General features: G+C 48.4%; 7 protein-coding genes across 14 annotated transcripts; 5 read left to right on the top strand and 2 right to left on the bottom strand.

Moving 5' to 3' along the window:
• Window positions 1–121: 121 nt before the first annotated feature.
• On the bottom strand, window positions 122–7,366 carry LOC134419455 (cytosolic 5'-nucleotidase 1A-like). 2 transcript variants are annotated; one of them, XM_063158660.1, is made up of 7 exons: window positions 7,280–7,365; window positions 5,908–5,966; window positions 5,086–5,253; window positions 4,618–4,747; window positions 3,995–4,117; window positions 2,747–2,925; window positions 122–2,219 (listed from the first exon to the last, which is right to left on the bottom strand). In XM_063158660.1, the coding sequence occupies exons 2-7, from the start codon at window positions 5,950–5,952 to the stop codon at window positions 1,917–1,919; spliced, it is 948 nt and encodes a 315-aa protein (XP_063014730.1). In that variant the 5' UTR covers window positions 5,953–5,966; window positions 7,280–7,365; the 3' UTR covers window positions 122–1,916. The 2 variants fall into 2 exon arrangements, with proteins under 2 accessions (XP_063014730.1, XP_063014729.1); XM_063158659.1 differs by lacking the exon at window positions 5,908–5,966 and having other exon boundaries at window positions 7,280–7,366.
• Window positions 7,367–9,592: 2,226 nt separating this feature from the next.
• SYT8 (synaptotagmin 8) lies at window positions 9,593–14,597 on the top strand. Its single transcript, XM_063159474.1, has 9 exons — window positions 9,593–9,758; window positions 11,289–11,411; window positions 11,775–11,932; window positions 12,065–12,160; window positions 12,397–12,564; window positions 12,758–12,925; window positions 13,119–13,236; window positions 13,620–13,753; window positions 13,843–14,597. The coding sequence occupies exons 2-9, from the start codon at window positions 11,306–11,308 to the stop codon at window positions 14,074–14,076; spliced, it is 1,182 nt and encodes a 393-aa protein (XP_063015544.1). The 5' UTR covers window positions 9,593–9,758; window positions 11,289–11,305; the 3' UTR covers window positions 14,077–14,597.
• A 9,953-nt stretch (window positions 14,598–24,550) lies between these two features.
• TNNI2 (troponin I2, fast skeletal type) lies at window positions 24,551–29,571 on the top strand. Its single transcript, XM_063159536.1, has 6 exons — window positions 24,551–24,847; window positions 27,554–27,802; window positions 28,090–28,218; window positions 28,614–28,703; window positions 28,835–29,011; window positions 29,324–29,571. The coding sequence occupies exons 1-6, from the start codon at window positions 24,551–24,553 to the stop codon at window positions 29,420–29,422; spliced, it is 1,041 nt and encodes a 346-aa protein (XP_063015606.1). The 3' UTR covers window positions 29,423–29,571.
• A 694-nt stretch (window positions 29,572–30,265) lies between these two features.
• Window positions 30,266–78,679, top strand: LSP1 (lymphocyte specific protein 1). Of its 4 annotated transcripts, none has more exons than XM_063158656.1 (11): window positions 30,266–30,411; window positions 54,734–54,886; window positions 57,002–57,091; window positions 60,678–60,861; window positions 61,812–61,940; window positions 65,020–65,063; window positions 65,235–65,316; window positions 65,665–65,805; window positions 66,583–66,663; window positions 67,536–67,650; window positions 77,313–78,679. In XM_063158656.1, the coding sequence occupies exons 1-10, from the start codon at window positions 30,332–30,334 to the stop codon at window positions 67,623–67,625; spliced, it is 1,074 nt and encodes a 357-aa protein (XP_063014726.1). In that variant the 5' UTR covers window positions 30,266–30,331; the 3' UTR covers window positions 67,626–67,650; window positions 77,313–78,679. The 4 variants fall into 4 exon arrangements, with proteins under 4 accessions (XP_063014726.1, XP_063014725.1, XP_063014727.1 ...); XM_063158655.1 differs by lacking the exon at window positions 30,266–30,411 and adding an exon at window positions 40,302–40,366; XM_063158657.1 differs by lacking the exon at window positions 30,266–30,411 and adding an exon at window positions 41,999–42,105.
• On the bottom strand, window positions 71,008–88,114 carry PRR33 (proline rich 33). Its single transcript, XM_063158649.1, has 3 exons — window positions 87,867–88,114; window positions 82,186–82,317; window positions 71,008–73,258 (listed from the first exon to the last, which is right to left on the bottom strand). The coding sequence occupies exons 2-3, from the start codon at window positions 82,204–82,206 to the stop codon at window positions 71,648–71,650; spliced, it is 1,632 nt and encodes a 543-aa protein (XP_063014719.1). The 5' UTR covers window positions 82,207–82,317; window positions 87,867–88,114; the 3' UTR covers window positions 71,008–71,647.
• Window positions 88,115–88,905: 791 nt separating this feature from the next.
• TNNT3 (troponin T3, fast skeletal type) lies at window positions 88,906–119,027 on the top strand. 4 transcript variants are annotated; one of them, XM_063158651.1, is made up of 15 exons: window positions 88,906–89,145; window positions 93,781–93,815; window positions 94,310–94,323; window positions 94,990–95,007; window positions 97,544–97,561; window positions 105,596–105,616; window positions 109,701–109,719; window positions 110,511–110,556; window positions 111,331–111,447; window positions 111,768–111,845; window positions 112,099–112,212; window positions 112,372–112,481; window positions 113,283–113,373; window positions 116,191–116,231; window positions 118,633–119,027. In XM_063158651.1, the coding sequence occupies exons 1-15, from the start codon at window positions 88,921–88,923 to the stop codon at window positions 118,679–118,681; spliced, it is 996 nt and encodes a 331-aa protein (XP_063014721.1). In that variant the 5' UTR covers window positions 88,906–88,920; the 3' UTR covers window positions 118,682–119,027. The 4 variants fall into 4 exon arrangements, with proteins under 4 accessions (XP_063014721.1, XP_063014720.1, XP_063014723.1 ...); XM_063158650.1 differs by lacking the exon at window positions 116,191–116,231 and adding an exon at window positions 114,063–114,103; XM_063158653.1 differs by lacking the exons at window positions 105,596–105,616; window positions 116,191–116,231 and adding exons at window positions 105,219–105,230; window positions 114,063–114,103.
• Window positions 119,028–120,777: 1,750 nt separating this feature from the next.
• On the top strand, window positions 120,778–131,944 carry MRPL23 (mitochondrial ribosomal protein L23). Its single transcript, XM_063158648.1, has 5 exons — window positions 120,778–120,839; window positions 120,967–121,089; window positions 121,748–121,830; window positions 123,683–123,756; window positions 131,576–131,944. Exons 1-5 carry the CDS (start codon window positions 120,814–120,816, stop codon window positions 131,738–131,740), a joined length of 471 nt encoding a protein of 156 aa, XP_063014718.1. The 5' UTR covers window positions 120,778–120,813; the 3' UTR covers window positions 131,741–131,944.
• Window positions 131,945–137,617: the final 5,673 nt, after the last annotated feature.

Here is a 137,617-nt window from a genome sequence, read left to right as displayed (position 1 = left end):
CTGGATGAACATGCCAAACACCCGATAAGTAAATGAACGTATGTAAAGCAGCACTGAGTTATCCCACCCTTCCTCCCACACTGCTAGACACGGGCATGAGGAACAAGGACTCACACTGGGATGCTTGTTTATTTATTTATTGGGGGGGGGGAAATAAGCTTTGGTGAAAGCAACACTTGTGAAGCCTTTAAAATAATTATTTTCTGATTACACTGAAGTTAAAAAACCTAAACCAGCATCATCTTAATCTCCTCGTCCATAATCCCGCTGTTGCCTGAGCAGCCAGTTTGTGTTTTTTAACAAGGCGTTTCTGGACAGCTGGCAGGGATTTGAGGTGCCATGTCCCCAGGCAGCACAGTGGCCTCTAGTGGCAACTCACATCCAGCCCTGGGGAAAGAAACCTGCAGGTGAACCTCGCAGGCTCCTTGTTCCCCAGGAAAATTAGGAATTGAGTCCAAACTGCCAGAGGAGAGGCATCCCTGTTTGGGGTGTGGTGTGCTGCCAGGCAGGGAACCGAGCACACCAGGTACCCCATAAGCAAGGAGCAGTTGCTCCTGAGACTCCCACCTGGCTCTGGAGATCCATTCAAGGTTGGCCACAGTTCCCGGTCCTGCCCCAGCCCCCGCAGTGCCGGTCTGCAGCCCAGGCCCTCCATGGCTTCTCCAGTGCCCTCTCCTGGTGGGACCTCAGCGCTGGGCTGTAGCCTTGTCCCTCTCTTGCAGCTCCAGGAGCTGTGTGTCCCACAGGTCTGACTCCTAAAAGCACTCTGGGCAGTATGCGTGTCTAAGGAAAGCTGTCTTCTGCTATAATCTCTTTTATGAGGAGGAATAGCTTGGGCTTTCTTTCTTCAACCCATTCACCCATTTCTAAAAGGTCTGTAGGCCCTTTACAGTTTTGAAGTCTTTCTCCCTCTTCTAAGTTTGGCTGAAGCTGCCTGAAGCACTCACTAGCACATCAGTCTCCTCAGGAAACCAAGATGAGTGTGTCCAGTGAGGCACAGTCTTGAGAGCTCTCTTTAGGCAGACGGGAATAAATCATAGAACCATAGAATAATAGAATGGTTTGGGTTGGAAGAGACCTTAAAGATCATCCTGTTTCAGCCACCCTGGTGTGAGCAGGGACACCTTTCACTAGACCAGGTTACTCAGAGCTCCATCCAACCTGACTTTTGACATTCCCAGAGATGGGGCATCTACAACTTCCCTGGGCAACCTATTTCAGTGCCTCATCACCCTGACAGAAAATAATTTGTTCCTAATATCTGATCTAAACCTGCCTTTGTTCAGTTTGAAGCCATTCCCCCTTGTCCTGTCACTACATGCTTTTGTAAATAATCCCTCCCCATCTTTCCTGTACATTCCCTTCAGGTCCTGGAAGGCCACAGTTAGGTTACCCTGAAGCCTTCTCTTTTCCAGGCTGAACAATCCCAATTCTCTCAGCCTCCCCTCACAGGAGAGGTGCTCAATCCCTTCAGTCATCTTGGTCTGCCTCTTTGGGACTCGGCTCAACAGGCTGCTGTCCTTCCTGTGTTGCTCAATCTTGGGGACAGCCAAAACTAGCATTTTTTTTTCTTGCTCCTTTCATCTTCTGTGTATGGCATTAGCTTCACTAATTTCTCTGAGAAAGTCCCCAGGTCCTACATGGAAGGTAGGTGTAGTCCTCAGTGTCACAGCAAAGGTGTCTTCCCATCCTGGAGCAGTTGTGTCTTTTGGCTTTATCCTAAGACGTAAAGAACCTCTTATGAGGAGCAGAAATATGCATCAAGCTTTGCATGGGAGTCTATGCTCTCGTTCCCTTTCCCTGAAATTTGCTTGCTGCACGTCAGGAGATCTTTCCTTCTCCACCAGAAGTTTTGCCTCCAACTGACCCAGTCCCCATAGTGTTGCTGGAAGGGAGGACTGCTGGCCTGCAGCCCATCAGCAGCAGGAAGGGACCCAGGCAGAGGGAACCCCCACATTCTGGGCCCCTTGGATGTTATGAAGCCCATCATCAAAGAAAATGTGAGGCTGGATCTGGGCGAGGATGGGGCCTTTGGGAGCCCCATCCATGAAGAAAGCCTCGTCGATGGGCAGTCCCCATTCCCGGAGCGTTTTGATGGCTCGGACGCCCATGTCCCGGCCGCTGCGCGCTGTCACCAGGTAGGTGCGGATGGGGGACTCTCCCTGGCCAAACTTCTTACGCAGCTTCCCGAGGTGCATGGCAAAAGCCTTCAGGGGGCCCTGGAAGGACAGCAGGACAGTTGGGAGTGTGTGGGAAATAAGGAAACACCTACTCTACCTGTACAAGGCACTTGTTCCTCTCCCAGGCTTTCTCAGGGCTCTGCAGAGCACACAATGCCTGTGGGCTCCAGGGCTGGACAATGCTGGGACTGGGGCTGTTCACTGTGGTCCCTGGGAGGAAGGTGAGCCTTGTGGTGCTCGTCCTAATCCCAAAGTGACTAGCAAGGTATATCCCAGCAAGCAGTGCCCCTGGGTCTGAATCCTGTGGGGACTTGGACAGCAAGAGCTCACAGCCTACAAAAGGTGATGTTGGGATTAGCCACAATCCTAGATATTTAGGGCTTATTTACAGGAGATAACAGATCCATTTCCAGTGAGACTCCAGATCAGGCCCACACCAGGGACTGAATAGTGGATGCATAGGGACTCTGTAAGGATTTCTGCTTTTCTGACAGTTCATGCCAAAGCCCTAGCAGGAGAGACGGCAGAGCCTGTGGGTGCCCATGGAAGCGAGGGGGCATACTCACCTCTCCTATGGGGACAGCCTCCATGGCCCGCTCGTACTGCACTGCCCTCTCCAGGCCCTGCTCCTGGAAGATCTGGTCTGTCTCATCCGAGAAGAGCACGGCGTCCCCGTCAAACACCACGCGGAGTGGAGTGCTGGGGGCCTGCACCTCTTGCTGGAAGACGAGCGCCGCCGAGACCCCTGCGAGGCAGAGCAAGCTGGGGTCAGGAGGGACACCCCTCCCTGGGGCACCTCATGCACGGCCAGCTGCTCCCTACACATCTGCTGCAGCCCTGACCCACATCACCATGCTAGGGCCTCCAAGTCAGGGAGCTTTCTGGGGCAGTCAGCCCAGCCTTTCCATGGCTATGTCATCCCCTGAGAAAGTGCTGCTGATCAGAAACCGAGGCCTGGGCAGATACTGAAGTGTGGTAAGAGATGGTGGGCGGTTGTCAAGGCATGAGCAGCCCTCCTCCTGGTGCTTGCTCACCCTGCCAAGCCTCAATCTTTAATGCCCAGATTTAGCACACTGTGGTGTGAATAATATGGGCTGGCATCTCCATTGATTGTGGTAATTGGCTTAATTCCAGTCTCTTCCTACAAGCTGCTCCCTGCCCACCCTCATATGTGGACCCAGGCTCCCAGATGGGAGACACTTGTCAGGGCAATGATTCTCTCAAGGAGGTTCCAGGAATGTGCTGTGTGGTGAAGGAAAGTCCAGACTGCAGATGGCTTCTCCTGACCTTGAAGGATGGTGGCCAGCTGATGTACTCATACCCAAGTGAATTAATAAGGAGGTGATTAACCCCATAAGAGGAGATGGGGAGACTGCAGTTCCTCTGATTGAGGTCAGACACATGCTTACTGAGCACACAGAAACTCTGCATGTACCAAGACAGCAGATTTCTGTGGCATCCTCACAGAGTCCTGGGAATCACTGATAAACTCTCACTGATGAATGGAATTGCATTTTTGGTTAGAAAGGCTTAATTGTCAGGCAGGGAATGACCTTTCCATGGCAGAGCTGTGCTCAAAATGATGCATAATGCACTCAGTGACTTGTGAGGGCATCTGAGCAAGCCTGGTGTGCTTGCAGGCTACAGGTAAGGACAGAAAAGGAGACTGAACTGTTCAGGACTGTACTGGTAATCAATGTGCCATTCACCCCTGGTCCCTGTGAAATCACAGGCTCTGGTGCTGCCTCTTGGTACTGAGCTGCTTGGAAAAAGGGTGGTGGGTTTGGGGCTGTGGGATGGAGGGGAGAACGTACCTCTCCGGAGGGCATTGCAGACATCTGTCCTGTCAGCTGAGAGGAACAGCTTCACACCGTGGGACTTCAGGTACTGTGTGGAGTCCTCATCGCTGACAAAGCAGAACTTGGAGATCTCCAGCCCTTCAGGACAAGGGATGTGAGTGAAGACTTATAGATCAACATCCTCCTCACAGCCCCTCCCTGGTCTCCCCGGGTCTCAGTGTGCTCTTCTGCAAGAGCTCAGGGCAATGAATTTCCCAGTGATGTATGGGGAACCTGCCTGTGCTCTTGCTGCATCTTCTTGACCTGTTGTTGCTCCTATAAAACTGCAGAGTGCAGGTAAATATTCCCTCCATCCCCTCCTTAAATGAGCATTCCTCCCGACAGCACTCTGGGATTTAGGGTGGCTTTTTTAAACAACTTTTTTTTATTTTCAGTACCTGCCTGAACATCCCCAGGCTGTGCAAAATGCTGCAACTTCCTGGTGTGAAAGATACGGCTGAGGGGAGCTGGGCTCCAAGAGAACCCCTTCCCCTTGTATCGCCTGGCTCTCTGTTTGCCCCTGATGATCCACTGTGGTGCCTGATCTGCCCTGCAGCCTCCCAGGGGCACCAGGCACAGCCAGGATGGGTCCCCCTCACCGTAGTGCTTGGCGCTGTTGATGATGCGCACGCCGCTCTCTGGGCTGTTGTTGGAGAGCACCAGGATGTCAAAGAGGTCCCTCTCTGCTGGGCTGCTCTCCAGGATCTTCTTGTTAACATACTGCACTGCCTGGGAGGAGATGGGACTCTTTTAAAGAGGCATGACTGCAGTACCTTTGCAGGGGTTCTTCTGCAGTTACGGTTAGTGGTTTGTGCTGCATCTGTCAGCTACGACAAGGCTGGCATGTTATGGAGAGCCAGACAGAGCAACCATCCTGGAAAAGCCAGGGGGAGATGGACTGGTCAGGAGAACAGGTCTCAGTGCCCTGCAATGAGGCCCAGAGATCAGCACAGGCTGATGATATGACACACCCTGTGATGGGAGCTGAGACTTAAAGCTGGGAAAGCTGAGCTTTCACCCCATCCTGTAAGTGTCTGCATGTGCCCCATGCCAGGTGTGGGGCTCACCTGGATGAAGGCAAAGGCTGTGCCTGGTGGCAGGGGCTTGTCCTGGTTGGCCTGCTGGTGCCTTGTGTACTCCTCCTTGCCCTTCTCCAGGTAGAGCTTGTGCTCTTCCTCCAGGTTGAAGATGGCTCTGGTGGTCACAGCAATGACCAGTGCCGTGCTGGGGTCTTTCTGCAGGACAGGGAGGAAAGAGGAGTCAGGGGACAGCAGAGAAGGTGCTCAGGGAGGTGGGGTGAGCAGGGGGCACCAACCAGAGTGGTGGGGTTGGCTGCTGGAGGTATCACCCCTGTGTCACGGTTCCTGATGCCAGAGGTACCACACCCAGTCTTCATCTTCAGGCCACCAAGGATGGGGCTGGCAGTTGTGAAACCCTAACCTGTCTGGTAAGTGCCATGTGCTCCAAGGACAGCTCACACAGAGGGGATTGCCCCATAATTTTGTTCTTTGTGGGGCCAGCACTGCCACAGTCATCTGTTTGTGCTGGGTTTCTCTGCACATACTGGTGGTGCTACCCTTTGTTTGTGTCTGTTCTGGACAGCTGAATAAAGTCTCTGTGTATGTAGAGAAGCTGCTGCTTTCTTCCTGTCTGCTCCAAAATTTACGTGTGAGCAAATGTACCTGCCCAGTCCAAGCAACTGGAAATCACATGGACTTCACTGGGACCAAGAGCCCAGCAGCCCTGGGACAGCCACTTCTGCTGAAACCCAGGCATGAGCAATTCAGGCCACCACAGTTCTGGGTTGTGGTGTGTTCCCTTCTGTGGTGGCATTTCAAGACTTGGTTTGGAAATACAGGATGTGTGTTTTGTAATGGACAGCCTTTTACCTGGTTTACATTGGTGTTTATGACTGTGCTTTCCAGCTCTGCCATCTTCAACTCTCAGCCTTTAAGAGAAAATAGAAAATTAAACTGGAAGATTATAATGTGGCCAATCTATAGTCATTCTTGAGAGGGGGAAGAGTGGAAAGGAGACAGGAAACATCCTACACACCAAGTACAGCAGCTCAAATGAACCTGTTTCTGCTGACAGCAGCTTTGCTCCGAGAAAAACTGTTCTAATAGTTCCAACTACATGTGATGGAAAAATGGCTTTTCAAACACAGATCACTGCTTTATTTTTACTTCTGTTTTTCTCAAAGAGTATTTTTCTCTGTGTTGAACTGCTGAAGGTTGTTGTGGAGCTCTTTTCCAAGCAAAATAAGGCTGTCTTTAAAAGCCCAAGTAGGTTTCTAGTTCACATCCTTGTCTTTTTTGCTTGAATGGTGAATTTGTATCTACAAATGAAGGAGTTCACTGCATCAGCAGCTCATTTGCAGCTGTAAAAGGTCAGAGTAAGTAGAAGTGTGTGGTGAGGGCTTGGATAAAGGCTGAGACCTCTGTGATGGGGTTGGTCTGCCCCTCCACAGCCCTGTGAGCCAGTCAGGCCCTACCTGATTACTGTACTGGGGGGCTGGGCAAGCAAAGAGCAAAGCCAACATGCAGTGTAAAGGACAACTCAGGGTATCCACAGAGACCTGTCTTGTGCCCCAGTTTTATTTAATTCATGTTTATTGTTCAGGGTCTGCAAAACTTTGCCTGGGCCAGTAAACACCACACTTGGCTGATGCCAGCCGTGAGAGCCACAGCCTTGCCATGGGGGGCTCAGATCTCGCAGGTGCACTCCCCGACTGCCCGAGGAGCAGAAAGCCCTGCAGCAGGGCTACTCCCCCGGCCAGGGCTGCCTGGAAAGCCAGGAGATGCTGAGCATCCCTCTGCTTCCTCCACCCCCTGCCCCATGCTGGGAAGGGGTCCCCTCCCAGAGAGGGTGGCAAACACCAGCCCAGCGCAGGCAGGAGCTTTCCTCTGACATAATCCCAGTCAAGTATTCTCTAAAAGTCAAAACTAAATGCAAAGGGGTAACGGAGCTGAGCAGCCCATCCCGGCGGGAGAATCCACCTCTAATTTCTGCTTCGCTCTTCCAAGCACTGCAAATCAAGCCCGGCTTCTCCTTTCCCTCTCCCTGCCCCGGCACCCGCAGCGCAGTTGGCACGCAGACACCCGGACCTGCACAGGCACACGTCTCGCTGCCAGACCCGATTCCAGGGGGTGCTGCTGGTCCCCTCCCACGGCTGCCTAGCAGGGAGCAGGTGTTACCCCCTGCACACAGACAGGGTTCTGCCGGAGAGAAAAGCGCACACTCGCTCACTCACTCACTCACCCCGAGCGCTGCCTCTGCTCCCGGCCAGCCCGGCCCGTCCCGCGGCAGCATCCCGGCCGCGCCTGTGCCCGCTGTTTATATTTCCCCCGGCGCGCTGCAGGAAGCGGGCAGCAGCCGCGATGGGCGCAGCTCCGCTCCCCGGCGCGCTGGGATTTGTAGGCAGCCAGCGGGTTGGCGTCCTGCCCGGGCAGACTGCATTTCCCGGCTGGCATTGCACAGGATCGCGGTCACCGGGGCCTGCCTTCGGACACGGCCGCGGTCACTCCGCGCTGTTCCTGCCTCTGCAGCCCTCTAGGCGCTTGTGCTCAGTGGTTGATCGCTGTCCGCAAGCCGTGATGTCTTATTTCTGCAGCTGGAGTGTTTATAGCGTGCCTCCAGTCCTCTCATTTCCCAGCCCCTGAATGGTTGTATTTTTGACCGAAAAAAATAGGGGTACCTGGTCCAGAGTGACTCAGGACAGATGCAGGGACGCAGGGAGCAAAGGCAGGTGCAGAGCGTGGCTGAATGCAGCACGTTTGCCATTTTACTGTAATGGTTTTGGGTCTCTTTTCCCCTTTTTTCTGAAAGCCATGTGTCACTTGCTGTCCTGAGCAGGGTTGATTTTGGGGCTAGGATTTTACTTTTCTGGGTAGGCTGTGTAGCACCCAGCCTTGTGGGGCTGATGGTACCAGGACAGTTCAACACCTTTTTTCTGTCCAAGACTGTGACTGTCAGGGTTGTGGGGGGGAGAGGGTGAGGGGAGAGGGGCTCAGGGACCCAGGACCATCCTGCAGCTTTTCCCTTGCCCCACTGCTGGAACAAGGTCCACTGCTGCAGCCTGCCCAGCCTTGGAGACCAAATGGAGACCAAACTCACATGCACTAAGGCTGAACAGTTGTCCACCTGCATGACATCAGGCTATCACCAGCATCACCAAATCTCCTCCCAAAATGTGGGAAGGCACCAGGGTGCTGTGTAGCTTGGTCTCACTGGGGTCATAGAATCATAGAATGATTTTGGTTGGAAGGGTGCTAAGGATCATCTAATTTGAACCTCTTCCACCAGGGCAGGGATGCCATGCACCAGAACAGCTTGCTCAGAGTCCCATCCAACCTGGCCTTCAACTCTTCCAGAGATGAAGCCACAACTTCTTTGGGCAACGTGTTCCAGTGCCTCATTACCCTCTGAGTAAAGAATTTCTCCCCAGGATCTGAATCTCTTCTCTTTTAGCTGTTTCTAGCAAGCCACCTGTTGAAAAGGCTACTTACATGCTCAGCTTTTAGTGTGCATATGCAGACCCCCTTTCCCTGGAAGATTTAATATTCCCTATTCCCCCATCCCCATATTGCATTTCTCTTGTGCATCCCTTGGGACTTCCAGTTTAGAGCAAAAAGTTCTCCCAGAGGTTTGCTGCAGCATCATTCCTGCAGCATCATTCCTGCATCTCCTGCTCCTGGAGGTGGTGCTTTCCTGAGCATCATGAGTGCAAGGCCCTTGTGAGTGTGGCTATTTTTTGGGTGGCTGAAGGGCAGCCCTAGCCCCTCTCCTGTGGCTAGGCACCTACTGTGGCAATGCCTTGGTGGCCATGTGAAAATCTGGAAGGACTGGTGAGTCAGGGTGGTGGGGCAGAGCTGGGACAGGTCTGGTTTCTGGGGCATCTCCCATCACTACCTCAGCCACTAGACACTGACAGTTTTGCAGTATGGCTCCCTGCTTCTGACACCACCCCAAATTTACGTGGTGATAAGGGCAGGTTTTGGGCAAACTTTGCTGAACTGGCAGCAAGGGAAGAAGTTTACAAGCATAAATTTAATGCAATGGAAGCCTGTGAAATTGCTCCTGGCTGTGTGCCTGGTGCTTCTGTTGGCGCTGGAGGATGAAACCACCCAAGCAGTATCCCCTTATCCTGTCTGTCCTTCCTGCAGTGTTGCAGCAGAGCATTCCTGTTCACCCACACACACGTTTTGCAGGCCCTCACACAGTGCATGCCCTGAGGGCCAAGGAGCTGGGCTTCCCAAGGGCAGAGATCACCAGGGATGGATGCAGTCATACACCCATCCCCTTGAAAGAGTCCATTCCCTTGTGCTGTGCCTGCAGCCACACAGTCCAGCCCAGCATCGCTGCAGGGATAACTTGGAGAAGCAATTTCCCAGTGCCTGAAGTGGAACAGCAATGCCCTCCAGCTTCTGGCAGGCAGGAGGGCAGGTTTTGCTTCCTGGTCCAGCAGGGAGTTCCCCGCTGGCTTTTCGCCTGCATGAACACTGCTTGGGTCAGCGGTGAGGTGGGGCCGGCGGAGCTGCTGGGGCCACCTGGCTCCTGAGCTGGCAAAGCAGACTTTCCTGTTTGGGCTGTGCAGTGCAGCCACCATCCCTTCTGCACCCTCAGCTGCGTGCCCGCTGGGCTCCCATCTCACCCACAGCATGTCCCTGCCACACGTGCTGGCTTGACTGGAGCCTGGGCAGCAGGGAGGGCCGGCTGACACTGGGAAGGACACCTGTGGGTAAGTCTGGATTTGGGAACCCCGTCAGCTCAGGGTGGGAGCGAGAGTCAGGGTTCCCCCAGCCCCTTTTCCAGGAACATGGATGCTCGATGCTCCCAGCAGACTGCCCACTGGGACTGTGCCTCCTGTGCCAGACCGCAGCAGGGCTGTCCCCATCGTTACCAAAGTGGTGGCTCAGTTCATTCTTTGGGGTTGGGATAAAAGTTTTTTTAAACCAGGGTCAATGTTAGACTAATGTGACACAGCCTGTGGCAGGCAGAATGTACTGGCACTCCTAATTGTGTGCTGGGTGGATGCCTGCTTGCCTGTGCTGTCCTGTCCACCCCTCACTCCAAAGCTGCAGCCTGGCGCCTCTGAAATACCTGAGCGATGCTGCGGGTGTCCAATGACACAGAAGTCCCGTCTGGCCCTGGACAAGTCATTTAACCTGCTCCTCGTTGTCCCAGCAATGACAGCACAGGGGTGACAGCAATTCCCTCATCTGTCCAGCCCCATACCCACATGCAGCAAAGCACACTGCTGGAAAAAGAAAGGCTCAGCAAAGGGAACTGCAGATGTGGTTCCCTGCTCCCAGAGAAGATCCCTATGCAAGGAGCACCTTGGGATGGCTTTGCAGGCTCAGTGAAGGGAACTGCAGATGTGGTTTCCTGCTCCCAGGGAAGATCCCCATGCAAGGAGCACCTTGGGATGGGCAGAGCGAGGTGGAGTTGGCTGCTTGGGCAGGGACCCAGGTCGGGCAGGAGGCTGGGCAGCCCCTGGCACAGAGCTGCCAGCCCGGGCACCAGGGCTGGGTGCCACCTGTGCCGTGGTGGCCGCAGACCCGCTGCTCACCGCGCAGCACCGCTCCGGGCACACCTGTCCCGCTGACGTGAAAGGAATTTGGCTATGAGGAAGTGTTCACGCTAGAATAAGAGCTCTGCCATGGGGAAAGCAATGCTGTAAAACCATCCTGCCTTAAATTTGAAGCCTTCCCTGAGGCTGTGTCAGCGTTGCCATGTGCACAGGCCGAGCTCACGGAAAGTTTCCGAGCTGGTATGGCCCCAGCCCGGTGACATCACTGCCACCGGCTCCTGCAAGCCCAGGAGCCAACCTTACCTTAGGAAAAATAGCCAAAAAGGGGTGTTAGCTGATGATGGGGCTCTCCTGGAGCTGAGCAAACCCTTCAGCTCACTCTGCCTGGCCGGGGAGGAGCCAGCACAAAACACCTCTTGGCTTTTGTCCCCTGCAGCCAAGTGATTCCTCTTCTCAAAACGCCCTGGAGCCCCAATCTCTCCGTTTTCAGCAGGCAGAATTGCAAGGATATGTAGGAGAAGGCTGCATGGGAGGGGCCGGCTGGCGCAGAGCCCTCCCTGCCAGCAGCTCCCTCCCGCTCCATTTCACATCTCATTGTCAATGTGGCCAAGCTCTAATCGCTTACCCTGAGCTCTATATTTTAATTGTGTTTGTTCTCATTAGAGCCCTGGGCTACGGGCAGCACACGTGCTACCAGAGAGGAAATCCCCACCCTGCTAATTTTGCCTGTGTTCCCAGGTCACCCCAGATTAGCCATGGCAGTGGCAGCCAGGAAGGGCAGGACTACAGCCTCCCCACACACCAGCATCACCACCACAGCTTGGCCAGGCTCCCTGGACAGCTGGCTTAGCTGGATTCCGTGTGAGTACAGTGTCTCTTGCCCTCGTCTCCCAGGCAGCATTACCTGCTGGGGCTGCTGGACTCTGAGGCTGTGTATTCACTTCACCCTCCCTTCAAATTCCATTTTCTAGTGGCTCCATCAGGGAGGTATTACTGCAGAGTAGTACCACACTGCCTCAGGAGCAGAGGGTATCTTTGCTACCCATTTGGGGAATGGTTTTCAGTCTCAGTCTCCCTGCATGGGGCCTGTCCAGGATTCTAGGGGCAATTTTGAAAGTACAACTCCTTAATGTTGAAGGACCAGGAAGAGGTTTAAATGTACTCTGTATGTTTTGCTTGGTTTTAACTCTTCTATCCAACTCCACTCCCTGAACATCGCACCAGTACCCAAATGGGCTCTCATCACTGTGGCTGTGGCAGGGGCTGTTCTCCTCCTCTTCTTCCTCATCTGCATCATCAAGTGCTGCTGTACCAAGAAGAAGCCCAAGAAGAAGGATAGAATTGGCTTGTGCACCGTCAGCAACCCCACGACGATCAACCTTGTGCGTGCTGCCTTCCCCTCAATCTCCCCTCCCTCCCTCCCCCTGATGGGTTTGCTGCTGCACTGCCCGTCCCCAGGCATGGTGGGAGCACAGCATGGCAGGGACATGGCTGAGTGTTGCTCTCTGCCACAGGTGCAGCCCGAGATGGAGGACCTGGAGCAGGCAGTAGAGCAGAAGCGGCGAGGAAAGCTGCAGTACTCCCTGGAGTACAACTTCCGCATGCAGGAGGTGGGGACGCCCATGGCCATGGCACGGCAGGGAAAAAGCCATGCTCTTGCATGGCCACTCTTTGCTGCCCACTGAGGTGGACATGCCCTCTCCCACCTGCCTGCAGCCCACTAGCTCTCGTGCCCGCATGGTGTCAAGGCATTCCTCACTGGTGCACTCACTTCCCACTGAGCCCCCACTGAGCTGCCTGACCCCATCCTTCTCCACCCGCTGACCTTGTCCTCACCCCTCTCCAGCTGAAGGTTGGTGTGAAGCAGGCAGTTGAGCTGAAGGCCATGGACAGCGGAGGCACATCTGACCCATATGTGATTGTCTACCTAACGTCTGATAGGAAGAAAAGATATGAGACCAAGGTTTACCGCAAAACCCTGAACCCCATCTTCAACGAGAGCTTCACTTTCCAGGTACAAACCAAAGCCAGTGATGTTTTTCTGGTCCCATCAAGAGTGTTGCATAGACACTGCTCCCTGGGCAAAAGCCTCTCAATTCTAGGAGATGCTTGCACAGTCAGGACCGGGAAATGTGAGAGAGAAATACCCTCATGGGGCAGGGCTGCCACTGAGGAGTGAGTCCAGGCTTTTGGGTCCTCCCCTGCAGGTACCCCATGCTGAGGTGTCTGAATCCACACTGGTGATGCAGATCTATGACTTCAATCGCTTTTCCAAGCATGACATCATTGGTGAGGTCCGGCTGCCCCTGGCCAGTGTCGACCTGCAGCATGTCATCGAGCAGTGGAGTGACCTGGCGGTGGCCAGTAAAGTGGAGGTTGGTCCTGGTGGGTGGGAAACTGCTGGGAAGGATGTGCTGTTGCTTGGCTTGTCACCTCCCCAAGAAGCAAGCCCTTAGGGGCAAGCACGAGAGTGGGGGAGACTCAGGAAACCTGGGGCCAGCCCGGTGCTCCAGCCTCAGGTGAGCTGGCTCCTCTGCCTGGCACTAATTACTGGCATCTCTCCATCAGGAGGAGCATCTGGGTGAGATCTGCTTCTCTCTGCGCTATGTCCCCAGCACTGGCAAGCTGACGGTGCTCATCCTGGAAGCCAGGCAGCTGAAGCGGATGGACTCCGATGGACTCTCAGGTCAGTGGGGGCTGCTTGTGCTCAGACCTTCCCACTCCTGCCCAGGCCTCAGTGGTGGCACCTAGAGCTGCAAAGCCTTGAAAACTCTTGGTGTTAAGACCTGCTTCCTGCTGCGACCACCATATTCAGCCCTTGGCTGACTCCCAGCACAGTTACTCCAGCTTTGGGCACTACTGGAGGTGTGTCCCAGGAGGAGATGTCATGGCTGGATTGTACAGCAAGCTTGGCAGGAGGAAGTGAGCTCTGAGGTGGCTGTCTCACCATGAGGAGTAACAAGCGGGATGCCATGGTCTCCTTGGGAATGGCTGAGGAAAGCTGTTTAGTGGCTGAGTTCCTCAGGCAAAAACTGCCACTTGTGCCAGGTGTGCCCTTTCTCTCTTCAGATCCTTTTGTCAAGGTGCATCTCATACTGAACAGGAAGAAATGGAAGAAAAAAAGGACAAGTGTGAAGAAAAACACCTTAAGCCCTTACTTCAACGAGGTGTTTGTTTTTGAGGTGCCTTTCAGTCAGATCCAGGTGGGTTTCCCTGAAGTGCCCGGGGCTGAGCAGGTCCCCACTGCAGCAAACCTCTTCCCACTGACCCTCTTTCTTGTGTCCCCCCCTAGAATGTGGATGTGGTCATCTCCGTCTGGGATCATGACAAAGTGACCAAGAATGAGCCCATTGGCAAACTCCTCCTGGGCTGCCGAGCCACGGGCAACCAGCTGCGGCACTGGTCCGACATGCTGTCCAACCCCCGCCGGCCCCTGGCCCAGTGGCACATCCTGCAGCCCCCAGAGGTGGTGGACAAAGCCCTGGGACTGAAGTCCCACCTCAAGCTGCCCCTGCACTCCAGATAGTGGGGGTCTCCTCCTGCAGCCAGGGAACAGGATGGTGGGCTTGTGGAGGAGTGAGGGGCTTCTGCTCAGCAAGCCCTGGACATGTTGGTCCCAGCTCATCGTCAGCAAAGAGGGGACTGGGACTCCTTCTGGCCAGGAGATGATCTGGCTGCTGGTGCAGCTTGTGCTGTGTGTTACACCTGGGACAGGGCAGCTTGGCATCCCAGGGGAGGGCTGGACGTGGAGCAGAGGGTGCTAGAGGGGATGTCATGGGTGCCTGAGCCAGCTCATCCCAACTGCTCATGGGCTGGGGGGGGGGAAATACACAGAGCTTCAGGCTCATGCAAAACAGAGTCCATTGATATTTATAAAGCAGAGGGTTAACATGCTGGTGGCATGGGTGGGAAGTTTCTTTAATGGTGAATAACATGGCAAGAAGTGTGTTCATGTTTCCTGTGAAGGTTTTTAAACAAGGCCAACACATTGAAGAATGTAAGAGGCTTGAGAGAAGGAATACAAGTGGATGAGGAAGGTGTTGGAGATATTGGACTAGCTCTTTAGTGCCTCTGCAGTGTGTGCTCTGTGTCCTGGCTAGAGGCTCAATGAGAAGCAGTGTGGCTCCACACTTAGCCCATTCTCAGCCCATGATGATTTGTGCACACTAAGATGTGACTTGGGCTCTGGCACTCACCAGTGGCCAGCCCTGTGCACCACATGGATGAAGGTGCACAGTGTCAGCTCCTTTCACCTCACACGGTCCTACAGGAGTGGCACAGCAAGGTTTGCACCTCTGGCACCTGGAGGCCCTGCCAGGGTGGAGGGGCTGAGGCTCTTGCTTTCACACTGTGATCACACCACCCTGGGAAAGGCTGGCTTGCAGCCTCACGTCACTTCTGGGCAGGTTTCATGTTTAATCTGGGAGGTTTTTTGTGGCCACATGTCCTGCCCCACCCTGCTTTGTGGGGCCTTGGTGTTGGGGCTATGTAAGCAAAGATCTCTCCTAGAAGGATGAGGGCATTGGAGTGGTGCTGCTACATGCCCTTGAGCATGCTGTACTTGGGGTGACTCCAGAGCAGCTTCTCTGAGCCATCTGCAGGAGGAAGATCCCTGCACTGGGAATGCTCCTGTTCTAAAATCCTTCTGCTACAAAGCAGCCGCAGAACACAAGATCTGGGCTCATGCTGTGGAATTTTGGCCCCAAAGAAAAAAGTCCTTTTCACCACAGGGAGCTGCAGGCTCAGTGCTAATAGTTATTGCCTGGACTCTGGAGGGGAGAGAGCCTGGAACATTAATGAAAAGCTATTAATATTAAAAAGCACTTAATCTGTGATTACCCAGAGCTCCACAGAGCAACTATCCAACAGTTAAACAAACATGAAGCTGAGGAAGATTATGAAAAGTCTCGATAGAGATTAATGACCTGAGCTTAACCATAAAAAGCTGCTGCTGTGTCTGCCTCCTGATGAATATTCTCCAGGCTTTGCTGTGGCCATGAGGAGGGGAGAAATGACAGGGTGGTTTGGAGATGACTGTAACAAGTGAAGTGTGGCTTCTGCTGGGGAAACAGCATCTGCTGGCAGCCGCTAATGAGATGGAGGAGGAAATCAGTCACCTGAGAAAGACTTGTAAAGGGATGTTTTAAAGCCTCAGCCTTCAATCTCAACATTAGAATCAGCCTAGAACAGGCTGTGCAGAAGGGAACATCTCTGAATTGGGTTTGAGGTTCCAAATCTATTGCCAGGTTGGTTTTTGGTGATGCTGTTGTGGTGATTTAGGGCCATGCAGCATCCAGAAATGGCTTTTGGAACAGGCAGTTCTTATTTTTTTGTGTGTGTGTATGTGTGCTTTTTCCAGTCCCCCTATTTTGAAGTCATAGCCTTGAGGTTCACTGCATAATTTACAGAGCTGGGCATAAAAATATGTGCATATTAGTCCCAAAACAGATGCAGTTGAAGGAGGTGCAGAGACAGCCCCTCCTTGAGAACCATTACTTACTCCCCACACCAGTGCCTGCCCCTTGTCTCTCCAGCTCTGGCCTTGCTCAGTGTCTGGATCTGCAGCGCAGTGCTGGGTGAGCAGAGCTGGAGAGGGGAGCCCAAGGTGCTTTTAGGGGAAAGGCCAAGGAATGTGGGAGCGAGCACCCAGCTGGGCTGGCTCTGGGCAACCTGGAGAGAGCCTTTGTGCAGTAAATCTCAGCAAACTGAGTTGTTTGTTCAGGAGGGAGAGGCGAGCAGGTGGGGATGTTCTCCACCCAGCTCCATTTTTTAATGCACCGCCAAGGCTGCTTTTCCTCTCTGTCATCATTTCTCCTTTTCAGTAAGCCTTGAGTGCTTACAGCACGGCTTTGAGCACTCTCCTCCTCTGTCAGGATCCTCTTAGTATCTGCTGGCAGCTGTTTGAAGCAGGGCTGGTGGATCTGGGCTTCATTTCATGCCTTATTTCACCCCAAATGAACACAGCCTGCTCGGGAGCCTGTTTGCAGGAAGGCAGACAGCTCTGTCTCGTGTGCAAGCCATCTCCTTTTCACCTCCCTGTGGCCTTGGCAGGGGTGGTTGTCCCTCATCGATCAAAGCCAGATGTCTGAGCATCTTCTGCCTCACCAATGCTCCTCCTGCACTCGGAGGGTGGAAGATGAGGCAAGAAGAGAAGTAAAGGAGGGGGGAAACCAGCTCCTCCTCAGCTTCCGTCTGTGCTGCATTCCCGTGTCTGCATCTAGAGGGCAGGGCAGGACGTGCTCTGAGCTGGGTCTCTGTGTCATCGGGTCCGTGGCCCCATTAGAGCCTCACCAGCCACGATTTCTTCTTCTGGAGATGCAGCCCGTGTTCAAGAGGGAGAGAAAGCAGCGATGCTGTGCGAGCCCCTTCCCATGGCTGCACAGCCCCTTGGTAGCCATGTGGCAATGCTGGAGGTGTCTGAGTGGCTTTTGCCAGGAGGCAGGAGCCAGCCCTTGCCTGATCCTGCACCACAGGGGCAAAGAGGGTTTTGCTGGTGCTCAATGGGGGCAAAAGCAGGTATCCAGTCCATCCAAGGTGCCCAGGTGGTGGCTGAGGAGTTTGTCTCTCTGCATTTAATTAGCAGCATGGCAGGGCAAAAATCAGGGCTTGGGCCAAGCAGAGGTCTTAAAAGACACAAGAAGCACTGAAAATTGAGATGTTTGTTATTAAGATTTATAATCTCAATTATTTACATCCAGATCCAAGACTTTTGACCTCCAGAAGCCCCTCCCAAAGTTAATTATTCCCTCATTCAGTGATTTTTTTGTTCTTTGTCCCTGCACTCAAGGAAATCAAATGGGAGGGCTGCACAAGGAGAAGGCTGAGCCTCGTATGTGCTTGTCACCAGTCGTCTGCAGTGAGACAAAAATGATTACGGGCTGTCATCGTTCGGCCTGGGTATGGGCTGGCTGTCCTCCAGCCACAGATTTTTGGCTAGTCTGAGAGTTTTTGAGAGCTGGAGAGCATCTAAGCTCTTCTCACTAGGAGCAAGCATGCCTGCTTTATAAATATTCCTTAGCTAGCATCTTTATGCCTTGCAATTTTATGGGCAAAATGTCATGCATGGGCTTATTTTTTAAAAGCCCCAGCTCCTTATCCCTAGTTTCATTTCTCTATCCTCTTTCTCCTGCCTTTTTCTCCCCCTTTTTTCTCCTCCCTTTTCCTAGCCCCTTTCCCCTGCTCTGACTGCTGCTGGGGCTCTTGTATCTGGGACTGTTCCTGCCCCAGGTTGGGCTTGTTTTGCTTCTGGATACAGAAATATTGTTTGGACCACTTTACATCTCAATGCACCTTGCCCTGCATGGGCAGGAAGGGAGGAGTAGAAGCCCCAGACAGTCCAGTCTGAGAAGCAGGAACAATAATGGGTGCACAGAGGTGCTTCCCAAAGTTCCAATTTGAACTTTGTGGGCAGACCAGGAAAAAACAGACTTCTCATTTCTCCAGATTTCAGGTCTAGGCCGGATAGAACCAAAGGAGAAGCAGCATGAAGATTTCATAGCTGTCATGCTGCTGGGCAAAAAGTATTCCCTGAAGCAGTTTGGTGTTCCAAATGGGTGAATGGGTACCCATCAGTGATGGCTTGTTGCATGTCAACAAGATGGGAATTTCTCAACCAGCTTTGCTGACTTCACAGAGAGGTGATGAAACCCCTCCAGGCATGCACTTATTGCCACCCAATTGCAGAAACAAAGAGTCAGTGAGGAAGAGAAGTTTAACTTCAGCTGAAAAGAGGCCTTGACCTGCAAACAACCCAACCCATGTCGTATTTTACGTTCTGTGAGCAGCATCTGGGAAGATGGTGGGTTTGCAAACAAGTGTTTCATCACCCTGCCCGTGAACACGGACATTCCAGATGCCCTTGTCTGGCCTGAAAAGCTCTCTGTGGGAAACAGGCACTCTGAGTTGTGAATCAGTCATTGCTGATTTAGTGAAAGAAACACTGGGCCCTTGGAAGAGCCAGTGAAGAGCCCAGTGCCCATGAAAGAGATGCCTGTCTCATGTGGAAACCAGCCCAGCTGGCATCTGCTTTTGTCCTGGATAGAGAGCATTTTCCTCTTAACTTTTACATACATGTCAGAGCAGTTTAGACATGGAAGCCTGAATCATGGTTTTCACTGAAGACAGTCCAGTTAAAACACTTGGCTTTGGTGTTCACTCTGGATGTGACATAGGATGTGTTCATACCTGCAAAGGTCTCTGCTGAAGGTTTCTCTGCTTTGGATGCACTCATCCCACATCACCCCCACCTTTTGCACATGTGCTAAACTCAGGTCTGCCTTCATAAAAGAACATTCATGTCCCAGATACTCTGTGAATTAATTGGCTTTGGGGATGTTCTTGAGAGATGCTCAGTGGGGCTGAGTGTTCAGTTTTCCTGGTGCAGCCCTCTCCTACTCTGAGCTCATCCCCTCCATTGCCAAACCTGAATGAGAAGCACCTCCAAAAGAGCTTCCAGAGACCCATCTCCTTGCAGCTGTGTTCTCCAAGGCTTTCTCAATGTGTGCAGGTAGGTGAGGCTGCCAAGGGTCTTTGCAGCTGGCAGCTGTTATTTTTGTAAAATGAGGTGTCTGGGGTCACACAGCATTTACAAAAAGCCAGTGTGCTTGGAATGGATAAATTCTGGGGAATCATTCCTTCCATGGCTACTGGTTTGTAGATCTTGTAGACCTTGGGGAGAGAAGAGCTTTGTGATTGAACAGTTTTTCTTGAGCTCTGTGGCCTTTTTGTTTTTAACTATCTCCATGTTCTTGCTGCTGCTTTGTCTTGGCACAGAGAGCCTGGAAGACCTTTGAGAGCAAAGAAATGTTTCATAATTCGAGCACACGGAGGTCTCAGCTTGTTCTCCAGACACGTTCTGGGTCATACCCTGGTCTTAACCAGGCTTTGAGGATGTGCATACATATGAAGGATTGTGATCAGGTGTTGGGTCACTTGGGTAACACTATCCAGGGGCAAGCTGGGTGGAAATTCCAGAGGGATCACCTCCTGTACACATTAAATGCTGAAGGCCTGGGCACGGACCAGTGCTTGTTCAAGAGGTGTTCACTTTCCAGGGGGCTGCCAACTCAGCCTGGGGTCATGGAGGAAGGGCCACACTGTGGAAGAGTCCAAGGCAGAAGTGAGAAAAGCTCCTCAGAGGAGTGAGGTTTGTGCCCAGGGCTATGCTGGGAATGTGTGATCTTAACCCTGGCTATGAACACAGACTCTCCCTCACTGGAGACTGAAGCCCCTGTGTGCTGCCATGGCCAGAAAGGATTTCATCCAGAGGAGTTTTCTGGTTTTTGCCCTCTCCCTCAAGCCTCTCTTCACCCTTTTGTGTTTTCATTTTGAAATGCCACCCTTCCTCCAGGCTCCAGCTTGCAGTGAGCTGCAAACTCTTCTGGAAGCCCACACCAAAGAGTGTCCCTTTGGAGTGGAAGGGATCATTAAAATGCCTTGTTTCTCTTCAAGGCCAATGTTTATATTGAAAGCAGCCATGTGTGAGTACTTATGTGTGTCCATGAGGAGTTGTTATGTTCCTACAGGCACTTGTCCAAAGTTGGTGAGTATAAAAGTGAAGTGAATGAAGAGAAGGGTGGGGATGTGGTGTTCATAGTCCTGCAACGTGGCAAGATACCCTGGTCACTCTTCTTAGCACCCTCAGCAGGAGGCAATGGCTGCTTCAGCAAGATTGGTCTGCATGTCTCCTCACTCATGCAGCTGCAGAGATTCTTTGTGGTCTCACCAGTCCTTTTTTAATACTGTTTGGCAGATGGAAGAAGCTGAGAGCAGAGGGGCAGTCCACAGGATGGGGTCCCTGATGCAGGCCCACAGATCCAGTCCCACCCCTGCTCTTCCCCTGCCTTCTCCAGCAGACTTCCCTTCAAGGCCAAACTCTCCTTTTACTTGTCCCTCTTTTTGCTGCTGTTGTGAGCCCCATTTCAGCCCCCTGCACCACATGCCAGCTCCAAGAAATCCCTCAGGAGGAACAAGAAAAAGCTGCATCCCAAGGAACTCACTTTTCAGAAACCTGTGTGTTGCCCCTTCACAGGACCCATCATCACTCAGGTAACTGCCTGTATCCACCTGGGGAGCATCAACAGTGGGCAGGGCTGTGCCTGAACAGCAGTGACAGCTTCAGCAGTGACAGCTTCCCTGACATGAGCTGCCTGCCTGCCCAGCGATGGCAGCCCGAGTGTCATCCCCTGCCTCTGCCACAGAGAGGGCTCTGCTCACACCTCAGGGCTGGCATCTGGGCTCTGCTGCATGGGCACTGTCATGGAATGGGGCAGCCCTGGTTGTGGGACATCAAAGTCTCACTGGAAAAAGGGAATTGTGTCCTCATCCACTGCTGGGATGGCTTCTCCCAGGGTCCTGTGTGCATCATTGTGTAGCTGATGGTCAAACACAGCATGAAGCAGCTGTCAGCTTATGAGTTTGTGGTGTATCTGCTGAACATGAGGAGTGTCATCAGGACCTGCTGGTGGGTTTGGAGCCTAAGGGCATCAACATCATGTGCCGAAGCACTCCCTGTCAAGGAAGACAGCAGGGAGCTAAACAGACAGGGTGGCTGTGTTGGTTGGCAGCTGCCCTGTACAGGAACAGCCAAAAACCTTAATCCCATTGCATGGGCAGATGAGGTGACTGCAGCTGTGGGATGTAGGACAGCACTGGCACAAAGATGTGAAAGTGATGATAGAGTTCCTAGGGATTGGTGTCAGCAGAAGCAGAGAAATGGGGAGCTCTTTTAGGGACACAGTGCAGGGAAGTGGGTATGTCCTGGGCAGGATGGGAGCCATGTGCTTTGCTTTGGTGCAATGGGATTTTGGGAAAGCAAAGGGCAGCCAAATACAGGTTTCCCCAGTGATCTTGCCTGAACTTTTACTGTGATCACCACTGGTGCTGAGTAGCATGCTTGTGTTTTGCTAACAGTGTCATCCTTGGAAATAAGGCATAGCATCACCGGGTGTCATAGTGCCTTTCCACTTGATCTTTGTGGGATGCTGAAGAGGAGGCAAGGTGTAAAGTGTAGGAGAATGTCATGAGGAGCATCTTGCATGGATTCACCAGCCTCATCCTTCCAACATATGGTGATTCTGTGGAGGAGCCTGGCTCAAAAAAGCTGCACCTGAGTCTCTAAAACATTGTGCAGAATCTCCTGTGTGTGACAGATGTTCCCTCTGTCTGACCTTGAAGGATGGTGGAAGTGCCCTGGGAATGGTGGCCCACACCCCTGGTGCATTCCTCTAGCTCAGGTGGGGGAAATGAGCGACAGGAGCAATGTCAGATGCTCCATAGGAAAGTACCCAAGTATGAACAGTGCATCTGTTCCTGGCCCCTGCCTAATTACCTCACTAATACATAATATTCAGAGCCAAACACCTCTTTGAAGGATGTGCCTGAAGCTTTCTTATGCCTTCATTGAGCTTTTCTGCAAGAAACTTGTTCTTTCATCACTCAAACACTTAAATAATTCCTTTGGAAACTTTTGTCTTTCCTAATGTTAACCATGGCTTCTAACTCTGTTTTTCTGTTCTTCCTTCTCCTCACTGGGTTTCTTCCTCATGCCATTTAAGTCTGCTGCTTCTTTCTTTTTCTGGGAGAGCTGCCTTCCAGCTTAACCCCTGTGCAAGGCAGCTCCATGGAAAGCCTTCTGCAGGCTTTCAGACTCGACCTTCTGCTCATGCTATTACCACACCTCACCATCCACTCCTGTATCCTACAAACACTCCTGTTGGCCAATATTTTGGTCATGGGATTCTTTCTTTGAACTTCATTCTTCCACTATATCAGGCCAACACTTTCCTGCTACAAGGTGATAACCACACCCTTGAAATTCTGAGTTTATCTCTTTTGCTGTGCTGCATGCCTGGACTCCAGGAGGTCCAGGATGCCTTCCTCTCACAGAGCTGAAGAAACTCCCTGTCTGTGGGGAATTTTTAGTGGAGAACTCCCCTGGTTTTGATTCCTCCACCAAGAGCTGAGTTGCTCTCTGGAGGACTGATGGGCCAGCAGAGGCCAGAATGTGTAGCTGCAGCATTTCCAAGGGACATACCCCAAGTGGGATATGTGGGTCCAAGCAGACCCAGACCTGGCCTTTCCAGGCAAACCCCTGAGAGACACTAGCCCCATACCAAGGACTTGCTCGTCCTTCAGCAGCACCTTCAGGACCCCTTGTGTGGTGCTGAGCTTGGTGAAACAGGAAGCCTGCAGCAAGGGATTTGCCACTATCTCTATAATGTCTGGGAGGCGCCTGCAAAATATTGTCAGAGCCATGTCTGAATCAGCCTAAAAAGCTCAGCTGGAAGAGGAGGGAGCGCCTGGCCTGGGGGAGGAGAGCAGGAGCTGTTTGGGTCCCTGTCTCCATGGGATCCCCTACACACACGCTCTACATATGCTGTGACAAGGGCTGAGGAATATTTCCAGCCATGTTTCCACCTGCTTCTCCTTCAGATCCATGGAGATATGGGTCTGGGTCATCCCACAGAGGGGATTACCCTTCTTGCTGTCAGCATGGGGCTGCTCCCCCATGCATTGCTGGCTCTGCCCAGCCCCCAGCTGGATTTGAGGCTTGAGGCTGCCTGCAGCAGATCCACAGCTTGTTTTTTTTAAAAAAACCTGAATTGTGTTGAAATATTTCACAGGTATTTACTGTGTGAGGGAAGAGCTACAGGTATTTACTGTGTGAGGGAAATAATTGAGGTTTAAAAAGCATGCTAGTGCTGGATGGCTTATTAAAGGATTGCTCTTGCCTATGCTGTTGGCAGTGGATGTTTGGGGTACAAGCTCTTTCCTGTCTTCCTTCCTGAAGGGCAGAGTTGCTCCCAAGCCCTTGAAGGCAAATTGAGCCAAGCCCTTGTCCATGGATAAGCCATGGACTGTGTATCCAAGGGGAAATTTTAATTAGAGGCCTTGCAGATGGATGGCTGTGTGCAGGGAGCCTGGGCATCCCACAGAGTTGAAGCCGTGTCTATTTTGACTGGTTGGTGGCAGGAGAAGGGAGAGGAAGGCTCCCTACTTGGCACTTCTGAGCAAAAACACTTCCCCAGCTCCTCCAGATCCCACGGGTAGAAGATGTTCTCCTCCTCCTCGTCCCCACCCCTCCTTCCCTGGGGGCTGCCCTCTCCTGTTCTCCTGCCGGCCTGGCCTGCCCCAGCCAAGGGAGGTGCACGGCGGACTCTTGCACATCATTGGTCTGAGAAGGTCTCCATGCCCTTAAAGAGAAGGTGGATTTTCTGCTGAGCCACCCGAGAAGCCCTTTTATACCTCCTTACTCAGGCAGCTGCCTGCGGCTCGTCTGTCCATCCCGTCCAGCCTGCACGACTCTGATTTCCTCCAGACTTGGGTGAGCCTTTCTGCATACCTCCTAACGACCCGGCTTGCTCTTAGGGAATGATGGGGGAGCAGATTTACTTATCCGAGTATTAAGGAGATAAATACCAGGTGGGGGTGGCCTGTGGGAGAAACAGGAGTGCAAATAACGCTTTCTCCATCCTTTGCTTATTGGAGAGGGTCTGTGCATTGGAAAGGTTTGCTCTGTCTCTTCCAGTGAGCTTTTCTCTTTCTGATTTCATGCTTTCCCTTGCCTTGGCCGGTGCTCTCAGCTTGATTGGCGAGGGCAAGTGGAGCCTAGCGCTGACCTCCGCGGGGCCATAGGATTCAGGATCCTTGCCTGCTGTGACTCGGCTGTGCTCGCTACTCACACCCCTTCCTCCAGCTCCCTACCCGGCCCTTGCAGTGCCTTCCTGCCCGAAAACACCCTCGGACAGGCACCCACATCCAAATTTATGATGTCCCCCCTGCAGAGCAGGTGATTCAAAGCCCACATCGTGGGCAGCGAGCTGCAGCCTGGCGCTGTCCCCTGGGCTCCCTGGTGTCGCTGTGGCCGGAGCGGGAGCGTGTGCGGGGCAGGCAGGGATGGGTGTCAGAAAACACAGCCCGCGTTCCTGTGTGTGCGGGGCAGGCAGGGATGGATGCCAGCTAACACAGCCCCCGTTCCTGTGTGTGCGGGGCAGGCAGGGATGGATGCCAGCGAGCACAGCCCCCGTTCCTGTGTGTGCGGGGCAGGGATGGATGCCAGCGAGCACAGCCCCCGTTCCTGTGTGTGCGGGGCAGGGATGGATGCCAGCGAGCACAGCCCCGCTCCGGGCCGCCCCAGCTGCAGCCCCGCCACCTGCGGCTCCCGCTCCGCGCCGCCGCCGCCTCCCGAGTCACGGGGCTGGCACCGCGGCACGGCGGCCGTCCCAGGAGACAGCTGCAGCTCCTTCTGCGGCTCCCTGGCCATTTTTAGAAGCACTTTCCCCCCCCTCCTCTCTGAAGTAATGTGATGGGCCCGCACATTTTCCAGGATAAAGTTTCCTTGGCCCTGCAAGCTGTGCCTCCTGCCTCGGGCATGAGCCCCCATTAACACTTCCCCTCCTGACTGAGCCGCCCAGGCTGCGTTTGGGGGCCTTGTCTGCTCTGCAAAGGACAGGCTTAGGAGATGCACGTAGATATTGCTCTGACAGAAAAGTAATATTCTATTTATGTCAACATCATTTATAGCAAACCAAAGGAGCTCTTCCGTCTTTTCCCTAATACACTGTGTTGTATGTGTAAAACTTCCACTTAAAGCAAATGCAAGGGATTGCCTGGGGAAGTTTTTTGTGCTTGTATCAACTGAACCACAACTTCCAGCTGTGCTGAGGTTGCTGCAACAGGCTCTCCTGTCCCAGAGGATGAGTGCACACACTGGCAGCAGCATCCCTTGTCACCTGGGGTCATTTCCAACCCTTTGCAGGCTTTGGAACCCTTCTTGTTTATGAAGTGAAAGTAAGGTTGAATGGCAAAGTAAAGCAGCAAACTGAAAATACTCTTTCCCTTTTCTTCCCTCATTGAATAAAATGGTTTTGTGGGGTTAGATAAGAACCATACCTGCAGGAATCACTGTCACCAATCACTCTTTTTCTGGCTTGACCCCATTTGGTCTTTTCCAGAAGTCCCTTGATGCTGTGGTTTGTGTTGCTATGAGGAGATGTTTGCCTCTCGTCTACAAACTGCAGCCTAGTTCCCTATATGATGAAAAATTTGTGAAGTTGGGAAATAAGAACAGACTTGTTCCTCTTTTTTATTTTCTAGAGGAGTCTTGCTTTGTTTTTAAACCCACAAAAAACCAAAAAAAAAACCAAAAAAAAAAAAAAAACCAAAAAAACGAGTGGGTTTAAAACTCACAAAAAAAGTGACCGCAAGCAGGAATAATTGTAAACTTTTTCTCTTGGTTTTCATTTCAGGCTCACAACCACCTAAACCAAGATGTCTGAGTAAGTTCCCATTTTTCTGTCTCTAATACACTGTTGGCATTTTAAAAACTTTTGTTCAATCACCAACTTTTATGCTTGTTAAGATTCTTCTGCTTGTTTCCAGTTAGGATGCTAACTAACTGTCTTTTTCCTCTTTCCCCTTTCTCTTCCTTCCTTTCCTTGTCCATCTGCTTTTTCTGAACAGTGAAGAGGTGAGTGTATTTTGCTGGGGTTTTCCTTTAGCAATGCTTATGGCAGCAGTCCTGGCTTCACTGTTCCTCCCCAGGAAAATCAGCTGCAGAGTGTGTGTGTGGGAAGAAAGGCTCGTGGTTATTTTCTTGCTGACTCCTCCTGGTAAACACCTGAAGGAGAAGAAAAATCCCTTTTGAAAGACTTTTTTTTGTCCCCTGGCTTGGAGTTGGGTGCTTTTTTCCCTCCATTCATGCTTCCCCAGCCGGCCACGAGATGGTGCTGGGAAGGCAGTGGTCCAGAGCCGCCTCTCCTCCATCATCCCTCCACCATCCCGCCCTTGGCCTGGCATCCCCTCCTCTTTCCCCACATCCAGCCCTTCCTTTTCTACCCACTGAGCACTGACAAATCCTTTCCCAACGGCAGTTCAAGGAGACCTGGATCCTGGGGAGTTTGAGCAGGGTGGAAGTTTCATTTTTAGCAAATTTTCCCTGGTTTCTGGCAAAGCCAGGTGGGGCTGGGGGTGTCTGGAGAAATGCAGGGGAAGGTGTGGGAGGATTGTTTGTGGCTTTGTCACTCCACCTTTCCTCCTAGCAAATTGCTCCATCCTTCATTTCTGCTTGGCATCTCCCCATATGTCTGCAACACCACACCGCAAGCTCCAGCTTGTTCTCACTGAGAGAAAAGAGGATGTCAGGGACACACAGAAATGCCACAAAATGGTGCCGATAACCAACATGTTCTTTTGCTCCCCATCAAACCCAGACCTCCCAGAAGAGGCTGGGAGGGCAATCTTTGCTAAGGTACCAGTTTTCAGATGGAGAATAAGCCCTGGACTAACAGTCCTCAAGGGATCTGATTATCTGATGGTTAATAGTGTGCTGCATCTCTGAGCTGGGTGCCTTTTATCTGCAGAGCCCTCCAGCCCTGTCAGGAGGGCCTTGACACCATTTACATATGTGAGACATGTCAGGTTTCACTCTGCACATCCTCATCCACATCCTCCTCTAAGCAGCACAGACCCACACCCAAGTGCTGCTTTCTCCTCCCCGCCCCTCAGCATATCAAATGTGTTTCCCCTGGGCCAGCCCAACTCAGCCATGCCTGTCTTCTGGGTGAAATGCTCAGGAAACAGCTGAAATGCAGAAGTTGTGGGGTTTTTAGTAAATTGGAGTCCTGTGGCTGCTGGTCCAGCATGGCAAGAAGGGCAGTCTGTGGTTGGGTCTGTCCTCCATCTGTGATGAACCTCTGCTTCAGCATCTCTTGGTCTTTCCAGCTCCAGGAAATTACACAGCCTTCATGTTTTCACCTGCCTGGCTGTCCTTGTCACCAGAGGGTCAGAAGGACATGTGCCCTGGAGTGCTCAGAAAGACATCCCACAGCTCCTGAGTGCATGGGATCATTAGCTTGAGCACAAAGTAAAACACATCTGAGTGAAGAGGAAATTAGAGAAAAGACTAAAAGTCCCAAGAAGCCAAGTTGGAAGCCATATTTTATACATATATTTCCAAGTTCATCACCCTTGTTATGTCTTTCTCTGGGACTTTGTGGGTTTAGCTACCTGAGGTTGGCAAAGCTGGGTTCAGCAGGGAGCCTCTTCCTGGAGTGCTGCTGGTCTGGGGACAAACTGTGTCAAGATGGATCCATCTCCCTGGCAGGGCTGCAGGTCCCTGGTGGAGTGTGGCATTGCATGGGGAAGGGCAGTGGAAAGGGGAATGGGCGCCTGATAACCTTCTTTTCTCTTGTCTTTTCTTCCACTTGCAGAAAAAGAGGAGGGCAGCCACTGCCCGTCGGCAGCACCTGAAGGTACGTGGGTGGCCCTGCTGTGGCTGTGGGATGTGTGTCCCAACCTTCCACCTCCCATCCCATCCCAAGCCAGCAGCTCTCAGCACTCTCCCTCCTAGAAGAGGCCATGATGTACAGCATAGAGGCCTCCCACCCCATTCCTCACTGGGTCTCTGCCTTATCCCTTGCTTGGAAATGGTGGTATTTATGGGAACTACCCTCTCCATCAGGACTCCCACTCCTCTGATGACCCCCTACCCTCCTTCCTTGCTTCCACCCTGCTCTGACACTTCTCTGCTGCCTTCCAGAGTGCTATGCTCCAGCTTGCTGTCACTGAAATAGAAAAGGAAGCAGCTGCTAAAGAAGTGGAGAAGCAAAACTACCTGGCAGAACATTGCCCTCCTCTGTCGCTCCCAGGATCCATGCAGGAACTGCAGGTACAGGCTTCTTTAACCCTTTCAGTGTTGGAGCAGAAAATATTTGACTCCATCAGTCAGCCTGGTGGATCTAGACCGGCCTTCCCATCTTGATCCTCTCCTCACCCCCTGTTACCCTGGAGCCAGACGAACATGCAGCTGGCTTGAGAGGCACGTGGTGTCTCTCTGCAAACAAAAGGGCTCTGGCTGGCAGGAAAGATGTGTTTTAAATGATTTGTTGAGACAGCATTTGTGTGCAGCCTGTAGCATGGAGATTAGGAGCTGGCTGACAAGCCCCTCTTCACCTCAATCCCCTCTAGCCTTCTGGACTGAGGGCTTTCAGAGCCAGAGTGGTCAGGAGACAGGAATCATGCGTGGGTCCTAGCAGTCAACGTCCCTCTTTGCTTTCCTCCCAGGAGCTGTGCAAAAAGCTTCATGCCAAGATAGAGTCAGTGGATGAGGAGAGGTATGACACAGAGGTGAAGCTACAGAAGACTACAAAGGAGGTGAGTTTCCTCTGGAGCCATCCTTCTGGGGAGTCTGTAACCCATTCCTCATGCCTCCCTGCACTGCTTGGGTCCATCTCATTAAACCCATACCCCTTTCTCTCTACCCCGCCTCATTTCATCCCCCCCAGCTGGAAGACCTGAGCCAGAAGCTCTTTGACCTGCGTGGCAAGTTCAAGCGGCCGCCGCTGCGCAGGGTGCGCATGTCGGCTGACGCCATGCTGCGCGCCCTGCTGGGCTCCAAGCACAAGGTCTGCATGGACCTCCGGGCCAACCTGAAGCAAGTGAAGAAGGAGGACACTGAGAAGGTAGCCTTCCCTCTCCCTTTCTTCCCCTAACAGGAGTTGCCCCCACCCTTCAGGGCTCACACCTCCCTGTAAGACAGACAGGGTTGAGAATGACTCTTTCTCCATAATGCTCTTCTTCCTGCTCAGTGTTTCCTTCTCTGGCACCCATGATGTTGAAACAGGAGGGTGCAGTTTAAAAAGATGTGTAGCACGGGTGGAACTGGGCTCCTCTAGCTGACATGGGGGTTTCCATGGGTGGACTGGTGTGGGGCTGGGGCTGGGTGGGTTTTTACCATGGCACCATTCACATCTATGCAACCATCCTGCCCCCAGGAGAAGGATCTGCGTGATGTTGGTGACTGGAGGAAGAACATTGAGGAGAAGTCTGGCATGGAGGGCAGAAAGAAGATGTTTGAGGCTGGCGAGTCTTAAGCACCTGTGTCTCCACAGCTGTCCTCCTCTCCCAGCTGTCCCCACTGCCCTGCTGGGCTCAGGGGCACTGACTGGGTGCCCATTTCTCGCTAGTTTTGCAAAGAGCTGCATCATGGCAGCAGTGATGTAAATAAAGCTTTGGTGGGAGACGTGGGTGTTGCCTGCCTGGGTGGCCAGACCCTGATTCATGCCATGGTACCAGCAGGGACTGCTTCAGTGTGGCAGTCCTGGTGGGACAGGGAGGCTTTGGCAGGGGCTGTGCTGAGGATGTGGGGGACCTCTCTGCTGTTGGTCCCTGTCCAAAGCTGCAGGTGCTCATGCCCTTCCCCAGCGGCGAAGAGACAAAGAAACACCCCAGGAGGTGTTGCAGAACCCCAGCCCATGATGGCATCAGCAGGAAGCTGTGGGGAAGAGCTGAGAAGGGCGCGAGGGGTGATCTGCAGGGCAGAAGCAGACCCTTTGGCTCTGGTGGGGTTTGAGAGGTGCAAAGTCAGGAGAGCCTTGGCAGCACCTGCAGCAGCACCCTGGGGCTCGTACAGGGTAGGGTGCTGTGGTTTAGAGATGGTGGCTGTCACCAAAGAGGCATGGGGAGCTGGGGGGGACAGTGGGTCACTCCTTTCCCTGGCATGGTGGGGATGTCCATGCTGCCCACTTTTCTTTGGGTTAACCCAGGACTTCCAAATTTTTAGCTGCTGACAAGTAAAATCTTAAATCAGTCTCAGTGGTTTTTGAAAGAGAACAGAACAAAGCCCCAAAATCACCTTCCTTCTGCCCTCTCCCATCCCCCCAAAGCCTCAGCCCACGAAGTTTCCGGCACAGCTCACTTCTGCTGAGCACAGGAAAGTGAAACAGTGGCAGCGCCCTGGTGCTGGAGCTGTCTGTGGGGTGCTGTGCCAACCAGGGGAGAAGATGTCAGACTCGGAGGGGTGCCAGGAGGGTGCACAAGGAGTGACCCAAGTGGGAGATGAATCCCCTGAGGAGAACGAGAGGTGAGGCTTGGGGACACCAGGGCTGCCTTCCAGTCCCAGGATGCTGGGAAGCTGGGGGGGCGTGGAGGGAAAGGAGGATGTGCAGCCAGGACAATGATGATCCATGAGGCTGGAATAGGTCAGATGTTCCATCAGGCTTTTGACAAGCTTCTCCAGCTAGGATGAGACTTAGACTTCCTAAAGGGTCTCATCCCCTTTGAACTTCAAAGCCCTTGGGAAGGGTTTGATGGAGTGGGAACCCCAGCTCCAGAAGCAGGAAAGCTCAAGAGAGAGGTCTGATGACCTGGAGCTGCTCTGCTGCTGAAATCAGCCCCATCTCTAAGACCTCTCTAATGTGGAGATCAGCTGCCTTCTCTCCGTGCTGGGCACATCTGATTTCTTGCTGCATCCCCCACGTCTCCAGCCGAATTAACCTGGCAATGTTTCAGGCTGGCTGCTGTAAAATTATATATCTCCCTGTGCCTCTGCTCTGCTTTATTGCTTTATCAGCAGAGACTGTAAAATTTGGGGTCTCTTCACTTGAATACAGAGAGCTTTCCATGAGGGCTAAAAGAAGACCACATCTGCAGATAGATAAGCTTGGCCAAAGTGCATCACCCAGAAGTGCTCAGATTTGGACTGGATTCAGGCTGAGCATCCAGGGAGCTTAGGAGGTTGCCTGATTTTTCACCTCCAGCTTCAAAGCTCACATTAGCATTTCTCCCCAAGGCTTCTGAGAGCTGGCACAGCTAATGTTGATGGGAAAAAAAACCCCTTGAGTGACAATGAGAGGAGAAAGGTGTGTCATCTGCTGTCATCAGTGGCTGCAGTAAGTGCTTCGGCTGACACCTGACAGCAATTAGCCCGGGCTGAAGATTTGACTGGAAGCTTCAAAAGGTGCCGGAAGGCTCTGTACATGAGTGGCTGCTGAAACAAAGGGGAAGCCTTGGCTGCTGGGGGGGCACTGGGGTTTCCTCAGCACCGGGATGGATGTGATTCCCAGCCCCGTTCCTGCCTGGCTGTTCCCGTGCTGCGGGCTCAGCTCACCTTGCAGCAGCAAGGAGCAGGTGCTGTGCGTGGCCCAAGGCAAGCAAACCTTCCTGCTCCCCTCCTGCTGCAGTGAGTGCAGCTACTCTGGTGTGTGCAGGGCCACCACTGGGGTCTGCTGGTGGGGCTGGGCCAGCTTGTTCCCTTTTCTGTCTCCTGCTGGAGCTTCAGCTAAATGAAAGGCTGTTTGGGGGAGTCTGTTCTGTGGCACGCACAGCCTCACAGCCTTGTTTAAAAAGAGTGTGAACGCTGACAGCAGGGTGGCACATCCTTTCCTCTCTAGCTGTGTTTTAGAATCTTAATGAAATATGAAAATTGATGGCAAAAATAGTGAGCAGAAATGAGTTCCTCTTTGTTTCAAAAAAGTGAAGAATTACTTTCCCTTACAATTTGTATAATAGTTTCATGTGCACCTCTAAACTTCTCCTGCTTTTCCTTGTACTGTTTAAACACTTGCTAGACTCTGGTGATTTCTACTCCCAAAATGGAGGAAGGAAGTGTTTATTTGCTGTTTGGGTCTACCTTTTCTCACCCTGTGGCTAGCTTATCTCCCTGATCTCCTCTCCTTGATGAAAAAGCTTTTTTGAGCTGACCCATGGATGGATGGAGGCAGGACAAGGCTCTAAGGACAGCCTAAATCATGATGGATGTCAGGGCAACCAATCTTGTGATGGAGCTGCCAGGAAAGCAAATCCCAAGGCTCCTGGGTGTAATGCACAGTGGGAGATGTCAGGAGAAAAATATTGGTGCTGTGTTTCTGTAGACAATGTTCATTGTCTATTTAACTGTGCCCAGTGTATATAGGAGCATGCATTAGAAAATGTCCCAGAAATATTAATTTGAACACAGCCTACTCTGTTTCCTCATACGAATTGAGACATACTGGCAAAGTCCTGCTGATGCTGGTGTAGCTCTGCTTAAACCAGACTGGTGTTATGCTCTCTTCCATGAACTGGAATTGCTGTGTGGGGAACTGCTGTGGTGTGAGCCTTCCCAAACAAGTGAGAAGCTGGGGGGAGCTCTGGAGAGATGGCTGCCTTGATGGGAAGGGCTTGGGAGCCCAGTATGCACAGGGTCTGTTACTCAGAGCTCTCTACAGAGGCTTCAGGTAACTCCTGCCCTCAGTTCCTACACCCATGGCCAGGCACGTCCCCTGGGCTGTGCTCTGCAGGATATCTGCACCTGGGAGGCAGATTGGACTTGGCTTTTCCCAAATTCCCCCGTCTCTGCCCTCCTGGGGCTTCCCTCCCCGTGAGCTGCAGGGCAGGCAGCCCATGTATGGTCACTGCCTGGGGAGAGGCTCTGCTGTGCCAGCAAGCCCCAGGCTTTTCCTTGCCACCACCATCCCCAGCTGTCTTGAATTCTCCAGATCCTTGGAGGAGTCTCAAGGGTCTCTGCTGAAATGACTGCTGTTGCTAAGTATACCCACGGTTGGAAGGAGGTTGTTTGGGAAAACTGATACTTGGAGAGTTTTTGGGACCCCTCAGTGCGCCAGATTCCTTGGGGGTGGAATTGGAGGGATGGCTGATCCCTGCTCAGGAGTAACTGCTCACAGTTTGACCCAGCTGGGCTCATTAAAGTGGAAAAATAGCGGGGAAATTAACAGGGGAGGACCAGATGGATTATTTAATGAAGCTGGGTTATACTTCTAGTTTCCAAATTGGATATAGGTGGTCTGGCAGTGGCATTAGGGATAAAGAACTGTCTCTAATTATAGGAGGTATCAGGTGCCTTCACTGTCCTTTTCTCCTTGAGGAAAAAAAATAAATTAAGCCTGGCTTGCCTCGCCTTGCCTCCAGGCTTATTTTGCTATGTAAAGCTATGGGTTTGGAGGAGTGTGTGTTAAAGCAGGGGATTGCCCAGCAGCCTTCATTTGAATTGCACTTTTCTTTTTAAACCACAGAATACTCTCTGCTGGCTGAAAGGCTGGCTTTTAAAAAACTCTTGGTGTGAAGTCTGGCTCTGAAGCTGGTGGGAATCCCTTGCCCCTGGATTTTGTAAGGTGAACTTACTTCAGAGGGTTTAGGGCCTTCCCCCAAATCTGAAAACCCTGTGATAACTGGAGGGGCTGGCTGTGCAGCAGGGAAGTGCTTAACCTTGGTATGCCCTGGGGATCCTGGGCCCCTCTGCTCTGACCTTCACTGACCTTGCTAATCCAGCCCTGACTGATGCTCTGCCTGCATCCCCCTTTACATCTGTCACCCTGTGACCCACATGCCCAACTGGGGGGTCTGCCTGGGGGCTGAGCTGACTCCTGCTGCCCTGGTGCTCTCTTCAGAGCTGGGCTTGCTCCCAGCTAGCCACTCACCCAGCCTGGCTGCCGCCTCTGGCAGGACACTGACTCACATCTGGACACACCACCTGGCCAGGAGGTGCTCCAAACCTCCTCAGTGTCATGTTTTTGTTGGGAACAGCTTTTCCTCTGAGGGGGGTGGGAATCCTGACCCAAACAAAGTTGTTGCTCAGGCTCCAGGAGGCATTGGTATGACCACCAGGCTCCTGAGAGTGAAATCTGGCTGTGGGTGACTGCAAACCTGCAGAGGTGCTCAGGGGCTCAGAGGGAACACCGCAAGGATTTGGGGCTCTCACTGCATCCTCCCCCTGCTGCCCTCCTGGCACAGTCCATCTTTGCACACCTGCCTTGGGGGAATGGAGCCTGCTCACCTGGAACAGCTGAAAGAGGGCTCTGCTCCCCCAGCCTGACCTCCTGTAGCTGCACTTCCTCTTCTCTTTATGAGTCCAATAAACTCCTGATCAGGCTGTCTTGGGATTACTGAGGGGTGCCTTGGCATCCTTGGAAGCCAAATGCGCGGGGAATGGATCTTCATGGTGTGGTTCTGTTCCAAAGCCTTTCGTGGGGAGAGGCCTTGGGGATGCACATCAATGAAAGGAAGACACAGGGGTGTGTGGTAGGGGCTCAGGCCTCTTTACCCACGTTGTGTTCTGGATCATGGCCACCTGGTATGGGTCAAAAAACATGTTCTAGGAGGTGCTGCACACTCTGGGAAAGCATCTGGCCTGCAAGACATGGATTTGGCATGATCAGTGCTGGAGGAGCACCCACAGTGCCCAGCCAAGGTCAGGGTTTCACCATGGTGGGTGTGCTGTGGGATAGAGGACAGGTTATCTCTGCTGCAAGGCCACATAGCTGAGGTTGAGATGCTCAGGAAGGGGAAGGGATGCCCTGATGTAGAACTTGCCCACTGTAGGTTTGGTACCCAGAGGAGGAGGTTTCCTACCGGACCTGTGTGCCATCTGCCAGGCCTTGGCAGCTGTCTTAGGTAACCCAAGGCACCCCACACTTGAGAGCTGTGTTCAGGCCCCTGAATCACTCCCTGATTTCCCAGAACCAGCCAGGAAGCACAGGCCACTAGTGAGAATGGAGCCCAGCTCTGCTGAGGCTGGCCCAGGTGTCTCGCAGCCTGTCCCCATGTTCCACAGAGGCTCAGTCACGAGTGGGTTAACCAGCCCCACTTGGAGCCCATGGATGTTTTCCTTGCCAGTGCATCCATCCTAACACACACCAGATGTGTGAGGCAGCCTTTGAAGTGTCTTAATCCCAGGTTTTGGCACTCAGAGTTGTCTTTCTCACGGGCAGGTCTCCAGTGCCTTTCTGGGGGCTCCACTCCTGCAGCCCCCATCCCCTGCAAGATCACTGGCAGCAAGGCAGGACAAAACATCTTCTGTTATTTGCTACTTTAAGTGAGTCCCTCCTGGGATGGGCTGCTGGGGCTGGCAGCAGAGCTCCACATTCAGTCACAGACGGGAGTGTCAAACCCAGGAGCTACTCGGGTTCAGCCTGTCTCACATGGGCAGTGGTGGTGCCCAGCAGCCTGGTGGTGCCTCTGGTAACTGTCCAAGAAATACCTGGATAAAGAGGAAGATGCATGAGCAAACCCAGCTGGGTTTATTAATGAATGGGAATGGCAGTCAGTGTGCTTCTGTTGGTTTAATTGGTGACTTCCATCCAGTGGTCTGAAAACTTGGGGCAATCTGCGAGCAATTGATCTGAGAAGTGCAAGACTGAGATTAGCTGGAGCTCAGTTCATTGGGATTTCTCCTGCTATTGCAGTGACATGTAGGCCCAAATGCTTTTGCCAGTGTATGTCAGCCCATCCCTGTGCCTGCCATGGAGAAAGCTCTGCCAGTTTGCATCAGCTGGAGCTCTTTGGTTCTTTTGCTTACATGCTTATTTTGAAACCAGATTTTTTTTTTTTTGCTAGGGATTCATTCTGCATTACCAAGGAAGCCTCTCTCCCAGCTCTGGGTATCTGTTGCTTGCTGCAGCTGACTAGAGAGTTTGTGCAGTGCCTTTTATCTAGTCCTTGCCAGATAGCTTGGAAAATATGATCTCTTCTCCTGTGCTTGTGCATGCTTGTGCTTTTCTGCTGCAGAAGCAGTTTCCTTTCCAGCCCAAGCTTGCTTTGGAGCCATTAGCATTGACAAACTCAGAATTATTGACAGACCCCAAACAACCATGGCTGCCAGCTATTTAGGAGGGGCAGAGTTCTCTCCCAATAAAATTGATGACAATAATAATTTCCTTTTGAAATAAGTGCCTCCTTGCAGTTGCCACATAGCTTCCCATACCAGGAGCTGGCAGCATTGTGCCCAAGCTGAGCTGTCTTGAAGGGCAGACTACTGTGATACTCAGGCTGTGCACCCCTGCTCTGGTGGCACCTCTTCCTGGGGGTGGCATTTGTCTCCTCTGCTGCTTCTGCACTCCAGCTGCCACCTTCCTGCATACAGCATTAGCTGCCCTTTGTGCAGAAAGGCTCCTCTCAGCCTTTTTTTGGGTCTCACTTTGGAGCATTAATGACTATTCCCCCTTGATGGAGCCACGTGTCCTCAAGCTCTCTGAATACATGATGATGCATTTGGGAGCCCTTTCCAAACAGCTCCTGTCTTTTGCCCAGCTTAGCAAGGGAAGCATGGATGGACATGGGCAAGCTGATCTTAGATGCCTCTCCCTGGGACAAAGAGCAACTTGAAGTGAGTGGTGAAGTCTGATGGTGCTTGGGAGTTCCTTCTTATCTATTTAGTGTCCCCTGACCCCAGCTGGAGTAACAACCCAGCAGTGTAAAGCGGAGATTAATGTTTGCTAAAACTGCTTGTGTTGCACAACACGGTGCTGCATCAGAGCCTGGAGCCAGCTGCAGATGAGCTAATAAGTTTATATTGGGCAGAAGCTGTATTTTACTCCTTGAAAGCTGTGTGGTCAGCTGAGCAGCAGGGCTGGACACAGGGCTGCAGTGGTGCAGGGGAACTCACCTACAGGCCCATCCACAACCCGTGCTGCACGGCTTTGGGCACTGCTCAAATGTGTCACACAGGTGCCACCTGGTGAAGGAAGGTGGTGCCTCTGTTACTGGCAGTGCACTCTCATACCCAGCCTGGCAGGTGTCTGAAGGTGTCTTCAGATGCCCAGTGCCATCTAATCCACCTAATGAAAGCAAAGACCACTCCATTTGTTTTAAATAGACATTCAAAATTCAAATTCATTCAGCAGCTTTCCAAACCTTGGTGAGCAGAGACTCGTGACAAAGCAATGTGATGCTATAAAAAGGCCTTTTGAAGATTTTTCCTACAGTGTCTGCTGGGGGAAGACAACCTCTTGGCAGCAGCTGCCTGTAGCTTATCCATCCTGGCTGGAGTCCTTTGTCCTGCTTCTTGGCCCTGCGGTAGACAAGCATCCCTAAGAGATGGAGCCTGCCTCCTCGGGGCCAGCAGTTCTCCTCCTGTCCTGTAATGACCCTCCTGTGTGGGATGGGAGTGTCTTATCTGCAGCCATTGTTTTGTCTTCCTGTCTCTTTCCCAATGGCTTTGTTGATTTAACACATTATATAGATAGCAGTGCACAGTACCATTAATGGTGCTGGCTCGACATGCTGGACCAGCTGCACTCCTCCGGGGCTTGGCTCAGCCTCTTGGCCTTGGCCCTGCTCTGGGAAACCTGGATGGTGGCTCACTGCAGTGGCTCAGGTGGTCTCTTGCTGTTTGCCCAGCCCTTGGTGCAACAGGAGCCCAGATCTCCTTTAACTGGGCTGGGCTGCCCTGGTAATGCTTCTCTCCTTCTCCTGCTTTTAAAATCCATCCTTTGTCCTTGTGTGTGTCACCCCTGGGGCAAAAGCATCTTCTCTTGCAAGGCTTGTGAACTTGCATCTTCCCCTCTCACTGATAAATGAAGCAAACTCCATGATGGAACCTAATGATTTTAGGTTTCTGGATGCACCCCTTAGGTTCCCCAGGGAGTGTCCATTTTCCATTCTGTGTGAGGGTCAGAGGTGGCAGTGGGGTAGAGGAAGAAGAATGCTCCTTCCTGATCCAGCTTCTGATTCCCTCTCATTTCTGCCTCTTTGGATACCATAGGAAGAAAGTCATCACTGATCCCATGCCAAATATTTCACTTAGTATGACACAGTGTTTGTTGGCTGTTTAGACCCACAGTTATACATGTTTCTCATGGTGCTCCTCTGAGCACATCGGCCTGGCAACAACTCTGAGCCAACAGAGCTGGCTCCTGCCTACAGCACCCCCTCCCTGAACCCATGGGGTCGTGCATTGCCTTGGGAATACCCTCCCCTGCCTCATGCCAGGACAGAGGAAGGTTTGCAGGGGAGCACTGGACTCCTTGCCCTGCGCCCTGAGCTGATTGCAGAGGAGGGGCGCCCTGCCCTCCTGGCAGCACACCGTGGTGCTTGCAGAGAGCTGCTCTGGGGGGAAGGAGACAATGTGCTGCTTTTGGCTGCTGGGCCTGCTGTCTCCTCAGCATTATCTCTTGTTTGCCTCTCTTGGTCTCTGTATTTGGCTGCCTAGAAAGTGAGTGCTGGCAGAGTTAGGTGGACTGGGTTAAGTGGGAGTTCAGGGTGAAGGAGAGGTGGGCAAACCCTACCCTACAGGCCAACGTGTAAACCACACCATCTGTGCAGCTGAGGCACCAGTGGGGCGCCCTTTCCCCTCAACTGGGGCTCCTGGGGGGCAGCTGGGCAAGTGCTGATGCCTGCCAGGCTGGTTTCCAAGTGGTGGAGGCATGTGCCTGGTGAGGAGAGGCTGCTGGGATGTCAGGACAGGGGGAGAGGTGTGGGATTGGGGCAGAGGGAAAGATGCATCATTTAAAAGGAAAACCAGAGACCGTCCCCCATCTATTCCATTGCCTGGGGGCTGCTGGTGGAGGCACAGGATCTGAGATAGGGCTCTTAGTCCTTGCTGGAGATGCGAGGCTGTCCCTGTGAGAACATCTTCTGGGGTGGGATCCCACCACTGCCATGCAGGCATGGGCCTCTGGGAACCATGCTGGCAGATGGTGGCACTTGTAAAGGACTGGCCCTTGCAGCGACTGTGCTTTGGTGCTGGCAGTGGCTGACATCCCAGCAGTATTGGAGAGAAATGCTTGAGCTGTATTTAGCAGGACTAGGGTATTTTTGTTTCTTTTTTTTTGTTTCCCTTGACCATGTGTGAGCCTTCAAGTGATTTTGCAACTAGTGCTACATAGCAGAAGGATTGTGTAATTAACGGGAACTGGTGCAGCCCTATCTCTCTGGGACTCCAGCCCTCCTTCCCACAGGGATGGAGGCAGACCCACTCTCTCTCACAGCATTTCACCTTCTCTGCCTTCCCTGCTGCTGGGAAGAGCTTTGGGGAACTCCAGTGCCACACAACGTGCTCCTGGCTGCTCCAGTTCCTCTGCTGGGCTGGTGTTTTGCTGCAGAGATTTATGGTGGTTCTCCCAGCTTAAACTGTGCCAAAAAATAACAGATGAATTAATTCTTTTTTTTTTTCTTCCTGTGTCCACTGTACTCCTACCCACTTCCTGGTGGGAGCAGGGGCTTTGTTTCTGTGAAAGGATCCAAGCAGCTGTGGGACTGATGCTGACCTTGCTGCTGCTGGACACATGGTGTGACTCACAGTGATGCACGTGGCAGTGAGGGGCAGGAGAGGAGAGGGGGCCCAAGGTGCCTCTGCACTTCAAGGCAGTGTTGTGGGACCTCTCCTGCACTGCTCTTCCTCTGTGGGCATGTCCTTTGTGCTTTTGAGTTCAAATGCTCCCTGCCCCACAGAGATGGGGATAGTGACTCTGTCCATTCCCCTTCTTGCAAGCTGTGGGTCCTGCCCTGCTCTTCCCGTGGTCCTGCATGGCCCCGCTGATGCTGGAGGAAGGATGAAAGTTTTCTTGTCATATTTAATATCTTTCTCAAAGATGAAAGCCAGGAGAAGGGTAGGAAGCCTTCTCCAGAGGTCGAGTGGCCCAGCCACCATGAAATATTTTTCCAGGCAGAGTTCAGTACCAGGAATTTCTCTCCCTGGGAGCAACACAGAGCTCAGCCTGCTGCCTGTTGTAGTTAAGGACCCCCCTTCCTGCCTCACTTCTGGTGTTTCCAAATTATCTTAGCACCGTAGCCCAGTAAGAGCTAATGCCGTGACCTCTCCCCAGTCCTGCATTTCATCATCCAAGCATGGTTCTGTCAGCCCTGTTCACTGAAAGCCCCATCTCTGAGAGGCAGCCGGTCCTGGAACTGGGGTGGAAGTCTGCCAAGTGCTTTCAAGACAAGGAGCTCATGCTGGCATCCTCCTGGAGTCAAACCCAGTGTGGAGCCAAGGCTCTCTTGCTGGGGGAATGAACAGCTTTTCCTCTGCCCATTTCCACAGAGACCTTCACCTCCCATAGGCAGCAGTGTGCTGGTACCTCCAGGAGGCTCCTGCCTTGTCTGGGTGACCGTGGCTGCATCCCTCCTTGCCCCTCCTCGGCTCCCTGAGGATCGCCTGGCATCTCTGCCTGAATGAGGAATGCTTGCAGTGATTTCATTCAAGCCCCAGTTGCTGCTGAGCTACATCTCTGCCTGCCAGGACTCCTTCAAGCTCCTCCTTGCCTGGCTCGGACCATGGGAGTCACTGGCAGGTTTGGGCTGATTCTCTCCAAAATGAAAACCCTGTAGGTGCACACTTCATTTCAACTCTGGCCAATTGTGGTGAAGTCAATAGGAATGCTCACATGCTTAAATCTAATTACTCCTGCAAGCACTTGCAGGGCTGGGACAAGCTTTTTTTTAGCAAGAAAACTTTTGTGGTGGATCTCTTGCATCTTCTCACTGAATTTAGAAAGAAAAATATGCAGTGTGATATCATCTGAGCAGCCCACAGAGTGAGGACAGCATCAATGTCTGCGCTTTGTGGATTTTGTTGTTCATAATCACTTAGGTGATGCTTACTAAATACCTGCAGGGGAAAAAAAACCCAAGCTGTTTTGAAATGAAGAGACAGGGGAAGGGAGGGCAGGTACTTCCTTTTTTATTGAGATTTCTTGGTGTTTTTCATGGGCAATTTCCCCATTTCAGTTTACCAGGAGTCAAGAAACATTTCTGCAGGAGAGGTCGAAAGGAAAGGTGTAAATGACATGAGAAGGACTGAAAGCAGAAGGCAGGTGAGGGTCTCAGCAGAGTGGTTCCATCATAACTGCTCCCATTTTGCAGACAGCCAGAGGAATATTCCCACTTTCCTTGGGGAACATGGGCAGGCCATGCCATGAGCACCATAACGTGCAAGAATAAGGCAGGGCTGGAACTTGCTAGGTGCAAGTCCAGGCACCTGTTGGTTTGGCACAGTAGAAGTTCTCTTTTCACCCAAAAAGCACATATGGACCAGGAGATGCAGTTTAGGCAGAAAGACGTTCTGTTCTTTCCTCCCATGAGGAGGCAGCATGAAGAACAACCATCTGAATGTGTGGCAGATGGGCATTTTGTTTTAGCAGGTGACAATCTTAGTCCTTCATCAAACACTCTTGCACGTCTTTTATCTCCTGAAATATCAGTATTTCATGGAGGCAAGCCAGATTTAGCCAATTTTTTTGCCTCTTTCCCAATTTGATGGCTGGGAAAACTGAGGCACGGGTGACTTGGTGACTTGGTGAGGGGCAATGTTTGAGAGCAGAAGCAGGGTGCAGGCTGCTTGCCTGCCTGAGGCTGCAGCTCTGTGGCTTCCCCCAAATTCTTGCTGCTATCTCCATCCCAGGAGAACATTTTCCTCTGGTGTGGCATTTCCCAGTGCTAAGCCCCTTTCCTGTTAATGTGACTCTTGGCTCACCTTCGGACGTGCAGGGACTGTGTGGAGGCGAGACCTTCACGCAAGACTTCTGCTGCGAATGGAGCAGGAGTGATTTACAGCCCGTCGAGAGCAAGTTGCCAACCTGGATGTCTGCTCTCTAGGTGCTTTGTGTAATCAGAAAAACAGTGGTAAAGGTGCGAAAAAACAGAAGGGAAAAAAAAGAAAAAGAAGAAAGGGCGGGGGAGAGGAGGGGGCTGGAGAAGATGAAGGAGGGAGAGCAGAGTTAAAGGCAGGAGAGAATCCCCTGGCAGGGGAGCGGGGAGCGCCGGGCTTTGTGCTGCGCCCCCAGAGATTCTCCCGTGGCACTTCCACGAGGCGGAGGGGGAGGAGGAGGTAGAGAGGTGGAGGAGGCAAGCCGGGGGTGTGGAGCAGGGGGGGCGAGCAGAAACAAAAGGAAACCAGCTGCAGAACTTCCTGGAGGCGGCGAGGGGCCGCGGAGCGCGCAGTGCCGGCTCCTGCTGCGCGGGGCGGGGGCGGCAGCGGGACCCTGCCCGCCGTGCCCGCCGCCACCATGACCAGCGCGATCCTCCGGCGCAACTCCAGCAAGCAGGGCCTGCAGAACCTCATCAGGTGAGCGCACACCTGCCCGGGCACCCGCTCCGGCCCCGGCCCCCGCGGGATGTGCCCAGGGGCGCGGTGGGGAAAGGGAGCGTCCTCCACACCGACCATCCTCGGGTCCCTTTAGATCGGCGGGATTTCCTCCTTACCCTGGTTTTACAGCAGACCCCATGCATTGGAAGGAAGGATAATAGATAACCCTGCCTCTCCTCCCCTAAAGCTGTATGAGAAAAGCAGATTTGAACTTACTGATGGCTTTTCCAGGAGCTCCCGACTGAAATAACTGAGCACAACCGCACTGTGACACTCACCTGAGCTGCCGCTTCCCCTCTCCCTGCGAGGCATGTCTCAGTACGTGGCTTTTTGTGTCTCCCGAGTGCCGAACGCTCCTGCCTAGAAAAAGGGTTTTCCTTTTTTCCCCGCAGGAACTGTACGCTGTGCACGCTGTGATGCTCGTTTTTAATTCAGAGATCAGTACAGTGATGGATCCTCCCAGGGCTGCGAGCTGACACCGCTCTTTTTTCGATTTAATTGATCACAATAGTGCTTTGAACCTTTCTCTCGGGGTATAATTGCCAGGGCAGGGAGGTGGATGGCTCACTTGGGCTCTTCCCGTTTGTCAGCGGCGCTGAGCCCGGCAGGACGGCTACATTGTCTGCTGGCTGTGAGATTCCCTGCCATGCGGTCACTGTGCTCTTCCCCGGGGGCTGGAATCGCCGCTTCCCTCCGTGGGTCTCTGGGATCCACCTCTGGATGATGGTGGTGTGCCACAGTGATGGCCCTGACTGGGCTGAAGAGGGGCACTTCCCACCTTTTCACGTTTAGCTGGGCAGATGGATGGGTGAGAGGTGGGATCAGGCGGTGCTGGACTCACATTCTGCATCTCGGGTGCCTCTTGGCTCCCTTGTGCTCGCTGTGAGCGCTGGTCTCCAGCTGGGAGGTGGAGGATGTCACGGTGGGTGTATTTCACCCGGCATTTTCCAGTCAGTTTGGGATCTCCTCGACTGGCAATGCAGCCTCTGAACCTCATCTCTCAATAAGTTTCTTGCCTTGGAAGGTAAATGGGCACCTATGGCCCATCCAGTCCTGGCCACTTCCTGCCCTTCTGGACCCAGGGAAGTTGGCAGGGAAGCTCCCACTGGTTGCACAGGCCCCTGGGGTGGAAAATGGGCAGGAGGAGCTGACTCCTCTCGGTTCATCCTTTGTTTGGCCTGTTGGACCCATTCCCTGGTCTCAGCCCAGGGGGATGGGATCTGAGTTACACATCCCTGTTCCAGAGCAGGGCTTTGTCAGCAGCTTGCGAGGGGTAGGGAAACCTCTGGGGTGTGCAAAGGCAGGGATGAGCTCAGATTTGGGGCCAGCTGGTACTGAGGAGGGCCAGGGAAATGAACTGAGGTGGGGATCGCCTGCTTACAGCTGGGTAGCAATTTATTTTGCAGGGTGACAGATGGGGGGAGCAAGGGGAAGCACATGTGTTTCATTCAGAGAAAAGGGGTGTCCAGAGGACTGTTCACGGCACAGCCTAAACCAGGGGTGTTTTCCATCCTGAGTGACATTTCCAAGTTCCTCCTGCTTTGGATAAGGGACTTTTGGTGTCCCAGAGACTCACAGGGACTTTTTTACAAGGTGACATGTTCCCTGAGTAGGGTTATTACACTTAATTGATTGAGGTTTAGCTTTGTGGCTGTGTTTCCCAGTTCTGCTTACAGATGAGGCGTGGAGTGGGTTGTGAGGGATTTCCATGGTTTGCCCACAAAAAGCCTCACTTATGCTACAGGATTCAGCAGTGGAGCAGGCAGGGTCTGCTCCATACACACCATAGCCCATTTTGCAGCTGTATGTTTCTCCTGGAGCAGTTTCTCCTGGAGTTCCAGAGATCAGCTGTGGGGCTGGCTCTGCAAGTCCTGCCCGCTTGGCTGCAGGAAGGAAGGAGCCCTTTTAGTGAATGGCTTGAGGCTCCTGCCTTGAAGATATGTTGCTGTCAAGATTGCTGTGCTCTGCTTTTTTCTGTCCCAAGGTGACTGCAGCAGAGTGGTTACACTGTGTAGTGCTGGGCTCCTCTGGGGTGTCTGAGTGCTTTGGAGAGCTGGAGCACACAGTGAGAACAGCAACTCAGAGCCATAGCCACGAGCCCTGGGGAGATCACTGTGGTGTCAGGATTTACCTGGCTGCTCCTGCTGCAGGGCAACAGCAGGGATAACCAGGGAATTACCTTCTCTGAGCATTGCTCAGCTACAGGAGCTGCTGGCCAGCTGCCCAACAGCTGGGTTAAGGGTTCCTGAGCTGAAACCAGTGTAAGTCTTGTGGATTTGGAGTTGAAGTGCTGAGTCCCAATGCTTTAAGCATCCTTCCTTGTGCTTGATACAAAACCCCAGCATTTCAGACAAAGGGGGCCATGGGTGAAGCATCACCTGCATATCAGTCCCAGGAGTCAGATTTGCAATAAATGGCTTTTCCACTGACTGCTGACAGGCTTAGTGCACGTGGTGCTCTGGCGTGGTTTGGTGTGCTTGGGATCCCTAGGGCATGTTGGAGACACCTGGAGGCTGAAGCACTGAGCCAGGGCTCAAGGAAACATCTTTCACCTTCCAGCCAGGAGGTGGGCTGGAAAAATGAGCCCTCCTTCTTCCTCAGTGGCTTTGCAGAAGGTGCAGGCAGGGACGTTCCATTGACATTTGAAAAGCTGGAGGCTGAAAAGGGCCCAGGGTGAGGCCTTGCAGCTGCAGAGCACGAGTGGCTCAGTAATTGCCTGGGAAAGGTATGAGAAGAATGGGCAATTGCAGGGCTATCTACCTTCCCTGCTTTGGCCCGTGTGCCCAGGCACTCCCCTTGTCCAGCATAGTTTCTCTATCAGGACATCACTGGGGAAATATTTCTCCCTTTGTAGCGCGCTTACAGCAATGATCCCTCACACGCCCACAAGGCTTTGTGTTTTTTTAAAGTCCTCTCCAAACATGAGCCACTTTATCTTGTTATCACGATCTCTTTCTCCTTATCCTTCTAATGAATTCCTATAAATAAGATAGGGATCCAGCACCTGTCATGTCGATTCATTCAGTTCATTATCTGCTTCTGCTGGAATTTTACTCTCCCTCTATTTATCGAGCCTGAAGTGTTTCACAAAAGAATATGGCTGTTTAATTAACCTACAAATCATTCTCTCTGTGAAGCAGCTGTGCTGCTCCTTGGAACTGGATTATTGGGCCTTGTGGTTGACACTGCTCCCATTGGGTGCTGTGGTGGCTTGCTGCAGTGGTGTCCCCATCTCTGGGCTCTGGGTGCCTGCCTGGGATGTGCTGCCCTGGGATGCAGTGTGTGGGCACATGGATGAGAGCTGGGAGCCCTGCTCCTCTTGTCTCTTTAATCTTTGAACCTTTCTCTCAGAGTATAACTGCCAGGGCAGGGAGGTGGCAGCTTGTGGCTGAATCTGGGGTGCCATTAGGAAGCGAGCTGTGATTTGTTCTTGGGGAAAAGGGACAGTGTTCTTACATGCTACAACCCCGCTTTGCTTCCCAGCACAACCTGGCCAGCACAGGGGCTCCAGAGCATGGCTGCTCCAGAGCAACAAATAAACCAGTGTCTCTAATTGTATGTCTTTGCAATGCCATGGAGCTTGAAGTACAAATAATTCTGTGGGAAAAGGGAGGCGAATCTTGAGGATGAAAAAGCTCAGGGGAAGAAAACAAGTCAGAAAATTTGATCGTGGGATAGAGCTAATTATTTACTCTGTAGGATGGGATTTTTGCTTTGTTATCTTCTGTGGAGTCATTAACATGGGAAGCCAGAATGTGAGATCTGAAATGAATCTTGCACAGTGCTGTGTTTTGGCCTGCCGTATGTGATGAGTGCCACCTCCAGCACTCATGTCCAGCACCCATGAGCTGCTGCAGGGCCCCTTCTTTCTCCCTACAACACATTACTGCATTTCCAAGCAATGCTCTTGGTGATGCATGGAGTTCCTCAGCACTATGGTAGCTTTAAAATTCCCTGAACTTGGATTTTGGTGCGTGTCATGAGTGTGATATTTAGTTTGATCAGGATATGGGGGCTCTGCCCAGCTCTGCAGGATGCTTTCCTCTCTGCCTGCATTCGATGTTTCCCAAAGCTTGCCAGGATGTGTCTCAGCAGGGAAGATGCTACTCCAGTATTTTTGTCTTGACCTCCTGAGTGCTGAGCTGGGAACAAGGAGCTGGAAGCACTTGGGAGGGCTGGATGGCTCTTTGAAGGGGAAGAACATTTTTTGTGGGGTGGGGGAGTGTGTGGTCGATGCCAGGACATGGTCTGGGCACAGTTTGTTGCCTGGGAGATAGCTCCTGCCTCCAGGGGCTACTGCAGCACCACTTTGCTTTGGCTCCCTGGCTCCCAGAGAGGTGTAGGGAGCAAGGAATTCCTGCTATGGAGAAGTGTGGCAGCTCTTTAGGGGAAGATGGGGAAACTGAACCATGTAGGAACGAGCCATTAGGGAAATTGTGTGGGAAGAGAAGGGAGGGATACCTGCATGGGGACACCAGGGGACACAGGGCCTTCATCAGTGTGATTCGTGCTTTGCCATGCTGCCTCAGTGTGTCATGAGGAGCCTGTGGTGCTTCCCTTCTTGAGTCTTCCCTATTTTGGTGTTTTTATTAGTGGCTTTCATTTTTTTATCCCTCTGTGCCCTATTGGCATGGCCAGGGCAGAACAGATGGGCACCTTGGTGGACCCCACAAATGGAGGGCAGATGGAAAGGGAGACATGAGCAGAGGCTGCTGGCAGGGAGGAGCATCCAGGAGAGCCCTTTGGGCCTGACTGATGACATACCTGGGGGATTTCCACATCCCAGGGTGCCTTCTGTGGTGCCAGCTGCTTCCAGGGTGATGCCACCATATTCTGCATCCAGGAGGAGCGTGGGGGTTTGCAGCCCAGCTGAGCTGTGGGCAGGGTGAGGGTAAGGGCTAAGCCAGTGTGTGGTGGGTTGGTCCCTCCCTGGGTGCCTTGTGGAGTGCCCACCCTCAGCTTTCACCCCAAGGATAACAGCTCATCCTTTCTCTCTGGTTGAAGCAGCTCAGCTGTCCCCTCTGAGCACTCTGTGGATCCATTCCCAGATTTTTTCCAGCCCTGGGGTTTGTTTTGTCAGAACTCCGTCTACCATTGACCTTTCCCAGAAACCAGTGCATGGGTTTTGTTTGCCTTTAGCCTGGCCTGACCCAGATTTTTACCTGCTCTCAAGTAATTGGATGTTCAGGGCCTGAACTTTGAGCCCATGGAAATTTTGGGAAGCTGTAGTGAGCCTTTGAGCCCATCAGGGCTGCAACCACAGGTCATTGGCATCCTCTGATGGTGTGGAGAAGGACCACCATGTGTATCTGAGCATGGCTCAGCTAGAAGGGGCACTGGTTGGAGAAGCTGAGGCCTGAGACACCAGCTGGGATGGTATCTAGAAACTAATTTTCAGCTTCCAGATTTTTTTTATTTCTCCTTCTCCCTCCATTTCTAACTCTTCCGATGGAGCATCAAATAGATTCAGGACCATCCCTCAGCTCTGTGGTGGGCAAAGGGCAACTGGGGCTGCCAAGTGCCACAGCAAGAAGCTGGGGTGCCATGCCCTCAAACACGGGATTTTGGGATCAGTATTTTGGGGCAAAGACTCTTTTCCTCATGAAGATGCTGCCCTAGCACAGCAGGGAGCAAAGGCTTGCTGCTGCTCTGGTTCCTGCTGCAGCACAGCTCTCAGTGATGGCCATAGAGGAGGAGATCTCAGCTGTCCCAGGGATGGAGCAGCAGCGTTCTCACGGCCTCCTGTCCCTGCTCAGACAGCAAACTGCCTCCTGCTGCTGGGGACAGCGGGGACAGACAGGCACCCTGGGGCTGCCGAGGGAGGGCTCAGCCAGCTGTGCTGTAAAACACCACGCTGAATCAAATCCTGCTCTTAATCCCGGCTCGAAGCAGCAGGGATAAGGCAATTGCTCACCTTTCTAGGCTCAGACTTGTTCTCCAGCAGGAGTGTGTCAAGAAGGATGCTGGCTGACTGTGGCCGAGGCAGGGAGGCTGTGGAGTCTTGCTTCCCTCTTAAGGAGGAGAAAGATAAAATACAAAAGCTGGGTAAGGCAGTCTGCATCTCTTTGGCAAGTCTATTTTCTCCTCTGACATGCTTCTCCCTTGCAAAAACAGAGGCCAGACTTCCTGCCCTGTAGAAAAAACCCTCAAATTCCTTGAACCTTCGGGCTGAGATGGAGAGACCGTGAGAAAGGGCCGTGGTTCGAGGTCGTACCCAGCACTGATTTCTCACACCTACTGAATGCAGTGGAGGGCTGGGAGGGCTCAGGCTCAAGCCCTTTCCTCCCCCTGCCAAATTCCTGGCCGGTGATGCTGATACCCGACTGCACCAGCCGATATGTGTGCTAAGGACCCGCGGTCCTGAGGGTGCAATTCATCATCTTGGAGCCGATTCGTTTGGGTTCTGTCTGCCGTGATTAAAATCAATAATAATAAAAAGAAACAGTTGTTCCCCCTGGTTGCCTGGTGCCTCTGTGAGGGGTTGTGCATCACCTATGGTGTCTGGGAGCATGGAGCATTCCATGCACCCTGTTGGAGCCACAGTCCTGGGAGCGGCAGGAGGGGACAGAGGACACTCATGATGAAGGACCAGCCCTGCTTTCATCCCTCCTCCAGGGTCTGCTCCTGCCATTTGCCACCAGCTTTCTCAAGTGTGTCTTGTTTTGCTGGTGGAAGCAGTAAATTACCATCCTGGGGCTTTCCCTGCCTGTCATGCCACAGTGACAGGTCAATCTTTGCAGGGGATTTAATGAAGGCTAAACTAGGCAGAGTTTTATATGTGGCACATGTATGTGTGGCTGTCCATCTGCACATCCTTCTCAGGGCAAAAAAGGGATGTGCTTGGGCAGAGGAAATCCAAGATCTGTTTGAAAAAAGAAGAGTTGCTTTTATTTTTAAGAGGGAGATAGGACTCTGTGATGCTAAATGTGGTTTTCCTTCTATTTCTGCTTGATGAAAGTTTGGGATGTATCATGTTCTGTTCAGATGCCTTGGTGTGTCCTTATCACCCCATACGTGCTGCCTCTCCACAGCCCCAGAGTTCTAGCAGGAGGTGGAGATGGGCTCTGTGGCCACTCCTGGGTGTGAAGCAGCTCCATCCTGCTGTTCAGATCCTGGAGGTGACCTGTGATTTACAGGAGAAATGGGGAGATGTGGCCAAGACTGCACAGCTACGTGTGGGGTGGGGAAGCTTGGTATGAGAACAAGGCTGAGGGTGAAGCACATGGATGCATTTTTCCCTCTCCCCCTGCCCCCCTTCTTGTTCAAACTCTGTAGCCTGGGCTCTGAACGGAGCAATGCAGCTGAGGAATTACATGAATGTATGGGAGGGAGAGGCTTGTGGAGTATCTCTGGCTGCCTTTGACTGACACGCTGCTGTTTCAGAGCTAGAATAACTCTCCCGAGGCGAGGCTGAAATAAACTTCAGGATGTGACATAATAATCCTTGATTTTATTTCTTTTCTCAGTCTCCCTGTATTGTAGTGCTATCTTCACGCTGTTCCTTATTCAGAGGGGTGATGACCCAGCTGTAATCTTTGCTGTCCAGCCACGTTACTCCTAAGGCATGGAAACCCATGACTTCTGTGGTGGCCTGACACCAGTGGTCCTGAGTGACATGAGTGGAGGCTTTATCTGTATTTCAGCATACTTGACTCAGTCACACAGAGCCATTATATGCCACTAATAAGTGATTAATTTGTTGGCAGAAGGTCAAGTGGGTGAGAGAGTTGTAGCCTTCAGAGGGTGTCCTCTTCTCTTTCGTGTGACAGGGTGAGCTGCACGTCTCCTGCCAGCAGTCAGGGCCCTTTCTAAATGTGTGATAAATGCAATATGAAATAAAGCCTGGCAGCTCTGCCCAGCAGCAGATGAACTTGCTGATGCTCCTAGGCCATGTTCTGCACTGATGTGTTATCTGGCACTGTGACAGGGCAGTGCAGGCTGCATGGAAGGGGAAGGTCCCTTGCATTGGTTCTGGCATGTCCCTTTCCCGAAGCTCAACAGCGAGGAGATGGGATGGCCGCCCTTCCCAGTTCTCCTCTAATTCATGCAGCTCCCAGGGGATATTTCCAGCTGTGCTGGACACTGGGTTTTTCACAGGGGATGGGGTAATGTATCTTCTGGGGTTGTACCTGGCTCCTCCTACATCCTGTTCCCCAAACCTCTTTCCTCTTGTGCCCTGGCTTTGTGGGGGAACCTACCCAACAGAGGTGGCAACCAAAGCCAACACACTCCTGGCCTGGTACTCTGGTGAGCTCAGGAGACAGGAATGTCCAGTGGGTTGGTAGAGGGTTCCTGATTTTTCTGGCGCAGCTCTGCAAAGCCCAAAGCCTCTGGGAGGCATTTGATTTTCCTTTCTGGAATTAGCTTTAGTGCTGAAGGTTGGGTTTGGGCCAGCAAAGCTTCCTTTGAGCCGTCAACCATGCAAAAGACTCCTCGAGTCTGCAGAGTTTCCCTTAAACACAGCTCATCTGCTGCCAGAAATTTCCCTTGCCTGAATATTAAAATCTCCTCAAGTGCTGGTGAGGAATTGCCCAAAGGAAACGTGACCTTCCCAGCCATGCTGGCTTGTCTGGAGTGGGCGTTTGTGGCCCTGTGGAGCAGGTCAGCCACAGTGTGGGTGCCTGTGCTGCAGGAAGAGGTGTTCTGTGGTGCAAACAGAAATAAAGCCCCTCCCGTGGCTGGGGGTCCGGAGGGAGGTGAGGTCAGGAGCTGGATGTGAAACAGGCAGCAGGGTCAGAGCAGAAATCTGAGCATTCCAAATGCTTGGAGGGCAATGTCTCTGTGGGCACAGCTGAACCAAGGTGCTTTCAGCTCATCCTCACGCCTGCAGGATGTCCTCAGGAAGAGAGGAGCCCATTCCACAAAGCGTGTTTGGCTCAACCAAGATGTCCAAAAGTTGTTGGCAGAGATGTAGGGATCATGTAAGAGAAATGACCCAGCCCTGTGATGAGCTCTTGCTGGAGCAAATCTTGCCACAGCTCTGGGCTGCTGGGGCCACTGAGGTCTCTCTGCCTTTTCTCCTCCCTTCTCCAGTCACACTGAAGTCTGTTTAAGGGGATGAATTTCCTTCACATTGCATGAAAATTCCTCTATGGAGGGATTTTATAAAGGCAGATGTCTGGATTCAGGACTGTAGCATGCTGTAGCTCATCTTGCAGCTCCTCAAGCTTCAAGTCTTGCTTTCCATTTCCCCATCCTGTGATGGGTGAAATGAAGTTGACAACTCTTGGTCCCACTGGCAGCTATGAGTCTGCTTCTTCCCCAAACCTCCCCAGCCTGGGACCAACCTGGGGCAGTGCTGGCTGGAGGTGAAGATCCGTGGGATCAGCCTGATCCTGAAGCACTGGGTAATTATTTCTAGGATTGGGAAAGACGGTTGTGAAATACCACTGTGGGCTGAGCACGCTGAGTTACTGAATGTGGTTGTGAACAATTAGAGCAAACGGGAGACCATGGCCCTGTTTTTAGTAAATGGAACCATTTGGAAATTAAATCTTTCCACCTTTTTGCTTCGAAAGGCAATTTAACAGCTGACCCCCTGCTCACACTTGTGCTTGTCCAAATTGAAATGGCACATTTTGTCTGGGGTCCAACAAACCCCTGTAGCTGACCCAAACGCAAGGACTTTGGCAAGGCTTAGTTTCTCATTCGCTTGTGTTTTTTTGCTTCATTTTGTTTTGTTTGTTTTTCACTAAAGACAAATATTTGTGCTGCTAGGTCAGTCCAAAAGTAATCATCCTTTTTCCTCTGCTTGTCAGTATGATTACTGAACCCCAACGCATCACTTATTAAACCTCCCTCCCCTACCAGCCTGTTTGAGCATGACAGAGAGCTCAGAATCTGAAAATAAATTCAGTTTAGGTGTTTGCTGGAGTGTGCTGGTATCTTTGAATCCGTGGGGGCTTTATCTGCAGCCCTTTTTGCTGAGCAGAGGGATGGTGTTCCCAGCATCACAGCCCCCCCCCAGGATGCTCAGAGTGTCTGAGGCACATCCCAGCACAGCAGCGGGCAGCCTGGAAGCTGGGATTGCTCTGTGGCAAAGCTGGATTGCTCTGTGGCAAGGGGAGCTGGGAAAGTTATTTCTCTGCTTTTGCAGAAAAATCCTTCTCCCCAGAACGGTCGCCCCCGGCTCTGTCCTCAGCGTGCTCGGAGGGAAGGATGCAGGGACAGAATAGCGAGCCGGTGAGGTCATGGGGAGAGAGTTAGTCACATCCAACTGGGAAAGGGAGAGGGCTGCCAACCAGTGTTGCTCTCACACTGTGCAAAGCTCATGTGGTTCAGAAGGGATCCCCCCTCCTCCAGAGCACCCTGGCCAAGCTGGGGGTGTTGGTGGAGCACCGCCTCTGAAGCAGTTTCCCAAGGAACTGGAGGAAGGAGTGAAAGATTTTAATCAAAATCTAACTTTTTCTGGCATGAACGTGGACTTTGCTTCTCGTAACTGGGGCGGTACGGGCCAGAGGGGGTTAAGAGCCTTTCCAAATTGGAGACTATCTGGAGCTGTCGCACAAGGGAGGGGGATCATGGCAGAGTTTAATGAATGACTTCATTTATATATTAAAAAAAAAAAACCAACAACAACATGGTGGCTTCCTGCCAGGTCCACAGACAAGGGTTTCTATGGGAACCTGAGGAAAAATAATAAATAGGAGTGTGGGATGAGTAGGGAAGGGAGGAGGGGAGCTCAGGCTCGGGTCTGGGTCTGCTTTGTTCCTCATGGAGACCAAGGTGGCAAGGGGCGATGATGGGGTAAAAAGGGAAAGAGCTGAATTTGGTGCTTGCAGAAAGACCCCACCCAAAATAAGGCAGGCAGTAACTACACGGCAGTGGAGCATTCTCTTGGGCTAGTCCTGGGGTCTGCTTTGTTCCCTGCTCCTCTGTGGGCACAGCAGTCATGGGCAGCCTTTCTTCACTGGGCTCACAGCCTGGCTTTGCTGCCTTGGGGCAGGTGGGAGTTTGGGAGGGCAGTGATCTGGAGTCATCCCCAGCTTCCTGACAGGCTGGTGGTGGGACCACTGTGCAAAGGGATGCTACTGGGGCTAAGCTCAACAGTCCTGCTCGCACTGCAGAGTAAAATAGGCTCTGAGTGAATCTTCCCTGGAAAGGCTAACAAGGTTCACAGTGTAATTAGAAAGGCTATGTTTTTCATCAATTAATCCCAATGGGCTTTTTTCACCCCCTCCATTGCTGGGATAGGGAGGTATCTGCCCTGAAGTTTAAAAGAAAACAGCTTTTTGGTGAGACCCATGGTGAAGTGAGGCCCTCTCACGTGCTTCAGAGTCCAGACTGAGAGCAAAGCTGGGCAGGCTGCAGAGTGGCACTCCTGGGGCCAGCTGAAACCTATCCCTCATTCGCCCAATCTGGGCTGAAACACGTCTCAACTAAGGCATTTCTCTTCGGATTTTTTCCTCATTTTCCCTTCCACGGGCTCTTTGTTCCAGTGTGAGTGATGTTGCACTGTATCTCCCATTGAGCAGGTTCATCCTAAGAGGACTGTGGTCCTCAGGATATTTCTGGGGTGAGGAAGTGCAGGTTGGTCTGGGTCCTGCTGCTGGTGGGAGATCGACTTCCCAGCTCCCATGTGTGTGCCTTCCTCAAAGACATTTCTGTAAACAGGCTTGAAAATGCTGGGGGAAACAGCTGTTGTGTCTGCTTTGGACCTGGCTGAGCCAGGCCTGAGTGGGGTGAGGAGGCATCTGCCCCAGCATCAGCTCTGTGTGCCCCAGTCAGACCTGCCCAGCTCCAGCTGCCATCACAGGCCCTTTGGGTGAGTGGTGCCACCTCATGGTGTGTCCCTTTCTGCCTGAATCTCAGCTGGTGCTGCCAGTGGAGCAGAAGCCGATCCCACGTGGGGAGCGCCTGGACTGGCGTTATCACCAGAGAAGGAATGTGGCATCCGCCTTATCACTTCCTTGGGGATGCAGGAGGCTGCTGTGTTGACAGAGGCATTATTGTGCAGCAGTTGAGATGTCTGGGAGATGCCAGGGCAGGTTTTTCTTCTCCACAGGGCTGGCAGGAAGCCAGGCAGGGCAGAGCAGGGCAGGACATAGGTGCTGCCATCCGCTGCAGTTTCCGTGGCTCCTGGTCAGGCAGGAGCAGCTCAACTGCCTAAGGAAACATCCCCAGGGTACAGATCTTGCCTTCTGTGGGCCAAAGCTTGAGATGACGGTGTTGGCTATCTTGCAGCACTACAGGACCCTTTACAAACCCTTCAGACACCTTGCAGCATTGCAGGACCATTTACAAACCCTTCCAAAGGTGGGGTGCAAACCTGTTTTTGCGGGGAATGATGCTTTCCAGTGGGCTTCATCCCACAGGCAGGTGGGAGGAGGAAATGTACCACATCTTCCTTCTAGAGACTTGCAGGCTCTCCTGTGTCTGTCCCAGTGCCTGTGTCCCACCTTGTCCTTGCCCATCAGTCAGTCCCACTGTGGAGCTGTGCTGATGGAGGTGAGGATGCCACTTGAAGGATCGCTGCTCGAGGTGGGAGTGCTCCTCTGCAGAAGGCTCCTGCTTGCTGGGGGGACCCCAGGCACCTCAGAGGGTTGTTACCAGGTTTCACAGGACTGCCTGATGGCATTAACGATGGGTTTTCCCTCTGGCCTGGCAGGCTGACAGCACAGTGGAGCGTGGAAGATGAGGAGGAGGCGGCGAGGGAGCGGCGGCGGCGGGAGCGGGAGAAGCAGCTGCGGTCCCAGGCAGAGGAGGGCCTGAACGGCACTGGGCCCTGCTCGGAGAGTGCTGCTCTGGCACAGCAAAACCAGTAAGAAATACACTTGGATAAATCCCTCAGCAACACTCCTTTTCCCTGCAGCAAACCCCTCCTGCAGCCCCAAGTGTGTGTCCCTGGTGTTTGGGGAAGATGGGGCAGTGCTCTCACAGGTTTGGGCTGGATTTAGCGCACACTAGCAAATAGTGTGCTTTCTTTTTAGGGCAGAAAACCTCACAAGTCCTGCTTTGATTGTTTTCTTGGCTGGAGGCTGGGGGTTTTACTGCCCTGAGAGTTTACACTGGGACAGCTTGGGGCAGGCTGGGCTCTGGTAGGGAGCCCACACTGCCAGTGATTTCAGTGCTTGGTTAAATTTCAACTTGGGAGTCATCCTACACCAAAAGTAATGGAGTTTCCTGATACGTGCAAAGACAGATGTGGCTGAGGAGGTGATGCACAATGCCAGGCAGATCACAGTGCAAGCAATCACCTATCCTGGCTAAGCTTCCCATTCCTCCCTCAGAGGATGCTGCCCTGGCACTGAGAAGCATGAAGCAGCACCTGAGCTGGTGCCGTTCACAGCTCCAAGGATTAAAATTAACTTCGTGCTTTAATGGGGCAAGTCCTAGGTAGAAATAGCTCAGGAGACTTTTATGGAGAGGCTGAGCTCTCTGCTGTCAAAGAGGAAACACCTGGAGAAGGGATAGGATGATGTCCCCAGCATCCCACAGCACATTCTGCTGCAGCCTCCCCACGTTCATGGTTCAGCAGTCCAGATGCTGTGCAGCACTGGGGCTAGCACAAAAACTAGTCTGCACGCTGAATTGCCAAATTCTTGTCTCAAGTCCTCAGTCTTACCACTGCTTATGTGTTCAACTTATTTCTAAATCTATTGAACACAATGGAAAAGTGGTGGCAGGATTTGGAGTTACAGTCACCGAGAAGCAGCATCTTCATTTTACTGGGGAAAAAAGCAAAAGTTATTTATGAAAACTTTTTTTTTTCCCATTAAAAGATCTTTTTCTTCCCAAGATACTTCCAAAATTATTCAGGACTTTTTTTTTTTTAATAATATAAAAGCATTGCAAAACACCTTCACAATCTTTTGTGGAAATACACACAGTTCTGCAGACAAAGCTGCTGCAGTTCTGCTCTAAAAGCAAACAGAAGGTCTGGAAAGTAATAATAGTCATTAGCTTTTCCAAACCCCCCCTTCACGTGGGGGCTAGGAAATAATTTGAAAAGGTCTTTAAAGCAGCAGATGAGATCTCTGGTCTCTGTTTGCTGGCTGGTTCTGTGAGCAGCCTCAGGCCCAGAGCAGTGTGCTGTGACCCAGCCTGCAGGCTCCAGTCCTGTTGGCATGGGCACAGCACCATTGCCATTGCCCAAATTCAATTGAGTGCTTAAGAGGACAATGACAAGAACTCTTCAAATGAAGGGTTTTGCTCCCTGCTCCATGATGCCAAAGCTTGCTAGGCCAGGCTCAGCCACAGGGATGTTTCTCCTCCTCTGGCCATTCCCTGGTTTTGTTTACAGCTGCTGACAGCCACCTGGGTTTGCTCATGCAGCCAGGGTCAGCCCTGGCTATTAATCTTCTGAAAAGGTTCATTCTCTCTTGTGTAAATCCTGCCCCCTCCTTCCTGTAGCTCTTCCCACGCTGGAACTCCTATCCATGTCACTCCCCTTAGCTCAAACCCACCCTTGCATTTCCTTGCTCCAAAGGGACAGAGTGAACCTCCTGCTCTCCCTTACCCCCACTAAAGAAAGCCAGAGATAGGAGAACAGAGGGTTTGCAGGAAAAAGAATGGTTTTGGGAGCCAGAGGGATGGACATCAGCGGAAGTGATGATGATGGGGCTGTGCTGGCTTTGTGCTTCTCCTGGGGCTGGGCTTGTAGAGGGACATGGGGAAGCAGCCAGTTTTCTGACAGCATTCAGCCAGTCTCCCTTGCTCCCTGGGAGCTTTTCTGTCAGCCTGAGCACACACTTGTGGCCAGGGCCACAGATGCTGGGATGGTTTTGCCATGGCTATCTTCAACCGTGCAGCTCACCCAGAGATGAATGAATGGAATAACTGAAAGAAGGACTGTGTCGGGCTGTGGCTCTTCCAGGCCTGGTTTAGGCCTTTTTGCATGCCTCTCATGCCAATTTTCCTTCTTGCTGTGTTTCAGCTATGACTTTAAGCCATCTGGGACTTCGGAGCTGGAAGAAGACGAGGGGTTCAGTGACTGGTCGCAGAAGCTGGAGCAGCGCAAGCAGAGGTGGGTGGCACACAGATGCACCAAGGGGAGGGTGTTCCCAGCTAAAGGACTGTCCCTGAGGAGGGGTGAGCAGCCCCAGGTCAGGTCCAGCACGTGTAAGAATGAGGCCAGAGTGTGGAGCACCAGCAGGACAGAGCAGGCCCCACAGCACTGGGACAGATGCTCTCTGCCTGCCTTTGGGCTGCCAGGGGGGAATGGCTCAGGGACGGCCCCGGGCTTTGGGGGTGTTTGGATTGAGCTTTGTGCTCCAAGCAGTGGCAGCCTGCCAGGACTCCTGGGTTTGGAGGAGTGACAACAGCAGATTTAAGCCACCTGAGCTGCTGCAGGGGCTGAAATGGTCTCTAACATAATCCAGGCCAGCCTAGAGAGCTGTTCTAAGTTATTGCTGCTTCCTGGCTCATGTCAGCATAGTGGGTGTTATGGCCCCAGCCCACCTTGTGCCTTACTCCTCTTTGAGCAGGGAAAAACAGCAAAGAGCAAAGGCAGCAAAGAGCCCTCCCATCACTCCTCCCTTACAGAACTAGACCAGACTCCTGCCTTAACCACTTCCCTTGGACCCTGCCTACCTGCACATGAACTCTGTGACTCAGCTCTCTTGGCAGCTTGATTTTGTTGGGAATTTTTGACGCAGCCTCTTTTTTACCCTGAGGAATTCTTTGCACAGAGAGGTGGTGGATGCCCCTTCCCTGGAAACATTCAAGTCAGGTTGGATTGGGCTCTGAGAAACCTGATCTGATTGAAAAGGTTCCTGCTCATTTCAGAGGGATTGGACTGGATGACCTTTAAAGGTCCTTTCCAACCCAAACTATTCTGTGACTGAAAAAATGCTTAAGATTAATATTTACTGCTGAATAAATAAAAACAAGCTCAGAGTTTTGTTACTTTTCTCCAAATGCTGTGGCTAAACCACATTGCAAACTGTACCTTTGCAGCCCTGACCCCACAAGCACTTCTCAAGCACCTCCAAGGCCCAGCACAACGTAGTTATAACATCTGTGGGAGCAATTAGAAATCATCTGCTTTTTGGTTTGCTGCCTCTTTTTCCAGCTCCCCTTGCAAAGAGCTTTTCTGGAAAGAAAGGCTACTGCTTTTCCCTCCTTGGCCTTCAAAAGGGAATTAGTTGGAATTAACATTATCCTCCCCAGGTGTTTCTTGTTGTGGTTTGATGTGTTTGTCCTGTAGCTGAGCAGGGGAGGTGGTGTTCATGGCAGGTGAAGCCCATCAGGGAGAGGTGATGCTTTAAAAGCAGGAGCTGTAGGTGCAGGCTGGTTGGGAGAGGCAGCTGGAGGAGCTTGGGCTCTGTGAGCTTTTTGCAAAGGCTGGGTTTGCCCTCTCAGCAGGGACTGTGCCCTGTGAGGTCCTTGCTGCAGCTTTCTCCTTCATCCGAGGGGCAGCCTGGAGTGTGTTGTGACCACAGGTAGGTTGTGTCTCTCCCTGTGCTGGGACAAGCAGTGCTGTGCTTAGGCCTTCCCAACTCCCTTCTCTCCTGTTGAACTGGAGATGAAGCAAATCCTGGGTTTTAAGTGGTGGCTGTGAAAGAGTGGATGGAGATAGATGCTCTCTGTTGGATGGCACCAAACCAGGTCCTGCAAGCCCTGAGGGCCTTGATGCTAAGGCCCTCACACCTCTAGAAATCCAATGTTATCAATTCCTTCTTTTGGTCCTGGCTCTCCTCTTTGAGGTAGGAGATCCATGCTATCAGCTGTGTGCAAGGGGGTGAAGCTGTGCCAGCTTAGCTACCTCCCCTAAAGGATTGCTGTGGTGTGAAAGGCATCCCATAGGCTGCACTGTGTTTGCTGGTCTTAATTTTTAACATGAGCTTGCACTTGAGCTGGAGACATTGCTGCCATCCTGGTGGAGAGCTGCAAGCTTCCTGGGCCCTCAGAGCCTGTTTGCTCTTGGTGAGAAACAAGTCAAGTGAGCCAGCATATGCATTGTCTTTTTCCCCATGTAGTCAGTGTGGAGAGCTGGATGGTGGCTGAACTGTGAGCTGCCTTCCCAGCAGCAGAGGGGTGGGTGGAAAGGTCTTGTTGGAACTTGTGTTTGTGTTTTGGTGCTGCCTGTTGAGGGAGGGGTAGTGAGTCAGCCTTGCCCTTTGGCAGCTGCCTGCTAGCCAGCTCTCTAGCCCTGCTCTCTCTAGCCAGGCAATTTTCTAAGAATTAGGTGGGAGGAGAAGGCTCTTTTGGCTGGGGAAAGGAAGATGGCAATAACAGCTTGGTGTGTGGCTGTGAGCCAGTGAGAGTCCTGAGGCTCTGTACTCCAGTGTCCCAGTGCCCAAAGGCAAGGCCTGCTCTGCTCTTGCAAAGCTGATTGCATAAACATGCTCCTGGGTCTCCTCTTGCAGCCTTGGAGACCTGCAGCAATTCTCTTGTACCAAACCCCTTGTGGCTTTTAAGCCCCTAAGCCAGGGGGTGACCCCATCTGCTTTGGAACTCCTTTCTTTTGCTGGGAGATGAGATGAGTGATGGGAGTAGGGGTGTCATTTTTTTCCAGTGGGCAAAACTGAGGCCTGGGACCGAGTGTCAGCACAGCATTGCTGGTGAAGCACTGTGCCTTGCCCATGGAGTGATTCCAGGGGAGTGGCTCTGCAGCCTTGCCCTGGAGTTCAGCTCCAGCTTGAGAAGCATGCTCTTGTGGTGTTGGTTGGGCTCTCCTGCAGCAAGAGACTCTGCTAATGTGAAAGATGAGTTCAGGGCTGTGTTTGGTGCCCTCCTGTATTTGCGGGGTTCCCCAGAGGAGGAAAGGAATGATGCATCTGACTCCATGTTCTCAGAAGGCTAATTTATTATTTTATGATTCCACATTATATTAAAGAGTGCTATACTAAATTATATTAAAGAATAGAGAAAGGATACTTACAGAAAGCTAAAAAGAAAATAATGAAAAGTCATTACTCTTTCCAGAGCCCTGACACAGCTTGGCCACGATTGGCCATTAAGTAAAAACAATTCACATGAAACCAATGAAACAATCACCTGTTGGTAAACAGTGTCCAAACACATTCCAAAGCAGCAAAGCAAATAAGCAAATCAGATAATTGTTTTCTTTTTCTCTGAGGCTTCTCATTTTCCCAGGAGTGAAATCCTGCGGAAGGAGATTTTTCCAGAAAATACGATGGTGACAGTGCATGCCCCACTTGGAATTAGTGCTGGGAACCATGGGGGCAGCATCAGATTTGTGTTTGGCTGCAGGATGTGCTGGTGCACCTGGAATTTTAGCTGTAGCCAGGCAGGGAATTGGGCCAGCACCACATCATGGTAGCAGTGTCCTCTCTGGCAGGGGTTTGAGCAGAGAGCTCTTCACTGCTTTCCTGTGGCCCTTCATGTTGCTGGTAACATGCAGATCCCTTCAGCTCTGCCACAGCTCTTAGCTGAGCTGACTCTTGGACACTTAAAGTGGGGAGAGTGAGATGTGACTGCTGTTGCATTTGCGTGCCAGGAACTGGCTGTGAGCCCTGGTGTGCAGTACCCAGCATGCTGTAGGCTTGGGGAAGTGATAACATTGGATTTCTAGAGATGTGAGGTACCTCATGGTGTCTGTAGGCTCATAACTGTGCTTTTATTCCTTGATCTCTCCCCATCTGCAGGTCTCCAAGGCAGTCCTACCAAGAAGAGGAGAGTGGTGTGAGAGAAGCTCAAGTCAAACTGGAGCAGATCCAGCTGGATCAGGAAAGCCCAGAGGAGAATATGGTTATCAGAGAGGAAGAGAGGCTGTGCCAGGAGGAAGAAGAGGTTCAAGAGCAGGAGGAAGAGGAGCAAGTTGAGCAAGAGGTGGGGTCAGGAGGAGCTGACCTCCTTTCTGGAGAGCTGATGCTGGGGGCTGCTCTCCCATGTCCTGGCTCAGCATTGCTGCTGGAAGCTGAGCCCAAGCAGACATTAGATGTGCTTTCATGGCATAACCTGGGGCTGGTGCCACTTTTACCTGTGTGCTGTGCCTTCTTGTGGTCACTGCAGGCAGCCTCTGCCCTTTTGTGAGGGGAGTGTGCTTGCTCTCAGAGTTTGTGGTGGCTTTGCCATGTCCCTGTCATACTGAGGAGGAAAGTGTTATTTCTCCTGTGGCTTTGTGGGCAGTGAGTAGCTTCACAGGAGAACTCAAATCTAAATTATACTGCTTGTTTTTCTCTCCCCAGCCTTTATCACACCTCTGGAATTCTTTGTCTTGATAGACCTCTTAGCCTTGCATTGCTCCCAGCTGAGGTGTTTTTGTTCTGATAATTCCTGGTTAAGGGGAGGGAGAGGGAGAGACAAGGCTGGAATTCAAGTGGTGTGCAAGTCAGGGGCCTGAATTTCAAATATCATTTGTCATAAATGGACTTTGACTGCTAAGGTTAGTAAGATGTTTGTATTTGAACTGTGTTACCCTTTAAAGCCCTTTATTCTAAAGGCAGCTTGTCTCCCTCCTTTTGGCCTCTAAATGAGGAATTAATGTTTTCCTATCTCAGTTGCAGTAAGAGATCTTTATAACTGATGCCAGGACCCCTTTTCATACCATTTGGGAATCTCAGACCTTCAAAATTCCTGATTTCTACCCTCCCTTCCAAATGACATATGAGCTTCTTCCTGAATGCTTCCAAATTAGATAATGCTAACTCAAAGTTTCTGTGCTTTTGTGTTTATTTAGTGTAGAGCAGGAAGCCTGGGAGACAGGGAAAAATCACTGTTGTGGCATAAAAAGCAGTTTGACCAGCTCACTTCCTGGCTTGTTCTTTTTCTGCACTCAGGAAAAGAAGAGAAGGCGAAATGATGGAGAGAAGGAGGAAGCGCCAGAGAAACGCCAGAAGGCCCCAAGCCCTGCCAGCCTGGAGGAGGAGGAGCTGTGCTCTGACCACACTGTAGTGTGCTCCACAAAGGTTTGTGCTCCTGGGCCCCTCTGGATGTGTGAGAACTGTCACAACAAGGACCCAACCAACGATGAGGAAAGATTAGCCAGGGTTTACAGCAGTGTGGGGCGTGAATCCTGTTATCCATCCTGCTGCCAGCTGAGACAAACCACCTGAGCCATTTGCCTCATCTTTCATGGCTGTCAGCTTCCTCTGCTCCTGCTTTGCCTGCTTGAGCTGTTGGAGGCTGTAGCATCACTCTAAAAGTGTAAAGCTCATTGAGGGCTCCAGGGAATATTGTGATACTGAGATAGCTGTGCTTTCAACTGGTGTAGTCTTTAACAAAACTCACAAGAACTTGATCTTAATGAAATTTCCCTTCCAAAGGGAAAAAGCCCCAATAACTGAAACAGTGGCTTTTCTCTCTTAATTAAAACAAAATCTATGACTCAAGTTGTTTAAACAAATGGAGATTTCTGATCTCTGAAGCATTGTGTCCTTCCCAATCACATCTGTTTGCATTGGTGCTCTTTGTGACACTCCCATTATTAACACCACCTGAATTGCATCTTATGACTTGTGTTGCATTTACTACAAATCCTCAGTTCTATGTGTGCTTTTGAATACAATAGAGACAGATAAGTGTTTCTGTACTGAATGGGTTTTTCTGCCTTTGTAAGCCCCAACCTTTTTGATTGTAGCAGTGAGGGAGATGGTGAGGAGTCTTGAGGAGTCTGTGCAGCCTGTTAATCTGCTATTGGAGCTAGCTTTGCTTTTTTTAAATTTAGTTTTTGTGGTATTTACTCAACATTTCCTGAGTGGGAATGATTGTGTGAGTACTTTCTTTTGCATCAGTAAATAGATGGCAAGATGAAGGTTTCATCCTCTACAGCCATCAGGTTCTTGCTCTTAGTGGAGAATCCATTTTATAGTCAAATTAAAAGAGGGGAGACAGAGTAGGTGTGGATGCAGGCTGGGTGCTAATGCCAGATTTGAAAAGAGGTGGGGGTAGCCAAAGCGTATTCCTGAAGTGGGGCTGGTGGGAAAACGTGGAAAATGCTTTCAGCAGCTTTTATGTGCTGAACCTTCTGTCTTTACAGCCCCAAAACACACATAGCTTCTTGACCTCAGTTTAGCTGCTGGGATTATCCCAGGGAAAGGTTTAGAAATGCAGTCTCTGTTTTGTAGTGGTGATGTCAGAGCTCACCCCCACACTAAGCTGGATGTAAAACTGTTCGGGAAAAATCTGCGCTTGGAATCTTTCCAAAGGAAGGCTAATCTTTACACCCCAGCTAGCAGGGCTCTGTGAGCACTGAGTGCTAAGCACACTGGCCACCAGGAAGGTGTTTTGGCACAGGAAGCTCAGCAGAAGCCCTGCTCGTAGCAGAAAGGCAAAAGCACCTGCAGTCAGTGCTGTGTGCCCCTGCCAGATGTGGCTGCTGAAGCTGGGGGCACACCTGGGGCGGGCTGGTGGTGGGGTGTCAGGGCTTCAGAGGGGCAAGTCTTGTGCCAATCTTGTTTTGTCACAGGCTGCTAGTGGGCCCTGAGCTTTGAGGCTGGTTGGATGAGCAGCTGTGGTTTCTCCTGGCCTTCAGAAAGTGCTTGGGACCAGGGAAATGCTCAATTCTTGCTGCCAGGAAAGGCCAGGGGTGGGGGCAGGTGGTCTCCAAATAGCACAGTGAAAGTTTGTTCCTCCCTAGACTGTCATACATTGCTACTTTGAGCTCTTTCTGGGCCCCTCTGTGCTTCACCTGGTGTTTGTTCATAACCTTTCAGAAAGTGCCTCTGTATGGTTTGCACCTGCACCCCATCTCCCTGGCAGGGTGGGCAGGGCTTTTTCCCATTGACATGTACTTGTGTTTGGGAAGCTGAGGCCAAGATCTACCAGATTCCCCTTTCAGGCTGGTGCTGTGCCCTGTCAGGTACCAGCCTGCCCATCAGTGAGCAAGGTAAATCTCTGAGTCATGGCTCAGAGGCAAGCAGCAGCTCCTGCAGCAGCGAGCAGAGGAGAGAGCTGGCAGCAGACAGACGGACAGCCTGCCCTGCAGACAGAGCTGCCTTCTGTTGTGCTGCTGTGGGGGACCCTGCAGAGTGGCTCTCCCTAGGTCATCTCTATTAGCCAGGGCTGCGCTGTTTGGTTGTTCTCTAATGGCCTCGTGTTCCTGGGCACAGCTGGTGAATGTGTCCTCTGTGTGACACTGTCTTGTCTTGTGTTTAGCTGAAATTTAGGACCTTAAGATGCATCCTGAAAGCATCTTAAAGGATCATTTAGTGTTGTTTTTTATCTGCTAACTTGGTAGGTGATGTTTCCTGTGGCACAGGCAGCAGTTTTAGAGGGGGAGAAGGCTCCTTTTTACTTGGTTGCTGCTCCTTGACTCTGTGGGAGCTGGTGTTAAGAAAGCCCCCCTTTGGCTTCAAGGTGATTTTTGTCTCTGTATGCTTGTTTTCTGGGGCATGAAAGAGGCACAAGGTTTAGCAACATTTCAGCTTTCCTTTCCTGCAGTGGTTGTGAAGTGTTTGCTTGCCTTCCTGACTTGGCCAAGGAGTTATTGCACAGGAGCCTCTGGTGCAAAACTTTTTCCTCATGGCTTGACATAAAGAGCTGCCTCAAAGGAGGGTCCATGTGCTGATCTGCCCTGTCTGTGTGCTTCTCTGGTGTGGACAAGTTGACCTAACCCATGCCTGTGCTGCTCCCATGCTTGGCTTCTCTTCTACACATGTGGTCTCTAGTTTTCCCCCTTGTCTTTCTGTACTTGCCATTTTCCTTTTTGTGTCTGGCTAGGAGACCAAAGGTCTGAGAGAGACCTTCTCCTTCACCAGAGGGAGTAGAAGAAATGGTTTTGGTTGGTGTTCCAGCTGTCATTCACTTTACACATGGTTGGTTTGCCCCTGAAATTGGTTGGGATTTTCTTCCCCTGCTTGGAAAGAAGGAAGAAAGAAGAAATGCTCACTGTGTCTGATCTGTAGGGGAGCATGGGGGCTGAGTGAGTCATTTCTAACCAAAATATGGGTGAGAGATGAGGGCCAAGAAATGGTCAGCTAAGGTGACCTGCATCCATCCGAGGTCCCTGGACAGAAGTCATATCTTTGTCTTCTTTGTCCCCTTTAGCTCACGGACAGAACTGAGTCGCTGAACCGCTCGATACAGAAAAGGTAATTCTGGGCTGGCCTCAGGGCAAGGCAGGGCCCTTGCTGCCGAGGGAGATGGTCAGCAGGCCCTGCTCTGGGGAATGGCAGCAGTGACGGGCTGCCTGTGCCTCACCAAGTCCTCCCTTCTGCCTGAGGCACTGGGGGAACACCTTAATCCTCCTCTCTGTTCTGCAGCAACAGCATAAAGAAGAGTCAGCCTCCTCTCCCGGTGTCCAAGATCGATGACAGGCTGGAGCAGTACACACAGGCTATTGAGGTGGGTTGCTGTGCTGTCTGTGCCCCCACCCTCCCAGGAGCCCTCTGTGCTGGTGCTGCTCCCCCACCATGCCTCTCAGCCTTACCATGTGTGAGATGATTGCTAAATTGTCCTCCCTTGGGTGGGAGCACTCCTTGCCCCTGTCTGTGTGTCCCTCCACAGCATAAAGTAGGTTTCTTTGGCAAGCTGTCCCGTGCTTGTTTTTTTGTGTTCTCTGCTTAAAGAGTGGGAGTATCTGACAGGAACTAGTAGGACTCTACAAGTCTCCTTTTACACCCCCTTATCTCCAAGGATAAAAATAATCAAGAGGCACACTCTGATGGCAGACTGTCTCCATTTATTTTCCAGACCTCCTCAAAGGCTCCAAAACCTGTGCGGCAGCCCTGTCTCGACCTTCCCACCACGAGCATGATGGTAGCCAGCACAAAAAGCCTCTGGGAGACTGGGGAGGTCACAGCCCAGTCTGCTGTGAAGCCCTCAGCCTGTAAGGTACAGCCCTTGGGGGACTTGCCTTGCTTGGGGCAGGGACTGGTCCCTGGGCACAGTGTGCATTGTCCTTGTGTATCCTGTTGGTGCATCTTGTTGTGGGGCTTCCAGACTCCAAAGGCATCGCTATTGGAGATCTTCCATTGTGTTGTAAGGCTTTGCACCTTGGAGATGCAATTTTTCTGACACGGTCCCCAGTTGTTCCTTGGTGGTCCATGCAGGAAAACCTCTGTGCTGCTGGTTGAAGCTCTGATTTGAAATGGAAATAAAATTAGCTGCTGGGGAGAAGAATGCATGTCTCCTACAGGGGCTTGGGCTGAGTTGTCAAGCATGACCTTGCATCTGGTACCAAGGTGATAAATGTTGTAAACTTGGAAAATGCAGAGAGCATTACGTAGTGCTCTCAGTGATTTCACTTTCTGGCTGTTGTGGGTGAGGCTGATTCTCTAATATGTTGGTTGCAAGTCTGTTTATGAGAGCAGAATTCCTTTTGGTAGAGAAGCCTTGGTGTTTACATGTCCTAAATAGTTAACAAACTTAAGAAAATAAACATCTTGGAGCTAATTCAGACTCTTGTGGAAGAGTGATAGGAAAACATAGGGTACGCTGGGAACAGGAAGACATTTTCACAGTCATGGGTTTTAGCAGCAGCTGTTTTAGGTCAGATGTGATATTATAAATAAAAAAAAGGAGGTCAGATGTGTGGGTTGGAAATGGATGTGGACAAAGACACGTTCACAGCATTAGCAGTGAAGGGTAATGAAAGCATCATTTTCTCAGGATATTGTGGCTGGAGACATCGTGAGTAAAAGAAGCCTTTGGGAACAGAAGGGGAATCCCAAACCTGAGAGCAGTGTCAAGGTGAGTTGGTGTCTGTGAGTGTGACAGCACTTGCTCTGCTGCAGAAGAACAGAGCTGGTGGCTGGGCTGGCAGTACTGAGAAGATGATGTACTGTAGGGACAAGGGCTACCTGTGTCTGTCCATGCAATTGCATGCTTAAGAGCTCTTCCTAGCAGTGAATTGCTATTGGTTCAGCTCTGGTGAAAATGGGGGCAAAAATATTTTATATCCAGTAATTCTGAAAGGTCTCTTGAATACATGTTGTTCTCAGCCCATTCTAGGAGTCACAGCATTCTAGGCTCAAATGGAGCTGCAAATTTGAGTAATTTTGCTCTTGTTATGCTTTTTGGCACTGAGAGTAAACAAAACATGCAAAACTAAGTGGAACTGAACCTAAGACAGTATCACTTGCAGATGGATCTGGGGTTTTGCAGGAATGTTTGTGGAAATGTCTTCTAAAATGCAGCAAGCAGCTACTGCTCAAACTGTCTAGGCTGGGAGAGGAATATCAAAGGATCTTGTCAGTTGCTGTGCTGAAACTGCCAGTACCTGGCAAATCCCACAGTCTCTTGTCATGGATAAAACAACCCTGGCTTGGGGGTCTGGGCTCTTAGACGAGCCCTCCCTCGCAATGCCTGCATTGCATTTGCTTTCCTATTGCATATCCTGTTCTTGTTGTGTTGCTTCATGCTTACAGAAGGTGGTGATGGGTCTGTGCAGAGAGTTTGTGTGAAGGGGGCAGGAAGACAGTACAGAATGGGCTGTCTCTGAGCCCTCTGGGATTAAAGGCAAACTGTATCATGTGCACCTCTGGCTTCAGTTACTTGATTTTTGACTGCCTATTTAACAGAGAAAAAGGCTGACTTTGGCTCTTCCTTTCTCTCCTGTTCAGTCCATTCCTTCTGGCAAAAAGTACAAGTTTGTTGCAACAGGCCATGGCCAGTACAAGAAGGTGTTGATAGACGATGCTGCAGAGCAATAGTGTGTCTGGAGAACTCATTAACCAGGTAGGTGGGATATGGCTCTGCTCTGTGTAACAACCTCCTGGGCTGTTCTGGCAGCATGCTGGGGTTGTTTCTGCCAGCAGCACTTGGGGTGAGTTGGAAGGTGCTCTATGGGAACAGCTGGAGCCTGACTGGGCTGGAACAGAGTGGGTACCCAGCAGGGGTTTGTTTTGGTCTCTGCCTTTCTGATGCTGCTGGATACCTCTGTTAGTTTAATCTGCAGGGCAAGTCCCTTAGCTACTGCTGTGGGGGTGAAGATGTGTCTGCCTTTCCTAGTTCAAAGGAATGGTCTCTATCTGCTGTCTTTCCTTATGCTCTCTTAAGTTGCAAGGAGTAGAGAGAGATAGCAGGAGATCATTCTGGCTGATGTACTACCGAAATTCAAGTGTTTCTGGGGTTTAATTCCCAGATTTACTGAATTAATCAGGGAGAAGACTTTTAATGACTTCAGTAACCTCTTGGAACCAGTCTATAATAAGGTTGTAGCAGGAAGGATGTGCACATCTGCTGTACTGGGTAGAACAACAGAGCAGAAAGGACTGCTCTCTGGTGTGCAGCAAGGGCAAGGCAGAGCTGGGTCTGTCTCTGTGCTCTCTAGAAATGGCCTCTGGCTCTCATGTTCCTGTTGTGCTCGGGCTCACAGATATCCTGGTGTTATCTTGAGTGGATGATAGCAGAGGGCTGTGGCAATAAGGAGGAATGGTGTAGAGGGAGGTGATAACTGGTTGGATCCAACTGGGCAGCATCTGGCACGATGAGTGGAGAGGAAGTTGAGGATGAAAACAAGCTCATTCTCCTTTTTTTTTCCTACTATAAAAAAGAAGCTTTATTTGATTGCCAAGGTTAAAATAGCTCTGCTTGCTACAAAACACCTTTTGTTTCTGAATTCTTCTGGGGCTTGTGTTCCTTCTTTCCCCTCCTTCCCATCCTTAAGGAGCTGGCTTCTGAGTGTTGCATTTTGTTTGTTTAGGCTTGTTTGTATTTCTTTTGTAGTGCCCATTTAGAGGATATGCCCTTTTGAATGCTGCTTTGAGATGGGCAGCAGTACAAGCCCAAGACTGCCTGAAGCTCTGTTTTTAGTCCACAGAACTTCCATCCTCAGCTTGCTTCTCTGCCTGTGACTTTGATAATCCTATTATAAGCTCTCCCCTTTGATCAGTCTCCTCTTTCTCCTGAAGTCTGTTTCAGTGCAGCAGGTGGACCCTACTGAGCTTCAGTTCTCTGCAGCAAACAGGTTTTGCTGGGCTGTCAGCAGGTTTTGTTTGCCCTGCCTGGGTTTCTCTGAGCAAATGAAAGTGTCTTTGGCTCCGGTCTTTGTCCGGCAGCCTTTCTTGAAAGGCAAGGCACTGTCACAGGATGTCCCCTGGGATCCACCCAGTGCTCCAAACACCCATGGCACAACGCTGTTGCTCTCTGGGTGTGCTCATATGGAAGTACTGGGGTTTTTCCTACTGTGAATAGCAAAATGGCTGTGATAGCTGAAGGAGCTTGGCTTGTTTCTGTACTTAGGTTCTTAGCTGTCTGTTTTGTGTGCTCTGAGCTCCCTGGGGACCTGCTTCCCAGCTCCTCCCCTTGAATTGTGTTCATCCTTTTTCCCTTGTTCATCCTTTTCCCCTACTGCTGGATCACTGTCATGGCCTTCTTACTCCTGAACCCTTCTGGCTCCCCTTGTCACTTGCTTTACACCACCTTAGCAGCTTTCTAGTTGCTTAAACACAGGTGTGGCTTATTTTCTCCTTCCCACTCTTCCTGGGCTGCAGGACCTCACTGCAGGCTATGGAACAGGGGTTTTTCTGTAGGTGTCAGTTTAGGCATTTAGCAACTGCCTGATGCCATTTGAAAAATGGGCAAATTCTGTGCCCAGTAGCATTCCCCTTCTCTTCCTCAGCACAGCAGCTCAGGCTGGATCACACCACGGTGACTTCCAGTGAGCAGCCATTGGTAGAAATCTGTTGCCTCCAGGGATGTGCTCTCCCATCTCTGGGTACTCTTGTGTCAGGGTCTGTCTCTGCAGGACTTGCCATAGTTGCTGTGTGCCTTTGCCCTTTATGGGGTAAAAGAGCTAAACCATGCACCCAGACCTGCCTTCCTCTGTCTCCTTCCTTCTGCTTGTGGCAATTGCTCTCCCCAGTGGTGTTTCCCCGTCCTCCATCCATGTGCAGTGGGGCTGGGGTGTGAATGCAGCCTGACTGGAAGCCCAGCAGATGCAAAACCTAAGCCTTGGGTGAGAGATGTTGGTTTTCTCTGGGTGGTTGTCCTTGGTGCAGGACAAAAGCTGTTTTAAAGCACAAGTGCTTCTTAAACCACCTTCACTTAGTCTCCCAAATGTAATTGATGTTGGCTGCTCTGCTTCATGCCAGTGCTGTGGCTCTTGTGCATCCAGACCTTTGTGCAGAGGCATCCATCTGGCTGTGCTGCAGTGAGGTGCCATTTATCACTCTCTGGTAAGGCTGCCTTTATCTGCTTTATGCGTTTTATGCTGCACACTTTAAATTTTTATGACTGCTGCTGCATGGATGTTTTCTGTAGCCGCCTTCTCTTGCAGCATTATTAAATTATCCTGCAGAAGCTTACCTAGGATTCACTTGTGATTACTACTGCACATTTCCAACCTCTTGTTACCTTTTTCTTTGAAAACTGGGATTTTGAAGAAATCCCCATCTTAGATAATTGGATTATTCTTCCTACTTGCTTTTTGCCCTTTTGAGTAGAGAAGGGAATAGAGATAAGATTGATGAAGTAAAAACTTAAGGTTTTCTAAATGAACTGCTCTTACAGCATCACTGCAAAATAGGAAGACTTCATAAAAGGCAAAAGGGACTCTTTGTTTCTAAGTCTATTTGCAGCTTGGCCTGAGCAACTGTTGGTCAGTTCCATACCCTCTGCACATGTAAAAGGAAACTCTGTACACAGCTCTTTATATTCTACTTGGGCTAAACATAGCAATCCTATATTAGCTGTGTAGGAACACCCCAGCACATGACCAAGTCCCTTGTGAAACAGAAATAACCAGTCTCCCAGCTTTCATGCTCACAAGCCTGCTGGCAGTGGAGCTGCAAAGGGCGGTACTGGAAAGCCCAGTTGTCTCTGTGGGTGGGCAGAGTTGGGGATTTTCCTTTAAATGCCCTTTTTTCAGGACATCAGGGACAAGCAGGTGTGCAACTGTCATGATGCTCACCCTGAAAATGAGACTACATGTGGTTAGCAGAGCCACTCAGAAACCAGCACCTTGTTAAATACAGAGTTGGATACCCACATGCTAAAGCAGGGTCTTGTTGGTTATAGTGGGAACATTAACTGTCAGCTATTGTGGAGAAAACATGGTAAAATACATAACAGAACTTGGTTATTGAAACAAAATTGTTCTTCTATGCATTATTATTAAGTAGACTGGCCTAGGAGGCTGTCAGATGATGCCCATTTTGATAGGCAGATGAGCTGTTTGGTGAGAGCAGGATGTCTTTGTCTCTTGTCTGTGCTTTGGGTGAAAGGATGAGTCTCCATTTTGTTCTCAGCAAATGAGAATGGGGCACACTTTAAGTAGATGAGTTAGAGGCTATATGTATCCTCTTTGAGTTTGGTTTCTAAGACACTCCCTAGAGACATGGAGCGACCCAGATTCCTTCCTTTCAGATGCAACTGCTCTTGTTCCTAGGATCAATCTCTTAGATAAATGCAACAAAAAGATTCAGATTCCATTATCCTACTCTGAACTGGCCTTTTTTTCTATAGGCAGCATGTCCTCTTCACTGTGTGCCTTCACTCTGTTAGTGCTTCCAGTGATTGTTGTTGACTCTTAAAACAAACATGTTAGTTTTCCTGTGACCTGTGGATGTGGTAGTTATGCATTTGAGCTTTTGAGAGTAACCCTTAAACCTGCAGCATGGTGCTGCTGGCTTGGTGGGGTTTTATTTAATTTAATTTCCTTTTTTCCTTGCACGTGGCTCCACTGGGCTTGGTCAGAGGTTGGCGCACTGCAGAGGCGTGGAGCAGCCTGGTGTCAGTGCACAGACCATCCCGATGCCGTTCTGTTGAAGCTCTTGGTGTGCTCCTCAGCCCCCTTGGGCCGGAAGCGGCTCACCTCAAACACGGTGCTGATCTTTGTCATGGGCTTGGCTGCCAGCTCCTTCAGCTTGCGGGCGTCAAAACGCGGCTTGTGCAGGAGGATGGGCAGGCGGCGGGGCAGAAAGAAGCTTTCTTCCTTCTGAGCCTTCTTCTCTTCTGCTTGCTGCTTCTTCTCCTTGCTGAGTGCCACCTGGTATAAGATGGCATCCCACATTCTCATGGCTTTTGATTTAACCACCATGCAGTCTTGCTTGATGACTGCTTGAGCAGCATCAGCTTTATTCCCTTCCTCCTGTCCCAGCTTCTCTGGCTGGGACTCCGGGAAGGTGGCTGCTTCTGGCTGCACTATCAAGTGCTTCTTGAGGCGATGCCAGCCACTGGCACTGGTTCCAGGAGCTCTTGGTGCTTCTCCTGATGGTGGTGCTGGCTCAGCCTTGGGGGGACAGCTGGTGTTGGGTAAGCTGGGAGTCATCTGGGGTTCAGTGATGTGTTCTGCCTTGGTGTCTGTGGGGGTGGACCTGCTACCATCAGCTTGTGCTGGAGTTGCTGTTGCTGGGCGTGCTTGCCTCCAAGGAGCGCTGGATGTTGATGGTTCTGGGATGTCTCTGTCTTGCTCTGGTAATTCAGGAGCTGCCTTGCATTCAGTGTCACTTCCATAGGTTGTAGGCTTATTGGTGTGGGCATCAGAGGTGCTGGGCTTCTCAGTAGGAACAGGCTTGGGAGCCTGATCGGGAGGCTCTGTTTCTGCAGCAGGAACGAGGGGAGGTTTTGGCAAGGAGGAAGCTGCCTTGTTGTCTTTAAGTGAGGTGGGTGTCTGCTCTGGAGGTGGTTCAGAGCTGCTTGTTTGAGGTGCTGGGGAAGTAGGCCTTTTGTATTCCTGGCTGACAGTTCCTTGGGTTGGGTTTGGTGTGGGAGTCTTAGCCCTGGGTGGCTTGACACTGTGGAAGTAAGTGTTCACCTTGGTGACATAGGTAACCTCTGGTGCCCTTTCTTTGCTGGGTGTACTGGGAGGAGGAGGCTTGGGGAAAACAGGTACTGAAGGGTCAGATGGAGGGGGAAGGTGGGAGCCTGTGCCTTCACGCTGCTGTGGAATCTCAGGAGCTTCTGGCCTCTGTAGCAGGGGCATGGCTGAGGAGGCTGTGAGCTTGACGTGCTCGGCAATGCGCCGCTGCTCCGTGACCTTCAGCGTGAAGGGCTTCCCCTTCCGGAACGGGGAGAGGGCGCGGTGGCCCACGGGCCTGACGGAGAGCTGGGTGGGCAGGGGGGCACAGGGGGCTGCCGGGGCCTCGGGGGTCTCTGCTGCTGGGGCAGCGCTCTCTGCACACTCCTGGTCGGGGCTGGCTTCGTTCACGGGCGACAGGCTGGAGCGGAAGGACTTGCCCTGCTCCGAGGTGAGGATGGCGTTCTTCCTGGCTGCCTTCTTCAGCAGCCGCTGCAGCCGCAGGTTGTCCTTCCCAGGCTTGGGCAGGGTGGGAGGGGGGGAAAGGGGGTGGTGATTGGGAACAGGCTGGGTGGAGGATGATACTGTTATCAGCATTGTGATTTCCTGCAAGAAAAGACCAAGTTTAGAGTTGGAGTGGGCTTAGCCCTGGGTTGGATTCTGAAATATTTATATACGAGTCCTCCTCTTCCTCTCTCTAAAAGCTGTGAGTATGGAGTCAGTATTGTGGGAGAAGAGCTTGCTTTGCTCTCCTGAGGTAACCTCAGCCAGGCTTGAGGGTGGGTGTGGCAGGGCAGGGGATGTCCTGGGGGAAGCTGTATTGCCAAACCTACAGCCCTTCTGCTGCTGGCATTAGCACAGTGAGAGCTCCTGGGGACCCCAGATGTTCGTGTCTTGGCAAGTCCTAATGGGATTTGGAAGGAAATGTCCAGGGAAACAAAGTGGGTTTGAAATTTTGAAGCTTTGAAACATCTCCAGAGGCAAAAAGCAGGAATGTTTCATGGCTTTCCAAATTTTGGTTATTAATACTCTGATACAATGTTACATACAACGGACCGGCCATAAACTACATGTGTCATTTGAATCAAAGTCAGCAATGGCCTTGATTCATTTCAGCTGGCATGAAGACACCCCTGTGAAATACAGGGCTTCTCAGAAGCTCTGTTTATCAGTGAGGAAGTGCTTTGTCACACCACTGACTCTGGCTGGTCTTCTTTTGCTGCATGAAGCACAGGGACAATGTTTTCCTCCAAGATAAAACCAAGTTTTCCCTTTCCCTTGGGAGGCTTTGCCCCATTTTTCCTTTATCACTCGTTCTTGAACGAAGCAGAAATGGCTTGTGCTCTGTGTCACGTCTGATCTCCAATGGCAATTGCAGCCCTTTGGCCAATGCTGGGCTGCTCCTGCAGGGATGCATGGCTGCTTTTCCTGCTCTTTATTGCTAACTCATCACTGCCTCCTTTTTGGGGAGTGCTGGTCAGTGGAGCTCAGTGAGCACAGTGGAGTGAAGGGTTTGTGTTGGGGATACAAAGATAAAACTCATCTCAGTTCCCTCCTTCCTCTTCCCGAGCAAGGTGGGGAGCACCAAACAGCCTCTGACCTGCAGTGACTCTGGCAGCCCCAGGAAGGAAATCTGACTCTATCCTGGCTCTTGCTCAGCACAAAGTTGCTGAGTTTTGCTATGAAATGAGGCATAAATCACTGAGCCCCTTAATCCCTGGTGCTGGGTGTAACTGAGCATCCCGAAACAAGGAAGAGGGAGGGCAGGGTGATGTCAGGCTTGCCTGGGGGGCTATTTATTTTGTGTGCAGTGTTCTGCTCCCGGTGGCTCCCAGCCTGCTCTGGTTAGTGTGGGTGTGTAATGTGATACCTACTGTGCGGGAAAACTGTCCTGAATAGAACTCTGGGAAGTGTAGAACAGCTATTTGTGCTCGAGTGCCCAGGGCTGGCTTGGGACTTGCAGTGCTGCTGTCAGCACTGGGCTGGGAAGGTGATCCATACCCAGCAAGCAGGTGGTGTGTCTGCCAAAACCAAAACTGGTTGGGCATGAGGGGAGAAGGATGATTTTTTTTTTTTTTTTTTTGTTAAATTTTTAAAAAATTGTTAATAAAGGTAGCAGCAAATAAAAGCACTGAAGAGGTGGCATGTTGAGCTCAAAAGCTTCAAGGTCAAGCCCTCAGTGTGGTGGATGAACTGCCCTCCAGAGCAGGGGCTGTGGTGGGCAGGGTACAGACAGTGTCTACCTTGTGCTTTCAGTACCAGAGAGAACTGGAGCTGTTGGAGCAGCTCCTGAGGAGGACCACCAAAATGATCAGAGGGATGGAACACTCCTCTGAGGACAGGCTTGAGAGGGTTAGGGTTGTTCATCCTGGAGAAGAGAAGGCTCTGGGGAGATTTTACTGTGGCCTTTAAATATGTAAAGGTGGCTCCTAAGAGAGATGGGGCACAGGGATTTTAGTAGGGTATGTTGCAATAGGACAAAGGGTAAAGCTTTTAAACCAAGAGGATAGATTCACACTAGATATAAGGAAGTTTGTGTTTGGATTTTTTTTATGATGAGGGTGGTGAAACACTGGAACAGGTTTCTCAGAGAGGTGGTGCATGCCCTATCCCTGGAAACATTCCAGGTCAGGCTGGATGGGGGTCTGGGCAGCCTGATTTAGTTGCAGATGTCCCTGTTCATTGCATGGGTGTTGGATTAGATGACCTTTAAAGGTCCCTTTCAACTAAAGGTCCCATTCAAGCTATTCTATCATTCTGTGTTTTACTTTAGCTGTAGGCATGAGAGACCTGCTGTTTTCTGTGAGGGGGCTTGGAGGGGATTTGTGTCAGCTGGGGGTGACAACTGTTGGACATTCCCAGTGTCTTATCAGCTTCATTCCTTAGGCACAAGGCTGCCATTAGGATTTGCTTTGTTCCAGGCACTACTCTTAGAGACAAGTCTGCACTGTTCCAAAGAAAGGCTGAGAGCCCATTCCTTTGTCATATACCTGCTTTCCTCCCCAGCCTCATGGGTATTTTAGGTTCTTCTGGTTCAGAAAGCCAAAATGTCTCAGTTGGAGGGACACACAGGTACTTTTGTACCTGCTTCGGCTCTGTTTGTGTAGGAATTGGTAATTGTTTGTGGGATTTTTTTATGCCTTTTTTTAAGATCTGCTGAAGGGTGAGCAATACCAGCACTTCATGGTAGGATTTATTGTGGAATGACTTCATCTGCTCCTGTTTAATGTGGTCCCATGGACAGCCTGTACTACAACATGAGCTATGGTCCAGCAGCACTGGTAAACCAGATTTATAAGGTTGACCTGCTTCAGGCTTGTGTGGGGAATACTAAAGAGGCAGGGCAGTGAACTTCCCAGCTACTGATCAGCTCTCTGGGTGTTTTCTGTGTCCTATGGACTGCTGCACTCCAGAAAAATGCAGCTCCCCACGAGTCAGAGAAGGATCTTGCCTGGGATTTGCTGCAAGCTGCCAGATGCTACTGAGGAGGGCATGGGGGCTCACAGAGTTTAGTGTGCACACACCAGGAAAATCCCCCTGCTCCCAAAGTCAGAGGCTGCTTCATGCTGCACAACCTCAAGATTTGTCGTCTCTCACAAATAGTCTGTGCTTTCAAAATTGCTCTTGCTGCTATCTCAGCATCCCATCTGACTTGAAACCTGCTGTGCTGTGGGTCTTGGAGTCCTTATGGGTGGTGACTTCCATGGCATGTGACTGCACTGGAATCTGTGTGCTTGGCTAATGGAGCAGTGAGATGCTGAGAGACAGCAAAAGGAAATCAGCTGTTAATTTATTTGTCTTTCCTGTCATGCCTGGCTTTGTTTGGAGTCTCCTTTAGGGCTTTGTGTGCTCAGGAGAAATTCTCAACAGGGAAGAATTGTGTTCCCCCTTGCCACCTAATGAAGCAAAAATTCAGGGGCAGACAAACTTGCTTTGTTGCCAGTGGGAAGACTGGAGCTGAAAGCCTGGGGACAATAGGGGAAGCACTGCCTCAGAAACTTGTGTTGGTTTGTGATAAGCTAGCAGGAAGTGAATCTAGAAGTCAAGAGGCTCTCAAAGGGTTAAATTTGTCTGCTGCTGGTTGAGCTCCCATGGGTGGATGGACACTCATCCACTCTTGGGCCCCAACTGTTCTCCTGACTTGGCTCCATTTGCCATCAGCCCCAAATCAGGAATAGTGGGGAGGGTGTCAGCATGCAGGAGTCATTTATCAAGTGATGGAAAAGTCATTTGTGTGCTGGAGCCCCTTGGCTGCAGCAGCTGTCGTGCGTGGAGCAGATGGAGAGCTGCAGGAACCCAGCCCTGCTGCAGATGGTCCCAGGCAGAGCTGTGGCACTTGGGGCTCTGGGGACACTCTCTGCTTTAGGGGCTTGGGAGGAAGCCTGCAAATCTCCTTTCTGGGGTGGGAGGCAGCGTGGCAGGAGTGCAGCCATGACTCTGTGGGGTGTGCAGCCCTCAGCATCTCCTCTGCCATGGGCATTCCCAGCATGGTTCACTTGTGCCAAAGCCTTATGGGGGGGCTGATTCATGGGGCTTTGTGAAAATGGGTGGGAGAAACCCACCTGTAATTGCTAGAGAAGATACAGTTTCTGTGTAGCCCAGGGTGTTGCTCATGAGAGGCCAAATGCTGTCAATAACATTGTGTTTTCTTGTCTTGCAGCTGAGCTTGATCCTGACTCAATGCAACCCTCCGTGCCACTATTTCCTCTGCTCCACAGAAGATAATTGAAGGATGTTTCTCTTCTCCTGACTGCTGTCAGTCTGCTTTGGGTACAGCCTGACTCCTCTTGGGGTTTGAGCAGTACCCCACACTGCCTCCAGATGGATGAAAGGAACTAGATCAGCTGACAAGGCTCATCCCTGTTTTAACTTTCTATGTGACTCTTGGGCTTTTTTCTTTTTTTTTTCCTTTTTTTAAAAATCTGTCTCTGCTATGGAGATGAGAGGCTCTGTTCCCTCACCTCAAGTATTGGAAGAGAGGGATCTGCTGCCCTGCTGAGCAGGCAAGGCTTTTGTTATGTGATTAGGAATTTCTCTTTTTGTGGCCCTTGGTGGGTGGGTGGTGGCAGAGAAGGAGCTCAGCAGAAGTCTGGTGAAGAACTGATGTCTGAAATGAGGGCAGTGGGCAGGTCCTGAGTGTAAAAAGACTGCAGGGGGAGTGCAAGGACCACTTGTCTCTGTTGGTGCCAGCTGTGGGTAAAGTCTTGCCCTGTATGAGGCATCCTCTATCCCCCTATGTCATCTGCTTGGAGGGACTTCCATCACTGGTCTGTGTCCATCAAATTGCATTCAATTTAGTCTTGGTTTCTTTTAGTTCCCAGATCATTCTTTAATCAGTTATGTACCCATGCCAAAATGTTCCTGCCACTTTTCTGTCTCAGCAGGCCAATAGCAGCTTTTTTTCAAATACCTGCTGCTTTCCTCTGCCTGTTTAAGATGGATTGGAGATCTCCTTTCCCAGGTGAGGAGTGCTGGCCCTGGTGTTATCTCCCTTCTCTGGGACAGTGATTTGCTTATTCTCTGACCTGTGGCCTGCAGTGCCAGTGACTGAAACACTTCTAAAAGTCAGATGTGGTGGCACCTTGATATCCTGTGAGCTGTGTTCCTGAAGCTGAGCAGGATATCTGGGAAATGGCCGCTGCTGGAAGCTGTCTTGGTGAAATGGCATCCTAGTGAATTGTCTGGGGAGACCAAGGCTGGCTGTGAACGTGGGGAAACTGAGTCCCTCAAGAGTGGCATTTCTGCCCCTGGGCCTGAGGTCTGCAAATCAGCTTCTAGGGTTGTTTCTGAACTCTCCTATGTCTTCATACTTCATGGTGTTAACATGTCCCCATCCCCTCTTTAGTCTCATTCCTACCTTCTTTCCATGTCAGCATAATTTTGCAACTTGTTTCTACCCTCCTGAAGGAGGGAGGGCACCTTGTTTTTCTTCCTGCATCTTTGTGCTTTCTGCTTAAAACTTTTTGCCTCCTTGATTTTCTTGTTGTTTTTGTAAGCATTTAATAAAATTTGAAGAAGATGTTGTAATGATGGCAGCTCTGAGAATTTTGTTCATGTAGGAGTCTGCAGCAAAACTGTTTTCCTTGAAACTCTCTGCTTGAGTGTGAGGTGGAGGAGAAGCATCAGTCTGAGTGACAAGAAGAAAAGGAGCTTGACATAGGCAGGAAAGGGGTTTTCTGTGTGCCTGCCCCATTTTACATCCATGTTATTCTGCTGTACTTTTCCTTGTGAGTAATTGTAATTCCCCTCTAAAAGGGGAAAGAGTAATGCTTGGGTGAGCAGTGGAGCAGCCTGCAGAGACTTCCTGGGGAGTGTGAGCAGCAGGAGAAGCACAGAGCTGAACTCCCCAGGGAACAGACCTGAGCAACATCACAGGCTTCAACCAAAATCACTGGTGATATCAGCTGTAAAAAGAATTAAATAAACTCCTCTGTATCCTGCTCATCCAGCTATAATAAGGTCAGTATAGCTGTCTGTACTGGAACCCAGCACACTGATGAGCTGATGGCTCTATTTGGAACCATCCACCTTTTTATGGAAAAACCTTTTTATGAGGGTGACCTTCCAAGCAATAACACTTTTATGGTGTAGAGACAATGAAGAGTTTGAGATCCTAACACTTTAGAAAAGTGTAGGTGAAGAAGGAGAATTCCAAATATAACTTCTTGCTCTTGTCTTTCTGCTGATTGGTACCCTTGTTCTCTCCATCCTCTGCTTCAGTTCTGGGAGGTGGGAATTCAAGGAGTCCTCAAAGCACTGAGCAGGATGGCCCCATTTTCCTCCCTTCAGCCCTTCCTCTGCTGTGCTGGGATTTTCAGGTGGGGCTGGAGCAGTAGCAGTGTGGTGCATAGAGGTGTTCTGGCTAGAGTGACAATAACACTGCTTTGCATGTGTGCAAACTGGTTGCACTGATTTTTTTCAACACATTCTGCAGCTGGCTGGTGGAAATGATGGCTGAAAACTTCTCCAGTTACTATTCCTGTGCCCTGCCAGTTTGGAGAGGGCAGAGCAGGCCCCAAAGGCTGTTTGTGTGAGATTCCTTCTCTAAGGAGGGTTAATTTGCAGAGTGTATTTTCTCCACTTAAAGCCCACAGGGACCTAGATGTGGTTTCAATAAACAACTGCTGTAATTCAGGTTGTGGTGGCAGCAGAGAAGTGAGCAGGTTATGGGAGACCAGAGCTCTCTAGTGGTGGCCAGGGACCAGGGAGGGAACTGGCTCAGAGTAAATCTGTGCAGCTCTTTATGAGGTGCTTAAATCTGCCAGGGGAATGTTTCCACTGCTAAATTGACTTGATGATGTGCTGTTTCTCCTCCCAAAGGAACATGGTGGGACTAGCAGAATGGTGAAACCTTCCCCTACCTCCCCAAAATGAAGAAAAGGGGTGCTGCAGCCCAGAAATGCTGGCTGTGCATTTTGGGCAATGCTAAGAGGGGATGAGGGCATGGAGGCTCATCTCTTTAGCAGGAACCTGCAGGGAGCTGTGGCTGATTTTGAGTGAAGGAGAGCAGGCTGGTGCCACTCTGCAGCTGTCACTGGTCTCAGGTTAGTCAGTAGCTGACTGCTTCCTGTCATTCCTCTGTTCATTTTTCACAGCAATGTGGTTCCTGCAGCCCTGGCATCTCAGAGGCTTTTGCTGTGAGACTTTAGCTCTGTCTTCTCCTGGGACCACTGCATTTTGAGCATGACAAGTACAAACTGTCACACTGAGTCAGTCTTGCAGGATTAGTATTACCCTCAAAGCCTGGTGGAGAAGAGTGATGCTTTCCTGGTCCCTGTATCCCTGTGCTGCCCTGCTTCCCCAAATTGCCATCCCCTTGGCAGTGCCAAAAAGAGGGACTGGGAAACCCCTGTGTGGGCTCTCAGTGCTCTGAACTGGTGGCATGCCTTGAGGCGTTGCTTCACTACAATTTCTTCTTTACCCATCTTGTCTAGATTATGCAGAAGGGGGACGTCATTTTGGCAGCATTGGCTCTGAAATAAATGTGTGGAGGCTCCAGTGGTGCTGAAATGTGCTGCTTGTCTTTCTGTGGCAGGCTTCAGGGCTGCTTTTTTCCCCAACAGGGTCTAACAGATGAATTCTACATGAATGTATGCAAGATGGGATTGAAAAAGGTGGTCCATGATGACTGTAATGCTATAGAATAGCATTATTTAAACTTGGGGGAAACTTAAATAATGGAAAACTCAAGTCTGAGTGTCATGTCTTTATGTGGCACTTGTTCTGCCTCAAGACTGGGGGCTGGACTTTATCTGGTTCTCTTTCCAGGTATAAAATAATTACAGGCTCATTTTTACATCCATCCTAATGTATATCTGTGCGTGCTAATTAACAGATCTCTGCTCAACCCTTGTTTGCAGCTCTGCACTGGGTGGTAATGGACACAAGAGTCTAGAGTTTCCAAATGACTTTGTTCCTTGAAATGTGTCTGCAGCTTCTGCTCTTTGAAGGAAAGGTCAGCCCTGGGGACACCTGAGCCTGAATATCAGAGCTTTGCCTCCTGCCACCACCACCTTTGGGAAGGAAAATAAACAAGCTCAAAGAGCAGGGTGGCTATAAATACTGAGGTGGCAGCTGATATGCTGCTGAACAAGGCTCTGAGGCTGGTCTGTTGGTGACTCCTTGCCAGCTCAAGACACTTTCCCTGATGCTGCATTTTATATATATATATATATATGTCTGTATATAAGCAGGTTAAGACAAAAAATGTATTTCACATTGACAAAAGTGTAGCTGGAGCTAGGATTTACTTTAGGCATGGAACCATTCCAAGGATCCTTAAGACAGGTGGATTTTGCATTAGTTGCAGTGGAGTGATTTGATTTAAATCACAAATTTTCAGAAAGGTGCTTCATCTCTTCCTGATAACTTTCAGAAATAGTGGCTTAGCAATGCTAAAGACAGGCATTAAATAAATAGAAAAAAGTGTGATGGACTTGAGACTTGTGAGGATGATGGGAAGAATGGGGAAAGGTTGAGTAAAAGTGAGGGGGATATCCCATTGGGATTTATACAAGTGAGCCCTTTAAGGCATGAAAGAAGCAAATTGCCAGTGTAATTTGTAATTATCCAATGAAATGCCTGGTTGGATAGGTGGGTCTTCCCTAAGGCTGTGGAGCAGCTGTGAGCTCCTTGACTGGTCTCCTGCCTTGCTCACCTCCTCTGGGGACACAAAACAGCAGCTCCAGGCATTGGTGCTGACTCCCATCCTGCTGCTCAGTCACCATCCTCACTGTCAGCCTGTCTCATTATTGAGGTGTAAGTAGTGTGAGGATGGGACCCAGCCCCCATCTTGAATGGCCAAACTTGATTTGTTGTCTTTGGAGAGATGCTCAGCCTGGATCTAGAGTGTCCAGTCAGGATCTCCTGAATCCCACAGGGACTGTGCCTTAGTTGTCTAAAGCAGATGCAGCAAACACATGTCCCAGGGCAAACAAATGAGTGATGGTGGAACAGTCTACCACAAAAATCAGAAATCAATATTAACTGGGGAAAAAAAAAAAAACAAAACCAAAAAGAAATGCATTACTTACTGATGTGTAATTTGTTTCCATCTGAAATCATTTGCATGTTGGGAGCATCATGCTACTCAGTCCAGTTTACAAAATTAACAGGTGATTGTTCCTTTGAGATCATGCCGGGTACTGGTTGTGACTTCCAGAGCCCTGTAGGTAAGTTCAAAACATCACACAGAACAGTGTTTATGGCCACTAATAAGAGGTTTCTCAAAAATAAATAAAGGGACTTTTAAAAAGCATGAAAAGTTCCACCACCTAAAATTAGCGTGAAGAGGGGCTATCGAGTGACACCGTTGCGTGCTCCCAACTTTGGCTCTGCAAAGTTCAGCATCTGAAGAACTGAAGAGGTGAAGGGCAGAGGATGGTGATGTTGCCAGGACAGCTATTCTAGCAGAGTAGCTCCAGGCGATGAAACCAGTTGGAGGCTTTTCAAGTTGGCTGGTAAGATTTACTGTTTTGCAAAAGTCAGGGTTGCAAAATGCAAATTTGGAGCTGTGCTTTGATTGTTACCTTCCCAAGAGAGGATGAGAGCAAACTCTGGCTCTGTCTTTACTTATTCCTAGTGAGGGACATACTATTTTCTACACTTGCAGACCATACTTGCAGAGGATGCAAGTGTAGAAAATGCTGCACTGGGAGCAGAGAGGGTTTGGAGTTGAATTTTGGTTGAGGGGTTTATGAGCGGTTTGACTCCAAGATCTCAGCTAAGACTGCTGAAGTGAGCTGGAGAGGATGGCATCAGTGCCTGCCTTTGTCCTGGGCAGCCTGAGAGCTGCCCCAACACCATGCAGGTGCTCACTGCCTCTTGGCTTTGAGGCATTTCATCCCATTTTCCAGCTGACTTCTCAGGTTCTGCTTTTTCCCAGCCTTTCAGGAGCCTTTAAGTGTGAATGCCATGGCAACTGGGGGGTTAAATGTATTCCCAGGAAGATGGGAGCGTGTGAGAGCAGTTTCCTGCAGGTCTACAAACCGCTTCATGTCCAGGTTAAGCTTGGGCTGTTTCATATGGTGTTTGAGAGGCTGGTGAGCTACACCACAAAGCCAGCTCTGAAGGCAAATTCCTTCTGCTTTCACTGCTAAGCCTTGTTGCCCACTGACTCCTCTCTAATCTGAGCTACTCCATCATGGATCAAGGCAGCAAAGCTCTTCCTTCATCCATCAGAGGTCTGGCCCATCAGATGAGGCTGGTTCTTGTGGGAAGGAGGGCATGTGCTGGTGCTTTGCAGTGGGTAGCAGAGGTGAGCTCTCATTTGCCTCGTTCCCCTTTGCCTCCCTGCTGACTGGGGAGCTCCTGCCTGGCTCTGCAGGACACACTGCTCCTTATTGCAGTGCAGACCTCTGGGAGGATTTGGGGTAGGTGCTTGGTCCTTCACACAAATACCCTAATGCAGTTAATCCCTCTTTGACTGGCAACTTCAATGTCTCAAAAACGCCCTTGTCTTTTAGGAATGCTAGTGACTTTGTGTGTCCCCAACACTGAAGATGTTGCTGGGGAAAAAGAGCAAAACCCCAGGCAATAACAACCCAACTGGAAATTGAAGAAACCCCATATTCTGAATAAGAATATTTTAACAGACTTCAGAAATGCCCAAGGACACATTGTACCCTGCTCTGCCACTGTCACCACTGAAGCCACACCAGCCCAATGCATGTATTTGCAGCACAGACTCTATGAATGATGCAAAGGGCTGGCTTGTGCTTGCATGTGCTGAAGTATGGAGTGCTCAGATCCCTTCCTATTTCTTAACCAAGATGTGGAGTTTCTGTTCTTACAGGCTAGGAGGGGATAAGACAGGCAGGTATTTCTACCAACCAAGTTTCACAGAAGGGATGACACACTAAAGACCTCCATGGAAATGCTGGTTGACTCCCTCCCACCAGATGCAAGGAGGAGAACAGCAGTGTCAGGAAGCTAAATAGATGTATGTAGGTAATGTGGTCATCAATAAGAGAATGCTAGTTTGTTGCCTTTTATTCTCCTTTTCATGCCTCTAAGCTTCTGTGATTCCATGCAGCCACAACCAGGAGAAGGTGTTGGTGCATTGATGTTCCCCAGCCACCCTCCAAGATTCAGGTAGGTGAACCCAGAGCTCGTCCTTGTTATCTGAATGACTGCTGCAAGAGGTGCATCCCTGTGCATGGCACACCCTGCACCAGGGCACTTCTGGGGAAAGGAGAGGCACCCAAGGATGGAGATCCTGAGCCCAAGTGCCAACAGGATGGTGTTAGAGGAGCCTGGGAGAAAAGATGGTCTTTGCTCAGCCCCTTTGGATCCCATTATCACCAGTAAAATGATAGTGGTCTGCTGGTAACTCAGAAGAGCTGGTTATAAAGTTTAAGGCTATTCTGATCTCTTCTTGACTGGCTGCATAAAACAGACCATTGGATTTTGCTCAGGAACAGAAAATTATTATGTATATATATATACATTTATATTCTGTCCTTTCTCTGAATGTACTTACTTAGCCACTATCTGATCTGCCTTTTTATTGACAGCTACTTCAATTAACTTGGAAAGAGTGTTCAATGAACTTAGGACATCTACTCTAACCTTGAACTGCTGAATAAACCCCCCTGCAGAATCCCTTTCTCTGGGGTGGGATGAAGAGGATAAAGGGCATAGGGGAACTGTATAAAACTTACTTTGCCTTCTTAAATGGCTTTTGTGATTCCCATTTCCCCTCTGCACTGAATCATGGTAAAAGGTTTATAACTGAATGTCACAGAACAGAAAAACACATTCCCACACTTTCCCAGTGAGCTTAATACATTTTTCTGGATACCTTCAATTATTTCAAGGCTGTTATTTGTAGAAGCAGACAAACATGCCAAACCCGAAATATCTATACCATGCAAAAGAATAAAATATATTGTTTTGAAAGCATTCAAACATTACTTTGGAGAGAAGGGAGTATAAAGAATCATTCAGACTGCGAACTGAAGTAAAACACCTTTTCCTCATAACTAAATTCCCTTTGGAGAACTTAACCATTTCAGAATGACAGAAGGTGTCAGTGAAAGCTCCTCTGCAGCTCTGCCATGAAGGTGTAAGTGCAGTCATGAGCAAGTCTGGGTGAGGAGGGACTTCAGGATCTCCTCTTGCCCAACTGCAGGGCCAAAGCAAAGTGTGCTTTGGAAGTAGATCTGTTTGTTCTGTGTTGGAGAGTAATAGGGATAGGTATTGCTTTATCTCTGAAATTGGATCTCTCATGGGTGGTTTTATGGGAAGGATGTAGCTGATTTTATTTACAAACTCTGTAGTCTTTAATGAACATGTAGGATTTGATTTCAGACTTGCAGGGCTGTAGAGGTTTTCAGATGAACGTTTCCAGTGCTATTTCAGCTTGCTGGCTGAGTATTAGCCAGCCATAGAGGCAATGATCCATGAAAATGCTGCCTGCTGACTGGTGTGCAATGAGCACAGGGAAAGGATCTTTAAAACAAAACCCAAACAAAACACACACACCAGCCTTTGACCAAGGTGCACATCTTTATGCAGTTTATAAAATTATCTGGGCTAATGTGTGTGCATACTGTATGTAAAATCATCTCCCTGAGTGCACAGGCTGCTGCAATAGGTCAACCAAAAGCCAGAAAAGATGAGAAGGGTTGATTACAGCTTCCCTGCAACACAATAAATTCCTGTGGCCCATCTCAAGTAGCCATTCTGGGTGTTCCTACTTACCAAGAAGAAATGTGACATTGGGCCAGGCTACCTATGGAAACTTGTCTAGATCTCTGCCCCAGCCTCAAGTTCCTGTTCAAGGAGGGAAACTGCTTTGCTGTATGCTGTCACAGTAAAAGCATGCCAGGCTCTGGCTGGAGGTCAGCTGGCAGAGGGACATTCTGTGGTCTGAGACCCTTTTTCATGTCTGTGTCCTCACGTGTGCTCTTTAGCCTTGGTGCTGGTGGCACAGAGGGGTTTCTCCCATGACAAGTGCTTGCTGCACCCTCCCCTAATGAAATTGGGTGGCTTTTGGCAGCTGGGCAGGCACAGCTGGCATCATCTCCCCCTCACCTGGTCTCTGTGACCAGCAGGGAGTGTGAGGCACTTGGTGGTGCTTGCTCTCTCTCCACGCTGTGCTGTGGAGCTCAGGGGAGAGCCCCAGACACCTTGCTGCTTGTGCAGGGAGAGAAATGATGTCAAGACAGCAAAAATTATATATCTTAGAGCAGGAGCATCTAAAGTAACTAGAGACAAATGTGATGAGGAAAATGTGGCAGGTTGTGAATGAAACTGCTGCGTGATGGAATCAAGGGGTGAAATTGGGACATGACAGAGAATGTGTGAAAAGCAGAGTCTGTGGCTAAGCTATGGAACAAATGTTGGAGAGGCCTGTAGTTACATGCTAAACTGAACAGAGAGACCCACAAAGGGAAGAAAGGACAACCACAAACTGGGCTGTGGGGAATGAGCCTTGGTTGTGAACCAGGTGTCAGCAGAGCAAATTTAAGAGGTGTGCATCAGACAAGCCCTCTTTACCAAGGGATGGAGAAGGTACCCTCTGTCCCACGGGAGGAGGGATCCAGATCATGCTGGCACTGGAAATGAGATGTATGCCATGGACATGGTTCTGACAGAGGCAGCCCATGGGATGCACAGCTGTCCTTTGGGACAGTCCTGAGCAGAAAGGCCATGCTCCCAGTGGATGGTGATGGGGAGGACAGAGCGTGGACATGACATGTGATCTAAAGATGGATGTTGTCTGGAGCTGTGGCTTGACAGGAACTGAGCTGAGCGCAGGAACTGAGTGGATCCTGCAGGCAGCAATGTTTGCTTCTCATCTATTTGCAAATGGAGCTGCAGCAGAGAGGTCTGATTGCCTGCCCTTCCCATTGCTTCTACCAGCTGCAGGTTTGTCAGGATGCTTAGAGTGAAACCTGAGTGATGTGAGCACTGCCCTGCCCACAGCAGCAGTGCTCTGGTGGAGGCTGTGCAGCCTGCAGGATGCTCACTCTGCTCCTGCCAAATGGCTGGCAGCACATGGGCCCAGGGGAGTGCTCAGTGCACATCTGCTGGGAAGCACCCTGCCATCAGCCCAGGCTCTGCATGCACTTGGGCACACACACACACACACATGCTTTGTTTTGAGCTGATTGACCAGTCCTTGGTGTGGCAGGCCTGAGCTGCAGCCCCCAGTGGCAGCAGGGACAGTCTGTGGTGGGCGCAGGGGGCTGGTGAAGGCCATTGCCAAACTGGGCCCACCACAGGCATGGAAACAGAAACAGCTGGGAGCCTCTCCTCCCATGCGTCCCCACTCTGCTGCTGGTCTGGGCAAATATGGTATTTCTTGGAGGCATGCCCAGCTGGTGGGGAGCTTGGGGGAAAGGAGCCAATGGAAGACAGCAAAACTGCTCGGTGGTTCCAAAAGCGCAGTGTGAAAGCTGCTTTGCCATGCTAGTGCTTTGGGCAGAGCTGCAGGGGGTGTGGAGGTGATGATACCAGGTCTGGCCATGTGTTCCCATGCAGCTGCTGCTCTCCTCAGCAGCACAGGGTGCCCACCCATCTCCCCACCCCACCCAGCAAACCCCCACATGGAGCTGGGGCGCTGAGGATGGATGCACTGTCCCCCCACCACCTGGCAAATAACAAAGGCATTGGCTGGAGGTGGCTTGCAGGAGGGAGGAGAGGGAATAAGCTGCAGGACAGCTGGAAAAGGCATGCTGGACAGGAGATTTTAGCTCGTGCACGTTACCTGGTGACTGGGAGGCTGCAGCACTGTGCTCCCACTCCACGGCTTTGAAAGCTTGTCTCTACATCCTCAGATGGGGACCCTTTCTTGCAAGCAGCAGGGAAAGAGTGGGCAGGAATCAATCTGTGACCTGAGCCAAAAATACCGGCTGCCCCACAGCTCCTGAAGCTCTTCTCTGCTCCTAGAGGCGGAGGAAGGGGGTGCTGGAGCTGCCGGGCACACAGCAGGGCACAGGCTCTGTTGCTGGGGAGCCCTGCCAAGGGACAGGGCCAGGAGGGAGGGGACGGGAAGCTGAAGCCTGGGATATTTAGTGAAATGGAAACCCTGAACCAGAGGGTTGTGTGAGGCACTGCAATCCTCTGCTGGAATAGTTGGGCAACTGTGGAGAGTGCTCCGGCAGCAAAACCACTCCAGGCACCCCAGCTCCAGCCACCTGGGGTTGCCCTCCCTGACAAGTCCTCACTTAAATAATGCTTTCATGCCATGCTAAGAAAGGCTTATGAGCTCTTTTGCTGCATTCCTACTCTCTTGCTTTTTGTTCTAGGTCCCCTCCAGCCCTGGTGTGTGGCAGAGCCCCAGAGCCTCAGTGAGAGGTGGGTGTGAGCCACACAGCACTCTCACACAGATGCACTTAAGGCAACTCGAGTGCCAAGTGCCTCTGCCTTCTTGTGTGCCTGTGACTGCTGGTTCCCAAGAGCCCTGGATGTTCACAGGCCTTCCCAAAGCTCTCATCCTGCAGCACAGCCAAAACCTTTGCATGTGGAGGGGCAGCTGGGGAGAGCCCCTGCCCAGGGGGAGAGTGGGGATTGTTGCTGTGTGTTGAGGCTGTGAGATCCACGCTGCCACAGCCAGGATTTTAGCAGTGATCATGTACCACGGAGCTATGGCAGCCCCCCAGTTTGTTTCTGAGGTGCCTTTGCCTCAGATACCCCTCTTTGAGCCCTGCCTGCCTGGCTGTAAATATAGAAACATAAGCCCTGGAGGTTTTTTTCTCCAAACATGTCCCTCCCATCTTAGCATTATCTGTGCTATTCCTCCAGCTGCTCCTATACATGGCATGACCTTTTCCCCCGCCTTCCCTTGCTTCCCCCTCCATCTCACCCCTTCCCCGCCCATCCCTGCTCCCTTCCCTGGCCAGCACAGGGAGCCTGGGGCCAATCAGCCCTCCCAGGCGATCAAATGTCACTATAAGTTGCGAGCTGCATCACCTTGGGACGCTCGCAGATCCCAGCCTGCCCGTCCCCTCCGACAGGAGCTTGGTGCTTCTCTCTGCTCCTCCCAGGTAAGTGGGGTCCCTGGCAAGGGGGGCAACACCACAGAAGGGATAAACCTTGGTTTGAATGGAGGAGCACCAGGGGAAGGTTGGGTTCCTCAGGATCCTAAGGAAAAGGCACTTGTAGCTTTAGTTGGGCATCTCTCAAGTCTCATGTCACCCACAGAGGTCTGGGTGCTTTGGAGTCTCAGGGATTAGTAGTGGGAGCATAGGTCCTTCCAAACCAAGATTTGGGACTGGAGATTGTTATCTCTGGGGCACTCAGGGAGCGTTCCCTCGAGCAGCAGGAAGAAAGTGCTGACCTTCCCTGCTCTGTCACCCAGAGAAATGGATGGCTGAGGCAGGAGGTATGAAGGGCAGACCACCAGGGAGCTTCTGGTGGATGGAGAGGGCTGTAGGTCTAGAGGGAGATCTAGGGAAAAAAATGTGGCCATGGAAAAACTGTCCCCTCCCACAGGAATTGAGAAAATTGAGTTTTGCATGGTCAGGCTAGCAAAGTGAAGGAGCTTGAAGTCATGAACATGGAGAGTACCCCATCACCACTCTGAATTTAACCCTGTCCTCCTGCCCTTCTGCACACACAGGGAATTTCTCTTGCAATTTTCTCATTTCCTATGAGAGTGGAAAGTTTTCCATAAGCATATTTATATTTCTTAGATCAGCTTCTTGCTGTCAGGTGGTGGGTATCCTATGGGGCAGGAGGGGCACCAGCACAGGTGACTCTGGGGGCAGCAATTTGGGTGGGAGCTGTGCCACTGATGGGGGGAGCTCCAGTGGGGCTGTAGGTGACTGCCAGGGCAGGCAGCCACCCCTCAGGGGGACAAGACTCAGGGAGGTGGTGGGTCCCCAAGAGATGCTCAAGAGGCACCTGGCTGAGTGCTTTAGGGCTTACAGTGGCAGTGCCTGGTGGGTGGTTGGACTGGAAGATCTTGTTGGTCTCTTCCTACCTTGGTGATTCTAAGACCAAGGAAAGGCAGGGGATGTGAGCTGAGCACAGTCATTGGCTTTTTGTTCTCTGTCTTGGCTTTGTTATCCCTAGAGAACCCCTCGCAGGGATCGGACAGCTCATGCTACCCTGCAGATTAGGATAAAGAGCACATTTTGGGACAGGGAGTTGGGATTTTGCTATGACCCTCCAGCAGTGCTGGAGTCCTGCTACTCAGTTTCAGCATTAGAGAGAAGTATATGCATATGTTTGTGTACTTATTAGATATCATATCAAAAGAGATAGGTATTGTATATAATATACGTATGTATATTAAGAAATCCCTGCAGTGGGTTGGCAGTGGCTCCTGCTGGGCAGAGTGGCTGTGTGGTGCTTGGTGGATCATAGCCCATCCTTGCCCCAGAGCTGTCCCTGCCAGGCCCCATTGCCCATGCATGGCCACTTCTGTGCTGCCCCCTTTCCATGCGGCTCTTGCCACCCTGCCTACCTTGTATGGCCTGCCTTGGGAGGGGATGATTGATGGGTGGGTTATTTCCAGGGATGGCCTGGAGGTGCAAGGCAGCCCATTCCCCCTCCCGGGTGCATTCTCAGCTGCTAAGAGGCTTCTTGGGATGTGCTGGCTCTGCTCTTTCAGCTGAGGCCAGGAGCATTCAGGGCCAAAAGGGACATGGTATTCCTGCCCACCTGAGGCTAAGGGTTGGTGTATTTGTCCTTCCAGTGACCTGCCTGGCTTGGGCAAAATGCAGAACAACCTTTGCTTTCACCTTTTAGGGGTGGGAGCAGGCAGGAAGTTTTCTGTCTGGTGAAACTTTCCCATGTGTTTTGATTTCCTTCCAAAGGGTGGGCAGCATTAACTAATTGATTTTATTACATCCTTAAACCTCAGTCAAGACCAGAATCCATTTTTCTGCCACTATACAAACAAAGCCCAATTATTGCCTGAAGGTGCTAACAGCCTTAATCCTGGGCTGCATTTGCTGTGTGTAAAGTAATTTCCACCAAAGGCTAATCCCGAGCCAGCTGGAGACTTTCCATTGCCTTCGGGCAAACTTAATCCTAACTGCAAAAACTGCCGCTCTTAACAGATTGCTTTCTTTATTGCCTTTTGGATGTAAATATAGTCCAATTTCCCTGGCTGCTTTGATGACTATGTGGATAGTGCTGGGCACCAAAGAGCCTTTCTAGTCTTTGGTGGCTGTAGCTATGCCAGTCTGCATTTTGCCCCTGGCTTTAAGGGACCAGATGGCTTTTGAATGCAATGAAGTGGACAGACACCTTTCTCTTCTTGAAGCTAAACCTTTTTATCTTTCCAGCCAGGGCAGTGGCAGTCAGGTACTGCCTTAAACGCTGGCTTCTCTTGACAGAGGGGCCAAACCTGGCTGGATGTTTGGCCCTTGCAAGGCTGAAATCAGTGATCCTCCCCTGGATTTTTTGTCCCCCCTGTCCTCGCCTATGGGGTTCCTGTATCTGGCTCATCTTTGTACAGAGTCTGCCAATGCACTTGTTATTAATTCATTTTATCTGGGGCCAAGAAATCCCCTCAGGGTTGGGGTCTTATGGTGTTAGGGATGCTGGCATTCTCACTCTGCTTTTATAGCACACGGACAGATGCCATGCAAAATCCCATTCGCATTTGCAGCGCTTGGATTAACAAATATGGAAGGGGGCAGGGGAACAGCCAGTGTGACAACTCTCAGCAAGATGTCCTTAGAGCTAAATTGGAGACGAGATGAGCTCATTCCAATAACTGCTAATGGAAAGCCTGATTGCAAAGGCTCCCATTGACTTCAATTGCCTTGGAAAGAACAGCGTGCACTGCGCTACATGCCCTGCGCTGAGCAGACACTCTCTGTCTGCACACAGAGGGTTCTCCAGCTGATTTCTTCACCATTTAGTGGTATTACTCTTCTTACTAGAATGAGAGAGGACTTCAGCCCACAGCCTTTTAAAAGTCCTCTTATTTTTTTTTTTTTTAATCCTCCACCTTGGGAAGAAGGAAAGCTTCATTTATAAAGGCTTAATCCATGGGAGGATTGGCCATTGCCCTGAGTCTTTACAGAACATGTCTTTTGGAGGAAGCCAACAGCTGGGCATTAGGCAGGTTCCCTCTGCAGGCTTTTGCCTGGAGAAGCTCTGCTGTCCTGTTGCTTAAACCAACATGCCGTCAAGCATTATTACTAATAGCTTGAATAATTCTTGAAGGCTGAAATGAGACTGCTAACATGCTAGCCACTGAGGAGATAGCAAGTGCAAGTCTTCATCCTGAAATCTAGACTGAAAAGACCAGGGGAGAGAGACCAGCAGTGTTGTAGCATTCAAATAATTAACAGTAGTGTAAATTGAGCAGAAAAGACTTTTAAAAGCTGAAATTCCTCCCAAACACAAAATTCCCCCTGTTCCCTCTGCCTGGTGGAACTAGAGTCCCCAGAGTCATCCTTGGGATGGCTGTTGCAACCAAGGAGAGGGCAACCACAGCTATGAAATTAAAGGCAGCTTGGGACCAAGAGACCACTGAGCCCAAATCTCATGTGCCCTGCCAGTAGATTACCCCTCCCATCCAGCACCTCAGGTCAGGTCATAACACAGACCCTGCTAGCACTACTTCTAGGGCAATGCTGAATTTATGAAAGAGAATAAATGAGGAGCCAGAATAAAAAATCTTGGCTGTTTATCTCTCCTTGCAACATGGGGGTTTTAAATCCTGTTGATGTTAACGTATGGTGCCCAAGTTCATTGCTGGGGAATGGAGAGAATCCCTTATAGGGCAGGGTTGGAGCCTGTGGGATTACTGCCTTCCTCTGAAATAGAAAGCTGCTGAGCTGCAGTTGTTCCTTTTGAACCTAAGTCAGCCCACCTGCTCCTTCAAGACATCTCTCATATATCAGCTGAATAATGAAGTTATGAAAGTTGGGGTTTGGGCCAGCAAGGAGAAGCCTGGCTTTCTAATTTAAGATCTGCTGTGGATTTGGAGAAAGTTTTGGGGGCCTTTCCTCATCTTCTCCCCTGGCCTCAGGGCAGCTGATGCTGTTAGGAAAGCCAATGATGCATTGCATAGAAATGGTTATATCAATGAGCTGCCTAACTAGGCATGTGGCTGGTTTTCATCTTAAACTAATCATCAAATTATGTTCACTCACTCATCAGTTGTATAAACCAGACACATTTTTGGGTGCTGACAAATAAGTACTTATCTCTAGGTTTATTGGTAGTTTCAGTTATTTTTGTAACTGACTGAGGCTTTGGAGGTGGCACCTTCCCACCTGTGGTAGCACAAAAGAAGGGAAAATTCCTCTGATCTTGCTGGAGTGATGGAAATGTCAGATGGGTGCAGGAGGACGCCCTGGCCTTGCCTGTCTCCCTGAGCTCTGGGGATTCTGTAATTCAGAGCTGGGACAAGGCAGCCCCTGGGTCTGCCTGTGGGAAGCAGCTGAATTGATGGGATTTATCTTTCCAGATGATCTTTTTCTCTCCCCCTCCTTTTGCCCTCTGACATGGGTGGCAAAGGTTTGTGCTTCTCCCAAAATGTCAGTGTTGGTGGGGAGCTGGTTGGTGTGTGGGAAAGTAGGTGCTTGGCTTTTTTTGTCCTCAAATGTCAATCCATCTGCTTCTGCCTCGGTATTTTTTATGAGGTGCACTCACTAATAACACTGTTTTTCTTCTTTTTCTTGTTTGTTTTCCTTTTCTTCTCTTTCGTCTAGAAACTAATTGCCAACATGTCTGATACCGAGGAAGTGTAAGTAGAGAGAAAGTTGTCCCTGTGTTTATCTGCTCAGCTTGGCCCCACGCAGCAGAGCCAGGGCATCCCTGTGCTCAGCCTGAAGCCCCCCGAGGCTGTGGGGAAGGAGCATGTTGACTCAGAGCATCCCAGACCTCTCCCTGTCCAGCACAGAACATCCCTCAAACACCTCCACCCTGCTCAGCCTGCCCTCTGTGGCTGTGGGGCTGCACCTGGAGGAGGGGGACTCAAACCCACACTGCAGCAGTCTCTGCCTTGCTTTAACAAATCCAGAGCAGAATGACCCAACCCAATGGGATCATTTGACATTTTGGCATCAGTAGTACAGAGGGGAGATTTAGGGCAGTCATGGGATCAGAGGAATCATGGACAGACCTGCAGACAACAGAATTTCAGCAACATTGCTTCAGTGTATGGTTTAAAGCTTGACATCAGTACAGACGGGATAAATACTTACCTCGTTTCAATGTCCTTTTTTTCCTCTCTCACAGGGAACAAGGAGAGGGTAAGTCCTAAATCTGCCTGTAATTGCTTCTGTGCAAGCCTGCAACATTTGCTGGCTGTGTCAGCTGGAATGGTTGGACAAATCTGAAGCTTCTTTTTGTGCTCCTGTCTGTCTGGCTGTCACCAGCTTCTGGGGTTTCTACAGTACCTGTAGCACCCTGGCCGTGTCCGTGCTGCGGGCCGCCCGTGGGGTTTCCGCCCCAAATTGATGCCCTGGTGGGAGGGGACGCTGCTAGTTTTTGTAAGGGCACTGCCACCTGCTGGCAATTTGTTTTGAAGCTTCTGTATGTGTAATATATTCTGGTTTTAGAACGTAAATGCCCACAATGTTTACAAGCAACATACATAGACACTTTTCTTATATTCAGAGGCCCTCTCTGCTACCTTTTCCCTTCTAATGCACGTCTAACCTTGAGTTTCCATTGCCCAAGGAAAAATCCAATACTTTATTATCTTCTTCCCCTTTTCAGAGCTACTCTTTTTTATTTTCAAAGTCATTTAATCTTGTTATTTGACTTGCTGGTTTGCAAGTGGCCTCTCAGAAACCATCTTGCCCGGCAGCCCTGTGAGCACAGAGGGCTCTGCCATGGGTAATGTCCTACTGATGTTGTCAAGGCTGATGGTTGATTTGTCTGCTTTTTTTCCCCCCTCTCCCATTTCAATGCAGAGGAGTACGAAGAAGAAGGTAACAAAAAAAGCGGAACGTAATTTATCTTTCTTTGATTCTTGGCCCTGCTTTTCTCTTGGCTACATTTCACCCTTCTCTTTGGTGCTTGCTGCTAAAGGCAATCTGAAACACTTAATCAGTAAACCAGTTGGAAAAAAAAAAAAAATCAAGATTTCTGGGGCTGACACATGCAGAGCCTTCATGTTACAATGAAATGGAGTATTTGTATGAGAGGATGGTGAACAAGCTGGGGGCTCATCTGTCCATAAACTTGGAGCTTTTCAGAGCAGGGACTGGTGCAGAGCCCCCATAACGTATCATTGGTGAAATCCTGCCATTCTCATTTTGGCAGTGTCCACAGATTGCATTTAAATTTTGAAATTGAAAAGAAGAGCTGGTTGCCCAGCTCCTGAGGAGCACCCGACAGGGCACTGCTGAGGATGGAAAAGGCAAGGCAGAGAACCAACTGGCAAAGATGAAGTTTCTTACCATGCCTTTAGCTGGCAAAATGTGATTTGACAAGCTGTGAGAGACAGAGTGCTGATCTGGAAAGATGGAGCATGAAAAACCCTTCTCACCTTTTGTAGGCAGCAGGGAGAAGATAATTTGGAGATGTATCACTGCCTTTGCTGGGCACTTTTGACACACTGGCTTCAGTTCAGGCAAGTGTAGATGCCAGTTGTCATCCTTCATTTTCCCAAGGTGTCTGGAACAGAGCTAAGGGCCAAACTCTTGGAATTTCTCCCAGGATCTGTCCTTAGTGCCTAAGGCATCTTCTAAGGGGTCAAAAGGAAAACCCTTTACTGGAGGTGGAATATTTGCACATGGAGGGTATGAGACCAGCTCAGAGACAGAGAGTTGTCCCTGTGTAGAAATGTCCATTCTGGGGATTTACACACAGCAGAGCTTTTTCCTTTTTTTTTTCTTTTCTGTTTTTTCTTTTTTTTTTTTTGGTCATGGATTCCTCCAAGTTGCTGCAACAGGCAAATTCCCATCAGTGGTGGTGGGAGCAGAGGTGCAGCTGTGGCCATGGTGAGACTAGTTTCTGCTACTGCTATAAGGTACATTAGCCTTAAGCAACTATTTCCCCTGTCATTGCTTCTGGAGGGACCAAGGGCTCAAGAAAAAGAAAACAGAGACACTAAATAGGTTGTAGAGCTGCCTTCAGTAATTATCTGTCTCTCTGGCCCTGCAAGGAGTGGCAGAGCCAGAAAGGTTGAAGGCATTTTTCATGCTCTGTCCTTTACGTCTTGTCAAATGCCAAAAGAGCAAGCGAAGGGTGTTGCTCCTACAGACAAGCCTTCCTTAAAGGAAAAGCATTTTTTTCCTTTCTCCTTTCTTCCCTAACCATCTACTTTTTGTTTTCAAGAATTTAATGACTGATATGACATTAATAGGCAGGTGAATTTCTTTTTAATCTGCATGACTGGCTCCTCTGAGGTGTATTTCTCTTTGCTCCATACTTTTGCTTGACCTTTGTGTCTCTTTCTGAAGTCATCCATTTCTTTTCCATATAACTTTTCTCCATCACTTTCTAACCACCTTTTTTCTCCAGGCCTTCGCTCACCCCAGCACCAGTTTCTAACAGTTTTCTGTTTTCATTTTCCTGCTTGCTGTTGCTTCTTGTTCCATGACACTTGCCACCTGAAGCTCAGGAAGAAGGTATGTGACATGGCTTCTGCTTTCTTTCTCTCTCAGTGTGGAGGGAGAACGTGTGTAAAGAAATCCAGATCAAATATTTCTCACCCAGTGTCAGGACTCTGTCTTGAGCCACAGACATCAATGCAATAGTGGACATTGATGTTGTTTATTGAGCTGGTAGGAAATTTGGCCTGTTTTATTTAAACATTTTATTTTTATTTATTTAAAAAAATCAAACTAAAGCATTTATATATATGAAAGAAATAAAATGCATTGATATATACATATAAAAATGTATATAATATACACACATAAATATAAATATATATGTGTGTATATGCATATATGTGTATGGAAACAAGCATATATATATTTTTGTTTTATTACACCTTTTATACTGAACTGTTTGGATTATTTTTGGCACAATGGTGTCAAAATGAGTATTTTAAAGGGAGGGAGACAGCCCACAATGTTTATATTAATCTGGTAAAATTCAGGAATGAATTTGTTTGAAATTTCAAAAATTGATAAATGCTGGTGAAAAATTTTAACCATATGAGAAAAAAATGTAAAGCAAAAGAAATGCAACAGTTTTATTTTTGGTTAAAAATTCACCAGAAGTTGGGTTTAGGGTATTTTAGCCAGCTCTAATAAAGAATAACATATTGGGTGCCTTTTTATGTGGTTTTCACTTGTGGTCATATTCCCATATTTCAGTAACATTTATAACCCCATAATGTGCCCATAAAAATGTTATTTTTAATTCTCTCTCACCCTGTAATTCCATCATTGTGTACTCTTACCCATAACAGCCTGGGAGCTTGGCAAACCTCAGGAATGTTCCAATAACCTATTTCCTGTTTTAATTTTTCTCCTGCCATTTCTTTGGCTGTGTGATGTTTCCCACCCACAGAAGAAGCTCAGGAGGAAGGTAGGTGAAGCAGCATCTCAGCCCTGCTGGTTCCTGCACCAGCAGGATGATGTGCACCTCGATTTTGCAAGGTGGTAGAAGAAAGCAAGAGACAAGAGAAAGATGCTGGGGCAAACTCTCTGAAGGCTGAGGGATTTTCTCGTCCCTTGCACAAATTTCACTGAGGGTACCCCACATCTCTGAGTATCTGTGCAGACACCTCTGCTCCAGTTCTGGGGAGGAAGCAGCACAGAAAATATGATTACCATCCCTTTATCCAAGACACAATGTGCTCTGAGGCTGATTTTTAGCCCTGGGTATTTGGGTGCCATGGAATAACTGGGGTCTGGCTAGAAAGGTTTCTATCAGGTGTCAACTGGTTTCTCCTACGTAGCTTGGCAGATCATCATCAGATGGATTTTGAAGTCAAAATCCATCTGTGGTAAAATGTGTGCTTGGCCCTATGCTATATAGTACATATGCTATATTGTCATATTATGTATAAAATATATAATATATATTATAAGTTTATAAGCTATAATATATGATATATGATGTACATAATATACATAAAAGAATTACCACCATGTAGGTGCTGGTAAATAACCCCAGCTGGCTCCACAAATAGGCAAGCTGGGACAGACAGGGTGGGAGAGGGGCTGGAACAGAAACTCACCCTTTGCACTCAAGAGGTTTGCGATGTGGTGCTCCAGGTGCAAGGAGCCAAAGGGTGTGTTGGTTCCATATTTGCAAAGCTTCGTTCTATGGGCTTATTTAAACAGGGGTAAACCTGTCTGTAGTGCCACAACAGACCCACTCCGAGCAGTTTGCAGAGTTTTTACAGCATCCAGGTCCAGATGGTTTTACATTTCTTGTATCTGTGTGTGCTCTGGTCACCTGTCTCCATTTCATCTCCTCTGTTTCCTTATTTCATACATCCTGTGCTTTTTTTTTTTTTTAAACCCTCTGTTGCATTCACACACTCTTTAGTCTAACTGTTCTCATTTTCCATCTCATTGCTTTTGCTTCCTGTCACATCCCACCTGATGAAGCTCCTCCAGCAGGTACGTGCCATCACCTTCCAAACTGCTCCCTGCTGTCTCCATGGTGGTGGTGGTGGGGCCTCAAGGGTGGTGCAGGAGGAGCAGTACCAGTTACTTTGCCTTTTTGCCTCTGCTGTCTTTGCTTTCCACGTGCCCTCTGTGATGGGCTCTGCTGCTGGAACACACAGGAATAATCTCAGTTTAAGGTCCAGCAGAGTTGGTTCAGTGCTAACCCTGCCTCTCTGCCACGCCTGCCCTGTGCAAGGCTCACTATAAAGCCCATCTGGGCAAGGACAAGAGCTGTCCTCTAAAACTGGAACCACAGAGATATTCCAGCATAACCTTACTGTGAGGTTTTCCCTGTCAGATACAATTTTGCTTCTTCCCTTCACACGAAGGGAAGTTGTCTCCCAGCCACAGGTGCCTCAAATTCCTTATTCCTCCTGGCCATTAGCATGTTCTTTACTGGGATAAAACTTTTCCCCCGAGCACAATTTTCAGCCTATGACAGGTTTTCAGCCTATTTCAGCTCATGTATTAATGCATTTCTCCTAATGTTCCTTTGCATCCTGTCCTGTGGCTGTTCACACCTAAAGAAGCTCAGGAGGAAGGTATGTGACATGACTCCTGAATTCTTGCCTTTAAGAGTAAGCTTTGGCTTAGCCAGCAAACCATAAGATGGCAAAAGGAAGCAGGAGTTACAAATAGGCATATTAATATAGACAACACTTGCCACCATTTTGTTTTTTGTGCAGTCTGTTGTCACATTCTGTCTTGCCATTGTATGTGCTGTCCATGTATGTGGTAACTGTCGCATGAAATAAAAGCCTGAAAAATGCTGGGAAATGTAAACCTCTTAAAAGGATGAATGTTGAAAAGTCTCTACTCTGAGACTGGTTGGGTCTCCTTGGCAGGCTTATTTTGGTCCATTTGGGGTGGATCTGCCCTGCAGACAGAAATGCTCATGATTGGCTGATATTCTTACAATGGTCTTTCCACATGTCTTTTTTTTTCAGCTTAAACCCTGTGGTATAGGGCAAATAGTGATAAATTTGATGCTTTAGCTTTGCAAATGATTAAAGATGGTATTCTTGTTCATATAATGGAGTTTCTAGGCCACTGTTTCATGGCAGTACTTGCAGCTACCCAAAACCTGCTGGCCTCAGGATGTAAATCCACTTGGGCAAGCATCAGGATTATGAAACAGCATGCTGCTCCTGGCTTTGGGCAGGACTGCAGGAATGGTTGTGTAAGACAAATGTAATCTGATATGACTGCTTAAATCAGCTTTATGTTTTTAATATCTCAGACCATTTGCACCCTCACTTCCAGTACTGCTTTTAGTATCCATACTCATTTTATTTCCTTGCAATGTATTCTTAGTCTTTCCCTCCCCCTCCATTTTGCCCAAGCGAAAAGTTGTTCTGATGCTCCTAACACTCTCATCTCCTTTGCATTTTGCTCTGTGACTCTTCCCACACGCTAAAGCTCATGAGGAAGGTATGTGCCATGACTTGTGAATTCCTCTGTTTCTGTCTGGAGCAGTAACTCGTGCAGGAATTCTGGAGGTGGTTGAAGATGAGCTGATGCAAAAAATATCCTCTGCACGGTTGCTTTGCTCTCATAGGATACACGGTGTGATGAGTAATGAGTACTAACTGCTGTTTGAAAACAATGCCTGAGGCACAGGCTGGGCACTGCTCATGTGTTCCCCAGCAGCACCTGATGTCTCTAGCCAGGCTACTCAAATGGACACCAGTTGGTACAGGGATGGTGCTCCTCAAACCATTTCCTCTGTGCCACACCCCAGGGTTAGAGGTGGGACAGCCATGTCCTGGGGCAATACTGTGTCCCTCAGCTGGGTGCTCCTCTTCCCCAGTTCCTCTGCCACTGCACAGAGACAGAGCTCCCTTTGCAGCAGTGTATGGAGGTGTGGGGACACTTGCACCCAAAGTCAAGAGCGTTTCAATAAGTGACATGGCGTCATACCTAGATTTTACTGTTGGGGTAAGGATTAGATTAAGTGGCATCATTTTGGTTGGAGCATATTTGAGAAAAGATGTAGTGTGTGCTTTTTCCAGAACCATTGGGGTATTTCTGGGTTAATGGGCATTATGCAAAAAGGAGGGTGGCAAGGTTGTATTTTTACTTGATTTTGTAACCGGAATTAAGGTCCAGATCTGGTTAGACAATCTCTGTGATTGGCAAAATAGAAGGTCATGCTTCTTAAAGCATCAGCCTGGCAGCCCAAACCCATTTACCTTTCCATTGCCCTTCTGCCTGCCCCTCTGTGCTTGCCCAGCCAGGCTTCCATGGGATGTTTCATCCTGCAGGCTGGAGAGCAGTACCATGCTCGTACTCACCCTCCCACACTGGTGTGCAGCCCTATGCACCAGTGGTGAAATCCTGGGCACCAAGAAAATCAATGCCAGCTCCTCAGAGCCCATTGATTTCCACAGTGGCTGGGATTTCTATGCACATGAATAAGAGCAGGTTGTCTATGCCCTTTTTTGCACATTCAAACTTATGGGTAATGGACTTAATTTAAATACAAGTAATGTTTTTGTCTGCCAAAGGCTACAGCGGCATTTGATTTATAACATTATGAATATATATGTTAGGCATTTGCATTTTTATATTCAAACAACCCTTCCTCTCCACAATTCTAATTGACATTCACATGTGCCCTCTATTTCTCACTTAATCTTATTAATGGTTTTTATCCCTTTAACCCTGCCTCCACCACCTTGGCAAAGGAAAGTGTAAGGGTTTTTAATTATCCTCTGTTTCTTGCTCTAATTCTCTTATCTTTCTTTGCATCTCCTTCCCTGCTACTTCCCTTTTAAAGAAGTCCCTGAACCAGGTATGTGACTTCTGAATTCCTCTGCGTCAATCTGAAGGGTTATTGTCTGCTGGAAATTCAATTCCACTTGGCAGTTTCACAATTGGGTCATGTGCTGAATTGGGACAAAATGGAAACTTTTCAACCAACCGAAAAAAAAAAAAAAGGAACACTTTGTTGACAGCTTTTGAAAATTATGGTTTTTATTTAGTTAAAACATTTTGTTCCAACTTTTTTCCCCCTCTCTCCTTTATGGAAGATTTCCAGATTTTGAAAATGAAAATTCTATTTTAGATGCTTCTGAAGCATTGCCTTTATGGATAATGTGGGGTATATATAGTGTAATGCAAGAACAAATCTGGAATAAGAAGTTGCCACAAGGCAAAAAGTGGAAAAGTTTTGCTTCAGAGATGTTAATATCTCTGCAGCCTTTATGGCTGTGAAATGTTTCTATTTTTTTTTAAACTAAAATCTCAGCTATGTGTGTTCTGAAATACTGAAATTTAATTGGAACTCTGATTTATGTTGGAAAATTTTAACAGTAACTCTAGTATTATACTCAGGAATTCAAAGGTGGAAGTAAACATAAAAATCAAATATTAACGATAAACTGTAACTTGCAGCTTCCTCACACCTTTGACCAGTCATAATTTCCTCATCACTCTGTGATGCATAATAATGAGGATAAAGCTAACTGCTGCATGAAAAATGTAGTAACATTTTTGCAGACAAACCTCTCAATGTATGAGCTGTAATAACAGGCGCTTACCGGACTTGGAGCATCCTCACAGTGCGTATGGGAATGCTATAATGGTCATTACCTGGGAAAACAGAAACTGAACTTGCAGAGTCCTCTAAACTGTCTGTGGAAATTATTCTGTGCCCTTTGGAGTAGCTTTATCAAAGCAGTCACATCCCAGCAGCCTCCCAGCCCAGCTATTTCCCTCTGCTCTCCACAGAGGGAGACCAGCCTCTTAGTTCAGAGCAGATTGGTGCTCTTGCCAAGGCTGGGGTGAGGTGAAAGCTGATTGATTTTTACATGACTTAATACTTCAACATTCATCTCTTCACTGCTTCTCATGTCTCTCCTGTTCTCATTGCTTCTTGTTTCACATCCTTCTCTTTTTAATCATATTCATTTTTGTCTCTTAATCTGCACATAAGGTTTTTCTGACTTTGATTTGCACGAGCTAAAGGTCATTGCCTCCATCAGAGCTGCTGGGCCTGACTCTGTACCTCTCTTCCATGATATTTATTGAACTGCTACTCAGTACTTGAGAGCTGGTTCTCCAGCATTGACAAATGTGTATGAGCTTGAAATTTGTGCAAAACACAAGGTATTAACATAATATCATAAGAAATAAAGCCATAACCACAGCCTTCCCATGCTTTCTTTTCCTTCTGTAACATAAAGCACAATAAAACCAAAAGACAATGTAAATATAACAAGCTTAACAAAAAACTTTTATGCCATGAGGAGACTGTCCCAGCTTTTCATGTAATTGCATGATTATTAGTTTCTCTGTTATTAATGCTGTCTTTGCCTACCACATCTTCTATGTCACAGCTTTGGCCTGCACAAGTCACAGTTGTTGCTGTTGTGGAATTCTTGCTCTAATTCTTTCATTTTTCCTTCTTGACTCTTTCCACCTAACCAAGCTCATGTTTGTGACATCTAAATTCCTATGTATTAATCTGAAGCATTTCTGTACATAGGAATTTGAAGATGTTGAAGAATACCAGAATCATGAAGAATCAATCCGTTCTTGAAATTCCCTAAAACTTATTTTCCCTATAGGAAAGTATAAATATTGTTTGTAACTGAAGGATCACCATCTAAGAAGCTTAGAACAAGCTTTATTAGTGTCCCTGAAAACTTTCAGGGCTGTGATTACCCCATAGCCCCTGAGCTATGGGGGTACCTGAGCTGCAGAAACCAAAGCTGCTTACACTTGCTGAGAGTGGATTGCAGCAGGATTCTGGCACACAAACTCAAGCATTTCTAGTCCTTTGCAGCAAAGACAAGCTCTGTGCAGACACAAACATTGCCAGTTCTGCAGAGCTAAGCCTGGAATCTGCTAGCAGAGATTCTTAGATGGTGGAGCTTCAGATGCAGGCATAGGGGTACATCCAAAGCAGAAGCTCCTTCAGTAACTCACATCCTCATGCCAGCTCTGATAGCTAAAAGGGCAGCTGAAACCTAGGCAACACTGAATGCCTGTGAATCTCTCTTCTTGGGTATGTTTTCTTCCAAATTTAAGGATCACCAGTGTTACTACACTTGCCCATGGTTTAGAAATTCGCATGGTTTCAACTGTTGCAAATCATCAACATTCAAATTCCCTTTATCTTTTATTTCTATGGCATCTCCTTCCTATCTACTTGATACCCCACTGTAATTACACTACTTTCCCACTCTTATTAACAGTCTATCCCTATAACTTGGTTTGCAAATTATACTTCTCCAACCCAGTCTTACCAAAGTTTGAGGTGGTCCCTTCCTGCATAACTTATTTCTAATTATTTTATCTTCCTTTCCTGTGTTTTTCCCCTGACACATCCTACTAAATGAAGCCCCCCCTCCAGGTATGTGATTTAACTTCTAAACTCCCTGGTGTCTGTCTGCTGGGATGGTGTGTGTGAGAACTGAATACAAGGTGACAGGGGATAACAACTGATCAGTTAAGGACGGATTATAACTTGCATGCCTTTGGGGTAGTTCTATTTTAGTTTAATTTTTTTTCTCAGTAAAGTGTAATCAACAGTAAGGAGAAGGAAATTTACTCATTGCATGAAAATTTCACTAAAAACTGGGGGAACACACATATGCTATTGTGAAAGGGTAGCTCAGCAAAAAGTCTCCTTGTGGAATGCATTAAATTCTGCCCTGTAATATGAGAATGAATATTTCTTCCTATAGGGGAGGGTTTATTTAAAATCTCAGGGCAGAATTTGACCCATTGACCGTACATGGGGAATATAAACACTGTTAGAATTTGTGGGTTTTTAATGCCTGTTTTGCAAAATATTTATTTGGTGGGGGGTGTGTATCTGTGTGTGTGTGTGTGTGGCTGAAAAGCAAAACCTGCTCTGCAAATTCACATTGCTGATCTATTCCTGCTTTGCCAAAACCCAGAAGAATGACATGTAGACCTGCACAGACTTCTAATGAACATTTTCTTCCTGTGAAGTAATCCATTTGTAATTTTACATTGCAAATGGATTTGAAGAGCAGCAGTACATTTATATAGACATCAATGTTGTCTTCAAGGAAGAAAATAGCCTGAGCCATAGATCTAGAAGGGAACCGAGCTTCTTTGGAAGTTAGCTGAACGTTGATGATGAGTTATAGCAGGTATTTCAGCAGGTTTCTGAACCTCACTGTGTTTATTTCAAATGGCTGAAATACTGCTGTAGTAAAGGTTGGGTCCAAAAGTGCTTTGAGAGTGCTGGCTATGTTCATGTGCATATTTCCAATCAAGGTGAACCTCGGTACACTGTGCTGTCAGGTTGTACTTTATGCCATATGATGATAAGTGTTTTTTAAGCACTGCACTATTATCATAAATCTGCCTCTTTTACCTTTCCTGTTCTGTGACTTCTCTTTATGTGTTATTTCAAATGTAAATATTTTACCTATTTACTTCTTAACTTCATTCTTGGCTCCCCTTTTCCTCTCTGCCCCTTCTCCCCATTGGCTCAGGAGCTCTTTTGGTGTGTGAAATAACAGGTTTCTTGTTCTCATTCTCTTGTTGTCTATCGCAACTTGTTCCATGACACTTCACACCTGAAGTTCATGAGCCAGGTATGTGACATGACTTCTGGTTTACTCCACCTAGGTGCAACACCAAAGTGTGTATGTGTGTGAGAGAGGGAGAGGACAGGAGTCCTGGGCTGGTAGAAGAGAAGAAAACAAGAGAAACAAATATTAACCACAGTTATCATTTGCAGCTGTCTCCTCCTTTAACCTCCGTGCTTACTGCTGATTTAACATTACAGCATTTTCAAGTCCTGACATTCTCTCCAGTTTTATGCCTGCCTTAGTTCACTAATTCCTTTATTTTTTTTCCCCTGGTCTCTTTTTCAGGATTCCGAGACCTTTAAATAACTGTTCTGTTTTCTTTTTTTCTATTTCCTGTCTTTCCATCACTGCTTGCACCACAACAACAGCAGAGGAAGCTCATGAGGAAGGTATGTGTTGTGCCTACGGACCCTCATCCTTTTTCTCTTTCAGTGCTGGGGAAACAGTGTCCAAAACACTGACATTGTTCAAGAGAAAAGAGTATGGGAGGGAAATGTTCTCTCTAGATGGATTTCAATGAACATGGAGAAAGGGACGCTTGTTAGCCAAGTCAAATCACCAAAAAGGTGTTTTTCCTTCTTGTTCCAACTCTGGAGAGTCCAAGGTTCCCAGGATAACAGGGAGGGAGTGGGGACAGTGCTCTTAGAACAGTGCTGGTTGTGGATTGACTGCTGTGCTTCTCTTTTTCTTTTGTCCTCCAACCTACAGCCAATGAAGAAAGCGAATACAATGATGGTAGCTCAGTGTTGTCTTAGGACAACAAAGTCATCTTTCTAACATCTCACTCTCTTTTATGTGTCTGGTTTTGTTCCTCACTTTATTTTAAATTCAGGAACTGGGCCAAAACATCTCTGCTGCAAAGAATCGCTCACTGTGCATATCCAATCACCCTTGGGGAGTCATTAGTGTGTTGAGAAGGCTCTACATCCTCATTAGGATAGTAGATGATGAAAATCAAGCTCCAGAAGCTTTCTCTGGACTTGTCTTTTAGCCAGAATCTGTTGTGTCCTAGCTCTCATCAGCAAAACATCTCTATCTCCAAAAAAATCAGGAAAGAATCTCTTAAATCATAGTGACATATTTGAAAATGGAGCTGAGCCCTGCACATAGCCTCACACAGCCTTAGGTGGTCATGGCCTCCAGGCCTGAATCTTCAGAAATCTAAACTTCTGCTCAGCCATGCACTTACAATTGTGTTAAACATCTATTAACATTAAACATCTATTCAGATGGGGGAGCTAAATATAGCCTGGCTGTAATACTTGGGTGCTGGAGCACGCAGGTCTCATGTGAAAGGACCAAACCTAAATGTGTGCAGGGTCAGTGTTGCTCTTGTGGAAGATAGCTTAGCCTCTCCCTGGCCAGTTTAAGAATATAGAAAGTTCTCATGGAGTTCTAGAGGCTGTTGAAGTAACTGGGTTCCTCCTGACTGCCCCAGCCCCTAGAACACCCAGGCAGCTGCTTCAAAAGACAAAGCCCAAGGTCACTTGAAAACACCCTGCATTTTCTGTGTTTCCTTGTTTTGTTTGATTTTGCTTTTGTAGATTTTTTTTGTTGTTGTTGTTCTTTTGTTTTAATTTTCTTGCTCACTTTTCAGGCTTCTTTTTTAATTTAGGGAAGTACCCTGAGGACCTTCCTGAGCCCCTTTCTTTCTTTTTCTCATTCTTTTCTTTTATTTTTAATGGCGTATTGATTTCCTTTTTTTCCCAAGGACACAGTGTGAGTTAGAGAAGTTGCTTCTGAGAAGGGGGATTAAGGGAGGGTGTTCAGGGATTTCTGATTGAAATAAAGGCAGTTCAGATGGATTCCCAGAGAAGGAGAGCACCGTGTGAATATCTAAAGACTGGGCAGGAGCAAGCAGGGTGGTGCTGTTTTAGGGGTTCGTCTTCTCCCTGCACAAAGCCTTTTGGAAACCAGAAACTCAAAGGCTCTCTGATCACCAGGGCAGTGAATTTGGATTTGCAGTGTCTCTCTAGGCCTTCTTTTGGCAGGGTTCTATGTGGGGATTTTGTCTCAGCCCCGTGGCTCGCAGTCAGAATGACCAGAATGTCAGTCAAAATCTGCCACAGGAACAGGAATTTGCTATGACAATTCCTGCTTGTCAACAAATTTTGGCCCAGTTCCTTGACTTGGTGTCTTGAAAGAAGGGGCATTTCAAAATAAATCCCATCCCTGGACTGCTTTTGGTTCATACAGTGTGGACAAAGGCTGGGTCATGCATTGCAGAGGATAGATACTGTTTAATTTTTAATAAAATACCCCTTTTTCTGGTTTTCTGGAGGTACCTTTAAGAATTCTAACTACAACTTCTTATTTCAAGAACTAACCTTATTTTTTCATTTTTACAATTGTTTGTTGGAGTGCTGATTTGGTGGGAGCTGAAACCAAATTCACACAGTTATTGACAGACAGGTGTCGATCCTGGCAACCAAGATCAACAAACAAAACCAGTTATTTCCTGTCTACTCTTTCCCCCCCCACCTCTCTTTGAAGTGTTACTAACTGGCAGCTTTAAGCCAAACAGGAATGTCTCTGAAAATCATCTGGGTATGTCATGAAGGAAGGGAATCCTGTGTAAATAACATACCCGATAGACTGGTTAATTATAATTACATTTCCTCTCTCCAGGTAAAAGGCAATTTAGCTAACTTGTTAAAAAGCTCACTGGCTATTTGAAAAGCAAAACAAATAAAAAAATAAGTGAAAGAATACACAAGCACGCTGTTGGCTAATGGTATTTTTCTTCAGGAGTGATTTGGGACTTCCTTTAGAGTGGAGCAGTCTAAATCACATTTGTAATTACATGCTGTTTATTTTCTTAGCATTGCTCTGGCATCTGGAGGCCTCAACTGAGATATGTTTTGGCAGACAATGTTCTTGCAGTAAATGAGAAAAGTCTACCCCCTAAAATGGTATTAATGAAATTTGTATGGGAAAGAGTGAAAAAAAGGAAATGTTGGTTTCTGATTTCTTTTACGCATCTCTCACATCTTTTTTCTTGATTATCTCAATAACCGATTTCCAACCACACTCTCAATTTTTTCTCATCCAACACCCTTACATCTGATTGCCTCAATAAATTTTTTGCAGTATAAGTTTTTTGCTATTTCCCCTCTTATAATATTTCATTTTATTTTTCTTATTTTTTTTCTATTTGCTATTCCAAATTTCCCCTATCAGTCCCCAAACTACTGGGTAAAAATAAGCATTTTTAAAAATTTAATATCTTTCTGAATTATGATGTTGATAACAGGGCTCATGCACCTGCTACTGAAGTGGTTATTCTTACTTTTACTTTACTTTTTTTTTTTTTTTTTTTACCAGATTCAGTAGGCTGTGAGCTTTTTTACCTCTGTTCTCTCTCTGAGCCAACACAGGGAGAGTCTTGTACCACAGAGTTCACCAGCATCCCTAAAAGTTCAAATGTAGAGTGTAGTTATGAAAGTCAACCTGGGTCTCGGAGAGAAGGGGCCAGAATAAACACATAGGTTTAATTTATTTCTGTTTGTGAGAATAACAACACTGAACTTGCTGGCATTGCACTGGAGTCAACGGCGAAAGTTTCAAAAGAATAGCAGGCAGGGGAGTTGACCACAAGCACAGATGTTAAGGGATTAACTCATAAGACCAGCACATGTCTGAGAGCCAGGGAAAGGTCACTTGTTGCAAGGCAGCGATTCTCACTGCCAGAGGGCCCAGGCTGGCAGCCTCTGTGATGGTTTGGCCTGCCTGTCAGGGCATTATGCCTCTCCTGGAGATGGAAAGAGCATTCCCATTAATGCCCATGGGAATTTTGCATGTACCTCAGCAGGAGAGGGTGCTTGCTAAGAGAGGATGGCCTTTCCGAGCTGGGTTTGAGGAGTACCACACAGTGCAGGAGAATAAGCATCATGCCCATGGCACCAAGGTATCTCAGGGACATGTGCCCTAAGATGTCTTGGAAGCCAATGAACCTGGAGAAAATGTGTGTCATAAAGGTTTTCCCTTCCTGGCCTCTGTGTGAGGCATTTGAACAAAATGGGTGAAGCCTGGTTATCACTGACATATGATATTGTGAATTCAAGTTAACTTTAACAAAAAAAGTGCTGATTGAAAAGGCATCATTCTCTTCTACCCTCCAGCCCAGCTGGCCTCCTTAGAGCTTTGGTCAGGATGGTTTGAGAAAAATAATTTTGCATTTACATAAAACCACTGCTTTCCAGATGCTACGTTTGGGACTTTTATACAGTCTCTTGATTATTTTCTGCCAAATTCTGTTTCGAGCGTAAAAACAGATTCACTCCTAGCAAAAGGGGTGTGTGAGCGTGTGTATTTGTTTTGGAAGTGCTTGAGATTTAACCAGTTTCTCTGTATGTTTCCCCTAAGATTAAATTTCCCTTCCCTCCTTTTACTTGAGCAGCTGGCGTGATCTCTGTTGTTTTAACTTTCTTCCTCTTTTTCCCTTCCTCTTTTGCTACATCCTTCCAAATACAGAGGAGAAGCCCAGAATAAAGTAAGTACGGTTTCAAAACCCTGATTTTCCTGATCTAGCAGAAGCCCTTAGGTTCTCTATTAGGCAAATGGCCACCAGAAGCCTTTATCCAACTCTGGCTCACAGAACATCCATTTGTTTGTTCCTGCATGCCTTTCCAGGATGTCTGCTTCCTTCAGAGGAGGCCTTAGCAGCAGTTACTGGCCTGGGCCTTATGACCTGTTCCTGGTAGAGTCAGAGAATTCATGGGCTGTCTGAGATGCAGAGGGCTCACAATACCCCAAAATACAGGCAGCTCCACAGTAAATCCTCTGTGAGAGGCCATGGCTGGGAAACTGCCCTCTCCATCCAAGATTGCTGTCAGTGGGAAGGGTGGCAGATGTTGGGCTGGGCTGAGTTGAGGTTCCTTCACTAAGGTTTCCTATGGACCTTCTGGCTCTGGGCCCCAGCACCTTCCCCTCCCACTCTGCCAGCTGCCCAGGACGGAGTGCACAGCCCTGCACAGGCAGACTCACAGAGCAACATCTCCCCAAGGGGTAGGGAATGACCATGGGCTTTGGGAATAAAGAGAGGTTCTAGGGATAACTCCCTCCTCTGTACGACCTTACAGGAAGGACAGTGGTCCTTAGCACTTTTCTGGAGTACTTTTCCACTGATGTGCTTTCACCCCTCCCTATCTTCACCAACATTCCTCCTTGTCAGCATGGTTCCTGAGGGCAGGGCAGGATAGGCTATTTAAAAAGCTGCATATTCTTTAAGATGAAAATCCTTTATTTTTATTTTCTTTTTGTTTTGTTTTTGACTCTCTGCAGACTAACTGCTCCTAAAATACCAGAGGGTGAGAAAGTAGATTTTGATGTAAGTATTTCTGAGACTGGCTGTGTATGTCCTTTGTACCTGGTAATAGACATGATGCAAACCCACATAATTCCTGCACTGGATATTACTGAGGGTAAAGGCAAAGGCAAAAGTATGGTTGATTTGCCATTTGATTTCAGCAAATTTTAAATTTCAGTTTCTGCTCTCTGAAACTGTCTGAATGCATTCACTGATAATGTGACTAAGTCAAAGTCTTATGTATTTCTTTTTTTTTTTTGTTGTTATCTCCTCACAACTTTGAAGCCATTATAAGGAGGAGAAAATAAGTGTTTTAGGGATCTCAGGTCCTCTGTCCCACTGTTGCAAATGGCTTGAAAGTTTCAGGCCCATATCTGTTACTGAGAAACACTAGCAAAAATTACAATAATAAGTAGAAAGCCAAATACCTTCCTAGAAAGTTGCTAGAAATATTTGTTTTGCTCAAAATGCAGGAATATTTTCTAGATAAGATTTGTATTAAAAAGCCAAAAGGAGGCAGCTGAGTATATGCAAAGATAGGTGTGTAAGCAAAGCCAAGGATAAAAGATGGTGGAAGAAAATGGGAGGTTTGGATTCTTTACACTTCTGGACTCCTGACTGTTGTGTGAATGAGTGTCTGATTGCACCTATAGCCATATAAATTAATCCATAGATTTCCATGGAAATCTACAGACACTTTCTGCTTTTGTTTCTCTGTATATTGCAGGGTGCTGGGAATGTCCAGGACGTAATACTAGAGCAATATGGACTTAATGAGTTTTCCTGCTCTTTTAGGACATCCAAAAGAAAAGGCAGAACAAAGACCTGATTGAACTGCAAGCCTTGATTGACAGCCACTTTGAAGCCAGAAGAAAGGAAGAGGAAGAGCTGGTTGCCCTCAAGGAGAGAATTGTGAGTCCTTGTACTGCATTTCCCTGTACTAGACTGAGAGATCATCTGTAGATGAGAAGCTGAAACTGCTTTGACAGAAAGCTGTGCTGTCATGTACAGTGACTGCTCAAGTCATCATCAAATGGCTTCTCCCCCCTCTGTCCCCTCTCTAAGCCCCTTGTTTTATATCTGAGAATTGTACAAGAGACCCTTCTGCATGCTCTAGAAAGAGAGAAGGTGGCTCACACTCAGCGAAGCAAAGCTTTTGGTAGTGGGGTGTAGCAGTCGAGGTGGGTCAAGCCAAGGTGGTGATGCACTGCCTGTGCCACTGCTCCCTGCAGGAGAAGCGCAGAGCTGAAAGAGCAGAGCAGCAGAGAATCCGCGCCGAGAAGGAGAAGGAGCGTCAGGCAAGGCTTGCGGTGAGTGTCTCTGCTTCCCTCTCCTCTGCTTCCCCGCATCCAACTGGAGAGATCTCCAGAGACAAAAAACTACAGGCTCTGCCTGCCTCAGTCCAGAGGTGGAATGACCACTCTCTAAAGCAAGGGCAGAAAACAGGAGTTGCTAATTCTCATCAATGCACTCCTCTGATCACATTCCCTGCACTGAAACAGGCTGCTGGGAAAGCTGGGAGTCTGCCCTGGATTAACTTGTTTTGTGTGTTGCACTCCACAGGAGGAAAAGGCACGCAGAGAGGAGGAAGATGCCAAGAGAAAGGCTGAGGATGATCTGAAGAAGAAGAAGGCTCTGTCCTCCATGGGTGCAACATACAGCAGTTATCTGGCTAAGGTAAAATTCATGGATTGATGAAAGAAACATGAAAACATTAAACCATTAAGTTGACTGGGAACAGTCTTCATTAGAAGTTGAGAAAGCAGCCCAATGTTGAAATTGTTTCATTCAGGCTTAATTCCTAAATGCTGACATTAATTGTTGTTCTGAAAATAGGCTGATCAGAAGAGAGGAAAGAAGCAAACAGCTAGAGAGACGAAGAAGAAGGTCCTGGCTGAGAGGCGCAAGCCCCTGAACATTGACCACCTTAATGAAGACAAGCTGAGGTAACATGTTTATCTTAATTTATGGAATGATATAGATATTTGGTTTTACTGTCCTGAAGTCTTCTCTGGTGATAAAATGAGGTAGAGGAGGGGGCCTTCCTTGAAATTTATCATGGGACACACTTAAGTTATGCCCTTGCTTAACCCGGAGAAATGGGAATATAGGGAAGTGTTGAAATGGTTTGGCAGCCCTCTAGCTCTGTTAGCCTCTCCTGCTAATTAGGGTTAGTTGCTTACAGGACTAGCTCTGGGATTAGCTGAACAAGCCTACAGAGTGGTATCTGTAGCATTCCCAGGGGTGAGTTGATGCTGGTAAGGTATGAACAGGATCTCCATGAAGGCTGGAGGTTTGGAAGCTAAGTGCTCTGGTGCAGAGCAATCATCCAATGATAGTTTGGACTGCACATGTTGGAGTTTACACATGATTGAAAGATGTAGGTGGCTCACCTCAGCCCTGACACAGATGAGATTGCACAATGGCAGCTGCTCTGCTTATCTGGGTGACCTTCAGAGTCCTCCTTCCTTCTTGTCTGATTCCACTGCAGTCTTATCTTTCATTAGGAGTTAGGGGGAAATATTTAGAGGAATTATGTTAATGTGTGACGCACACAAGACTGCAAGTCTAAAAGATTTGAAGGTGAGAAAAATGTGACCTTGAAAATGAGTAACTTTAAGAAATCAGAGAGGGTTTACAGGAAGATGTGTGAATGGGATTAAATAAAATTCATTATTAATGATGTGAAAACCATGGAAAATATTTTATATCATGTGTTTCTTCCGTCTTCCCACATAAACACACAGGGACAAAGCTAAGGAGCTGTGGGACTGGCTATATCAGCTGGAGACTGAAAAGTATGACTTTACAGAGCAGATCAAGAGGAAAAAATATGAGGTGAGTTGAGAGGCTATTTTGCTAATGGCACTGGGTTCAAAATGTAAAAATCTCTCTGATTCATCTAGCAAAAGTCATGTTGTGATATCATTTGGGTCTCCAATGACCCTTTGCAATATTTATGCAGCAAAATGCTTGGAACTGCATTCCCCTAACATACATACTTGAACGGAATTTCACATTTTAGATTAAAATTGAATACAACACTTCTAAGGTTTTCAGCGCCGCATGGAAAGGCAATCCCAATGGAAAATGGACACCCTGCCCTCTCCTGAAACGTTGTTCATTCTTGTTTATCTATAGGTAACTGTGGCCTGAAAATTCAGTAACTCTCAGTTCACACACCTCCATTGCAAAGTAATATTTTCAGATCCATCTTTGATTTCAAACTTGAACGTTGTAAGTTTTATTCCATCCCAGACAGATTACCTGTGGCCTGAGCTCTCTGGAGTCACTGAAAACTGTCTCCAGACAGAAGCACCTGGCTGAAGTGTCATATGGTAACAGAAAGAGGACATGTTTCCTTCACACTGTCACTGGATAGGGCGGCACTCACCCGCATTAGGTTTCAGTGGCTGAGAAATCCTACAGGATCTCTCTCTGTCTCGCTCTCATTTAACTCCCAGTCACACAGACACATGCTGACAGGCAGTGAGCAACACCAATGTAACTATGTCAATCTCTCTTAGATTTTAACAATGCGTTGCAGGCTGCAGGAGCTTTCCAAGTTGTAAGTACAATGAACTTGCCTGTGTCACAGCAGCAGCAAAGGCTACCAAATGCATGAGCCTGCCGCATGGTCAGAGCCAGGCGCCAGACGGGAGCTCTGGCACTTGGCTCCAAGTGCAGAGAGAAAAGAGAAAAACAGATCTTGTGTCTCGCTATTCACTTCCTTTTTCTCTCCCTTTCCATTCTTTGAAAAGGTATAAAGTGGTAATTTAGGAAAAGAGTCAAGAGTCCAACAGGGATTTGGTTGAAGAACTGAGCATGCGCTCTATTGAGAACACATTAAAATAATTCCCTATCCAAAATCAGGTATTGCATGCATCGGACTATCACCCTGATGCACCTAGGGTACAAGCAGAAACAGGGATACACATGTAATAGCTTGGACTACAGTGTATAGAGAATTCTATGGGGTTTGGAAAGCTTCTCCACCTTGTGGCACATGGTTATCTAGATCCAGAACACTGCAGAGGGCTAGCTTAATGATTACCAGCCAAGTGGGTGTGGAAAAACAGGAAATAAGGGAGTGCCAGGGGAGGGGTACCTGCTATGGTAATGAGACCTCTGCATAAACAAAGAGGTGGGTACCTGCTGATGAAAAACAAGGGAACAAAGTACAAAGAATGAGCAAAGCATAAGGAAAATGCACAGCTAGACATGGAAGAATAAAGGGAGGATAACAGCAGGAAAAAATGAGGAGAAAGGTAAGTGAAAATAGGAAAGAGAATGAAGGAGACACGAGCAAAGATGCAAGGGAGAGAAAAAGGAAGGAAGTGGGACACAGAGAAGTAGAGCCATTCTTTAGCTCCAGTGTCTGTTGCTCTTTGGTGCTTCATTGGAGAGTGAGTGTCATAGTCACGATCATAAGGTTATGACTGAAGGTAAGTATTAAGTGCTTGGGTCAAACTAAAGACAACTGATTCTCCTCAACACTTGGGGAAGATACTTGGTTGGAAAATAGCAGTTTAAACTGCTGTGACACATAATAAAACTTCCACAAGTAAGTACAAAAGCAAGTGATATGTTTACCTTTCCTTGCTTGTGTTGTCCTGTTCCTGGTAATATTTCAGTCTCTTATGTTTTTTTCTGTTTGCTGTGGAAAGACGTGAGCCAGTAATACCAGTTCTTGGAACAACCAGAATGTATGACTTTTGTTTTTCTTTTTTTTTGCACACTGGGAATGTCAAGTGTGACTTTAAATATTCAAAATTTGGGTCATCAATTCTTAGACTGGCAGAGCCAGTGCAGAATTTTGAATTGCACCAAAAGCAAAGCATACCTCATGGCAGGGGCATTTCTTCAGTCCAGGAAAACCGAGTTGAACACTGACTCAGTTACAAATGAGAAGATGAAGGGACAAAAGTCTCTATCACATCCTCGTGTTTTTTGGGCTTTTCCAGTACATGAGTCCCAGGATTTCAGTAATGAGTCCACACCTACAGACCAAGCTGAGTTACTAAGTCAGGCTATAATGTGTTTATCTCATGCAAGGTAGGTGTTTCCTCTCCTATGCATCAGGTCATCTTCTCTTATTAAATGAGTGTCTGGGAAAGTGGTGAGTGCTGCAAGATCCTCACCTCCTGCTCGGCCAGCCAGCAAAAGGTAATCCAGCAGAATGTGATAGCCATCTTCCATTCCTGATGTCCCCATCCAAAGATCACTGAAGATCTTTAGGTTTACGCAAACACTTGATGTATAGGAATAAGGGACGAGTGAGAAGGTGACATTGAAACATGCAGGAGCCATCTGAGAGCTTTCCACTTGGCCAAGGTGACATTAATTCCAGTTCACCTGCTTGCAGTTTGACATGTGAGTTCATAGGAGATTAATTTCAATATGTAGAAACACTTCTAGTGAGGGTTATAAAATTCTAGCTCTTCTGTCCCTTGACATGTGAAGGTGGTTTGCAGATTTATTGCCAAGAAGTAACATTTCTGTCCTTCAACCATGGGTGAGCTTTTCTTTCCAAGAGAGTACTAATTCCTCCTACAGGCACCTGTTTTGAGCACTTCAGCAGGTAAAATGCTCCTCTCCTTGAGGGAACAAGGTTTCTTTGTCTCTAAAAACCCTGGTCATGTATGTTGTTTGCAGATTGTCACCCTCAGAAACCGGATCGATCAGGCCCAGAAGCAGTAAGTATTTATATCCCCTTCCTAGCTCCTGGCTGGGGATATCTTCTCAGTGTTCAAATGTGTCACTTCAGCCTCAACACTGACATTTTCTTGTCGCAATGTAATGGGGCTAGAGATGGAAGGGCCACTCCCATCCTGCCTCACATTAAGAAAATGAAGGGGCAACTGAAGTGAATGTAACAAACACCTAACAAGAAAAAATCATGTTTCTTCACACCATACCTTCAAAAATTTCCTCTGCTTATTGTTGGGTTTTTCAAACACCTGACTGAGGTGCTTTGAATACTTGAGGGAATACAACCCTTGTTTATGAATGATAAACAAGTGGTTGCTAAGATTATGAGGAATGGTGTGTAACAAGACTAACGTAATGGGAATATTGTTGTGAGTTCTTTTCACTCATCATCTCTCTCGCACTTGCGTTCACCACAAGATTATTTCATTACTTCTTTGAGTCTATTATCTTTATTCTAAGCATTTTTAATGGATTGATGAGATACCAGGGGCAGACACAGCTTGAGGGTTAGAACATGCAGAAAACTAACTCTCACAGAGAAGTAACTGCAGGGCAGAAAGGGAGGAGAGCTCTCCAGTGGTGGGTTTGCTCTTTTCTGTGCATCTGTATCTTTTTACCAAAGTCATGCCAGGAATGAAGCAGTGATCTTTGGTGGTATCTTTGGATGACAGGAGTGACCAGTTACTGCCTTGCACTTCCCCAAGACACCCTGGCTTATCAAATGAATGTAACGCTGTGGGTTTGGTTGTAATGCCAAACATAAGGCTTGACCTTCCCGTGGTATTTTCTGTACAGAGCTGTAGGCTGATAAACCTCAGCAGAATGTGCAGCTGCAGAAGAATGCCAGGATTTATCTGGGTGTTCCTGTTCTTGTGGGGTGCTACCACACCACCCACAACAGGCCACTCCCTGCTTTTTCCCCCCAAAGACATGATACTCTCCCAGGATATCATCTGAAAAGGTTGCACTGGGATGCCCAGAGCTAATGAGATTTCTGTGTGCTTTAATTTCTATCCACACTAGACACTATCATTCCAAAGCAGTGCCTGCCAGTGTGTTATGCAAATGAGTCTCTTGCTTTAGACTTTATTAAATCTCCTTAAGCACACTCTAAAGGTTAGGTGTAACATCAAACATCACAGGTGTTTGTGGACATTAAAGGACTCTGTCTTTGTTTGAGGAGCTATGAAGTTCCTACACTGGGTTTTGAACCTTCAGAAAGGCTGGCAAAAGGGACATGAAACTCAATTTCAGATAAGCAGAAAGTGCATACCCTCTTTTATGTAAACCAACAATTTTTTCAAATATACCAAGCCTATCTTGGTCAAAGGTAAAGTATCCACTCTGTGTCTCTGTCACTGTGCTACAACCTTCTGTAAATATGGCTGGTGCTCTTGAACCAATCCATGGGGCAACACAAGAAAAATCTCCCCAGGTGCGATGTCCCCATGTTTTTCTTCTCCCTGGAGGAACCAGTGGTTCTCCCCACCACCTTGTGCTTGGTCCCCAACCCCACACTCTGCATGTGCTCTGGTTCAAGAAGCAGCCTCATCGTTGTGTGTGTGAGCTGGAAGGGTTTGGGGGTGTGCTGACCCCCACAAACCAAGGTGCTGCTCATGGGAACTAGTGCAGAATCTAACTCCACTAACTTCCTGCCTAGCCCCTTTCTGAGTTCAGGCTTCTCAGGCAGAAGGTAAGTGGCTTGCATGTAGGATTGCCCTTCTGTGTGCAAGAACCCTTGGAGAGAGTTTGCCTCAGGTGCTTTGAGTGGGGATGTAGCTGGACTGCTCCCACACACCATGAACAAGACAGGGATACTGACATGAGAGCAGGACTAAAAAATGGTTTGGATTCTTTTGGAGGCTCTGTCTCTCACAATACAAATAGCCATCCTGCCTTTGCTAGAGCAAAGCACTTCTTAGTTGTATTTAAATTAGTGTTCAGCTTTTTGCCTCCACTACTGAATGGAGCATCTGGGGAATTCTATCAGAGCTCTTTCATATTGAGCAAATTTCTCTAGACAGAGCTCTGAATCCTAAAATCCAGAGCATAGCCGATTTGTATTCAGAAAATATCAAGTCTGTGCCTGCATAGACCTGTTGCTTAGTTTGGAGACCACCTAGATTTCTACCCTGGTAATCCAGGAGTCTGGAAGGGTCCATCTCTTTCAGGCATGCACATCCTACCTTTCACACTAAGAACCTCAGGAGGAATATTTTTCCACAATATCAACAATATTTTTCTCAGGATGTGGTCAATGGCAGGTGTGCCCAGCATGTGAGAAGTGAAAGCAGATGAAACCTAAGAGTCAGAAATGCAGAGTGGCCACAGAGCCCTACTGCTTCCATCATGCTGACATGTTTTTCTTTCTTTTTTGCATTGTAGCAGCAAGAAGGCAGGAGCCAAGGGCAAGGTTGGTGGGCGCTGGAAGTAAAGAACCAGGCAGGATGGCCTTTAATGGTGTGCTGAACCCCTGCTGGTCTCCTCTTTCCTCCTTCACCGATCACTTGTGTTCTCATGCCTTAATGATAACAAAAATCAAATCAGCCTGGATTGGCTATTGCTGCTGCTTTTCTCCCTGGAGGGGTCTGGTGGCTTCCTCAGGCAAGGGGAAGCAGGTTCCCTGTGGAACTGGGATGACTCCTTGCTGGCATCTTCAATTCCTGCTGAGCATGTCCCTTATCCTCCTGACACCAACCCTATGCTGTCCTGTAGATTGCTATGTACAAATCTCTGGATTTTGTAAATAAAGCACAACCAGTACCTACTCCAATAACAGACCTCTGGAATGGTGTTTTGTATTTCATTTAACATCTTCCCATTCTCCAAGGATTCGGGAGTTGGTCCAAACCCTTACTTAATATCATTTGATCTATCTCTACAAGGGGGAATAGGCTCAGTGTCATCAGCAAAGACTCGGGACTGGGGGCCTGTTTTAAGCCATTGTACAGGCAGATACCAAGAGCTGACTGTTCTCAGGGAGTTCAAAATCTGGCTGCCAAATGTAGCTGAAATTGACTTCAAAGCTTGAGTGATGAAGTGAATCAAAGAATAGGGAATAAAGGAACAAATCTACAGAAGTGGTAGCTTTTAGCACATAGCTTTTATTAAATGCAGTAACAAGTGCAATAAAGAATGATTCATTCAAATATTACATTAAAATATTTATTGAGGCTGTTAGCCTGCATACAATATTAAAGTCCAATACTGAAGTGTGAATTACTTGGTTAATTCAATGTAGATGTCAAAACAGAAGTGGCTGTTACTAAATTTGAGATGCAAGCTGTTCTGTAGGACCTCTTGTCTTTGCCAACCCTTGAACTGCCCTGGTGGAGGGAAGCCCATCATCCCATGTTTCCACATTCCTGTTTCTGGTGGCTGTGTGCCTACGCCGGCTTTCTGTTGGAAAATGCTGAAGTTTCATGGACTCATGAGTGGTTTAGGGAAGATCATATAGTTCCAATTCCTCTGTCATGGGTAGGAACTCTCATTAGACCAGGCTCCTCATAACCCCATCCAACATGGACCTGAACACTACCAGGGATGGGGCATTCACAGCTTCTCTGGAGAGCTTGTTCCAGTGCCTGACCACCTTCCCGGTAAAGAATTTCATCCCAACATGTAATCTAAACCTGTTCTCTCTCAGTTTAAAAGTTGACCCTTGTCCTGTCATGGGATACCTCGGTAAAAAGTCCCTGTCTTTCTTATAAAACCCCCCTACATACTGAAAGGTCACAATCAGCTCTCCATGGAGCCTTTCCCTTTCCTGGCTGCACAACCTCAGCTGTCTGCCTGTCCTCACAAGGGAGGTGTCCTAGCCCTTCCAGCATCCGTGTGGCCTCCTCTGGACCTGACCCAGCAGCCCTGTGTGTGTTGGGCTGGGGTCTCACCAGCGTGGAGGACAGGAGGAGAACCAGGACAGGACCCCAGCAAAGGCAGACAGCACTGCAGAGTCACAGAGAGACAAGATTTTCGCATTATCACAGAACTGTTGGGGTTGGAAGGGACCTCTGGAGATTGTTCAGTCCAATCCCCCTGCTATGGCAGTGTCACCCAGAGCAGGTGGCACAGGGATGTGTCCAGGTGGGCTTCAGTATCTCCAGGCAGTGAGATCCTACATTCTCCCCTGGCCAGCTGCTCCAGGGCTCTGCCACTCTCAGTGTGAAGATATTCCTCCTCGCGTTGAGGTGGCACTTCTCGTGTTTCAGTTACGGCCATTGCTCCTTGTGCTATCGCTGGGCAGCCCTGAAAAGTCTGGCACCGTGCTCCAAGCACCCGTCTTTGAGATATTCGTACGCGATAACGAGATCCTCTCCGAGTCTTCTCTTCTCCAGACTAAACAGCCCCAGCTCCCGCAGTCTCTCCTCTTAAGAGAGATGCCTCAGACCCCTCCTCATCTTCCGGGCTGCGCAGGGCCGGGCCGGGCCGGCTTGGGCACAGCGGCCCCTCCACAGGGCCCCGCGGCCCCGGCCCGGCCGAGGCCCTGCCGCGCTCCTCCGCGCCACCAGGGGGCGCCGCCGCCCCGCCGGAGCCGCTCTGGCGCGGCTGCTAGCGCGGGGCTCGGCCATGGCGGCGGGCGCCAGGAGGGCCGTGTGAGCCGAGCGGGGCGGACGGGACGGGACGGGCGGCGGTGCGGCGGGATGAGGGCCGGGGGGGGGGCTCATTCGGGGCACGGTGTGGGGGGCAGGCCGGTCAGTGAGCGGCGGCGTGTTCCCGCAGGTACCCGCTGTTCCAGAGGGGCGGCCCGCAGCTGCGGATCTTCCGTCCCAACTTCTTCATGCTGGCGGTGCGGCCCGGCGTGCCCCAGCCCGAGGACACCGTGCAGTTCCGCGTCTCCATGGAGTGAGTGCGGGCACGGCTGCTGCCTGAGGGCTCAGCGCTGGGGGCCGAGTGCCGCGGCAGGGAGGGAAGGGGCTCCTGCAGCGGGCAGACCCTGCAGAGGGCGCTGATTTAATGAGGAGCTTTGCGTGGCTCCTGTCCCCCAGTGTGAGTGAGGCTCAGCCTTCCCAGGGACGGGCTTGGGAAGAAGGAAGTGCCTAGAATTCGATCCAGGGTAAGCAAGGTGGTATCCAGTTATTTGTGAGGACTCTTGCAAGGTGGTATGCAGTTATTTGTCAGGACTCTTTCAGCCCGACCAGTTTGCTGGCACGCATTAGAGCCCATAAGGCTGTGGCAGGTTCTGGTAAGATCAGCAGCACCTACTCAGAATAAAGAAAGGTGTCTCAGGTTGGGCAAGCCTGCTGAACACAGAATATGCCTGGCAGTTTGAATGTTGAGGCTACAGAGGATAAATATTTGACAGTTGTTACAGTTTATGGATCATAAATCGCTGTAGCAGTGTGTGGTCTAGGTTGAGTTTACACTTTCATGTCATAAATCTGTCTTCGTTAAAGCAAGAAGAAATATTTATTCCTCAGTATCAACCAGTCTCTAGTTTATTTTGTTTCAATATTTACACTTTTTTTGCTTTCTTTCCCCAAAATGTTTTTTCATTGCCTAGAATGACAAAATTGGATATCAGGAATTACCTTGAAAGAATATACAATGTGCCAGTAGCTGCTGTGAGGACCAGGATACAGTATGGTAAGTGCAGTTGAGTAATGCAGAGGGATGAATACAGCATCCCTGTGCAGCCAGAGTAGACTTTTACCTTTCAAAAGATCTGTTAGATTTCAGCAGACTTTGGTTGCAGTGGTTCCAGGTGCTTAGCTGGTGATGTCTTGTAGCATACTTGCTTATTCATCCCTTCAAATAAACATGCATCACTTCATATTTGAATGCTGTGATTAAATGATATAAGTTTCACTCTAAAAAGAAAAATCTGAATTTAAAAAGGCTGATCATCCTGACAGTTATGTAGCTTGTGCTTTTGTAGTTACTACTGTTTCTCCTTGAAGACCAGTGGGTGTCTCCCTTCAGAAGGAACTGCTTCATGTGTTTTAATGCAAGTAGTAATTAAACTTAAATTCAGCTGTAGCCTTCATTTTAAAAATGAGCTGAGATTAGCTTGCATGCACACACAGGAGGTACTATGGTCTAACAAAAGGCAAAGTTTGTAGAGCAAAGAAAAATGCTCTCTCGAACCAGTAGATAATGTCAGAAAAACATCTTTAATGTTTTTATCACCTGTTGTTACCAAATTTCTGCTACAGACTGGAATGTTGCCACTTGTGGTATTTCTCTCCTGTCCAACACCTAGAAACAGCAACAACAACAAAAAACACTCAAATGTCCATCAAAAGCCCAACAAAAAAAAAACAACAAACAGCCCAAGAGAAAAAGAAAAAACATTCCTAGTTTAACCTATGCTGAATTCTGACTTGGAGGCAGAGGGACTCATCTCCAATTGAAATAAGATCAATTTAGATAATGTCACCTTTACATATGAATGCTTCCTTCCCCAGAGCTTCTCTGACTGCAGTTTGGATGCAGTCAAAAATATTTTTCTTTTTTTTTTTTTTCATGTTTATTTACATTTTTGATTACCAGGCAGTGTAATTATTGGGTGGAGAGTGACTTATTGGTTAGGACATCTTTGAGGTCTGGGTTTTTCATGTAGTGACTCTATGAAAGGAATTGTCTGTTTATGATGGTAAGATAAAGGATGATTTTAAAAGGAATAGGAAAAAAAGACCTTTAGTAGTGAAAAATGGAGGATAAAAGAAAAAGCTTCAAAATAAGGTTGTAAAACTCTTAATTTACAAGGGAAGGAAAAAAGGAAAAACCCTGGAAGTATAATCTGTAATATGCTTGTGTGAAAACCAGAATTGAATTAAGTCATAAATACCAAACACATGTAGTTCCAAACAGCACTGAAAAATAGCCATGCTTGTCCTTATAACCATTTTGCCCCCCTCTGCTAATTTTAGGTGGTGGTATATAGTCAGGGATTAAAAAGGGTTAGAACTCCTAATAATCTGAGAGCTTTAATGTCTGCTTAACATGAAGGGGTGAGTTGTCCAGCATGGTTGGAGGAGGTTGAGGTGCTTTAGTTTGTTTGGATGTGGAATATAATATCCTGGTGTATAAACAATAGATCCAGCTCATCAGCTGAATACAAAAAATTGTCAAGTTTAAAGCTACTTAGTGGTAATTTTCTCCTTGTCTTGCTGAAGCTGTGGATGTTGGGAGAGCAGTTTATCACCCCTGGCCCCTCCTTGGGAGACTTTTCTCCTTGCTTCTGTGCAGACTTTGTTTGTGAAGGCACAGTGGCAGCAGGCTGGTGTTGCCTTCTTTCCCTGCCTGTAAATGAGGAGAGCAGTGTCCACCAGTTCCAGTACCCTTTAATAATTGTGAGACTGTGCTGCTAGTGAAGGAAGAGTTTTCCTCCTAACAATAAATCAGAGATAGCTAAGTCCCTCCTTCAGCTTGGCCTTGCTTTGGAGAGTTCAGAAGTCCTGGGAAGTAAAAGGTGGGGTTCTCTTCATTCCTGCAGGTGCAAACAACAAGAGGAATCACAGGAATCAGAGAGTGAAGAAGCCAGATTACAAGGTCGCCTATGTACAGCTGGTGAGTTGAGTTAACTTGGACACTTGTGAGGAAAGAGGAGGGCACTGTTAACCAGCCAGCTGAAAGTAATGGCCAGGGAGTTGTCCTGGTTGGCTGAATATTTCTGCCAATCCTCTAACAGTGAAAGTTTCTTTTAACACATTCCAGAATGTAAAAAGACTTAAATGACTTGCTCTAAAGATCAAATTCAAACAAAATAAGTCCCGTGTTGGTTTGAGGTCTGTCTGTAGGTTGTGGACTGATGTCATAGGGTTCTGCTTTGCCAGAGAGTTTCATGCTGACCCTGTACTCTGTGTGCTGGAAGGTTCACAACTTGTGTGGTTGATTGCTGAAATGTCCAGTAAGTGAAAGAATATATTGTGAGGGTAGGGAACTTCTTATTAAAGGTCTTTGAATTTCAGAGAAGACTAAGGCTTATTCCTTGGGGAGCCTTTAGTCATGTCTAAACAAGCTTGCTTTGTGGCTGAACCGGACTCTGAAACATACATTGGTTGCCCAGTGGAAAAGGAGCTTCATGTTCTTGTAAATTTCTTTCATAACAGGACTAATTTATAGTTTAACCTTCTGTCAGGCTTACCTGTCTTTATGCAAAAAAGCAGTGCAACCAGTGACAGAAAACCTCTTCACATACCAAAATGACATTAAAGGGATGGTATTTATGGTTGTAAAACCAGAAGCTCAAAATTGCAGTTGGCAACATAACGTCACTGTTAAATTAACTCTGTCTTGGAACAAGGATTCAGTGTTGGAGGAGCACTCTCTGACCCTAAAGACTGGCTAAGATTTCATATGGACTGGGGGTCAAACTCAAGAGGCACAAACAATGGGAAATCTGGTTTTTAATATTTCAACGTTTAAATATGCTTAGAAGTTTTTTTCTAAGCCCCTTCTGGGAAGGGGAATAGAAGGAAAAGTGAGGATGAGTGTTCTTTTAGACAGCCCTTACCTAATTTAGGAGAATAGTGTAAAGTGCAATGTTACTAAAAAGTAACAGTTATATTTAGATGAGGAGTTACTTTGCTTTACTTTGCTGAAGTTAAAGGCAACCTCATCTCTGAGGATTTTACATCACTATGGCTAAAACACACATTCCTTTTTTCAAGGAATAGTTTGCTTTGGTGAGCAGATTCTCCCTCCTGGATTGTGCTAGGTTTTTGTTTGCTGGAGAGCAGAACTGCATGATAAGGAAGTGAATGCTTGAATTGATGATGTTGTATCTCACAAGTTGCTTTCCCTGAGTGTTGTTCGTTTTAGAAGGTAGTTGCAGGCACTTTCCATTGCCACAGCCTCCTGCTAGTGACTTCCTTGCTTTTAGAAACTTGTTTCCCAACACTGAGGCAGACAGGGGTTTCTAGTGAACTGTAGTTCAAATTCTGTTTCACTGTAATGCAGTCTTGTGTTCTGTGTCTGCTGAGGTGAGAAGGAGGTAGTGTGCAACCCATGGATACTCAGGGGGAAGGAGTGGGAAGCAGAATGCTGCTGCTCTGTTGGACTGAGAGGTTTAAGGCAGTGCCTTTGTGTGTTTATTTCACATTCAGCCTCTCAACCTAGAATAATTGCCATAACCTTAAGGGTTGGTCAGCCCAGGTGTGGAGATTTACCTAAACTAGCTTGGTATTGGAGGCAGGTGCACAGGAGTAATTTGGTTGTTCTCCAGCCTCCCATTTTGTCTTCTGGGCAATTGCCAGAGCCCTGTTGCACTGTGGCTGGGCTCTCATAGTACATGGGACAGCAAGAGTCCCTTATTGCCTTACACTGTAGTCACCATAATAAATTCTTAAGGAATGCCATGTTTTCCATCTCTTCCATGAACAGGGTCAGGGGACACTTTTTGGTGGTGTTTTTCATGTCAAGGGAGGGAATCCTGACCGTTCACTAAACTCTTGCCTGTGAAGCTTGATGTCTGTGTTTTTTCCTCACCTCATTCCTGGTCTCTTTGGTCTGTTTTATTTCCTATTGTTGTTGTGGTCTGTTAATTTTATTAACATTTAGGTTTCTTTATTCCTCCCCCTTTCTCTTTTTATTTTTGTTTGTTGCTTTTCATCACTAGCTCTGATGTCTCAGACAATGAGCTCTCAGCTCTGTGTTCACACCAGCTTGAAACTGTGGGTGAAGCCAGAAACCCAGTGTCATTTCTGAATCTAAAGGGTTTTCCTTCGTCTCATTCATGGTGTGATCAGGCCATTACAGGCCCCATGCAGTCCATTGTTACTATCTGCCTAATTTAGGAAAGTCTTTGGTAACCACTGTAAAATCCTTATTTTCATGAGAATTAGTTTGCATCTGCCATGACTCAGAGTAGCTGGGCTTTCCCACCATTTTTACCAGCTGTGTTTTCTCTCATTAATCCAGTTTCAAGTTAAAACTGCTTATGACTGGAAAAATACAAATGTGTTTTTGGAAGCTCTTGGGTTGATCTTTCTGTTGCCCACTAGGTGGAAGTGTTGCTCTTTCCAGTGTGACTTTGCAGCTGTGGTGCAGTTTACCTGAATGAAATTGAGTTCATTCTCATGAGCAGTTATGTTTCTCTGCTTCATAAACCATCACCTTATGTGTCCCAGTGCAACACACACATCCTTTGACTTACTGCAAGTGTCTCAAAGGTGGAAGGTGTATGAAGTCATAGTCAACATGCCCTTAGGTGTCAGACTAGTGCCCCAGCTGTTCCACATGTAAGCATTGTTGTCCTTTCTTTTCCAAATACTATTTCTTGGAGATTCAGAACTGTTTACTTTATTCTCAGGCGGTAACTGGACAAATAAGTGATCTGTCCAAGCATAATATTTTCACACTAAAAAAATACCTCAAATCATAGAAGGCTGTGGATCAACAATATCTTGCCATTCCAGAGCCTGCTTGCCTTTTTTCCCCTTTTGGAATGTGGTGAGAAAGGTTTAAGTTAGAGACTTATGGCCCTGTGTTATCAAATGCTACTTTTCTACACTGTTCTATTCTTTAAATTAAACCCAAGTTTTATATCTTTGCAAACTAGATAAAATATGTGTAATACGGCAGCCTTTCTATTTACTCCAATATAGCTATAATTATTATAATGAAAATAAAAAAAAAAAAATAGAAGAAAAGAAAGCCATTGGGAAACTTTGCAGTTGCCTTAACATCGGGGAAATTAGAAAAGAACAACAACATCCCCTCCTTTTCCTCCTTCAGTGTTCTCACTGGTTTAGCTTAACAGGTGTTAGTACCCGTGGGAGCACAACTGTAGACAAGCCTCTGGAATCCAGACCTATTTTTAATTAAACCTGTTTTGAGAAATGGAGTGGAGATGGCTGTAAAAAGGAGGCTGACCTTGTCAGCGTTAGGACTAACACCTATTTAGCTGCTTGAATGATGGCACCGGTGGGAACGTTTTTGCAAATACTTTCTCCTCAACCCCCGTTTAGAGTATCCTGTACACTCGCAGTAGTTAGCCTATTTGCACATCAGATGTGACAGCAGTTTTCTTTTGAATTCAGAGGAAACTTGGATGATCATATGCAGTGTTGCTCCTGAGTGGATTTTGGAAGTTGCTTTCTGTGCTGTTTTGCCATACGTTTTAGCATCAGATGTTACCACTGCAGTAGTAGGAGAATTGTTCAAATGCCCTGGATTATTAAACTTAACTGCATTTGCTGCTACTGCTGGACTGCATCCCATGCTTTTGGGAGTCCAACATTTTTGTAGTTAATGATACAATAAACATCACTTTTCTGTTAATTCTGAAGGACAGTAGTAAGTGCTTCAATTATCCAAATAACCAGAAGATCTCACAGTTGTTTACATGATCAGTGTTTGCTGCATCATTGCTGCACAGTAATATCTGTGCTGCTTTTCAGGGGACTCAAAGGTCAGAGAAGTATAAGTCAATTTGTGCTGGGTAATCCTTCCAGCAGTTTTGTGACGTGAGGCTCGGCAGTGGAAAGGCCAGCACTTGACTTCATAGGCTTAATTATGGTCACTTAACCTCTCATTAAAATGAATGGAGGCAATATGTACCACTGCTGTGATAACTCCTTAGACAGACTCCAAGAACAAGGTGTGTTTTCACCCTTTCTTAGGATAAAGGCTTGAAATCTAAAGGGAAAATACATGTTTGGTGCTTAGGTCACTTTTTTCATGAAGTATGTTACTAGCATTTAGCAAATGAATCCTCATAAGGCTTTGTATATAATTCCCTTTTATTTTTGGGTAATGCTGAAATGAGGATTAGAGGAGTAGCAGTTTAATGGGTCCCATTTCTGTTATCTGAACACTCTCACTTGTGAGACCATCCATTTCACTTGTGCATGGCCTCAGAATCTGTAAGAAAAAGGAAGGTCTCTGGGAAAACCCCAAACTGAGAACAACAATGTATAAAATCATCATGTTGCCTTTACTTTTTTATGTGTTCAGTGCCACCTCTGACTTGCTTTGTTTGGGGCTTTTTGTTCCTTTTTTTTAATAGTATCGTAAGGCTTCACTTGAGAGTGAGGTGAACACATGGTGATAGAGCTTACCCTGACAAATTCCAGAGTATCAGGGGATCACTTCACATTGGTGAAAAAGATCTTTTGCTGTCAGTGCACCACTCAGTTCCATGCAAAATTACTTTTTTTCCAGTGTCTGTCTTTTTCACAGGATTTTCTTTTAGCACAGCTGTATTGAGTAGAAAGGTGGTGTTATCTTCTCCCCTTTTCTCTGTGCTTCTAGCTAAGGTAATTATGCTGGCAGAAGTTCTAAAGCAGAAGCAAGTTCTAGCCTTTTTAAAGGTTATTTCAGCTTATGATAATTTCAGTAATTCAGCAATTAAAGGGATAAATAGCTTGCAAAAGGTAAAACTATGGACAAATGCAAGATTTTCAAGTAAGGCAGAATCTTCCTTTCCGGTTGGAAATGCCAGCACTCCATGTTCTAGCAATTTGTAAACCAGATAAACCCTGATGAACTTGGTAACAATTGCTTGCTTTATTCCAGCGAGGATTTCATTGAGGGTGCATTTATCATATGGTTGTCAGATGGTTGCTGTATAGAAGGAAAAGCTTTTGCAAAGAAGTTGTTTAAGGAAAAGCAACACTGTGTAAAGGAGTGACAATCCCTCTGTCCCTTTGGTAGGCTTTTTTTTAAGGAGGTGGCATATGAGCTTGAACCTCAGTAGCCTCTGGCATTATGTGGAAGATGCATTGAGTGTAAATATGCCTGGACAGACTCACAATCCTTTATGTAAGTTGATGCCTTTTGGTATTTTTGAAATTTTGAAATACCCAAGATACAGGCTTCTTCTGAAAACTAGCTACTGAGCATGCACAACAGCTATTTTTCATACAGCTTTCATCACTCCAGAGCCTTACAGTGCAGTATTACTGCAGAGTATTGTTACTTAAGATTTATCAACCTTCAGTTCTCAGGGTGTAATGTCTTGGCTGTTTCAAATCGTGTTTGGCTGCCAGCCAAAATCAGAATTTCTTCACAAAACAAGAGCTGGAAAGAGCCAACTAGTCTGTGCTGATTTTGATTTATTAAAAGACTCCAGATACAGATTGACATTTTCAGCTCAATATTTGACTTCCACCGGCCTTGAAATGGGAACTGTGAGCACTTTGATAAACAGCTTAAAGGTTTGTCTGGTTTTGCTACAGCCTCTGTGTGTGTCTTTTTTTCCTGGTTTTGCTACAGCCTCTGTGTGTATCTTTTTTGCTTTCTTTCCTCTTTTTAAAATAATAACAGTTTTGCAATGCTTAGTGAATTACGGTGGATGTTGTTAGTATGCTTTAGGGACAGCTTTCCTTCATTCTCCAATAAGGGAAATGCATTGGTCCTGGAAGCATACCAGAAGGAAAGAGCTGCATAACAAGAACAGTCCCTTACTACACTGTTACCAGTATAAATAGTTCTCAGATTTTCAGTGGAGGTGGTGTGCCTACCATGTCAGCCTGAGTTGTTTTCTGACTTGTTTAACTAAAATGGCTTCCTCTCCAGGGCAGACAGGTCTGTAGTATGGGCCCTGTCTGTTCTGTAGGTCCTGCAGGGCTGAGTGACCTGCCCACAGCACAGTAAAAACACAGCAATTTTTTGTAATATTAGCAAATTCCTTTCCAAATGTTTCAGTGTGCTAAAATCCTGGGCAGTGCTTGGCCTCAAGGGTGCTTGTTGCTGATCCTAGTACAGGAAGAGGTTCAGTAGGCTGCAGCTTTGGGCTTGCTCAAGGACCCTGGTAAGGCCAGCTTCTGTGCCATGAAATGGGACTGTGCTTTAGCTGTCAAAGGACAGCTTTTATGAGGATACTTGTTGGTAATTTAAAGGTACAAAAGAACTGAAACCCCAAGAGTGTACAGCAGTGGAAAGGAAAACCTTGATATGTTCCAGTTGAGCTTATCCAGGCTAAAATCAAGGAAAAAGCAATGTACACAGCAGCTGCCTTGTTGTTTTTGTAGTATGGTCAGGCTCTTAGGAAACCCCCAAGAAGTATGCACTACAAAAACAACCGGAGCATTGCTGGGTAGAGTTGGTATTTTGTAGATTCCAGTCTGGGTAATCTCATCTGGGATAACACATGCTTTTTCTCTCCAAAGCATATGAGGTTTAGATTTTTTCACACCTGTTATTTGCTAGGTTGAGTGTATATGATTAAATAAAACATAGCAGACATTCAGCTGGGTCAGGGACGTGGTGATGGTTCTGTTGGATTTATTTGTGTCATATTTCTGATCCCAGAATGAAGAGTAGGTATGCTGGGGAGTGCTCCTTTCATGTCCTTTATGGAACCATTTCATAACTGAGCCTCTTGTTTGGATGTATTTACTGCATAAATTCAAATACTGGCTGATCTGAAAAAAAAGCCAAACCCACCTGTTTTCATCTGAAGCAGTTAAATGCTTTTCTTGAGATTTCTGTATGCAGAATGCTGCCAAAGAAGTTAATGTATTGTAATGTTTCTAAGTGTTTTGGAGAGTAATTTTAGGGTTATGGGTGGCCAGTTAAAAGTTTTATTATGCAAAGTCCCATACCGAATGGAAGAGCTGATATTGTTGAGTTTAATGAAGTTATGCTTAGAGCAAACACCACTAAAAATAAGTAGGTAATGTTAATGGGATAGTACATTTCCACAGAAAAATGGTTTCCTGCTGTTAGATAAAAACCAGAGACCAAGCAACTGTTTATTTTCCAAGTGGGAGACATAGATCTGATGATGATGTTTCACTAAGATCACTTGTCTGATAGGCAGAATGACTGATGCAGATGTAATCACTTTAATCTCATTAGTGATATATTAGACAGATTGTTCCCACTGTAATTGTTTTACACCATAGTCTTTATGTCTGTTGATAAGAGACCTCTGATATCTGTTATTCCTTATTCCCACATTACACCCTCCAGTAACAGCTGCTAGGAGTGCTCTCTGTTATCCTTAGCTGAGATCTAAACAGCTACAACCGCTACTCATATCCTGAGTGTTAACATAATGAATGCCTGCTCCACTGTGTATTTCCCTGGTGGTGGTACTTTAACAAAATCACTTGTTTTGCTCATCTTGCTTTTGCTGTTGTGTGACTCACACAACATGTCTGAGTTGATTCAAAGTCTTTGAAGAGATGTCCACCTCCTGATCATTCATCTGTTAAAAAAACCCAAGATGTCAGTATCTTAAGTAGCGCACAGGAGGAGATGTTAGCTTTTGAGGAGAAGGGACGTACATATACCTTGGGGACGTGGGTGGAAAGAGATTTTGGGAGGTCACAAGGTACAATTCTGCACTAGCTGAAAATTCAGGGTGGTGTTTCACCCTAAGATCATAGCTACTGCAGAAAGGCTGGAATGTTTCTCTGACCATTTGTTTTCTCTTTAGGGCCAAGGACAAACCTTTCAGTTTCCCAACCTATTTCCAGAGAAAGAACAAGACACAGAAACTCGCTCTTTTGATGACTTCAAGGATAAATATATGGAGAAAGAGAAGCAGAAGGAGGAGGGTGACCCCAGACGAGGTGGAGTCCCTGATTGGTTTGGACTTTGATGTAACAAGCCAGCTGCCTTCCTTTAGGCTCAGAGGGATTTTGATTAGCACAACTTGCACTCTTCTCTTCCCTTCTTGTAATGACTGAATGTTTATTCTTGAGCAGCCCTTGCTAGCGTGTTTTTTTCTCTGGCTGTTTGTACATGACTACAACAAAATGCCCCTGAAGAAATAAAAAGGTAAAATAAATCTGACTGCACCAGGCCTTTTGTGTGAACTTGTGGACTATTTCTAGAACGTGGAATTCCTTGTTGTCATTTCTGACTATGAGAGTGTCATTGTGCTTACCTTTTTCGTGCTGCTGCAGGTTGTTTTGAGTAGAAATAGGCTGTTTAATTTCCTAGGATACATGCAGTTTCTATTGACTAGAATGTCTAAAAGTCAACATAGGTTAGTCAGAAATGGACATGGAAGTGTAGAAAACTGGACTATAGGCTCAGGGTGTAGGGTTCCCTTAATTGTTACTTAGTGGGTCCCACTATCTTACTGCCTTCCTTGCAGTGACCCCTCCTGTCCTAGAGAAATGCATGTGATCTTAATGTACTCTTGTAACACTTGTGTGGCATTTTGGGGACAGGGTTTATACAGCAGGTTTGGGACTGTGCACATGTGTGTTTGATCCCCTTAAACATCAAGAAGCAGACCAATGTGGTGCACGTCTCTGCTTGCTGTTGTGCAGTGCAGGTAGCTGTTCTCTGTGACCAGCCTGCCTTAGGAATGTTTACTGGCATAGTTGTGCTGGTTTCCTTCCCCACTCCACAGCTACCTTGCAGTACTGGCAAGTGTCCTGTGTGGACACAGTTGTATTGGCATGGAAATGCTTCTGCCAGTGTAGCCTGTGTTGTGCTGAGGACTAATAAAAAGACTCCTTTTACTTTCTCTGGTGTAACTCCCTCTGCTTCCCAGTTACTGATGCCAGCATAGTGGTAGAACTTTTCTCGGCCTTCTGGGCTGCCACGTTCAGTGTTTTCATTTCTTGGCTCTGTGGCTGTTTCTCCTCGCTCTGATGAGGATATTTCCTCTTTTTCTTTGTCAAGTAACGTGCTCTGCTGTTGTGTCAGAAATAGTGGGGGAAAAGGAGGGCTAGGAAGGAATTCACAGATAGAGAAGGGTATCTCTGCAGGCTGTTTGCTGCAACACAGCATGTGCAGGGTTAAATGTATAGCTGATGTTCCCCTGGCTTTTGAATTCTGCCACTTGGAGAAATTGGCAGGGCAGTGAGTGAGCCCATGCCTTCAACGCTTCTACCCGGGTACTCTCCTTTATTGTTCTGTGTCTCAACTTCTTGTTTGGACAGCTAGCAAGATGTTTACAAGGAAACAGCTGTTCTCCAGAGAGTCAATCCAAGTAGGATTTTACGCACCCCCTTCTGTTCATTAGTCACCTCTTTATCCCTGCTACTTTCCTTGTGCATGACAGTCCACCTCCTTCTGTGGTTTGCTGCTTACACCCCCCTCTCTGTCCACTTTCCAAGGGGGATCATGTATGATCTAAGTTAGCTGGTACTTAAACAGAGAGATGCTCTTAGAGAGGAGGGAGGTAAGGGAGGATTTGCTACTCCCAGCCTGCCAGCAGAGTTGCAATAGCAGATATGGAAAAATACTGACTTCACTGAAAACAGTTCATGTGTTTGGCCTATCTGCAAAGGCAACATTTCCAGAGTTTTGTAGTGACAGATGAAACTCCAGGTTAAATCAGGAGCTGGCCTGCAGATTTAAAGTAGGGTGACTGAATTTGTCTGGGTGCAAGGATGTCTCTGCTGTACACAGTCTCCTCCTCCCCCCTCCTTTGTTTAATACATTTTTTAAAGGAGCTGTTTCTCAAACTCACAGATCAGTATGGTGATGACCTACATTGCAACTTGGGCTATGTTCCTTCAATATAATATTATGGAATTTGCTATTTGTTCTTCACTGTCCTTTGTGGTTATTTCCAATGTGAGTAACTTGATCTTTTTCACCATAGTGAAGATAGAAAGGGCTCATCTGGTGCTGCCATACGTCTTCCTAAGTGGTTGGTCAGCTTTGAGCAAGCAGACAGTCAGGTATATTAGTTCTGGATCAATGAGGCTGCATTGGGTGTAACAGCAAAGATAGATTTAAGCATCATCCTCTGCCTTCCCTATTAATGGTCAGGAGGTGTTGGAGTTGCCAGTTTCTGTACTGGTGTTGAGGACCCAAGGTGAGTGAAATTTATTTGCAGTCCCAAATGTGCTCTAGGCTCTGTGAGTATCTAAAGCCCCTGTGCAGGTCTACCATGCTTTGCTACTCTGTGATTTCTCCATGGGCAATTAATTTCTAGCTCATGTTCAAGGCAGGTTTCTGTTTAGAGTAGCATGAAAGGGAAGAGATGCAAATACACCCATATCTGTATGAAGCTGCTGTAATCAAATTCTGGCAGATACTCAAGCTGCATAAGACAGAAATGATGTAATCCTATAGAAGGGTTTGACTTGGAAGGGGCCTAAAAGATCACCAAGTTCCAAGCCACTGTTACTGGGCAGGGACTCATTCCTCAATGTTACCAGCTACTTCTAAAACAGTATTCCTGTGAAGCTAAGGTAAGATTAAAAAAAAAGAAAAGAGCCAACATTATTTTGCTGTAATGCTCCCTATTGCTATGGAAGTGAGATTAAAAAGCTCTTGAGTCTTTCCCAGTTGAGCAGTGTTTCTGAGGAAGTGGTAGTGGTAGATATGATCTGGTGCTTCAGTGCTTCACAAATCCCATCCCCCAAGCTGTACAGGTGGGCTAAAAGATAACAGAGAGGATACTTTAATACAAAAATACAGATTGTATCAGGTGTACCAGAGAGAAGTACAGCAAAACAATGCTGAAACTAGGATAGGGTCTCTTGAGTTTTTTCTGAGTTTTGTTCAATGTGTTGTGCTCCTTCCAGCACATCCTGATGTTTGTTTTGTGTGATGTAAAGGGTGAGCAGCTCCTGAAGTCACATCTAGCCCTGCTGTCAGAGGTGTTGAGCTGCCCTTGGCTATGTCAGTGGCCATACCTGTGGGCCAAGGATGTGCATATATACATGAACAACTTCTCTGAGGGCCACAGTAATGACTTGGTTGAAGAGACTGATGTTCACTGTGGTGCAGGAGAAGCCAGGTCCTGCCCTTGGCGTGGACAGCTCTGCAGCTGCTGCTCTCTCTGACGTGCAAGGGAGATGCTGTACGCAGTTTCTTTCCTCTCTGAATGTGTGCAACCCCCCAAAGAGAGTAAAGTGCTGGAACAGCCGACGGATGTGCAGTTGGCTGTGCTGGCTGGTCTGCTGGAGAAAGGCATCTGGCTATGCTGAGTGGGTGCTATCCCAGCAGTACCATCCAGCTATCCCAGCAGTACCAGGACACTTCAGAGGGAGCATGCAATTGCTTCTGGTTTTTCTGAAACAAATTGCAGAGACAGTACTATCTAAGTGACTCCCTTAACATTACACCTTAGAAATTAGTAATTAGTTTTGTATTGTAGGTGCTGCTCTGGTAGGCACTAGGGATAGGTTCCTGCAGATAACAAAGTTACTGAGTCTTGTAACCATTTGTTACCACCTGTGCCTTGCTGTGTGACCGCAAAAGGTTCAGCGCAGCTGTAAGTGGTTAGACAGAAAGCTGTGGTGGCTTTATCTTCTCTGTTACCCAGACTGTAGAATCATAGAATGGTTTGGATTGGAAGGGACCTTTAAAAACCATTTAGTCCATCAATCTTGCAATGAGCAGGGATGTCTTCAACTAGATCAGGTTGTTCAGAGTGCAGTCCAACATGTCCTTAAATGTTTCTAGGAATGGGGCATCTACCACTAGTTTCCTCTGGGAAACCTGTTCCAGTATTACACCATCCACATGGTAAAAATCTTCTTCCTTATATCTAATCTGCACTGACCCTCTTTTAGTTTCAAACCATTGTCCCTGGTCCTATTGCAACAGACCCTGCTAAAAAATCTATCCCCATCTTTCTTATGGGCCCCCTTTCAGTACTGAAAGACTGCAGTGAGGTTTCCAGAGTCCACTCCAGGCTGAACAACCCCAACTCACTCAGCCTTTACTCACGGGAGAGATGTTCCATCCCTCTAATCTCTTCATGCCCCAATTCAGGAGTAGGACCTTGCACCTGGCCTTGCTGAATCTCACAAGATTCCCAGTTCTTGATCTTGTTCGGATCCCTCTGAATGGCATCCCATCCCTCAGGTGTGTCAATGCATCACTCAGCTCCCAAATTAGCTGGCAGCCCAACTGCGAGCCCCAAATTATGCATTGCGTGACAAAAAAATGTATTCAATGATTTGATCTACTCTTGACCCATTGCCATTAGCAGTGCTGAGTGAATGAAGAAGTAGGAAAATTTGGCTTACTTTATCCAAGGTGGATTTGATGTGGAAAATACCTTCATGGCTGGGGAATTCCTGCTCCTTCCAGGTTATCCCAATGACATCAAAGCTGAGGTTTTTATTTCAGGAGAACTGTTTTACTTGTTTGAATTTTCAGGCTGTAGGACAGGCTATTGCTTTATTGCTTCTTCAGCTCCGTTGTGTTTGTGGAATGGTTTGCAGAGAGCGGTGAGGGCTGGAGAGAGGATGTCTGCTCAGTGTGTGCAACAGGGCAGGGGACACAAAGCAAACACTATTTTTCCTGGGACGACTGAAAGCTTGTAAAACCATTATCTTGACAAAGCTGCTTTCTGCTGAAGTAGAGTTCAAGGACTGCTCAGAGTCCAATTTAAAGCAGTTGTCTGAGAATGGCTTTCCAGCGTGGCTTATATGCCAAGGCTCATAGGTACCACGGCTTAAAAGGAACATTGTGATAATCCCTTTCGACCTCCTGAATGACACACACCAGAAAATTTCATGCTGTACTTTCTGTGCATAGGCTAGAAGCTTGTGGTTGAATGTTACCTGGAATAGATTTCAAGGTTTGAACTTGACCAGCATTGCAGGACCAAGTAATTTTCCTTGAATAAGCTGGCCCCAAACAGCATGAAAGTCACCAACATGTTGTCATTTGTCCTGTGAATTACGCAGAGTGGTGGTAATAGGGAGAACTGAGCATTGCTGCTCAGGAATCATGTGTTTGTAGAGAAAGGAAGTAATTTCTGTAAATATTATTTTCTTTAAATGCAAAAGGTTTTAGACTAGATAAGATGACATAGTGGTTGAGCCATTTCTTCTGAAGTGATTTATGACTGTTTAGACAGCATTTAGCTCTTTGTGTATAGTATGGCTTATCAAAGTGTGTGCTGCTGTTGCAGACACACCCAGCTTTCTGAATTTGGGAAATATATCACAGTCACTTATTCTGTGGCTTGAGAACATAGTAATTAGGGCCTGGTCCAAAACTCATTGTTTTTAATTACAAAACAGGACTAATTATCAGTCTCTTAACCTTTCCTGCCTTCCGCTATTAGAAAATGCTGCAAATAAAAAGTGATTAAGATTTTGGAGAATTTGTGCTGTGGAGAATTAGGCAGTGCATTTTCTTCTGTGGTGACTGGGATGTTGGAGAGGTCACACACAGTTTTAGACAGGTAGGTCTTGCTTGGGGTCTGGCCCTTAGTGCTATCTGTGTTTCATTTTCCAGTTCTTGTTTTAGGAGTCAGACCAATGTCAGTGATTCAAGGCTTGGAAAACTTCCATTCCAAAAAAAAAAAAAAAAAAAGGCCAGGGAAACTCCCTGTGATGATTTGTGATTTAGAAGTATTTTGACTCTTGCCTGTCTGTATGCACCTGGAAAAGAAAAATTTCTCAGAGGCAGAGCATAGTTTAGTGTAGCTAAAAAAGTGAAATGAGTAGCCTTGAAAGGGAATGGCTGTGATGTGGGCAGGTGTTATCCTCCTAAATGGAGGGAGAAGCCAGGGAGTTGTTCTGGATCATGTCTGTGTGGTGCA

Source organism: Melospiza melodia, chromosome 6, assembly GCF_035770615.1.
Source record: "Melospiza melodia melodia isolate bMelMel2 chromosome 6, bMelMel2.pri, whole genome shotgun sequence".
Classification (NCBI taxonomy): domain Eukaryota; kingdom Metazoa; phylum Chordata; class Aves; order Passeriformes; family Passerellidae; genus Melospiza; species Melospiza melodia.
Note: the sequence above shows the minus strand (reverse complement) of the source record. Positions and strands in the feature narration are given on the sequence as shown.

Excerpts from the sequence above, each read along its gene's own strand:
- LOC134419455 (XM_063158659.1), bottom strand. The coding sequence starts at position 7,330 with ATGCTGCCGCGGGACGGGCCGGGCTGGCCGGGAGCAGAGGCAGCGCTC. Across the intron at positions 4,748-5,085 it reads CAGCCTTTGCCTTCATCCAG|GCAGTGCAGTATGTTAACAA; the intron begins GTGAGCCCCACA and ends ATCTCCTCCCAG. Across the intron at positions 4,118-4,617 it reads CAACAGCGCCAAGCACTACG|GGCTGGAGATCTCCAAGTTC; the intron begins GTGAGGGGGACC and ends CTTGTCCTGAAG.
- SYT8 (XM_063159474.1), top strand. The coding sequence starts at position 11,306 with ATGGCAGTGGCAGCCAGGAAGGGCAGGACTACAGCCTCCCCACACACC. Across the intron at positions 11,933-12,064 it reads ACCCCACGACGATCAACCTT|GTGCAGCCCGAGATGGAGGA; the intron begins GTGCGTGCTGCC and ends TCTCTGCCACAG. Across the intron at positions 13,237-13,619 it reads GGACTCCGATGGACTCTCAG|ATCCTTTTGTCAAGGTGCAT; the intron begins GTCAGTGGGGGC and ends TTCTCTCTTCAG.
- TNNI2 (XM_063159536.1), top strand. The coding sequence starts at position 24,551 with ATGGATGCCAGCGAGCACAGCCCCCGTTCCTGTGTGTGCGGGGCAGGG. Across the intron at positions 24,848-27,553 it reads TCCCCCCCCTCCTCTCTGAA|CTACCTGAGGTTGGCAAAGC; the intron begins GTAATGTGATGG and ends TTGTGGGTTTAG. Across the intron at positions 28,219-28,613 it reads GATCCATGCAGGAACTGCAG|GAGCTGTGCAAAAAGCTTCA; the intron begins GTACAGGCTTCT and ends CTTTCCTCCCAG.
- LSP1 (XM_063158656.1), top strand. The coding sequence starts at position 30,332 with ATGTCAGACTCGGAGGGGTGCCAGGAGGGTGCACAAGGAGTGACCCAA. Across the intron at positions 30,412-54,733 it reads TCCCCTGAGGAGAACGAGAG|GCTGACAGCACAGTGGAGCG; the intron begins GTGAGGCTTGGG and ends CTGGCCTGGCAG. Across the intron at positions 65,317-65,664 it reads AGTACACACAGGCTATTGAG|ACCTCCTCAAAGGCTCCAAA; the intron begins GTGGGTTGCTGT and ends TTTATTTTCCAG.
- PRR33 (XM_063158649.1), bottom strand. The coding sequence starts at position 82,206 with ATGGAAACAAATTACACATCA. Across the intron at positions 73,259-82,185 it reads TGGAAACAAATTACACATCA|GAAATCACAATGCTGATAAC; the intron begins GTAAGTAATGCA and ends CTTTTCTTGCAG.
- TNNT3 (XM_063158651.1), top strand. The coding sequence starts at position 88,921 with ATGACCTTTTCCCCCGCCTTCCCTTGCTTCCCCCTCCATCTCACCCCT. Across the intron at positions 112,482-113,282 it reads CTTAATGAAGACAAGCTGAG|GGACAAAGCTAAGGAGCTGT; the intron begins GTAACATGTTTA and ends ATAAACACACAG. Across the intron at positions 113,374-116,190 it reads TCAAGAGGAAAAAATATGAG|ATTGTCACCCTCAGAAACCG; the intron begins GTGAGTTGAGAG and ends TGTTGTTTGCAG.
- MRPL23 (XM_063158648.1), top strand. The coding sequence starts at position 120,814 with ATGGCGGCGGGCGCCAGGAGGGCCGT. Across the intron at positions 120,840-120,966 it reads GCGGGCGCCAGGAGGGCCGT|GTACCCGCTGTTCCAGAGGG; the intron begins GTGAGCCGAGCG and ends GTGTTCCCGCAG. Across the intron at positions 121,090-121,747 it reads CAGTTCCGCGTCTCCATGGA|AATGACAAAATTGGATATCA; the intron begins GTGAGTGCGGGC and ends TTCATTGCCTAG.